The sequence below is a fragment of the Mesoplodon bidens genome (assembly GCF_964165515.1).
Source record: "Mesoplodon bidens genome assembly, chromosome: 9".
Taxonomy (NCBI): domain Eukaryota; kingdom Metazoa; phylum Chordata; class Mammalia; order Artiodactyla; family Ziphiidae; genus Mesoplodon; species Mesoplodon bidens.
In genome coordinates, this window is record NC_138166.1 from 48,691,988 (window position 1) to 48,836,166 (window position 144,179).

The 144,179-nt window shown below is 37.1% G+C and overlaps 1 protein-coding gene across 2 annotated transcripts; it reads right to left on the minus strand.

Annotated features, from left to right (window-relative positions):
• Window positions 1–15,934: 15,934 nt before the first annotated feature.
• Window positions 15,935–80,058, minus strand: CASD1 (CAS1 domain containing 1). 2 transcript variants are annotated; one of them, XM_081244294.1, is made up of 18 exons: window positions 79,713–80,058; window positions 72,513–72,609; window positions 71,849–71,969; window positions 55,474–55,518; window positions 54,386–54,448; window positions 50,054–50,098; window positions 49,504–49,627; window positions 48,079–48,293; window positions 45,816–46,238; window positions 44,684–44,773; window positions 38,244–38,363; window positions 37,085–37,241; window positions 35,636–35,715; window positions 33,270–33,371; window positions 30,326–30,466; window positions 29,729–29,806; window positions 26,892–26,984; window positions 15,935–17,410 (listed from the first exon to the last, which is right to left on the minus strand). In XM_081244294.1, exons 1-18 carry the CDS (start codon window positions 79,843–79,845, stop codon window positions 17,144–17,146), a joined length of 2,394 nt encoding a protein of 797 aa, XP_081100420.1. In that variant the 5' UTR covers window positions 79,846–80,058; the 3' UTR covers window positions 15,935–17,143. The 2 variants fall into 2 exon arrangements, with proteins under 2 accessions (XP_081100420.1, XP_081100421.1); XM_081244295.1 differs by lacking the exon at window positions 79,713–80,058 and adding an exon at window positions 78,374–78,404.
• Window positions 80,059–144,179: the final 64,121 nt, after the last annotated feature.

Here is a 144,179-nt window from a genome sequence, read left to right on the forward strand (position 1 = left end):
GGAACATCAGGAAAAGCTCCCTGCAGACTCACTGTGTGCATCTGGAGGCACCAGATCCTTCCATGGCACATCTAAGGATGGGGAGCCATTCCTGTCATTCCAGTTTTAGAAGCTCCACTGGCACTGTGGGCATAGTCTGGGGAGATAGCTTGGCTCTGTGACCCACACTCAACTGGGCAACCCTTTCTTCCCAGCCTCAGACCACCCCCTGCTTGCCCAGCACAAACTTAAAGGGCTTGTTTCTGTCCTGGGAGGAATCGAATTTCTTTCCATCTTCAAGCATCCCCGTGTCGTGCACCGTGCAGGTCTGGCTGCACTTCAGGAAGGTGCACCGGACCCTCGGGGAGATGGTCTCCACCTGCACTCCCATGGCAGCGGGGCGGCAGACACTGGGCGGGTGGCCGGTGCCATGGGCTGGGTGGACCGAGAGTGGACTGGCAGCGGTTCCACTGGTCTGCCTCTCTGAATTTTTGGAAAGGATTTATCAGGCCTACGGACATTATACTGATGCAGATCCCAAGGCCCCCGAAAATATGAGAATGGTAAATTTGATCTTTTTTTGGGCAAGGTGCCTCAGATATCAGGAGAAATTTGCAAAAATTAAATGGTGCATTTGGAGTGAACACTTCTCAAATGGTAGATGTTGCTTTTAAAGTGTTCAGCAACAGGGAACCATGACAGAAAAAGGAAATTGCAAAGCAAAATGCCACTTTTTCTTTTTTTCTGTTACTTTTTAAAATTGAAGTATAGTTGATTTACAGTGTTGTAAGTGTTTTCAGGTGTACAGCAGTGATTCAGTTATACTTCTATATGTCTATTCTTTTTCAGATTCTTTTCCCTTGTAGGTTATTACAAAATATTAAGTCTAGTTCCCTGTGCTATTACAGTAGGTCCTTGTTGGTTATCTGTTATATATAGTAGTGTGTATATGTTAATTCCATCCTCCTAATTTATCCTTCCCCCTCCTCTTTCCCTTTGGTAACCTTAAGTTTGTTTTCTATGTCCGTGGGTCTATTTCTGTGTTGTATATAAGTTCATTTGCATCTTTTTTTTTCAGATTCTACATATAAGTGATATCATATGATATTTGTCTTTCTCTGTTTTACATCACGTAGTATGATAATCTCTAGGTCCTTCCGTGTTGCCGCAAATGGCATTATTTCATTGTTTTTTTATGGCTGAGTAATAGTCTATTGTGTATATATATATCACAACTTCTTTATCCATTCATCTGTCAATGGACATTTAAGTTGCTTCCATGTCCTGGCTATTGTAAATAGTGCTGCAGTGAACACTGGGGTGCATGTATCTTTTCGAATTATAGTTTTCTCAGGATATATGCCCAGGAGTGGGATTGCAGAATCATATGGTAGTTCTATTTTTAGTTCTTTAAGGAACCTCCATACTGTTCTCTACAGTGGCTATACCAATTTGCATTCCCACCAACAGTTGTAGGAGGGTTCTTTTTTTCTCCACACCCTCTCCAGCATTTATTATTTGTAGACTTTTCAATGATGGCCATTCTGACCAGTGTGAGGTGATGCCTCATTATAGTTTTGATTTGCATTTCTCTAATACTTAGCAAATTTGAGCATCTTTTCATGTGCCTCTTGGCCATCTGTATGTCTTCTTTGGCAGAATGTCTTTTTAGGTCTTCTGCCCATTTTTTGATTGGGTTTTCTTATTTAGTTGTATGAGCTGCTTGTGTGTTTTGGAAATATATCATTTGCAAATATTTTCTCCAGTCCATAGGTTGTCTTTTAGTTTTGTTTGTAGTTTCCTTTGCTGTGCAAAAGCTTATAAGCTTGATTAGGCCCCATTTGTTTATTTTTACTTTTATATCTATTGCCTTTGGAGACTGACTGACCTAAGAAAACATTGGTATGATTTATGTCATAATGTTTTGCCTATGTTCTCTTCTAGGAGTTTTATGGTGTCATGTCTTATATTTAAGTCTTTAAGCCATTTGAGTTTATTTTTGTATATGGTGTGACGGTGTGTTCTAACTTCATTGATTTACATGTGGCTGTCCAGCTTTTCCAACACTTGCTGAAGAGACCCTCTTTTCTCCATTGTCTATTCTTGCCACCTGTGTTGAAGATTAGTTGATTGTAAGTGTGTTGATTTATTTCTGGGCTATTCTTGCCACTTTTGTTGAAGATTAGTTGATTGTAAGTGTGTTGGTTTATTTCTGGGCTCTCTATTCTGTTCCATTGATCCATATGTCTGTTTTTGTCCAATACAACACTGTTTTGATTACTGTAGCTTTGTGCTATTGTCTGAAGTCTGAGAGGGTTATGCCTCCTGCTTTGTTCTTTTTCCTCAGGATTGCTTTGGTAGTTCTGGGTCTTTTACCATTCCATGTAAATTTTAGTATCCTAGTTCTGTGAAAAATGTCATGGGTAATTTGCTAGAGCTCACATTAAATCTGTAGATTGCTTTGGGTAGTATGGCCAATTTAACAATATTAATTATTCCAATTCAAAAGCATGGGATATCTTTCCATTTCTTGGAATCATCTTCAATTTCCTTACTGTTTTACAGTTCTCAGCATATAAATCTTTCACCTCCTTGGTCAGGTTTATTCCTAAGTATTTTATTTTTTTGATGTGATTTTAAAAGAGATTTTGTTTGTTTGACTTTGCCTTTCTGATATTTCATTGTTAGTGTAAAGAAATGCAACCGATTTCTGTATGTTAATCTTGTATCCTGCTACCTTGCTGAATTTGTTTATCAGTTCTAGTAGTTTTTGTGTGGAGTTGTTAGGGTTTTCTATATATAATATCATGTCATCTGCATATAATGACAATTTTACTTCTTCTCTTCCAGTTTGGATATGTTTTTATTTCTTGTCTGTTTGCTGTGACTAGGACTTCCAATACTATGTTGAATAGAAGTGATGAGAGTGGGCATCCTTGTCTTGTTCCAGATTTTAGCAAGAAGGCTTTCTGCTTTCCACCATTGAGTATTATGTTGGCTGTGGGTTTGTTATAAATGGCCTTTATTATGTTGAGATATGTTCCCTCTATAAGGAGGGAAGAGGTTTTTTTTTTTAGTCATAAATGGATGTTGAATTTTATCAAATGCTTTTTCTGCATCTATTGAAATAATCATGTGGTTTTTTGTCTTTTCTTTTGTTGATGTGGGGTAGCACATTGATTTATGTTGAACCATCCTTGTGGCGCTGGGATGAATCCAACTTGATTGTGGTGTATGATTTTTATGTGTTGTTGGATTTGGTTTGCTAATATTTTGTTGAGGATTTTTGCATCTATATTCATCAAAGATATTGGCTTGTAATTTTCTTTTTTGGTATTGTCTGTCTGGTTTTTGTATCAGGGTGATGGTGGCTTCATAGAATGACTTTGGGAGTGTCCCCTCTTCAATCTTTAGGAAGAGTTTGAGAAGGCTCAGAAGAAGTTCCTTGTATGTTTAGTAGAATTTCCCAGTGAAGACATCTGGTCCTGGACTGTTGTTTACAGGGAGGTTTTTTTTTTTTTTTTTTTTTTAATTACAGACTGTATTTCACTTCTAGTGATTGATCTGTTCAAATTATCTATTTCTTTTTGATTCAGTTTTGATGAGCTGTGTGTTTCTAGAAACTTATCCATTTATCCTAGACTGTCCAACTTCTTGGCATATAATTGTTCAAAATTTTTCATAGTATTGTTTTTATTTTTTTTTTTTGTATTTCTGTGGTATCGGTTATTTCTCCTCTTTCATTTCTTACTTTGTTTATTTGGGTCCTCTTTTCTTCTTGATGAGTCTGGCCAGAGGTTTGTCAATTTTTGTTTACCCTTTCAAGGAACTAGCTCTTGATTTTATGGATTTTTTTTCTATTTTAAAATCTCTGTTTTATTTCCTCTATGATCTTTATTTCCTTCCTTTTGTTTACTTTAGAAAAAGAGTGACAAAACCTAATTCTTTTAGGTGGTAGGTTAGGCTGTATATTTGAGATTTTTCTTGTTTTTTGAAGAATGCCTGCATTGCTATTAACTTCCATCTTAGGACTGCTTTTGCTGCATCCCATAGATTTTGTATTGTTGTGTTTTCATTGTAATTTGTCTAAAGGTATTTTTAAATTTCCTCTTTGATTTCATCATTGATCCATTGGTTTTTTCAGTAGCATGTTGTTTGGTTTCCATGTAATTATTTTTTTCCTCATTTCTCTTTCTGTGGTTGATTTCTAGTTTCACGCCATTGTGTTCAGAAAAGATGCTTGAAATAATTTCTATCCTTAAATTTGTTGAGGCTTGTTTTGTGTCCTAGTATGTGGTCAATCCTAGAGAATGTTTCATATGCATTTGGAAAGCATGTGTATATATCCAAAAAAATCTGAAATGTCTTAATTGATATTTTTAAGTCTAACTATTCTATTGTGTAATTTAATATCTTTGTTGCCCTATGGGTTTTCTGTCTGGAAGATCTGTCCATTGATGTGAGTAGGGTGTTAAAGTCTCCTATATTACTGTATTCCTGTCAACTTTTCCCTTTATGTTTGTTAATCTTGTTAGATAGAGTATTAATAAATATTATCATTTAGAATAGAAAGTGAGAATTTCTCAGACAAGCAAGAACTAAAAGAATACAGCAATACTAAACATATCCTAAAGGAAATAGTGAAAGTTCTTCTTTAAATAGAAAAGAAGGGCTTCCCTGGTGGCGCAGTGGTTGAGAGTCTGCCTGCTAATGCAGGGGACACGGGTTCGAGCCCTGGTCTGGGAAGATCCCACATGCCGCGGCGCAACTAGGCCCGTGAGCCACAACTACTGAGCCTGCGCGTCTGGAGCCTGTGCTCCACAACAAGAGAGGCCGCGATAGTGAGAGGCCCGCGCACCGCGATGAAGAGTGGCCCCCACTAGCCACAACTAGAGAAAGCCCTCGCACAGAAGCGAAGACCCAACACAGCCAAAATTAAATAAACAAATAAATGAATTTAAAAATAAATAAATAAATAGAAAAGAAGCAAGAACCTATAGGAAAGAGAAAATAACAATTGGAAAGTAAATCACTTAAATAAGCCAGTATACAGATTTAAAAAGAAAATCAAAAAAGTTTTTGTGGAAGCAATGATAACTACAATGAAGAGTAAAAGGAAAACATGAAAATGTAAAAGAGGACAGCAAAATCATAAAATGTGGGGGACGAGAGTAAGAAAATGTACTTTTTTTTTTTTTTAGAATGTGTTTGAGCCTATAGGACTACCAGTCTAAAGCAAATAGATATAGTAATGGGTTAACATACTTGAAAAGCAGGGTTACCACAAATCAAAAACATACAATAGATTCACAAAAACCGAAAACACAAGCATAATACAAAAGAAAACCATCAAACCACAAAAGGGAAAACAAAGAAAGGAACAAAGAAGAAATACAAAATCAACTGGAAAACAAGATATATATTTGCCATTTTAAATCTATCAATAATTACTTTAAATGTTGATGGACTAAATTCTCCAATCAAGAGTGGCAGATTTGATTAAAAAAATAAAACAGGAGCCTACAATATGCTGCTTACAAGAGACCCACTTTAGGGCAAAGGACACACATAGATTGAAAGTGAGGGGGTAGAAAAAGATATTTCAGGCAAACAAATGACAAGAAAGCGGGGGTAGTGACACTCCTATCAGACAAAATAGACTTTAAAACAAAGGCCATAAAGAAAGATAAAGAAGGACACTATATAATGATAAAAGGATCAATACAAGAAGAGGATATTACATTCATTAACATATGCACCCAACATAGGAGCACCTAAATACATAAAACAAATATTAACAGAAATGCCACTTTTCTGGTAGTGGCATTGGATTCCTGGGAGGTGGGTAACCTGAAGAGAGGTAAGCCACCACTGGGGAAGGAACAATGTGCTTACTGTAAGGAGGAAGGACATTGGATTGCCATAGGTTAAAACATAAGAACAATAAAAGATGGGAGCCTCTCATATGGTAGAAAGAGAGGGACACTCTGATGAATGAAGAGGCCCAGGGGCTCCCTTGGACTTGAGGCACCTAATTCCCATTTCCCATTAGGAGTCCTGGGGAATGAGCTGATTGACCTTCTGATAGATACGGGTGCAACATACTCCGTGGTAGACATCAGAGTGGCACAGGAAACATCTCAATCCGTCCTGGTCATGGGAGTATCTGGAGGAGTACGAAATCATTCATTCTTACAACCTCTAGAATGCCAACTAGGAGACCTCACCCTGAAACAAAAATTCTTATATATGTCCGAGTTTCCTATCCCTCTTTTGGGCCAAGATCTCCTTCATAGAAAAGGACAAAGAGAGGGCCAAAGAATGGGGTTTCACTCTTGATCACACCTTGCTTGGCTGGAAATGTAGTGCACAAGGAATTGTTTTGATCCCTGAGACACTCTTGGACACTGTGCTGCAGCACATTCATAATAGTACCCATTATGAGAGATGCCACCTTACAATGGACTAAAAAGTATATAATGGGGTCTAACCTACAAAAGATCATCCAGCAAGTCACTCAGAATTGCATGATTTGTGCTTAAAACTAACCTGAAGAATGCTGTCAGACCTCCCCAGATGGGGACTCAACACAAAGGAACCTGCCTCACCGAGGATTGGCAAATAGACTTTACTCAAATGCCTTGAGCTGCAGGAAATTTCAGATACCTGCTAGTGTTTGGATACTTTTTCAGGATGGGTGGAGGTATATCCCACCCAGACAGAAAAAGCCTCCGAAGTGGTTAAAGTCCTCCTTATGGAAATTATTCCGATTTAGATTCCCTAACACCCTTCAAAGTGACAATAGGACTGCTTTTGTCTCCAGTATAATCAAACAGGTATCTAAAGTATTGCAAATTAATTGGAAACTATGTTCATCCTGGAGACCACAATCAATAGGAAAAACCGAGAAAATGAATCATCCATTAAAAAGGAGCATTGCTAAAATGTCAAGAGACTAATTTAACTTAGGATAAGGCCTTGACGGTTGCCCTGATATGGATCAGAGTGGCTCCCAGAAGCAAGCTTAAATTAAGCCCCTTTGAAATATTGTATGGTAGACCATTCCAGGTGTCTGCTGGGTGGGAGAATCTATAAATGCTCTAAAGACCTAGCAGTTGTCTATTATGTTAAAACTTTGGGCACTATACTAACCCCTGTTCATGAATTTGCCTCCAAACGGTCTGCCTTTCCAACGGAAGTAGCCTTACATCCTTTCCGACCTGGAGACTGAGTCCCCCTTAAAACCTGGAGAGAACAATGGCCTGAACATCAGCTGACTGCAAGGTGGACAGGACCACACGTGGTATTACTTACCACCCATTCATCTGTCAAGTTAGCTAGAGTACCACACATTCATCTGTCAAGTTAGCTGGAATAAAATCATGGATTCATCACACTCAGATAAAAGCAGCACCACTATCATCTGAAAATGACCCTACTTCTGAGAGGCCTGGAGAGCAATGGGTTTGTGAGCTCTTAGAAGACTTAAGGCTGCTCTTTAAAAAAAGAGAGGTATTGATTATAATTTCATTGTTGCTAGGGAAGGGTCAGCCCATTTAATTTTGTCCAAATAAATAGCACAGGAATTTATATGTATTGGGAACAGGAACCAAAACCCCAAGTTCAATTAAATTAGACAATAAAGTGCTAAGGAGTTTAATCGATTTCAAATAATTGTAGATAAAAAAAGGAAGGAGGATTGTATTACTGACTAAAAGACTCTAAGGAATATTTCCCGTTCAAGGTTCATCAATTCCATTTTGTAATCACCTCTTCGTCACCCCCTTTTCAACAGCGATTAGAGAGGTCTTCATCCCTTTTCCCCCAAGATTGGGGAATGGATCACTGACAGTGGGAAATTGTAATAGGGAAGAACCTTTGTATTCTATTACACTAGAGGGATGTTGCCTATAAGCTTAAATGACACATAATGGCCTATCTCTGGGAACCCTGCCTCCCAGGTAATGAGCATTAAACTAATATACCTTTGTTTAGCTTACAGGAAACATCCTGACTAGGCCCACCTGCGAACAGCTGCAGGAAGGAAGGAATTAACACATCCCTTCCAGAGTCTGGCCAGAACCAGGATTTTACACACACACACCCCCACCTTTTAGTACTGATATAAAAGAAGCCTGAATTCTAACTCAGAGAAGATGGTTCTTTGGGACATTAGTTCATCATCTTCTCAGTCTTCTCAGTCTTTCTGAATAAAGTCGCTGTCCCTTGCCCTAACAGCTCATCTCTCAATGAGTCGCCCTGTTGTGCAGTGAGTAGTATGAGCTTGGACTTGGTAACACACAAGTTCTTATTTCTAATTCTTATTTTGAATGTCTTTAAACCCTTTAACCATCTTAAATATCTTTTAGTATATGGAGTAAGAAAGGGAATTTACTGCCCCCACTCCCATAATTAAGCAATTGTCTGAGGACCATTTAAAGATTATGTCTATCTTTCCTTAGTAATGTGAAATCAAATATTACCTTACTCTAATTGTTGGAATTAAAATGTTTTTGTTTCATATTCTGTCAATCTATGTATTCTTGCATCTAACCCACACTGATAACTGTAGCTTAATGTGTTTATACATCCAATTGTACAAGTCCTACCCCTTTCATTACTCTATTTAAATTCTTTTTTGGATAGCCGTGCCCATGTATTACTTCTCTATAGTTTCCATTTTTAATTTTGTAGTCTCTAAGTGCTCCAGCTCTGTGTCCCTTGTGTGCGAATGTGTTTTGAAAGTGCTGGACCCCTTGGCCTTCAACTAAACGTTTTTCCATCATTTTTTTCTCTTAGTGATAGTGTTCCTAGGTGGGGGTGAGATGGAAGGAGATGAGTGGGTTCTTAGTTCTAGTTTACTCTCTCTATACCAGAAATGGCTGTCACTACTTTTCTCCTGAATTACTTAGTTAAAACTAATCTTGCCACTCCAAACATTAATATCTAATCTAGTCTCATAGAGGAGAGTCTAATCCTTTTATTAGCAGGACCTTGACCCTATGACTTATCAGGCAAAACAAAACAAAACATACTGACCTAGTTATGAAAAAGCTATGGTCAAAAGTCAAGAACTTTTACTAGATAGAAAGTAGAATAAAGAAGGTTAAGAATTAAAACAAAAAAAAACCCAAAAAACACAACTGCCAGATAGAGAATCAAACCTTTTTATTTTTAATGTACAAGGGCATAAGCCTTTAATATAACATAAACATTTATAATATTGGAGATATTTTAAATTAGAAAATGGAAAGTTCTTTCTTGGTTTATCTTGAATTTGGAAAAAGAATCTTGGGTACCATTCTTTACTAACATGTAAAGTGTCAGATATTTCCATTATGATGCTCAGTAAAATTTTATCTTTGAATCCTTTAAAGACAAAGTATTTCATTTTATCCTGTTTCATAGTCCCAAAAGTTCTTCATAATGGATACAATACCTGTATAATAGCTTTTATATTTTAGAACAATTATTCCTAGTATTACATAGAATTCAGGTATTCCAAAATTTTGTCATATTTAGATTCTGGTACCATATTGAATGGCAGCCATATAAATTCCACTTTTTTCTCATATCTCATTTTTACTATCACCATTAACATGAAAAGGTAAAACATATAGTGCTTTTACATTTTATAAGATTTAAAACCAGAAAAAGTTTTCTAGAATTTAGTTATCAACCCTATAATTTTGGGTATGTAGTTGCCAATCGTTGCTTCTCTGGAAACCATTTTTAGCATAAGAAAATGAACCAGAATAAACGTTGCCAAATACATTTCCCCAAATCACAATTATCCTGAGAATGAACAAATTGAGTCATATATTCAATCAGTTTTGAATGTCTTCGCAGAAAAATATTCAAACTGGTAAGACAGATTGAACTGCCAGTCAAAATTGGCCATCTTTATTTCAGTCTTTGAAATTAGGCTAATGGTCATTTTCTCTTGAATTATGTAAAAAATTTAATCTCTTTCAATAGTTCTAAAGACCTCTAAGTACAATGCCATCTAACCTCCTGTCATATAGCAGGGTCCCATATGGTACATCCAATCTATCAAACAAAACACTGACCTGTCTATAAGCTAACCCACAAAACACTTCCAGTTTATGATATCAATGGCTATATCCAGAATGTATTCTATTTTTAAAATTTAGCATAAAGCCATTCCCAGGGAATGAAATGAGTGGACTTAAGTTCCATGTCCTTGCAAAACATCATTAATTTCAGTCTCATTTTGTAAGTCCATGGATCATTACAACAGCACTTTCTGTTATCATACTAATTAACTTTATTAATATTAGCCTATATCAAACTTTAAGATCTCAATCAAATCAGTAAATCATTTTCTTATAATGAACATGACATAGGTATGATTCTGAGTCCATTACATTAGAATTCTCAGTGTAAGCAAAATATAATTAACTAGGTGGTTTGCTGATATCTGGGCTCTCAACTGCAATAGAAAATGTCACAAATTACACTTTTCATAAACTTCCTCTATAAGTTCTCAGCCATATCTTGATATACCAAGGGAGATAAGTTTTCCTAGTTAGCCTTCTATTTTCAAAAGCTTATTTTTTTGGCATGTAATTTCTGCTATATTCAGTGGACATGCTTTTAAAACTTACCATCTGTTAAATGTTCTGGTGCAATTTTTTCACTTAATATATATCTGAATTTCACAGCATTATCATTTAAAAATTTTTCATTAAAGTCCTGTTGAAATTTCAGGTTTTCATTTAATTAATCTGATTTTACTTATACTGGCACTCATATATACATTTCTAGGTACTGGCAATAGTTTTTAATATAGTTTATTTCATAACGGTTTAAGTAGTATTTTTAAGTAGTATTTTATGACATAGTCACATTTTGTCTGAACACAGAAGAATATTTTTGACTTCCACAAAAAGCACAATCTTTTTAAAAAATACATGGCTTTCTTAGTTTATCTTTTCATTTTCCACTTTTGATAGAGATAGGATTCCAAAGAAATAATTCTCTCTACTATAACAAATATAATAGTATAAGTACAATGACAAATTGCAGTTGACATTTTCCCCCAGCATAAAGCAAAAAAATGAAGAACGGTAGGACTCACAGCAAGTAAAAGCTTATGTTCTACCTGGTATGGCAAGCACTCAGGTCTGCAAGTAGTTTGCATCCAGGACAGAAAGACTCTTACCCTGCTGCAGAGTCACAGGTTATGTGCCATGTGACTATTTAAACTCACTCTTTATCTGGCTGCATAAGTGGGTTAAATTTTTTATAACATTATTCAAATCAACATCCTAACAGCCAAATAAAGTATATCTTTAGCCTCCTGTCCAAATCACTAAGAAGGCAGTTGGGAAAATAATTTTCCTTTTCATCATTTGCAGGGCTGCCCACCTGCCTTGTATGGGGTTAGTACTTGACAGTTTCTGTAGCATTTATTTATTAGTTCATTCAGCAAATAATTGAGAGGTATTGTTCTAGGAGTTGTGGATACCATACAGAGTAAAACAGAAAAATCCCTGTCCTCAGAAAGACTACATTCTAATCGGGAGAGGTGGAAGATTAAAAAAATAGGAAAATAAAAAGTGTTAAGTATGTTGGAACTACAGAGAAAAATGAAGCTGACTAGGACCATAATCCAGGAAAGAGCTGGTGGACTTCTGGAACAAGGTGATCACATAGGGGATGATGAAAAGTGGTTGAATTATTGAATTATGGATATATTTTGAAGATGAAGCTGACAAGTTTTACTAAAATATAAGACAAAATGTATGAGTCAAAAATTTTTTATTTGAGCACCTGAAGAATGTAGTTGCCATTTACTGAGAAAAAGACTGCGGGTGTTTTTGTTTGTGGCCAGTTGTGGGGAAGCTTGGTTTTGTTTTAGACTTGTTAAGTTTGAGATGTCTTTTAGATATTCAAATGAAGATGTTAAAGTACGCAGGTAGGTATCTGGATTTGAATTTTCGGGAAGAAGTTCAGACTAAAGACAAAAATTTGGTAGACATCAAAATGTAGATAATGTTTAAAGCCATGTGACTATTCATACTCACTCCTTAAGTAATATCACCTAAAGTTCTGAGAACTGACCTCTGGGAAATTGTTTAGAGACTGAGGGTGTGAAGAGGATCCAGTACCAGGACTGTGAAGGAATGGCTACTGAAGTAGGGAGAAAACGGGAAATGGTGATGTCCTGGAAGCATAGTGAAGGAGATGGTTGAAAAGGGAGGCATTAAATCAACTGTGTCAAATACTGCCCATAGGTCAAGTAGGGTGAAAACTCAGAACTAATCAATGGATTTAGCAATATGGAAGCTCTTGCTGATCTTAACAAGAGCAGTTCAGGTCTGGAGGAGAAGATAAATGAAGCAGTAGCTTTGGGAATGCCAGAGATAGAGGAATTTTGTTTCTAAGATGGGAGAAAATAAAGCCAGAATCCGTTAGCTGGTGGTCAAGCCTCTCTATACCTACTTTGTGTATAGCACGTTACTATATCCATCTTGACTCTGGAGTTACAGTCTTACTGAAGGAATGGAAGAAATGACAACATAATGGCACCAGGTAACTAATGCTAGAATAGTTTAAAAGAAGATAAAGTATTGGTGTCACAGAAAAGGCAGAGTTTAAATTCTATGTTAAAGAAGTTGGATCTAGGTAGATGAAGAGTGGGAACAAAGGAATAGTATATTTGGGGAACAGTAAGATTGGTCTGGCTCGAATTCATATTAAAAAGACATAAACATGGAGAACTTTTACCATCTGCTAAATTCTAGTTTATTATTTTGGAAGTGGAGATTATTAGAATTAAATAATCCATCTGTGGTAGCTATAGAATTTTAAAAATTTTGTTAAGTTTTATGATCCTTTTAAGTGATTTTCATTATTAAAAAATTCTCTCAAATGTCTTCTATATAATAGGACCACTAGGTATTAGTGAAGTAAATGCTAATACAATCAGCTGAATTTAAAAATATCATAAAAGTTACTTTTAAGGATGAAGATTTTGCCTGAACATGACAAACACTTCTAGGTAAGCATAAATTTCCTTTTAAAATGTTAAAAATTTTTATGCTTTGGAATGGTATTTAAAAAAGTATTTTGTAAATAATTGTGTACAGTATCATGTCATCTGCAAACAGTGACAGTTTTACTTCTTTTTAAATTTGGATCCCTTTTGTTTCTTCTTCTCTGATTGCCGTGGCTAGAACTTCCAGAATTATGTTCAATAAAAGTGACAAGATTGAACATCCTTGTCTTGTTCCTGATCTTAGAGGGAATGCTTTCAGCTTTTCACCACTGAGTATGATGTTAGCTGTGGGTTTGCCATATATGGCCTTTATTATGTTGAGGTAGGTTCCCTTCATGCCCACTTTCTGGAGAGTTTTTCTCATAAATGGGTGTTGAATTTTCTCAAAAGCTTTTTCTGCATATATTGAGATGATCATATGGCATTTATTCTTCAATTTGTTAATGTGGTGTATCACATTGATTGATTTGCATATACTGAAGAATCCTTGCATGCCTGGGGTAAATCCCACTTGATCCTGGTTTATGATCCCTTTACAATGTTCTTGGATTCGGTTTGCTAGTATTTTGTTGAGGATTTTTGTTTCTATGTTCATCAGTGATACTGGCCTGTAATTTTTTTTTTTGTGGTGTGTTTGTTTGGTTTTGGTATCAGGGTGATGGTGGCCTCCTATAATGAGTTTGGGAGTGTTCCTTCCCCTGCAATTTCCGGTAAGTTTCAGAAGGATAGGTGTTAGCTCTTCTCTAAATGTTTACTAGAATTCGCCTGTGAAGCCATCTGGTCCTGGACTTTTGTTTGTTGGAAGTTTTTTAATCACAGAAATTTAAGTCTCCTTAATCTGTTAGATGTATTATAGCTCATAATATATTCAGCTCTACTTTTGGAAAATAGTCTCGTTTATACTACCTTATGGATCTAACTTTTACAGAAGTTTTATAATTCTAATTCATATAATACAAGATGCTAGGAGGGATTTCATTAAAAGATCAATACAGATTTAAACGTGCTTTTCAAGCATGAGTATCTTAATATTTAGAATTTTTGAAGTTGTCAAGATCAATTCTGCAGGAAACTACCTAAGTTGTTGATGTTTTAATCAAGGAAAGCTGTTAGGTTGAGCCCTATGAAACTGCCATGTTTGTAGGTCAAAATGATAGTGTATTAGCAATTTAATATTGTTCAACATAAAAATTCCAACTTGGCTCTCAAGTTTACTAGATTGTCCCTCCCCATCTTATCAATCTAAAGGGGGAGAGGCATTCTCATAGAAATTGCATGTTCTTTGACAAACTGTTTTTACTGAGTCTGTTTTATGAAGGTTCTGCCCTAGGTCCTATGGTTTATTTGTTTAGGCTTAGTAGTTTATATACTTTTTTTTTTTTTTTTTTTGCGGTACGCAGGCCTCTCACTGTTGTGGCCTCTCCCGTTGCGAAGCACAGGCTCCGGACGCGCAGGCTCAGCGGCCATGGCTCACGGGCCTAGCTGCTCTGTGGCTTGTGGGATCTTCCCGGACCAGGGCACGAACCCGTGTCCCCTACATCAGCAGGCGGACTCTCAACCACTGCGCCACCAGGAAAGCCCTATATACATATTTTTACAAGCTAGTAAAAAATACACATAATCAAACACAGACATGCTTATCATTAAAGTTAATTTTACCAAGCTTAAAAGCTTCCTATGCTAACATTTGAAATAATATTCACCCATCTTTAAAATTTTAACTGGTCAACTTATCTTACAATGGAATGGTAGGATATAAATGTTATCTTATACCAGCACCTAAAACAAATAGGATCCAGTTCATAGGTACAGAGAATGGTTTTAGGTGAAGGCTCTGAATTTTTAATGCTATGTTGGCTATCCATCAAAATGGGACCGTTTGACAAGGGAAACGGGGAAGGATTGGGTTAGACTGAGTCAAGCAAGTACCTTTTGGGGCCAGATGATAGATTTTTCAACATGATTTATATTACAGAAAATTTGAGTTTTAGAGAACCTGTGGTTTTATCTAAATTTTAGCATATCTAAATATTCTGTTAAACATCTTTTTTCTGAAGAATGGTATGACTGAGCAATGCAAATAATCACTGTGAGTCAATGCAGAAAAAATATTAAAACATACCACAGATGCTATCATTGTGGTAACTTATACCACAATAACCTCTTATCCATAAAGACTCATTAAGAAAATCAAATATAAATAGAATGTATTTTAATGACAAATGCATATTTTGATTTTAATTTTTATGTGCCACTCTTTTATTTTATACATATAAATTAAATGAGAACACGTGATAAAGAAATAGGGCTTACCAGTTCCAAGTTTTAGGAAAAAACTTTTCACTTGGCTTCACTATTAGAAGATGTAAGTACTTCTAAAAAACAAATGGTCATCTTTCTTTTTCAATTGTTTCATCAGGAGGAATCTTTCTCAGATGATAAAACTTACAAGCTAAATTAAAATGCATTCTACTCATTGGCAAGCCACACCAGCAAGAATAATGTGATCACAGTACTTGGAAGTTTTTGATTTATAACTATACTATTCTCTACTTATAAGCCTGCAGTCTAGGAGGCAGGGCAATGAATCATTACAATGGTCTATCTGGGAAATGTCAAAAGATTAAGTAAGGGCAGGAGAAGAGAGGAAAAAGAAAGACCACACATCTGTTTGAGAAATATTCCTCAATTAATGGAAATATATCACTAGCACATAAATCCAGTGCTAAAGAAAGAAATTAAAAAAATCTTTAACATGACTAATAAAACAATGTTTTAACTCATGAGCAGAAAGGCAGATTATCCTCTGAAGCACTGATAACTAAATTATTCTTTAACTATCACAGTGACTTACCTATACACGCTAAGGGACTGAAAAAGTAAATTTAAGCTGAGGAAATGAATTAGACATTTGAACCAATCATTAATGGATCCAGCTTTAAAAAAAAGTTTAATTGATACTTTACAATACAAAAATAAGCATCCACAGAATGTTTATTTACTGTTTAAATTACTCCATATTTTTTATACCATGAACAAAAAATATCTTACCCCATACACAGTAACAGCAAACAAGTGCAATCTTTCAAACATTAAAATTTATAATCAAATCTGTACAACAGATAAATAAATTTATACCTCTAACACTTAGCTTGTAACAAAACCAAAAACATACATTGCCCAAGGTCACCAGTTTACTTAAAATTCTACTTATGGTTATACATCTCAAACATAACTTGAATCTTTACTACACTGCACAAGTTTAGATTGATAAATATTTTTTTAAAAATAGGAGGGAGTAATAGGAAATACCAAAATGGTTATAAAGAGCTTCCAAACATTGGAAATAATATACAAAATTAATTAGATGGGGGAAAGCATATTCAATGGATCCACAGGGTAACTGGTATTACACTGGTATAGCTTAAAGAAAGGAAACAGGTGAATGTTTGGACTAGAAAGAAAATTTGGCCTTTTTATAAAAAGCTACAACAGTATCAATGACAAAACCCTGTGATGGAGCCTAGAACAACTTTGAGACAAAGTGTACAAAGATTTTAGGCTTATATACCTGAAAACCATAGTTAGGAAGAAAACTCATGTCAGGAAACATAACAATCAGAACATGAACACAGAAGACATACTGTTTGTCATTCCACATCATTGCACATATAAGAAAACAATACTGCTGTCTTTCCAAGTAAGAAAGTTTACAGCGAAATAGGAAGTTCCATGATGAATATAGGTGCATACAATTTTATTACCACAAATTTAGTAAATATCAAAACACTCAGTGGTGTCACTAAGCTAATTATCTGTTTTTTTTTTTACTGGAAAGGTAATTATTTCCCTGCCTTCATATGTTAACTTAAAATCACTTATAAAAGGAAATACAGATCCAGTAGAAAAGACTTTTCACATGCAGTCCTATACAATGCACTCTGCTTCAATTTTCTTCAGTATTTCACACCATATATGTACATTTCCAAAATATACAACCACACACGTTGAACAGATGTCACTGAGCTATCTTCTTGTCACACACATTTTTATTTACATATACATTTGTATCTTCAGATAGATGCTCTTCTCCTCCACGTAGACACAAAGTTCATCTGAAGAGTTTAAGGTTTTAATATCCTAATGTCTTGATTTATCTTGAACAGATGATAAGATGAGGAGTCCACAAAAAAACGCAGCTATACATGCCAATCTTTTCAACAGAGATGAGTTATCTTTAGGAATAATAATCTGTGCAAGATCATTAGTGATCTGAGAAATTTCATGTGCCACACAAACAAATATGAAAGTGCTGACAATGATGTTGAGCATAGGGTTTCCAGGTATGAGTACCAAGATACCCCTTGTGTCTGCTGCCAGCCATATGTGATACTGGCAAATAAACAGCTGAAAGGAAAAATATGTCAAGTTAGGTATGTTCAGAGGGTCCATGAATATATTACAGATTTTCCTAATTTAAACATATGATAGGGCCTCCCTGGTGGCGCAGTGATTGAGAGTCCGCCTGCCGATGCAGGGGATACGGGTTCGTGCCCCGGTCTGGGAGGATCCCATATGTCGCGGAGCGGCTGGGCCCGTGAGCCATGGCCGCTGGGCCTGCGCGTCCGGAGCCTGTGCTCCGCAACGGGAGAGGCCACAACAGTGAGAGGCCCGCATACCGCAAAAAGAAAAAAAAAAAAAAAAAAAAAAAAAAAAAAAAAAACATATGATAGCATAATTATGTCAGAAGGCTTTTCCAAAACCATTTAATTATGTTTCACTGTTGACCTTGAAAAGTCTATTGCAGTCTAGTGTCCTAACTGCTGAAGCACTGCTTCAAAGTCCCCAAGAAATGAACCACAGGAACCTTCTAACTTTAAAAACATTTCTTTGTCAGCTGTCTTCTATATCATGCAATGATATATGGACTTTTGTATTCAGACACCAAATAAAGAATTACTGTGTGTGTGTGTATACACGTCTGTACTGCATATGTATATTTGTGAATATACTTATGTATATGTATATATGAGTGGGAAATGGCATGTTTTTTAAGATGTCCTCGTGTTTGTTATGCACGAGACAAATGTCTTGAATTGCATTTGAATGTTTCAAAAGTGTATTTCAGGGCTTCCCTGGTGGTGCAGTGGTTGAGAGTCCGCCTGCCGATGCAGGGGACACGGGTTCGTGCCCCAGTCCGGGAAGATCCGACATGCTGCAGAGCGGCTAGGCCCGTGAGCCATGGCCGCTGAGCCTGTGCGTCCGGAGCCTGTGCTCCGCAACGGGAGAGGCCACAACAGTGAGAGGCCCGCGTACCCCCCCAAAAAAAAGTGTATTTCAACTTCTATGTGAGTATACATATTAGAGGACACAATTACTACTTTTGATTGTGATTACAAATGTGGTTCTACCATCACATTGCTTCAAAATATCAAAGATTAGGAAAATGCTTAAGCTATTTCAACAAATATCAGCATGATGAAGAATGCTAAATTCTATACAATCTCTCTTTTAAAGGAAACTTAAAAAAATAGGACATTCAGAGACAAGATGGCAGAGCAGAAGGACCTTGCTCTTAGGAGAACATCAAAATCACAACTAAATGCTGAACAACTATCAATTAAAAAAAAGACTGGAATCTTCCAAAAAAAGGTATTCTATATCCAAAGACACAAAGAAGAAACCATGAGATAGTAGGAGGGGCGCTCTCATGATATAATCAAATCCCATACCACCTGGGTGGGAGAACCACAAACTGGAGAATAATTATATCACAGAAGTTTTCCCACAGGAGTGAGAGCTCTGAGCTCCACACCATGCCTAGGGGTTCAGCATTGGGAGGAGGAGCACCCACAGCAATTGACTTTGAAGGCCAGTGGGGCTCGACTGCAGGAGCTCCACAGGATTGGGGGAAACAGAGACTTCACTCTTGGAGGGTGCACACCAGGACCCAGGGCAAAAGCAGAGACTCCACAGGAGCCTGGGCCAGAACTACCTGCTGGTCTTGGAAGGTCTCCTGGGGAGGGGGTGGTGGTGTGGAGGCTCTCTCTGGGGTCATAAAAGCTGGTGGCAGGCATAGCGGGGACCTACATGAACTTTGGCTAGAGGCAGACATCTTGGGTCCTTTGACTGAGACCTGGTCACACCCAACCGCCTATAAGCTCCAGGGCTGGGACACCTCAGGCCAAAAACCAAAAGGGCAGGAACACAGCCCCACCAACCAGCAGCCAGGCTGCCTAAAGACTTCTTGAGCCCACAGCCACCTCTAGCCACGCCCCTTGACATGGCCCTGCCCACAAGAGGGCCAAGACCCGGCTCCACCCACCAAGGGAAGGCACTGGCCTCGCCCCCCCAGGAAGCCTGCACAAGCGTCTAGACTGGACTAACCCACCAGAGGGGAGACACCAGAAGCAAGAAAACTATGATCCAGAAGCCTGTGGAACTGAGTCCGAAAACAGGTCAGAACTACCGTGGGACCAGCTGGTCCCTGGCCCTTGGGTGACGAGAGGGGAGTGTACTGCTGGGACATACAGGATATCCCCCATAGAGGGCCACTGCTCCAAGGTCAAGAAACATAACTAAACTACAACATATATAAAAACACAAATAGAAAATTAAAATGAGATGGCAAAGGAATATGTTCCAGATGAGGGAACAAGATCAGAATCACAACTAAGTGAAGTAGCAATAACCAGTCTACCCAAGAAAGAGTTCAGAGTAATAATGGTAAAGATGATCCAAGAACTTGGGAAAAGAATGATGTACAGAGTGAGAAGTTACAAGAAATTTTTAGCAAAAGAAAGTATAAAGAACAAACAGAATCGAAGAATACAATAACTGCAATGAAAAATACACTAGAAGGAATCAATAGTAGAATAAATGAGGCAGAGGAATGAATCAGTGAGCTGGAAGACAGAGTGGTGGAAATTACTGCCATGGAACAAAATAAAGAAGAAAGAATAAAATGAGTACAGTTTAAGAAACCTCTGGGACAATGTCAAACACACCAACATTTGCATTAGAGGGGTCCCAGAAGGAGAAGAGGGAGAGAAAGGACCTGAGATAATAGTTGAAGAGATAATAGCTGAAAACTTCCCAAACATGGGAAAGGAAACAGTCACCCAAATCCAGGAAATTCACAGACCCATACAGGATTAACCCAAGGAGGAACACGGTGAGACAATAGTAATCAAATTGACAAAAATTAAAGATAATGAAAAAATAAAAAAAAAAAGAAAAAGAAAAAGCAACAAATAACATACAAGGGAATCCCGGCAGGAGTATCAGCTGATTTTTCAGCAGAAACTCTGTAGGCCAGAAGGGAGTGGCACAATATAAAGTGATGAAAGGGAAAAACCTACAATGAAAATTACTCTACTGAGCAAGGCCCTTGTTCAAATTAGATGGAGAAATCAAAAGCTCTACAGACAAGCAAAACTAAAAGAATTCAGCACCACCAAACTGGCTTTACAACAAATGCTAAAGGAACTTCTCTGGGTAGAAAAGGCCACAACTAAAACAAGAACATTATGAAATGGGAAAGCTCAGTAGTAAAGGCAAACATACAGGAAACAGGAAATTATCTACACATGAACATGGTATCTAAACCAGTAACTGTGAGAGGAGGAAACTACAGGAAAGTAATGCAGGATATTTGAAATGCATTTGATATTAAGATATCAGAAACTTAAAACAATCATGTATAGACAGGTATATCAAAACCTCATGGTAACCACAAACCAAAAAGCCATAATAGATATACACACAAATAAGAAAAAGAAATCCAAACATAACACTATAAAAATAGTCATCAAATCACAAGAGAACAAATGAGGAAAGGAAGAAAAAAGACCTGCAAAAACAAATCCAAAACAACAAACATAATGGCAATAAGGACATACATACTGATAATTACCTTAAATGTAAGCAGAGTAATTGCTCCAAAGACATAGATTGGCTGAATGGATGCAAACACAAGACCAGTATATATGCCGTCTACAAGAGACCCATGTCAGACCTAGAGACACATACAACTGAAAGTGAGGGGATGGAAAAGGGTATTCCATACAAATGGGAATCAATAGCAATACTCGTATCAGACAAAACAGACTTTAAAATAAAGACTGTTACAAGAGACAAAGAAGGACACTACAGAATGATCAAGGGATCAATCCAAGAAGGAGATAGAACAACTGTAAATACATATGCACCCAACACAGGAGCACCTCAATATACAAGGCAAACGTTAACAGACATAAAAGGAGAAATTGACAGTAACACAAGAATAGTGGGAGACTTTAACATCCCACTTATATCAATGGACAGATCATCCAGACAGAAAATCAATAAGGAAACACAGGCCTTAAATGACACATTAGCCCAGAAGGACTTAAATGCTATTTATAGGTTATTCCAATCGAAAGAGCAGTAGGATACACATTCTTTTCAAGTGCACATGGAACATTCTCCAGCATAGATCACATGCTGGACCACAAAGCAAGCCTGGGTAAATTTACAAAAACTGAAATAATATCAAGCATCTTTACTGACCACAACACTATGAGATTAGAAATTAATTACAGGAAAAAAGCTGTAAAAAACACAAACAGGTGGAGGCTAAACAATATGGTACTAAACAACCAGTGGATCACTGAAGAAATCAAAGAGGCAATAAATACCTAGAGGCAAATGAAAAATGAAAACACAACAATCCAAAACCTATGGGAGGCAGACAAAGCAGTTCTAAGAGGGAAGTTTATAGGAATACAATCTTACCTCAGCAAACAAGAAAAATCTCAAACAATCTAACTTTACACTTAAAGCAACTAGAGAAAGAGCAAAACAAAACCCAAAGTTAGAAGAAAGAAATCATAAAGATCAGAGCAGAAATAAATGAAATAGAGATGAAGAAAACAATAGAAAAAATCAATGAAACTAAAAGGTGGTTCTTTAAAGAATCTAAAAAAAAGAGTAGATATATGTATATGTATAACTGATTCACTTTGCTGTACACCTGAAACTAACACAACATTGTAAATCAAATATACCCCAATAAAAAAAAAACCCATAAATGACCCAATGAAAAAATGGGAAGAAGATCTAAATAGATGTTTCTCCAAAGAAGACTTACAGATGGCGAAAAAGCACATGAAAAGATGCTTAACATCACAATTAGAGAAATGCAAATCAAAATCGCAATGAGGTAGACCTGGGGAGAGGACTGGGGTTGATTGCGCGGAGACAGCCTGAAGGGGCTGGAGTGTGGTACGGCTGCAGTAGTGGGTGTTCGAGGAAGATGCTTGGGCCTGCCACAGAAACAAAGGGCTATTGTTAAGTGGTGTGTGAAGGATGGGGCCACCATAGCAGCTCATGTGCTGGCCCCTGCCTCACCTCATTGGCCTCCAGGAGAGTGTGCCTCAGCCGCCGCTGCCTTGGCAGGCTCCCACACCAACCGCCACCTTGGCAGGCCCTGGGAGGATATGTCATTGTGTTGCCCACATGCAGAGGTGGGGCTGAAACCACAGCTGAGCCCCAGGGGCCATGCAACTCAGGAAGCAGGGCTGAAATCTCTCCCCATGGCTGTGTGAGCCATGGATTTACACCTCTGCCACCGGCTTTGTAAATTCAGTGCCTGCGGGACATCTGAACAGATAACAGGTGCCCTGTGGCTGGGAGGTATCTGGCCTTAGCAGCTGTGGGCTTTGTGGGTGTGTGTGCGCGAGGGCTTGGCTGGGCCAGGGTGAACTGCCTGTGAACTGCCTCCATAGCTCCCACAGTAGATTCAGATGTGCGAGCACTGTGGTCCTGGGACCTGACTTCAGTCAATCTGCACTGGTGGCCTTGTGAAAACAACACCTGTGGGACACCAGGGCTGACTGCCGGTATTCCCAGCATTGAGGAGGGGCCGAGGGCAGCACCAACAAGTTTACTCTGTGAGCCCGCACAGTAGGTGAAAGGTGACACAACAGAGCACATTCACTGGTGAACAGCTCCAGTGGCCGCGGAGGAAAACTCAGTGGCTCCTGTCCCAGTGGGAGTGCTCCAATCCTGACTATCTTGCACTGTAGCTCAGAAATGCAGGTCAGAAAAGGATCGGGGGCTTCTACTCCCAACAATTAGGGAGTAGACCTTGTCCCAAACAGGGCTGTAGCAACCACAGAGCAAAGAGGAGGCCCACTCAATATCCAGTGCAGGTTCTGGTCACCACAACATCAGTCACACCTCCTATCAAAGGGATAATGGCCAGCATACACTGAGGAAAGAGACAGCAGGCATCCATACTGAAAAGAGCCCTTGTACCAAAAAATATTAAACCCATGCAGGCTACACAGGGATGTTCCCACATAAAAATAGCCCTCCAAGACCACAGCATGTAATTGTTTCTCCTAAACTCATAGAGCATGAGAAATATAAGTAAAATGAAGAAGCAGAGGAACCACTCCCAATTAAAAGATCAAGAGAATTCCCCTGAAAGAACAAGCAATAAAATAGACCATTTAAACAGACACTGAGTTCAAAAAGGAGATAATGAAATACTGAAGGAATTAAGAAAGGCTATCAACAGAAATGCAGATTACTGTAAAAAGGAATTAGAAACTAAAAGGAGGAGCCAAGACAAATTAGAAAATTCATTTGCAGAGACAAAAGCTGAGCTAGGGCCTCCCTGGTGGCGCAGTGGTTGAGAGTCCGCCTGCCGATGCAGGGGATACGGGTTCGTGCCCCGGTCTGGGAGGATCCCATATGCCGCGGAGCGGCTGGGCCCGTGAGCCATGGCCGCTGGGCCTGCGCGTCCGAAGCCTGTGCTCCGCAACGGGAGAGGCCACAACAGTGAGAGGCCCGCATACCGCAAAAAGAAAAAGAAAAAAAAAAAAAAAAGCTGAGCTAAAGGCAATGAAGAGCAGAATGAATAATGCAGAAGAATGAACAAGTGATCTGGAAGATAGAATAATGGAAATCACCCAATTAGAATAGCAGACAGAAAGCCAAATGAAAAAAAATGAAAGTAATATAAGAGACCTACGGGATAATATAAAGCATGCCAATCCACACATAATAGGGATCCCAGAAGGAGAAGAAAGAGAAAAGGGGATTGAAAATGTATTTGTATTGAATGTATTCTGAAATTTTTCAGAAATTATGGCTGAGAATTTCCCAAATGTAAAGAAGGAAGCAGATATCCAGGTACAGGAAGCACAAAGAGTCCCAAACAAGATAAACCCAAACAGACCTACACCAAGACATATAATTAAAAGGGCAAAAGTTAAAGATAAAGAGAGGATTCTAAAGGCAGTAAGAGAAAAACAGAGAGTTAATTACAAGGGAACACCCAAAAGGCTATCAGCTGATTTCTCTGCAGAAATGTTGCAGGCCAGAAGGGAGTGGCAAGGTATACTGAAAGTCCTGAAAGGGAAAAATCTGCAACCTAGGATATTCTACCCAGCAAGATCATCATTTAGAATAAAAGGAGAGATAAAGAATTTCTCAGACAAGCAAAAACTAAAAGAATACAGCAATACTATACCTATCCTAAAGGAAATATTGAAAGGTCTTCTCTAAATGGAAAAGAAGTAAGAATCTATAGGAAAGAAATAATCACAATTGGAAAGTAAATCTCTTAAATAAGCCTGTACACAGATTAAAAAAATTTTTTTTTAATTTCTGAGAAAGCGATGATAACCACAATGAGCAGCAAAAGGATGAACATGAAGATGTAAGAGAGGACATCAAATCATAAAGTGTGGTGGTGGACAGTAAGAAAATGTAGACTTTTTTTTATAATGTGTTTGAGCCTATATGACTACCTGTCTAAAGCAAGTAGATACAGGAAGGGGTTAACATACTTGAGAAACAGGACAATAGCAAATCAAAAACATACAACAGATTCACAGAAAACAAAAAGAAGAGAACGTAATACAAAAGAAAATCATCAAACCACAAAAGGAAAAACAAAAAGAAAAAGGGACAAAGAAGAAATATAAAACCAACAAGAAAACCAAGTTTAAAATGGCAATAAGTATGTATCTATCAATAATTACCTTAAATGTTAATGGACTAAATGCGCTAATCAAGACACAGAGTGGCAGATTGGATAAAAAAAGAAGAGCCTACAATATGCTGTCTACAAAAGACCCACTCTTGGGCAAAGGACACTCATAGATTGAAAGTGAGGGGATGGAAAAAGATATTTCATGCAAACAGAAATGAGAAGAGAGCAGGGGTCGCAATACTCATATGAGACAAAATAGGCTTTAAAACAAAGGACATAAAGAAAGATAAAGAAGGACAGCATATAATGATAAAAGGATCAAGGAGAGGATATTACACTTGTCATATATGCACCCAATATAGGAGCACTCAAATACATAAAACAAATACTAACAGACATAAAGGGAGAAATTGAAGGGAATACAATAATAGTAGGAGACTTTAACACCCCACGCATATCCATGGACAGATCTTCGAGACAAAAAAATCAATAAGGCAACAGAGATCCTAAGTGATACAATAGAACAGTTAGACTTAATTGATATTTTCAGGACATTACATCCCAAAAAAGCAGACTACACATTCTTTTCGAGTGCCCATATGATCCTGCAATCCCACTCCTCAGCCTATATCTGCAGAAAACGAGAAGAAAACCGCAGCCAGAAAACCAGAGAAGATTCCACCCCAAAGTTCATTGCAGCACTGTTTACAATAGCCAAGACATGGAAGCAACCTAAATATCCATCAACAGGTGAATGGATAAGAAGATGCGGGGTGTGTGTGTGTGTGTGTGTGTGTGTGTATGTGTATAGTGGAATATTAGTCATAAAAAAGGATGAAATAATGCCATAGGCAGCAACATGGATGGACCTAGACATTATTATACTAAGTGAAGTAAGCCAGACAGAGAAAGACAAGTATCATATATCACTTATACATGGAATCTTATAAATAAATAAATAAATGAATGAATGAATGAATGAATGAATGAATGAATGAACTTATTTTCAAAACAGAAAGAGACTCACAGATATAGAAAACAAACTTATGGTTACCAAAGGGGAAAGGGGGTGGAGTGATAAATTAGGAGGTTGGGATTAACACACTACTATATATAAAATAGATAACCAACAAGCAAGGACCTACTAAATAGCACAAGGAGCTATACTAAATATTTTGTAATAACCTATAAGGGAAGAAAATCTGAAAAAGAATTGTGTGTGTGTGTGTGTAACAATCGCAGAGAAATTTTCCCAATTTTAAAGACAACTTAATAAATATTATAACTCTATAATGTATCTTTTATGATTATAGTATGAATTCTTCTGTGTTAAAATGTTCTATTTCAAATAATAAAACTCAGAATACTCAGAATGTATTTCATAACCTACTTTAAACTGATTCTGTAGATAATTTCATATTAGGTACTGCACACAAAATAATGAGTTTAAAAATTTTCCCCAAACTTCCAATCATAAGAGTGAATTTTTTAATAAGCATCAATAAACTAAATTCCAGTACTATAATATTTAATTATGAATGAACAAATCAAAATCCTCTCAACTTGATTTCATTTATGTCTATTTACAAATTTCATTTATATCTATTTCATTTTCTCTTCTGATCTCAGCATCTTGTACTTGAAAGCTTAAGACAATGTAAAGAATATTTGAAAGTCATCTATGTCTAGCCATTTAAATAAGGCTTTAAATAATGTAATGTCTAGCCATTACATTCTATAATACTGCTGTTGAAGTTCTAAATTTCTTCCCTATAATTTCATAAATAACATAGCTTTGATTGAAAAAAAATGTCAGACTTACACACCTATATACTCATTCACATATACACCTGCATATAACACTTGGTTGAGTAAGACAGACCAAAATATTAATGTACCAACCTCTAATGAAATTTTTCCAAACCACGCAAAAAATGAACTGTAAACTGAACGGGCATATCCAGGGATATTCCTTATTAGGATGAAGGCTAAAATCTAAAGAAAAAACACAGAGGCAAATATTAGTAACCTGCTTATTAAAAGAATTTTGCTTTCTTTCAAGTGATAACTTTATTCTTTTTTTTTTTTTTTTTTGTGGTATGCAGACCTCTCACTGTTGTGGCCTCTCCTGTTGCGGAGCACAGGCTCCGGACACGCAGGCCCAGCGGCCATGGCTCACGGGCCCAGCTGCTCTGCAGCATGTGGGATCTTCCCAGACTGGGGCACGAACCCGTCTCCCCTGCATTGGCAGGCGGACTCTCAACCACTGCGCCACCAGGGAAGCCCGATAACTTTATTCTTGAACTTGATACATTGACACAATGTCCTTCTTCAACAGATAAATGGTTTTTTTCAAGTTATTTTTGATCCAGAGTCTACTCAAACTGGATTTCTCAGCATGTGGTCTGTATACTGCAAACAAGTGCAGGTTTTACACAGTATAGGGCTGAACAGTTTTATGTATATTAGAAAAAATATAAACTCATCTTGAAGCCCTTTGTGTAGAATGATATATATATATATATATTTTTTTAATTTTTATTTATTTATTTTTGGCTGTGTTGGGTCTTTGTTGCTGCATGCGGGCTTTCTCTAGTTGTGGCGAGTGGGGGCTACTCTTCGTTGCGGTGTGCAGGCTTCTCATTGCAGTGGCTTCTCTCATTGTGGAGCACGGGCTCTAGGCACGCAGGCTTCAGTAGTTGTGGCACGTGGGCTCAGTAGTTGTGGCTCATGGGCTCTAGAGCACAGGCTCAGTAGTTGTGGCACACGAGCTTAGTTGCTCCGTGGCATGTGGGATCTTCCTGGACCAGGGATCGAACCGGTGTCCCCTGAACTGGCAGGCAAATTCTCAACCACTATGCCACCGGGGAAGTCCAAGAAATGATATATTTATGTAGCAAAATTTAATAAAATTCCATGATACAATTTTGCTTCTTCCATGAAGTATTTGCTTTTTTGGGAGCCGCCCACCCCCATCTTTTTGCTCTCTTCAAAAGTCTCCTTCTACTGGCAGCAATGTAAATGTGGGAAAAAAATAACTAAGGAAAGATCAGCATGTGAAGTGGAGTGACTAGGAGAAAAGGTGGTGAGGCTCAGGAGTGCTTGTGTTAGTGTTATTCTATGTGCAGTCACTCTCTTCCTTAGCTCCTCTTACATTGTTCGGTATTAGTGCACTGTTAGTGGAACAACCCCCTTCCTTTCATGTCATTACAAAAATGACATCAGATAGGATACACAAAGTGTTATATCTGGTTGTCTGAAGAAGTCATGAAAGTGTTATATGAATACAGTACAATGTTTAAAATGTCATTATCAATTGTGTTTGGAGAGTCTGTCATATGCTTGGTTCTACTGACTATATAGAGGTTTAAGAGGGATAAAATAGTTTCTTCATTGAAGAGAACTTAAAACCTAAAAGAAGATCCTCCAGAAATCCTCCCTGTTCCTCTTTGTTGAACTACTCATTTTTTAGGCCTCAGCTTAGACATACTTTCTCCAAGAACCCTGCGCTGGTATCAAGATGGGTTAGGAAGAAATCCCATGTGTTTCCAAAGTACCCTGTACTTGACCATCACTACACTAATCACAATACCCTATGATTACCTGCAACCAGAGGTATCTCTGTAAAAGGTAAATCTGATTTGGGTTGCCCCTAGCCTCTGCCCACCTCCCAGGCACTGCAACATACTTCTCTTGACCCTGGGTCTCTGAGCTCTAGCCCCAGTGGCCTTCATTAAGTTCCTTGAATATGCTCTTTTCTGTCACAGGGCCTAAGTTCTCGCTGCCTGCCTTCATTCCTCCATTCTCAGCTTAATCTTATGAGGGAAATCATCTCTGAACCCTAACTACCTTCACTCCAACTCCAACTAGGTTATATCCTGTATTATATTCCATTGTAGCATCATGTACTTCTATTTATAATTACATGGTGATTATATGATTATATGATTACTATCTCTAACAGAAGAATATAGGCTCTGTGAGGGTAGGGACCATGTCTGATTTGGTCACCACTATATCCCCCAGCATAATATCTAGCACATAGTAAGTATCAAATATTTGTTAAATGAATTTTAAAAATTGTTAAATTGAATGAATGAATGTTTACTGATCCATATCTCTATTAGACTGTAAGTTCTGTGAGGGCAGGAGCTACATGTACTTTTTACATGTAGCATGGTTCTTTTATTTATTTTTTTTGTGGTACGCGGGCCTCTCACTGCTGTGGCCTCTCCCATTGCAGAGCACAGGCTCCAGACGTGCAGGCTCAGTGGCCATGGCTCACGGGCCCAGCCGCTCCGCGGCATGTGGGATCTTTCCAGACCGGGGCACGAACCCGTGTCCCCTGCACTGGCAGGCGGACTCTCAACCACTGTGCCACCAGGGAAGCCCAGTAGCATGGTTCTTAACACATAGTCTCACAGTTTTTAATGATCTTCTAAGTAAAAACGTAAATGAAGAAATTTGAATAAATAAATGATGAAAAAGCAAACAGGAGAAAAGAATTAACATTTTCCGAGTGCTTATTAAGCGACAGACACTGATCATTTCCATACATTTAATAACCACCCTTTAAAAGAGATTTTAATATCTCTGTTACACTAGAGGAAGGTAGGCCTTAGAAAGATTAAGTGATATACCTACATTTAATAGAGTTTAATCTCAAATCTCGCTGCCTCTAAGGACTCTGTTCTTATCAAAAATTAAGAAGAAAAATTTCTCTAAATAAAGATAATTACCTGTACCACAGAAACAGATGGGTGGAGTTCATTGCACTCTGCTTTGTTTTTACAACTGCTAGCCCAGATGGAATAGGTCTAAAATAAAAAATATATGCATCAGTTCACAAAAATATATATGCCTTAAAGAGGCAGCACTCAACTTTAAAAATAGTTTTATTTATAACATTATACTTCATTATGCTATTAAAAAAGCTTCAGTAAAAACTGTCCACAGGTTTGCTCATCACTCTTTTTGGTGTGCTCAAATATCAGAAAGTCGAGACAGGGGAGCATAATTCTGTGATTTTCTGGAAGTAGTGATCATAAGGCAGTGATGGCTCTTCCTGTCAAACACCTTATGTTATATTTTTTCCAAAACTTATTATAACTTTTAAAATTCCTATTTCACTGAGATCTCAGTTATTCTTCATATTTAACATACATATATTTATATTCTCTTTAGAATTTATGTTCAATTAAAAAATAAGGAGAAAAAGAATTTCAAAAGTAAAGATTTTATTTACTAAAAACAAATGATTAAACTCCTATCTCTTAGAAGTTAATTTTCTGTACCATGGATTTTGGAAATTTAGAAAATTACATTTTGAAACTTACCAAGAAAGAAACTACTGAAATAAATAATAGAAAATTTGAAACTTTGTTTGAAAAAAGAGGTTCACCCTTTCCTTCAGAAAGTACTTGGCGCTTCTGTAAAGCCAGATAAATGAAAGCAAACAACATTCCATGAAAGACTACCTAAAAAATAAGGAGAGAAAACCTGTTTTAAACGGCTACTTTTCAATAAATAGCAAATGTAATTGGTAAAGGAGAACAGTATGTATAAAAGTATGTAGGTAAAAAGCTTAAAGGTCCAAAGTTTCTATGAAGAACTTAAACTTCAAGAAATGAAGTCAATGATTGTTGGAAACAATTTGCAATAGACAAGCAAACATCTCTTGCAATGACACAAGATAAGCTGGTTTTACTCCAAGCAGTCTCAGCAGCAAGTGAAGAAATAAAGACAATTTATATATCCGGAGAAAACCATAATTCGAAAAGATACATGCACCCCAACGTTCATTGCAGTATTATTTACAATAGCCAGGACATGGAAGCAACCATCAACGGGTGAATGGATAACGAAGATGTGGTACATATATACTGTGGAATATTACCCAGCCATTAAAAAAAGAACAAAATAATGCCATTTTCAGCAACATAGGTGGACCTAGAGATTGTCATACTGAGTGAACTAAGTCAGACAGAGAAAGACAAATATCATATGATATCACTTATACATGGAATCTAAAAAAATGGTACAAATGAACTTATTTACAAATCAGAAATAGAGTCATGGATATAGAAAACAAATTTATGGTTACCATGGGGGAAGCAGGGGAGGGATAAATTGGGAGATTGGGATTGACATATATACACTACTATATATAAAATAGATAACTGGGACTTCCCTGGTGGTGCAGTGGTTAAGAATCCACCTGCCAATGCAGGGGACACGGGTTTGAGCCCTGGTCCGGGAAGATCCCACATGCCATGGAGCAACTAAGCCCATGCGCCACAACTACTGAGCTTGTGCTCTAGAGCCTGTGAGCCACAACTACTGAGCCCACACGCCAAACTACTGAAGCCCATGTGCCTAGAGCCTGTGCTCCGCAGCAAGAGAAGGCACTGCAATGAGAAGCCTGTGCACTGCAACGAAGAGTAGCCCCCACTCGCCCCAACTAGAGAAAGCCCAGGTGCAGCAATGAAGACCCAATGCAGCCAAAAATAAAATAAATTAAAAAAATTTTTAAAAATAATAGAATAAAAGAGATAACTAATAAGAACCTACTGTATAGCACAGGGAACTCTACTCAATACTCTGTAATGACCTATAAGGGAAAAGAATCTAAAGAGGAGTGGATATATGTATAACTGATTCACTTTGCTGTACAGCAGAAACTAACACAATATTGTAAACCAACTATACTTCAATAAAAATTAAAAAATAAAAATAATGATAAAAACTATTCTGAAGACACATGATAAAATTTAAATGTACTCAACCAAGATAAAATATATTTTATATTGGTACTTCCAAGCAAATAAAACAGTAACATTACCAAGAGCATACTTTTAAAAAGCAGTATATGCACATAAGAATGAAAAAAAGGTGGATCAGAAAGCACAATAGCTTTCTTTTTTAAAAAAAATTAATTTATTTATTTTTGGCCACATTGGGCCTTCATTGCAATGTGCAGGCTTTCTCTAGTTGTGGCGAGTGGGGGCTACTCTTCATTGCAGTGCGCGGGCTTCTCATTGTGGTGGCTTCTCTTGTTGTGGAGCATGGGCTCTAGGCACACAGGCTTCTGTAGTTGTGGCACACAGGCCTGTGTGGCATGTGGGATCCCGTGGCATGTGGGATCTTCCCAGACCAGGGATGGAACCCATGTCCCCTGCATTGGCAGGCAGATTCTTAACCACTGCGCCACCACGGAAGTCCCAGCTTTCTTTTTTAAATAAACACTTAACATGAGCTATCACAGTAGACTGCTCTAATGAGAAAGTTGAGAATTTAAAATTATTTTATGTCAAGGCTTTAACAAAGCTTTTTATTCACATATGGTTTTGAAATGCAATGTACAATTAGAAAAATAAAGAGAAAAGAATTTTAAAAGTAAATATTTTATTTATTAAGAATAATTGGAGGGCCCGTGAGCCATGGCCGCTGAGCCTGCGCATCCAGAGCCTGTGCTCCGCAATGCGAGAGGCCACAACAGTGAGAGGCCCACGTACCGCAAAAAAAAAAAAAGAATAACTGGAAAGTGCATAGGTATTAGAAACCAGGAATGGCACCGAAAAGGCACTAAGAAAATATTGGTTGAATGAAAAAAGGGAAGAGTAAAAAATGGAAGTTAAAGGGAAAGAGTGAAGAGGGGTAATTAATATTTATTCAGTGTCTATTATTTTCCAAATGCTGTGCTAGATGTTTCACATTTTCTTGGCCAATTAAATCCTAACCAGCCTTCAAGATAAAATTCATGGAATAATCCATGACATTGCTCTCTTTTCTTTGCACACTTCTATTATAAAATCCATACTGCAGAGTTTAGCGCTAATTATAAGTAGTAATCCAGAGTTTTGGTTTTTTTTTTTTAGTAATCCAGAGTTTTAAACTAGATTATAAGGTTTAGAAGCCTGGTGGTATGTCTTCTTTCTCTAAAATATATCCCTCATAACACCAACATCTAGAGCATATATTGGAGCTTAATAAGTATTGTGTTGAATGGCTGAAGCACAAATATGAGAGATCATCTCTAAGTCAAAATTATGACTCAAATAAAGGTCACTTTATAGATAACATTTTTATAGTATTTTCCTACTGATATATGTACATATGCATACCCTTTCTCCACTATAAAAACAGGGGAGGACTGGACTGCTTTGATTTACCAAATCAACATGTTTCCTTATTCCAAAACTAAATAAAAATAGATTAAAATTTTCCAAATTTTTAAAAGTATAATTTGAAATAGCAAAAGATCACAAGGTAAATACATACGTAACGATCTAACCTCCATCTGAACCACCATTCATATACATTGCCTTTCAGTTCGAAACACTTGGACAATGGCCAAAGAGAAAAGATCTTCTCAAATGCACCCTGAGAAGAGGAATCCAGAAAATAAATTAAGATGGTACAAGTGAATACTTGCCTTGCAATTCTATTATAAACTGTCATTTTCTAAAGTTAAGATTATATAAGGATCATTCACAATTTTAAAATTCTACTTAAATATTTCATTTGAAAATGCCATTTCATTTGAAATTCATTTGAAAATAAATATATTCTACTAAAGGCTAATAAAGATGATTTAAAACATTTTTGTTAACTTACTTTCACTGCATATGAAAAGCTACTGAGACTGCAAAATAAAACAAACAAACAAACAAAAAACCCAAGCTGGTAATTGGAAAATTATTCCATTTAAGGTTTTTAATCTAGTATACAAAAGAGTTAATATTTACTGATCAAAACACAAAAATACAAAATACTTCAGCCAACACAGTATCAATAACCTAAAGGATGATGGTTAAAGTTATAGTTTTTCTTTATCTAAATGTCCTTAATAATCTACAATTAACCATTTGAGTTAAAAGAATCCTCTGAATTAGTCACCTTACTCAATCAACCATACTAGCCTTTGAAACAAAGTTTACAATTTTACTCTGGTCGAGTTAGTGAATGTACCCCCTTATTAATCTGACAGCCTGGAAAATCTGGGAATGAAGGGGCAGAAGTCTTGGGTGCATTCCTGCACATTAATGAAGTCTTTCAAAAAAGAGAACAAAAACCTCAATTTCCAGACTAAAGAATGAAGACAACCTCTATTAAGGAAACTCCATTATTAGACATAATGCCACAGCATAAAAAAATGTGTAACATCACAATTTTTAAAAAGGCTAATAAAAATCAAAGCAAAATATGAAAATAGTATTATATTTTAGGTAATACCAAATCTTTAGGTCAAAAGAACTTTATTATTTTAAAAAAATGCAATATTCTCCATTTAACTGCAGAATTTAAAATGCTAATAGCTTATAAAAATAGGTTCTATCAAAGCCTTTGCCTCAGAAAATTAAAGATGATTATTACCAAGACTTGCAATGTAAGGTATATACCTATTATATATTCCTATATTTTATCTATATATATTAGAGATACATGGCCCTGTAGATCATATATCACATATATGATATATTTATAATTTAAAAATTTCTCATTAAAAATTATTTTTTTATGATTAATCATCAAGTATTTAATGAGCACCCATTTTGTGAAAGACACTGGGCTATGTACTTTTTTTTCTTGTCCAGTGGTCAATACTGATCCTAAGCTGGGGAAATCTTCTTAATTCTTTCTATTGAACTGCTGGTCCGCATTCCTTTCTCTCCCTTAGATGAACCAGGGAGTGTTGGGAATTTTAATGAATAATTATCAAGTAATGTGGCAGTTACCTGGCTATTTCTTTATACATTTGCCTATTCCTTATTATTTTATATATTTCCTGCAAAAAACCTTGGAAGTCAGGCAGAAATAAGTATGCTTTATTTCTAAGTGTAAAAATAAGTAGGAAAGCCTATAAAACAAACAAAGCAGCTTTACAGGACTACACACACACACACACACACGCACACACACGCACACACACACACACTGCGTATATGGCATTTTTACCTGGCACAGCCAGATACAAGACAGAGAGTGTTGGAGATGGGAGTAAACTACAGAGTATGTCAGAACTATAGGCATTCAAAGTACAATATTTTGTTATAAATATCATGCTGACCAAATAATATGTCTGTCTGATGGACTGACCAGCAGGTAGCAATTTGCCATCCTGCTAAAATAGCTGAGAAAACCTCAACCATCATAATAGGGGGAGATAAGAAAATGACCAAAAGTTTTACTAAGTTAAACGTACTACATATATACAAACCCCTTCACTCTGAAGCTGGTTTTATTAACAGCCAAAATTTTACTCTGTGCAGTTATGGAAAAATCAAGTTACATTTCGGTGCCATGAATAATGCACAAATCAAGTTGCAAATTCTGTCAAGAGAATTTTGATCTTCACTTATAGTAGTGTCTTATAAGAGGCATTCAATAAAAGTTTGATCAAAGTCCACTAAAATGGATTTTGAACAATTGCCAGAGGAAGAGCTTTAAATTGCTCTTACAACAAAAACAGTGGTAACTAAAGTAGATAGGTCTCAAAAGAACCACACTGAGTAGTCAGCTACAGAGTGACACTTTTATTACAGCCATTAAAAAATGAGGCTTAAAAAAAGCTCTGACTTCTCTCATACAGATTTGAACTTTACAATAAAATAGAATGAAATATAAACCAGAAAGACTATACAAACCTGAGAATATGCCAAAAAACATATACATAACAGCAAGAAGGCTAGTTTCAACAGTAAGCCAAAATGCCAGAAACAATTTCCTAAGAGAGAAAATGTTTAATTTACTACGAAATGTAAAGTTACATTAGAAAACACATTAAATGTCTCTATTTAACATATTAATACCCTGCATAGCTCTTAAAAATAATTTAAGGCTGCCTACAGGATACAAAAAATATATCTAAGTAGTATAAATTACAAGTAGGACATGAAGAAAAGGTGGAGGGTCCTTACTAGGAATGAGGCTACAACATTAATCTGATACCCCATATACCTGCTATTTATCCACTATAAATATATTTGAAAATACCTCCTAGATTCAATTATACTACACATTATTGAAAGTTACAACAAAATTTGGAACAATAGGTTCAATGTAACTCTAAAAAACACTCATGTTTAATATAACTTAGGTAATACTGCTTAAACATTACAGTTCTAAGGAGAGAGCTTAAGAACTCCCTAGTGGACTAATTTAACCATAAGATGTATTTTAACATATGCATATTTTAAATTATGTGTTCACAGTTTATACATACTGATTATCACTTTATGAATATGCTGGGTTTGTGTTGAGGAATGAAACTACAGAGCCTATCCAAAGACACAAATGGACTTTACTGAACCCTTTCCTGAAGAATTATTTGATATTATAATAGAAGTCAACAGAAAATGTTTTTTGATATACAATATTTGGTTGAAAGATTTAAGTTTAATACATTATTAAAGATAAAAAATTTTCTTTTTCCAAAAAAGGGAGGCTTTTATTTTAATGACATGATCTTGAGGGGAAAAAGCATTAAGATAAACGACTGTGACCTCACTTTGAACATTATCAGACCTGGCTATGTGAAATTTGAAGATGACACCTTCTGGGCACTTAGGTTTCCTTAAACAAAAAACAGGTTTATAATAACTGCTTAAAGGGTTGTCTCGAATATAAACTATATTAGTGATTTTTAAGCTTGTTTGACATAATGTTTACTCAAAATCTCAATATATGTAAGAAATCAAATAAAGCAGAACTGCCAAGATTTAAGCAGGATGTATGGCCCTGGAGCCCTGTTTGGCTTTCCTCTCTTCTGGCTCTCTCCATTCTGACTCCAAACGAGATAGTCTGAAAATGGCTGCACTAGTAGATATGTAAAATGGCTTTGAAACTTTAACTTTAAAAAAGAGAAAACACATACAATATAAATGCAAACTATTGTTCTGCACTGTTATACTACTTGAACTACTTAACTGTAAAATTTTAAAAACATAATTTAAGAACAAAATTTCAAAATGTCAATGCTACACATAAATTTAACCTGTCAACATGTCTCAATAAAAATAATAGCCTTTAGCAACTGAAAAGGAACTTACATTGAAAGAATATATTTATTAACATTAGTAAGAGAGTATATTTACCGTTTGCTTTTTTTTGGATTATCTGTGGCCATAGTGCTAAAGTAACATATATGACCATGAACCATACAGTGACCAAGGGGACAAAGTAATAGAATTGATAAGGCCGATCCATTACTATACATAACACCACTACCAGGAAATTGAGACGAAATAAGACCTATTAAAAAGGAGAAGAGAATGGTTTTCATTCCAGGTATGCATGAAAAGCAGACAGATTCTGACAGAGTATAAATGTTTATTTAAGACTAAAATAATAACTGTACAAGTATGTTTTACTAATCCCTAAAATCACATTTGTTTTAAAATCATTGTAAAGAGTTGAATATAAGATATTTATGCATCATTATATTAACTGAATCCCAGCAAAGCACCAACCTGAGCTGTCCTCTGGCTACAACTGCCATCTTGTTAAATGCAGCAAAAGAATTATAAACCTCCTTCCTAGAGCTACAGTTCATAAACAGAGATTAGATTACCTCAACAAAAGGGTGTCCATTTCATCTCTGTTTGATGCTGATTTACCTCATTTGGTATTAAATTGAACATTTTAATAGATACAAATAATATTACTCAAATTAAAAATTGTCTTTGAAAAACAAAAGTATCTTTGGGACTTTTGTAACAGTCATTTCAGACAGTGTGATGTCAAAGAACACAGAATTTGAGCAGATTAATATTAGAGCTTTATCACTTACAGTGTGACCTTAGGCAAATTATTTAACCTCTCTGAGCCTCAGTGTCTTTGTCTGTAAACATAAAGATCACAACTCAGGGTTGTAATGAAGGGTAAATAAAATAATGTTTACAAACTTCCTAGCACAAGGTAGAAACAAAAAATATTAATCCTCTTCTTAGAGAAAACATAGCATGTTTTAACAATCCCACATAACTGTACATTTTTACAAAACGAAAGTGAATCAGTAATGTTCTCCCTTTTGCTTTTATTATACATTCATCTAAATTTTATTTTTTCATCCCTCAGTAATAAATTATTTATCTTGATTATTAACCATAGAACATGGAAATAACAAAACTTTAAAGTGCTATTTCATAAATTCAAATTATCCATGGCCTTAAAATGGACATATTTATAGTTTCTCCACAGTTAGGCACAAAAGCATGTTGAAATGAAAGAAAACAAGTAACCGTGCATTCCTACCTGACAAACTCTATGGATTCCAAAGTCTCCTTTGATCCAAAAGTATGAGAAATGCCCATACCCTGTCTGAAATAGATACGCAGCAACCAGAACCCGAATGTGCATGTACACAGGCAAAAACTGTTGACAAAAATAAACAGGTGAAATACATGCTGACACTAACTATACCTAAATTATCATAACCAGTAAATTTAACCAAGATAATGGAGCATCATTATCATTCAGCATTGGCTCAATGAGAAGATTTATTCTAAAAAATAAGCCTTGTAGCAGGGGTTAAAAAAAGTAGACTTTGGGGCTTCCCTGGTGGCGCAGTGGTTGAGGGTCCGCCTGCCGATGCGGGGGACGCGGGTTCGTTCCCCGGTCTGGGAGGATCCCATGTGCCGCGGAGTGGCTGGGTCCGTGCGCCATGGCCGCTGGGCCTGCGCGTCCGGAGCCTGTGCTCCGCAGCGGGAGAGGCCACAGCGGTGAGAAGCCCGCGTACCGCAAAAAAAAAAAAAAAAAAAAAAAGTAGACTTTGGAATCAGAGACCTAGATTCAAATTCTGGTTCTGCCACTCATTAGCTATGTGACTTTAAACTTAAATTTGAGTTTCTAAACTGCAAAATGAGACTACCTTCTCCTTCCTCAAAGGGTCTTGTGAGGAATGAATGGGTTAATAAATGTGAGGCGCTTTGTACATTTCATCCAATTTGAATTAAATATATTATATCCATAATTATTAATCACCATATATATGCTGAATACAAGGTCACTCTGGAGTTCACATTTTCTCAAGAAGATAAAAAACAAAACAAAGGGCTTCCCTGGTGGCGCAGTGGTTAAGAATCCGCCTGCCAATGCAGGGGACGTGGGTTCAAGTCCTGGTCCGGGGAGATCCCACATGCCGCAGAGCAACTAAGCCTGTGCACCACAACTACTGAGCCTGCACTCTAGAGCCCATAAGCCATAACTACTGGGCCCACGAGCCACAACTACTGAATTCCGCATGCCTAGAGCCTGTGCTCTGCAACAAGAGAAGCCACTGCAATGAAAAGCCCGCACACCACAACGAAGAGTAGCCCCCGCTTGCCACAACTAGAGAAAGCCTGCATGCAGCAACAAAGACTCAATGCAGCCAAAAATAAATTAAAAAAAAAAATCCTAAAGAATTAAACCCCCCCAAAATCCTACATTTTTGGCCCCCCTAAATATACAGAATTTAGACTTGTAAATAAAATCGTCACATGACTACTTAAAATATTTGATTATTTAGCAAAAATTACATTTAAAAAACATATGCAAACATAATTCAGAAATATTATTTCCCTTCTAATCTTATTTTATAAAACAATTTTATTTTACACTCCTGCATCAATGTTTCATCTTTACCATGAGTTTTCAGAGCATCACATCTTCACTTCTGTCTAAGCTGAAAGAAATATAACATATTTCTAATCTATATTTTATGGGAGTCACTGGAAATATTATTTACAAGTCCTAACTCTCTTAACCTTAGAACACTGTCATGTGTTCTCCCCACCACCTATTAGTCCTTTAGGTGTACAGTCATGATCTCTACAACACAGGTAGTGTACTGCTTTTTAAAATTATCTTTAACAGGCTTGTTTAGTGACATCCAACCTTTGTAATTATAAGGCCATTCTTGTAGGAATAATTACTAAATCTATGTAAACATTTTTTGGCTTCTATTTTATAGACTCATCTGATCACCTCTGTAATTATCCAGCATTAACACTGGTTATGGCCATTTTAGTTTAACATGTCTTCCCTAAGTGATACTTTGTAGGATAAAATAATTGAGCAGATGCCTTAAACAGATTTTATAAGGCCTCGAACATATGCATCTTTTGTATATATCCTCGAATGCATCCTTGAACACATCTTTTTCTTTTCTGAGGGATAACACTTTTTTCTGGAAGGAAAACCCCCTGAATTATAATGTCATAAATTCTTCAACATAGTTTCCACTCTAGCCAAACTGTTAGATTCTCTGTCTCCTAAACTGGTCTTTCTTGTACTTTCCTGTCACCTCTTCTTTGTTTATCTGTTCTTTCTACCCTGGAATGTTCTCCTAACCACGTTTTGTTTATACAAAGCCTATCCTTCTTTAGAGACCTGGTCAAATTTTCCAGTCTTTTACTCTCAGATGAAAGTCATTTCTCCTTTTGAGTTCCTTTAGCACCAACAATCTATATATTAGAGTTTATATTTATTGCTTTTCATCATTAGTTCTTTTTAAATGTCTTATCTCATCATTAGATCAGAAATTTTCAATGAAGGTATAACATATTAGAATCACTGGGATGAAGGTGGGAATACAGTATTGAAATAGCCTCAAAACTTATCTAACCTAAACCTGTATCTTTACCTCATTCTTGAATGCACTCTAAAATATTCCCTTCAAGGGCTTCCCTGGTGGCACAGTGGTTGAGAGTCCGCCTGCTGATGCAGGGGACATGGGTTCGTGCCCCGGTCCGGGAAGATCCCACATACCACGGAGCGGCTGGGCCCGTGAGCCATGGCCGCTGAGCCTGCACGTCCAGAGACTGTGCTCCGCAGTGGGAGAGGCCACAACAGTGAGAGGCCCGCGTACCGCAAAAAAAAAAAATTCCCTTCAAGTATTTGAGCACTTTTTAATAGCAGAAAACACACAAATTCCCAAGGCAATCCATTCCATTTTCAGATGGTCATTAATTGCTATAAAGTTCCTTTTCATGAAAAGTTGAAATCAAACTCTATGTAAAAGCTACCAAATTAAGCTCTCTAGGGCAGTGCTGTGTGATGAAAATAAAATGTGAGCCCCAGGTAAATTTTTAATGTGGCTGCCAGACATTTAAACAGTTAAATAAGTGAAATTAATTTTAATAAACACATTTTATTTAATTCAATATATCCAAAATATTATCATTCTGACATATACCATGATATTTCATATGTTTTCATACTAATATTTTGAACTTTGTATGCATTTACCGTAATTAATCATACTTAATCTCATATATATTTCACATTTACAGCACATCTCAATTCCGACTAGCTACACTTTAAGTGCTCAATGGCCACGTGTGGCTAGTGGCCACCAAAATGGACAGTCTAACTCTAGAGCCATATGCACGCACTTAATCACTTTTACATCTGATAGTTCTATGAATATTTGAAAACAGATGTCAAACCTAGGCTAACCATTCCCAATTACTTGAACCACTCTCCATAACACATGCTTTCGAGTCCCTTCAAGACTGGGTCTGGGCCTACAATGTTGAGACTTGGTTATATTTAAACAGTAAATACAACCATTTAAATTGAATTAAACACTATCACAACAATTTGCCAAGTTTCTACCAATGTTGGATTATTACAAATTTCATGTAATACTTCTCCCAACTTTTTAAGATATTTTAAACCAACAGAGAAGTTGCAAGAATAGTACAACAAACAACTATTTACCATGCTGAACTATTTAAAAGTATTTGCAGACCATGTGTCTGCAAATTTAGACCATCATCCCTAAATATCTTAGCAAGTATCACCTAAGAAGAAAGAATAGTTTCCTGTATAGTTTCTTACATTATCATTATAATACCCATGAAATTTAATATAATAGTATCTACTGTATAATCCATATATGAATTTCCTTGATTGTCCCAGTGATATCCCTTATGATTAAAAATTTTTTTTTGATTTAGGAACCTTGAACCAAGAATCACACATTGCATTTAGTTTTCATTCCGCTTTAGTCTCCTTTAATTCGAATTGTTTTCCTTTTTGTCTTTCAGGAGTCAAGTATTACTTACAACAAAATTTAGTATTAAAAGTGTATTGAGAATCCAATTTCATTAGAATTAATAGGCTGAATGCTGGTTCTCTTCTTTTTCTAGCCCCACAAATTTTCCCTTAAGACCTTTTATTCAGGTCCTTTCATGGAAGTTATTTACAAACTCTCAAAGGAGAAAAAGCCACAATGGAACACAAAATCATCTACTGTATATACCTAACTTGCTTCACTCTCTGTATTTAATTCACAATATTTTATCCATATCTGATATAAGTTATGTTTAAAAGAATGTTTACACCAACAATTGCAATCTGACAGACCATCTGGATTATTTTAATAATTCTCTGTAATTTTTGACATAGTTTCTATTTTACTATAAAAACATGGCACAACTAAAGTCTGACATATTTTACTCAAAATAAAAAGCATTAAGATTAGGTAATTAAAATACTCATGACCATTAACAAGTTTTTAATGAGGGTAATCCCACAAATATCCAAGAATCAAGTCCCCAAATACATTATTAACCCATGCTAACAGTACTTTGCCAGTGTAGATACAGGTAATTTTTAACCACAAAATTCTATATAAATGAACAGGGATATGTTAATTAATCATAACAACTGATATGTTAATGAAAAGTATGTCCTTCCAGAATATAGATGTTTATAAATTGTAACTTAGAATGTATTGGGATATAGTCTAAGATGTATTAGAATGCTAGCTTGGCAAATAATTATAATAGAATGCCAAATTGCTTTCATCCTTTTATGATCCAAATCTTTTCTGGAATCAATGAGTTGAAGAACTGAATCTGCCATTAATTCTTTCTGAATTTTTTTTTTTTTTTACACAGTACTATTACCCTTTATATGTCAGCAATTAATTATGTCTTAAGTGGCATTTTCTTAAAACAAAACCCTCTCCCCACCCCCCCTTCAAATTAAACTAATCTTTCTTCATATGTCAGAGATATTTCTATGATTCAATACTCATCTTTACTTTTTAGAAAATCTGCTAAATTTATCCTACAAATTCTGAACTGGGCTTTTGAACTAATTCTTACTATCTTCATCTCTCCTTGCTTTGGATCTCTTTTATTGTCTTGGTTCTTCCACAGTTACCTGAATTCACTAGGTCCCCTTCAGCTGCAGTGTCACAGGAGTTTTACTGTTGTCACAAATATACATATCATAGCCATACAATTTCAGTAAAAATTATACTTCTTCCTCTGCCTTTTGCCCTTCAAATGAGCCATCCATGAAATCGCCAGTAATTTTTGAAAATGATAAAGAGACTTAATGAAGAATAACATTAGTATTTTCTAATTGTTAGAGATATCTGAAAAACCCTAGTATTATTTATCTTCTTAACTGCTGCAATGGAAATTTCAAAATACTCCTTTCTGGGCAACACTCCCCTACTATCTCAATTTAACATTGACTCAATGTTAAATGGAATCACTGATTCTATGTTAAGTTACTGTTTATAGACGTGTGCTTTATATAAGCAAATAAAGCAATAAAAACCAGTTCAGTAGTTCCCAAATTATGAAAGAATTTGTTAAAATTTTAAAACATACTTTACAGAAATCAGTTTGTACCTTCCCTATAAAAACTTGTGTGAAAGTGGTTATTAGATACCTAGGTTTACTCTTAAAAGCTTGTTTTAAATGTATGCAGCTGTAATGTTACAATTCCGAACGCATTTTTTCTACCCCTACCAAAGCCAAGATGTCCCCATATCATGAGAATACAAAGTCTAAAAGACATAAAAAGACACCTACGGCTAAGGGAAAAATGATTTTGTCCAGGTACAGAGGGCACTGTACCTAGGTGAGCAAAGGAAGGGTCCTCCATCTCATGGAAGTGGTAATACTTATGAAGTATGGCACATAATACATGGTCAACAACAGCAGACCATCGGTATCTGAGTACTCTGAATACTGGGGCAAGAGAGTTCTAAGTTTTTAAACTTTATTTTATTTTATTTTTTTTTTATCTTTTTTTTTTTTTGCCATTGGAGGGCTTCTCACTGTTGTGGCCTCTCCCGTTGCAGAGCGCAGGCTCAGCGGCCATGGCTCACAGGCCCAGCCACTCCGCGGCATGTGGGATCTTCCCAGACCGGGGCACGAACCCGTGTCCCCTGCATCGGCAGGCAGACTCTCAACCACTGCGCCACCAGGGAAGCCCTAAACTTTAAAAATATAAAAATGGTTGGTCAAACTTCCTAACATACAGTGAAGGATAGAATATAAAATATAATCATCTAATTTGATTTCTTTTAATAGTAACTTGCCTATTCTAAATCCTTTGCAATTAAGTATCATCTATAAAGTTTCTTGATAACTTTAGTTGTTCAGCAGAAGGACATGAAACAATACCCTTAGATTATTAGCTGTTCCTACTACCTTAAAATTAAGGCAAAGTAAATACAAATTATTGCTTTATCTTTTAAAAAATAATTATTTTGCTTTTAAGACTATACATTCTCAAAGAGTCAGATGGTAGGAGAAAAATGGGAAGACAGAAAAATTGGGTGGGAAATAAGAAGGGTCTCCAAATGGTAGAGAATATAAAACACAAAAGAACTGGTGCCCTTAAGGAAACATTAAAGTGACATTATTTCCTATATTTTCAGAACTTAAATTCAAAATACTTACTGTACTTGCTCCAGAGATATGATAAATCAAAATCACAAGTTGCATCCAGCCTTTCCATTCATCTGTTTGTTCTCTATTTAACACTTTAGTCTGTGTAAAAGAATCAACATTTGTTTTAAAATTCATCATGAAGCTATTATTTGGACAGTATACATTAAATATGTTAACATTTTTCTCATAGGATATAAAAGCTAATGCTTCTTTCAAAAGAACCTTGGGGGAAAATCAGTTAAAGATTGTCATTTTATTTCTTGATAAAAGAGATAATAAAACTAAAGTATAATATGAATTTGAAAATGAATATAAAAGAGACTTTAAATATTTAAGTTGATACTTATGGTTTTATATTAAGATTACTTTTAAACTATGACAGATGTGTTTGTAAATCTAAAAAAATGGCATTTAATAATTTTCTTTAAGAAAATCTTAGAATTTCAGTTAGAAAAGATCTTACAGTTCTTTTATACTTTATTGTGAAAAAAATCTCCCTTATTATACTTTATTTTCTCTAGAATATTCCCACTGGAAATGAAGAACTGATTAATCATCCTCATATGAAAGTTATATCTTACAATAGAATTTATTAATTCAAATAAATCATGACTTATAAAGGAGTTATAGTAATATTCTGAGCAATTACAGCAATACTAAAATAGGAATTCAGAATATTGTGAACAGTGCCCACATTATTATGTAAGTTCTAATTTGTGTGTACATGTCTGACTATATAAACATATAAATGTAACAAGTGTTTATTAGTATAATTATATGTTTTTAACTTATAAATGATAATAGTATCTCATGTTTGAAGACCATTACAAAATTGGGAGCACCTCAACTTTCTCCATCCTCAAGCAGGCAAAATGACACCAAGTCATGATATCTTTTTCACAGGTCATTATTTTCCAACTTTTCAACAATCTTTATGAAACTATGAACTTTCTCCAAACTGTTTCAAAAAAGCAACAGTTAAGAGTCCACTAAGTGAAGTACAGCTGCAATATTCCTTCATCCTCTTCTATATATGTAAATGTTTGTATATTATGGCATGATAAATGATATTATTTCTTTAATCTACACTTTGTAATGAGATGAAAAGGATAACATGAACTAAAAAGAAAATGACTCTTACCTCCTTAGTATTTTCATTGTAAAATACTCCCAAAACCAAGATGTAGATAATTGGAATAAAGAAAGTTGAGTGTGTATAAAATTTGTTTTCCTTCATAAATAGATTTGCACGGTCACACATATAAAAATAAGCCATGATCAGGCCAAGTTTGCAGAAAGACTGTAAAAGTATTCCTAATGGAGACACAGGGGGATTGATAATATTTTTCTTTTCTTCTCCACTTTCCAAATCAGTACAAGGCTTATTCTTCCGATGAGCATTATGATGAATTATATAAAAAATTAAATATCCAATAATAGATAAAGTGAAAAAACAAGCAGCTAGCTTTTGTAGGAGAGTAAGAGGAGGCCGAGGTTGACAACAGGAACCATCTATAGGCTTCAAAATCCTATTGCAATACACGTTCATAAGAATCATTGCACTCTGTGAACAAATCAAGTTATTTCGTTATTATCTTGTCAGTAATGTATTTCCCATTAGATTTTCTCCTGTGAATACTACCGTTTCAGCACTGAAACCAAAATGCTTTTGTACTTTTTGCTACCATTTCCCAAACATTCATGTAAATAATGGTATTCCTTCAATCTGTAAATAACTACTTCAGGGTTTTTCCAACTTCTTGGGTTATTAACCATAATGAAAAATTCATTTTATACTGTGACTCAGAACACATATATGGGAAACAATACCTATCCTTACTACTTGGAATGCATCTGACATTTTTCCATTCTATTCTTTAAAAAAATAAAAAAATGCCGATTTCATGGCTGTTAATGGGCTGTGACCTTTGGTTACAAAAATACTGACAGATGTCAAGAAATTTAATTAGCAGATTTTCAGTACAAAAGATACCAAGATACTTAAGATAGAGTCCCAGTCTTTAGATGTGAAAAAAGAATATAAAATAACTGCCACCAAAAATAATTAATTCTTAGCTAACACTATTTATAATATGCCCTTCATTTGGTTTACAGTTTATGGACCACTTAGGATTCAACAGTTTTAAGGTTTCTAATTTTAAATAAGGTGTAGAATCTTCAACATGGTTTCATTATAATAAAAATATTCTAGGCAAGCTGTTAAGTATTTCTAGTTGAAGGTTCAGTCAAATCTAGTTTATGAAAACTTTATAGTTTAGGTACCCTTAGAACTCTTAAGATGATTACATTATTTAAGCCTAAAACATTCAAAGTACTCAGTTATTTAGAAAATCTCTTTCTCTTAGCTCTGAGACTTCAGGAGACTCTGAGCCTGGAACTCTTGCAGATACTAGCCTACAAACTCCATCCTAAGGTTCTTAACCAGTTCCAGGGAGTCCACAAAGCCCCTGAAAAAATATGGAGAACCGTGTGTATGTGTGCATGCAGACATGCATTTTTCTTCAGGAGAGGAATAGAACCATTACTTTTTATCAGATACAGGGTTATGTGATCCTCAAAAAGGTTAAGAACCACTGCTTTATAAGAAAACAATAACTCTAAGTAATATCTATTGTGCTATGTGTGAAAATTTATAATTATGCAGTTCTCTTTTGTACTTAACCTAAAATCCTTTTCCACCCATCAATCTGGATTTGTTCAGTATCTGCTTTGTACATTGAATCATGCTTAGGGTATCAGAACTAGAAGAAAATAATAAAAATCATTCTACATATTAAAAAAATGTGCTCTTCACAGAAGTTTTTTTTTTTTTTTTTTTTTTTTTTTTTTGCGGTACGCAGGCCTCTCACTGTTGTGGCCTCTCCCGTTGCGGAGCACAGGCTCCGGATGCGCAGGCTCAGCGGCCATGGCTCACGGGCCTAGCTGCTCCACGGCATGTGGGATCTTCCCGGACCGGGCACGAACATGTGTCCCCTGCATCGGCAGGCGGACTCTCAACCACTGCGCCACTAGGGAACCCCTTCACAGAAGTTTAATCTTGTAAATTTAAGGTTCAAGGCAAAGAGAATATAAAGCAGTAGTTTTCAAACATGAGTGTGCTGAGAACTTATAAGCTTTATATGAAACAAGGGATATTAAGAGTAACTAGCACTCACTAAATGAAATCGCATTTCCTCCCTTCCATAACTTTCTCCCTTAGAGTATACTAAAACTCTCACTTATATATTCAGCTAGGTGATGGAAAGCAAAATTATTTCGAGATATATGTTTAGATAGAATAACTGCAAGCAATTAAATTAATTATTTATTACCACGTTAGAGTGACATACAGCTATAAACAATTAGATATTACGGTCTGTACTGACAGATACAAGAATTCTTACAGTTTCTCTGCTTGATTCAGGAAGATGTAAGCCATCCAAAGATTCCATGATGGTTTCTTGAGCAATTAATTTGGAAACACTGAACATCTTAACATTCGATTTAGAATTTCTGGTGCTGCTATTCAAAATACTGATTGCAGCTTCATTGTAGGCATCTATCTTCTCATTAGTGATCATTTTCCTATTTTCACTTAATAGATCTTCATAAACAGGATCTGCACATGAAACATATTTTTAAAAATACCCTTAAAAATCCCTACTGGTAGAAATTATAATCATGCAAGTCAGTTAACTGCATTTCACATTTTGTTGTTAAAGTTCAGAGAATTCCAAGCACTTAATAATTCATTTTAAAATAAAGTTGGCCAAGGTTTGCGATAGATTTCCTATCTTGTATTCAATTTTTGAATCCATAACCCTCTTAAAGTTAAAGAACTTTTATACCTCTTCTCTCTTAGGTACACAGCTTTCAGGAAACATTTTTATGTTCTAGCATGTCTTAAGAGTTTAAAAACTTTGGATGTTGGGTTATAGCAGGTAACTGGAGTTTAAAACTGGATTATGGAAGATGGCCTAATTAAGAATAGCAGCCAATCTTTTTTTCCTCCTGTTGCTGATTCATTTTGCAAACTTTGTTCACACAATTAGGAGGTAATATTATTAAGGATCGAGGTCTTTTATCACTTACCATAAATCATTTAAATTTAACTTTTTCCTCACTTTAGTAATAGAAAGGTTAACAATGAGTCTGTAAATGAAATAGTGATTTTGGAAGAGATTATCACCACCGTGTTGTTTCTCTCAGCTTGACATTAAACTTGGAAACAATCATAAGAGTTTCTGACAAACAACTTGAATTGCTAAAATACCCAAGGCATTTCATATTGTGCTAGGCATTAAATAAGGGACATTCAATAAACTCCTGAAATGACTTGATCTAATGTCACCTTTCTCTTAATTTCATTACCAAGTATAAACTAGCTGGTTTGAATTTAAATATATTGTCGATTCCAAAGAATATTTACTTCCAGTGAACCTAATATTATGAACCAGACAATTTTTTCTCTATTTCCCAATCACAATAAATATACTTGGTAAGAAATTAAAAAATCAGAGGCAAACATCTTATTTGCCTTTAGGACTTATTCTCTTTGTTATACTCTGCAACTGTTCTACCTGCTAAGGTTCCTTGGAGAATCTCTTTATTTATTATTAATTTTTTTTTACTTATTATATTTATTAGTCTGTCTATTCCTTAAGTTCAAAACAGGAAAGCAAATAGCTCAAATTTATTCTAATTTTTCAAACCTTATTTCAAAATTTATTCTCACAAACTAGTAATTCTGCTTCTTGAAATAGAAGATAATAGAAACCTATGCCTCAAAATATATACAAAATGACATTTTTTCATTACTTATCCCTTACCTTGTAAGACCCAATACACATCACTAGTCTTTGCCAATTTTTCTAAAAGTGGTGCTATGGAGGTAATGTTCATTTTATATTGGGAAAGTGCTTCGTTGCTTCCATTGTGAATTTTAATAGACCACTAAGAGGAAGTAAAAATTAAGCATTAATTATTTGTCACAGAAAAATTAAAGTATATAATTTCCTCTATTGTAACAAAGGTTATTTTAAGATAATTCCCATTCTTATTCAATATTAGAATAAAGTATGGTCAAATTATTTCATGAAATATATGAAAGCAGTTATAAAAAGTTGATATAAGATTAGACTTTCAATGTATAACGTTCAAGAAGAATGTAATTTTAGATATAAAATAATATTGACATTTACCATCAAATTTCCTAAGTTCCTTCAGATCTTTTAAAAAAATTATCCGTCTAATTAATTGAAATAGGAATTAAAATATAAGTATAATCAAGAATTCTATATAACATAAGTTAATTTTTTCTTAGTATGTTCTTAAGTATGAAACAAAAATCATTATGTAAGAATACAGATAATAACTTACTGTGGCAGCTCCTGCTACAACCACATGGGGCTTTGCAACAGAATCCTGAAGAAAGAAAAATCTTTATAATAGTGTTATATTCAGTTCAGGAAATTAATGCAAGTAATATCCCTTAATTTTTCCCCTTAAATTTAAGTTCTTCTTCCATTTAAATGCATTTTAATTTTCTAGGGTTCCTTATCATATTCTTGTTACAACAAGATGGACACCCCATGCCTAAAACCTTACATGGTTATATGACTATACAGGATGGCATGAGGCTTGTATGGCTAATTCTTTGGTGTTCTTTAAAACAAAAACAAAGACAAAAAACACTACTGAAATCTAACACAGCCTAATATTATTCTGAATTCTGAGTAAACTGTGTAAAGCTCTAGTATATTATGTCAGCCAATTAAAAAGCCTTCTTGGACGCCTACAGGGTATACAGTTTAAGTGTTAAATAAAATGCAGTGCTCTAAAGAAACACGATCTTTTGGGAAAGCCAATCTAGTATGTATTTAACAAAGTAAACTGATAATTATTATAGATCATAATGTGGAAAAAAATGAGAAATTTGGTAGAGACCCTCACCTAGTGCAAATTATACTATTAATAATACTACCAGTTATATAGTACTTAGTAATTTACTAAGTATTTCTCTTAAATTAGCTCATTTTAATATAGATTCTTGCCACTTGTTAGATAGGCAGGAAGATATTATACATATCTTATAAAAAAAGGCTATAAACTCAGAAAGGTTTATAGCTATTGCTGAGGCCTGGCAGGGACAAAGCCAGAACTTAAGTCTTCCGACTACTGGGTTCAGTGCATCTTCCACAACATCAAACATCTGATAATACAATCATATGCACAAGAAACAATTAAAAACAAGAAATCAGAAAGAGTCCAACCCATATACAAAAATAGAAATGACAGTTACTGTCTCATTATGAAGGTAAAACATGCTCAGTGGAGAAAACTATGAAAGCAGAGAAAAGTAATAACAAAATTAATCTATTTCTCATCAGAGATATTCCAGTTTCCAGTCTAGCATGCTCCATTTTACATTGCTACTTTAGTGAAACTTCCTTCTCATCCGTAGGTGGCTCCCTTTCTCACTCTTCACAGTGGTTATCCCAAATCATTTTTTCCTTACACAGGTCCCTCCTGTCCTCCTCCTCACTTTCGGCATAAAGACTAATTCTCAAACTTCACAGAGAAAACAGAATTCATCCAGCTTGTGTGCTCTTGCCTTCCTTCCTCCATTCTTATAACTTTGTCCATATGCTCACCCAGTCTACCTTCCTCTGACAGGAGAGTAAACAAAATATGTTCCTATTCTGCTTAATGGCTAACCCACTGCTCTGCATTTATATCTCCTCCCTTTTTACTTCTGGAGCTATATCCGTAAGTTATCTCCTCAGACTCCTGAGTTATCCATTTCATCCTTCTCTAATCTTCTTTCTTCCCTCAATCCACAAAATGTTAAATCATCTTTATCCTCAAAAAATCCTCCTTCAGGGGCTTCCCTGGTGGCTCAGTAGTTGAGAATTTTCCTGCCAATGCAGGGGACACGGGTTCGAGCCCTGGTCTGGGAAGATCCCACATGCCGCGGAGCAACTAGCCCCGTGAGCCACAATTACTGAGTCTGCGCGTCTGGAGCTTGTGCTCCGCAACAAGAGAAGCCGCGATAGTGAGAGGCCCGCGCACCACAATGAGGAGTGGCCCCCACCTGCTGCAACTAGACAAAGCCCTCGCACAGAAACGAAGACCCAACACAGCCATAAAAAAAACCTCCTTCAATCCTGTCTCACTCTCAAATTCTTCCTGTTCACACTTTTTTTTTTTTTTTTTTGCGGTATGTGGGCCTCTCACTGCTGTGGCCTTCCCCCTGCGGAGCACAGGCTCTGGACGCGCAAGCTCAGCGGCCATGGCTCACGGGCCCAGCCGCTCCGCGGCACGTGGGATCCTCCCAGACCGGGGCACGAACCCGTGTCCCCTGCATCGGCAGGCGGCCTCCCAACCACTGCACCACCAGGGAAGCCCCTGTTCACACTCTTGACCAACAGATTACTTGGAAGAGCATTCCGCTTTCACTATGCTAATTTCTATATCTCTCATTTATGCCTCAACTTATCATGTTTTGATTTTGAATTAACCATCCATTAAAACTGCCCTCAGAGCTCATTAATGAACTCTGAACTGCCAAGTCCTGTAGTTTCATTCTACCCTATAGTTCCTAAAGTGACACTACTATCCACTTTTTAAAACTCTTTCCTTCCCTGTGTGTGATATTACAGTTATTCTTCTGCTTTTCCTCTTACCTTTTACTACCTTCTCTCATGTCTTTTTTATAGTTCCATTCCTACACTCTCTTCTTTAATCTATACTTGCTGCCTATTCAATTATTTCTATTCAAGTCACCTCAAATACCAACTCACTCCATACCAAGACTCCCCAAATCCATCTAAGTAGCTCAGACTTAATGACTACCGTTCACCTACAGAATTAAATCTAAATTGCTGGTTTCCTTAATTACCTATATCTGCCACTCACCTAGAAGCTCTTTGAGGAGAGGAACTCCGTTATGTTAACCAGGGTATCAACAGTGTTTAGCCTGGTGCCTAAAATATGGCAGCTAATTTATAAATATCTGTTAGATAACAGTAGAGTTGTTTAAATTCAAACTTGCTTTTATGCCTGTAAGTATCTGTAAGGCTATTTCAGTTCATAAGTATATCTTTCTAATCCACTGTTCTTCTAGAAATATTATCTCCTCTGTAAAGCTTTCTTAGATCCTCACTACTCTAAACCACCCTCATCCTAAGTGCCTCTATCCATGGTGCTTTCATAGTTCTTTGCGCTCAGTTCTACTGTTACCCTTCATATTATCATATTTATTCATAAGAAAGTCACTATCTACTAGATTGCACATTCCTCACGGCCTGAGACTGGGGCTAATTCCCAGTCACATTCCTAATACCTAGAACAAAGCTAGTAATAGTACATACATAATAAAAATATAGAACTTTGTATTCTCAGGATCTAGCAGCTTATTATGGAAATATTAAAAAATAAATACATAAATACATGCATACATACATACTCTTTGATCGAAACCAATGAACTAATCAATCTCAGGTAATTACATGGCCATATATCCAAATAAGTTGAATCTTTCCTCTCCCCCAATAATCATAAGGAGTTTTACAACAGAACCTAAAGCTCCAAAAACTAGTGTTAGCAAATTATAAGAGCAGAAGATCTGAATATGCAATGTATCTCCAGGTTAGTAAATAACAAAGGTTTTTTGGTGATCTTGCCTGACTTATAAATTATATTACACTGATGTTTGTTTAACTGTGAATTTCTACTACTTTAATGGATATACTTTCAGGTCCAGCACAAAGGTAAAACACATGTTTAAATCATCTGAAATATACTCATAACATTATACTTCTGGACATTTAAAAACACATCAATAAAAACAAAACAAAATTATGTGAGATCCCAATTTTCCAGAAAGTTTAATTCTAGAAGTTGTCTGAATGTTTGTTTTTTTGAAAACTTAAACATTTTCTTAAAGAAACAAAGTTAAATATGTTGACTAGGTTCTCACTGGATCCTACCAAAGTCTATTTGGTTGCCGTACTAAACACTTATTGTGAAAAGAAGCAAAGAAAAATATCATTGCAACACAAGTAATTAAGCAAAACAAGGTCAACAAAATTCAATATTGTTTTATCCATCCCAAATGCAAATACCTCTGGAAAAGAATACAGGTTTAAATAAAGGACTGACAAGGAGCTATATGGAGAGACTGTGGAAGTTCTAAAGTGGACTTGTGAGAAGTTAGGGGTTTTCTAAGGTTAACAGCATACTTGCCTTATATCTAATTTATCTCCAAACATTACAAGCCAAATCACATTAGGCTCGACTTTTAGGTCACAAATATAATGATAAAAGGGAAGAAAACAGGATATTAAAAAAAAAAAGTTTCCTGAAGTATCAGGACATGAGTTTGAAGAACAAAGTGGACAAATGCTCAAGAGAATGTATATAGTGCTAGAAAGATGATCTGAGTTTGAATTAACTGAGCTACAACAGTAACAGAAAGTTTTAAATCAGTAAAGTGTGGTATAAGCACAATCACCATAGGGTTAGAATGGTGATAACAGAGGCACTGGATCAAAACTTTGTTCTCTCAGTAAAGTGATAATCAACTCAGCATGGTCGAAATCAAAAAGGTTGGTATAAAGTACAGGAGAGTGGGACAGGTGAGTCCGGGAGAATGAGCTTTCAAAATGTGATTGCTCAAAACCAGCAAGGCCTATATTTTCAAATACAGACCTCAGTCCACACTTTGATACACTGTTTCATAGAACCATTAACCTCTGGATGCCACAGAAAATCCTAAAAGAGAAATGTAAGAAAAGAAGTCAAAGAAAATATTGTATCCACCATTCAAAATAAACTTTACCATATCTCTTATAGAGTACTTAAAAGTAAAACACCACCTTATCTACAATATCTTCATCTCTTATCTCATTTTGGTAAGAGTCTCACAATAGTTCTCCTTATGTCCACTTTTGCTTTTCTCTAAAATATTCCCCACATTTTAGTCAGAGTAATGTTTTAAAATTTTAGATCTGATCTTGCCACACCCCTGCTTAAGTATGCAAGGACTTTCAATCAGTTGCCCTGAGAATAAATTCTAGAGTCCTTAAAATTCCTAAGAAGTTGCAGGATCTGGCCTCTGCCTAGACATTCTGTCTTTTCTCCTGCCATTTTCCCCCTTGCTAAGTGTCCTTTTGGTTCTCATTCAGCTCCTGCAATGCTCTATGTGCTCCTTTTTCTCCAGGGCTTTGTTCCTGTTCCTTCTGCCTATGATGCTATTAAATTCTCCCCCTAAGACTAACTAGCTTGAGGCCTCAGTTAAAACATTATTTCCTCAAGGAGAAAAACTACTTTTAATAATTCCTTGTTCTATACATTTCTAATGCCCCACTTTTTCCTTTTTGCCATCCTTATCCCATGTTTAATTGCACATAGAAAACTATAATGACTCATAAACTCCATTAGATCTAGGACATTGTTGTCTTGATCCCCATCTGTATTCTCAGTATCTAGAAGTCACCTGTGACTGGGAATTCAAGAAATTAATTTATGTTCTTTTATGAACTTTGATCCTAAATACATACTGGTTTCAAATTAACGTACAAGATTATTTTTTCCTGGATAAAAATCTGAGAGACCAAATTTTCTATGTTATTACACAAAATAGTGCACACATTTATTAAATTATTTTACTCTACTTATCTGCTCCCAATACACTGAAGCACATTTAGCATGTTCAAAGCATTAGCTGATCTGCAAATAAATTAACCAATGAATAGTTTCAACATTATAACATTTAGCTTACTGTTATATGAACTTACCACTTTAAGTGATGCAGTCTTGTCTTCAAAAGGAATGTTTTCATGCTGCCATAAAAAAGGGGGAGAGACAAGAGAAATATTAATGTGTAGATTAATGTATGTAAATAATTCCTCCTTTAGCTGCTTTTGTTGACTCATTTATACACCATATCCCAATTAACTACATTCAACCTGAAGGGGAAAAGACTTGCATAGACTGCCAAAAAAATAAGTGATATTAAACTGTTTATGTGATCTTCAACATGTAAGATGTAGTTTAAAGATAAAACTCCAACTATGAATAAGCAGGTATGTGAACACGCCTATGTAAATTATCTTTTTGCCAAGCTTCCCATGATTCAAATTTAGTCCTAGTATTATTATCTATGGTAGAGACAGATTGCTGCCAATGTAATATGGCTAGATGTAATATGGGTCATTTCCAGGCTGAAGTTCCCAGGGCAATTCTAGTCTCTGCCTTAACCTGATACAGAGACTGACGAGGTTGAACGTCCCAAATGGTACAACTAGAAAATAGTAAAAATTCCAATAGCAAAAATCCCTGAATGACTGCATGGAGCAAAGCCCTTTGCCAAACCACCTAGGACAAGCAGTGCTAAGTATTAAGATTGTGTTGCTGCAGCAACATCTAGTCTATTCTCACCAATATACTAGTACAGGCCCTGTCTAAACAGGAATGGACATATATGACTCTAGGTTATTGTAGATTTCACTTAGAAGGCAGTAAATAGTCCAGTTGTGGAAAACAATTAAAATCCAGAGACTACAACTTCTTGTAACTAAGTGTTCCATAAAAAGAATAAAAATCCTTTCATAGTTAAATATCCAGGATGGAACAGGGATGGTTAATAAGAAGCTAATTCTCTTCCTAAAACCAAGGTTGAAATGTTTCCATTAATTTAACCAGACAGTATTTGTTTTTATAATGAAATAAAGTTTGCTTTTATCAACAAGCTAAATTTTAAAATTCTTATTAGTCCTGCTTAAGCATCTTTTCCCAAAATGACTTTTTAAGAAAATTTTTTTTATTGGAGTATAGTTGATTTACAATATTCTATTAGTTTCAGATGTACAGCAAAGTGAATCAGTTATACATATACATATATCCATTCTTTTCCCATATAGGCCATAACAGAGTATTGAGTAGAGTTCCCTGTGCTATACAGCAGGTTCTTATTAGTTATCTATTTTATATATAGTAGTGTGTATATGTCAATCCCAATCTCCCTATTTATCCCTCCCCACCCTATCCCCTGGTAACCATAAGTTTGTTTTCTATATCCGTGACTCTACTTCTGTTTTGTAAATAAGTTCATTTGTACCCTTTTTCCCCAACAGGACTCTTGAGGCCATTAATTCAACAGAACTTTAAGGTATGATGTATGAAAAGAGTTTTCTTGGTCAAATAAGTCTGGGAAATACTGGGACAGAGAAAATCATATAGGTGTTCTCTTCCTGCTCCATCCTAACCTTTAACAAATTCTTACTCAGAGAAATCGTGTGTCATGAAATTTTTTTCCTTTTTGCATAGCACAGTTAATTCAATCAATTCAATCTTTGTTTCCTTTATTATTTTAATATAACATTTGCTATATACAAAATAATATATCACATATATGTAAGTCACAAGGCATAGTAAAAATAAATAAGCACTTGTGAATCCATGGCACAAATCAGAATGCTACCAACACATGGAATGACCTATGTGGCCCTCTCACTCTCAAATTCCTTGCTTTGCCCAAAAAGAACAACCATCCTGAATTTTATTTTGCTTTCTTTTTTATTATACAGTTTTGTCACATGTATGTGTATCTTCAAATGATATACTGTTCCGTTGTGTTGGCTTTCACTCCAACTTTTAATTTTGAAAAATTTCAGACTTATTATAGCAAAGTTAATACCCTTTACCAATGGTTAATATTTTCTACACTAGCTTCACGTGTCTCTACGCACCACATGTATTGGGTGGGCCAAAAGTTCAGTTTTTTCCATTAGGTGGCTCTAGTAGCACTTAGTTGTCTTTAACTTCATTCGAAACAATTTTGTTAGATTGTATGTGACAGCTATCATATCAGCGTGCATTTAAAGAAAGACATCAAAATTGGTGAATTTTTGTATAGCCATCTTAATATTGAAGATGGAAGAAAAAATGACGTTTTTGGCATATTATGCTTCATTATTTCAAAAAGCAAGTGAAATGCAAAAAAAGATTTGTGCAGCATATGGAGGTGTTGTGACTGATCAAACATGTCAAAAGTGGTTTGTGAAGTTTCATGCTGGAGATTTCTTGCTGGCCGATGCTCCACGGTCAGGTTGAAGTTGATAGCAATCAATTCAAAACAGTAATTGAGAACAATCAGTGTTATACCACACAGGAGATAGCTGACATACTCAAAATATCCACATCAAGCTTTGGAAATCATTTGCACCAGCCTGGTTATGTGAATCACATTGATGTTTGGGTTCCACGTAAGTTAAGAGAAAAAGACCTTCTTTACCACATCTCCGCATGCAATTCTCTACTGAAATGTAATGGAAATGTTCTGTTTTTAAAACAAATTGTGACGGGCGATGAAAAGTGGATACTGTACAACAACGTGGAATGGAAGAGATCGTGCGGCAAGTGAAATGAACCACCACCAACCACACCAAAGGCCGGTCTTCAGCCAAAGAAGGTGATATTGTGTATATGGTGGGATTGGAAGGGAGTTCTCTATGATGAGCTCCTTCAGGAAAACCAAATGATTAATTCCAACAAGCACTGCTCCCAATTAGACCAACTGAAAGTGGCACTTGACGAAAAGTATCCAGAATTAGTCAACAGAAAAATGCATAATCTTCCATCAGGATAACACAAGATTACGTTTCTTCGATGACCTGGCAAAAACTGTTACAGCTTGGCTAGGAAGTTCTGATTCATTCGCTGTATTCACCAGACATTGCACCTTTGGATTTCCATTTATTTAGGTCTTTACAAATTCTCTTAATGGAAGAAAAATTCAATTCCCGAGAAGCCTGTAAAAGGCACCTGGAACAGTTCTTTGCTCAAAAAGATAAAAAGTTTTGGGAAGATGGAATTATGAAGTTGCCTGAAAAATCGCAGAAGGTAGTGGAACAAAAGGGTGAACACATTGTTCAATAACATTCTTCGTGAAAATGAAAAATGTGTCTTTTATTTTTACTTTAAAAACCGAAGGCAGTTTTTGGCCCACTCTATACATAGTTTTTCTCCTTTGCTGAACCATATGAAAGTAAACTGCAGACATAATAACAATTTCACCCTTAAATACTTAAGTACACATCTCCAAAGAATATGTACATTCTCTTACATAACTGCAATACTACAGTCCCACCTAAGAATTTGACATTGATATTATCTAATTTAATATACAGTGCATGTTCAACTTTCCCTAATTTCCCAATAATGTCTTCTCTATAGTTCTTGTATTTTATTTTATTTTTATTTTATTTTATTTTTATTTATTTATTTATTTTTTGCGGTACGCGGGCCTCTCACTGCTGTGGCCTCTCCCCTTGCAGAGCACAGGCTCCGGACATGCAGGCCCAGTGGCCATGGCTCACGGGCCCAGCCGCTCCGCGGCATGTGGGATCTTCCCGGATCGGGGCACGAACCCGCGTCCCCTGCATCGGCAGGTGGACTCTCAACCATTGCGCCACCAGGGAAGCCCTATAGTTCTTATATTTTAATCTAGAATTCAATTAAAACCAGGTATTGTGTACCCGATTGGAGACAAGATGGTGGAGAAAAAGGACCTTGAGCCCACCTCCTCTCACGAGAACATCAAAATCACAACTAACTGCTGAACAACCATGGATTAAAAAAAGACTAGAACCTACCAAAAAAGATATTCTACACCCAAAAACATAAAGAAGAAACCAACAAGACAGTAGGAGAGGCACAGTCATGATATAATCAAATTCCATATCCTGGGTGGGTGACCCACAAGAAGAATAATTATATCACAGAAGTTCTCCCACAGGAGTGAGAGTTCTGAGCTGCATGTCAGGCCCCCAGCCTGGGGGTCCGGCATTGAGAGGAGGAACCCCCAGAGCATTTAGCTTTGAAGGCCAGTGGGGCTTGACTGCAGTAGCTCCACAGGAATGGGGGAAACAGAGGGCACACACAAGGTCTTGTGAGGGCACACTTAGAGGGCACACATAAGGTCTTGTGAGCACCAGGACCCAGGGCAAAAACAGTGACTTCATAAGACACTGGACTGGACCTACCTGCTGGTCTTGGAGGGTCTCCTGGGAGGCTTGGGCATCTGTGGCTCTCTCTGGGGGTCATAAAAGCTGGTGGTGTAATATCGGGGAGTGTTCCTCTACTTGAACTCTTGCTGGAGACAGACATCTTTCTTGGGTAATTAGCATCAAGACCAGGTCCCACCTAACAGCCTGTAGGCTCCAAGGCTGGAACACCTCAGGCCAAACAATCAACAGGCTGGGAACACAGCCCCACTCATCAGCAGACAGGCTGTCTAAAGACTTCCTAAGCCCATAGCCACCTCTAGACATGCCCCTTGACATAGCCCTGCCCACCAGAGGGCCAAGACCCAGCTCCATTTACCAGTGCACAAGCACCAGCCTCTCCCACCAGAAGTCTGTACAAACATCTAGACCAGATTAACACACCACAAGGCAGACACCAGAAGCAAGAAAACTATGATCTGGCAGCCTGTGGAACCAAGTCTGCAAACGCAGGTCAGAACCTACCCTGGGACCAGCTGGTCACTGGACCTTGGGTAATGAGAGGGAAAGTGTACTGCTGGGACACAAAGGACATCCCCTATACGGGGCCACTTCTCCGAGGTCGAGAAACATAACTAAACTTCCACATACATAAAAACACAAATAGAAATTTAGACAAAATGTGATGGCAGAGGAATATGTTCCAGATGAAGGAAAAAGAAAAAAACCCAGAAGAACTAAGTGATGCAGAGATAGGCAATCTACCTGAGAAAGAGTTAAGAGTAATGATTGTAAAGATCATCCAAGAAATCAGGAAAAGCATGGATACACAGAGCAAGAAGGTACAAGAAGTTTATAGCAAGGAGTCAGAAAATATAAAGAGAAACCAAACAGAGATGAAGAATACAGTAATTGAGATGAAAAATACACTAAAAAGAATCAACAGCAGAATAAATGAGGCAGAAGAATGGATAATTAGGTAAGTGAACTGGAAGACAGAGTGCTGGAAATCACTGCTGTGGAAAAGAAAAAAGAATGAAAAAAAACGAGGACAGTTTAAGAGACCTCTGGGACAATGTCAAATGCACCAACATTCACATGATAGGGGTCCCAGAAGAAGAGAGAGAGAAAGGTCCTGAGAAAATATTTGAAGAGATAACAGTTGAAAACTTCCCTAACATGGGAAAGGAAACAGTCACCCAAGGCCAGGAAGCACAGAGAGTCCCATATAAGATTAATCCAAGGAGGAAGATGCCCAGAAACACAGTAATCAAACTGACAGAATTTAAAAACAAAGAGAAAATATTAAAAGCAACAAGGGAAAAACAACAACTAACATACAAGGGAATCCCCATAAGACTATCGGCTGATTTTTCAGCAGAAACTGTACAGGCCAGAAGGGAATGGCATGATATATTTAAAGTGATGAAAGGGAAACACCTGCAATGAAGAATACTCTACCCAGCAAAGCTCTCATTCAGATTTGATGGAGAAATCAAAAACTTTACAGACAAGCAAAAACTAAAAGAATTCAGCACTACCCAACCACCTTTACAACAAATGCTAAAGGAATTTCTTTAGATGGAAAGAAAAGGCAACAATTAGAAACAATAAAATTATGAAATGGGAAAACTCACCAGTTAAGGCAAACATAGAGTAAAGGTAGCAAAACACCCACATGCAAATATAATACCAAAACCAGTAACTGTGAGAGAAGCAAAGTACAAATGCAGGATATTTGAAATGCATTTGAAATTAAGATATCAGCAACTTAAAACAATCATGTATATATATAGACTGCTATCAAAACCTCATGATAACCACAAACCAAAAAACTATAATAGATATACATACAAAAAAGAAAAAAGAATCCAAACACAACGCTAAGGATAGTCATCAAATCAGAAAAGAACAAAAGAGGGAAGGAAGAAAATAGACCTATAAACACAAATCCAAAACAACAGCAAAAAGAACATACATATCGATAATTACCTTAAATGTAAACAGAGTAACTGCTCCAACCAAAAGATGCAGACTGGTTGAATGGATACAAAAACAAGACCCGTATATAGGCTGTCTGAAAGAGACCCACTTCAGATCTAGAGACACATACAGAATGAAAGTGAGGGGATGGAAAAAGGTATTCCAAACAAATGGAAATTAAAAGAAAGTTGGAGTAGCAATACTCATATCAGAGAAAATAGACTTTAAAATAAAGAATGTTACAAGAGACAAAGAAGGACACTACAGAATGATCAAGGGATCAATCCAAGAAGAAAAGATAACAATTGTAAATATATATGCACCCAACATAGGAGCACCTCAATATACAAGGCAAATGTTAACAGACATAAAAGGAGAAATTGCCAGTAACACAGTAATAGGGGGACTTTAACACCCCATGTATGTCAATGGAAAAATCATCCAGACAGAAAATTAATAAGGAAACACAGGCCTTAAATGACTCATAGACCATTGGATTTAATTGATATTTATAGAGCATTCCATCTGAAAGCAGAAGAATGCACATTCTTTTCAAGTGAACATGGAACATTCTCCAGGAGAGGTCACATACTGGGCCACAAAGCAAGCCTGGGTAAATGTAAGAAAACTGAAATCATAACAAGTATCTTTTCCAACCACAATGCTATGAGATTAGCAATCAACTAACAAGAAAAAAAGTATAAAACACACAAGCACGTGGAGGCTAAACAATATGCTATGAAACAACAAATGGATCACTGAAGAAAACAAAGCGGAAATCAAAAAATACCTAGAGACAAATGAAAATGAAAACACGACGATCCAAAACCTATGGGATGCAGCAAAAGCAGTTCTAAGAGGGAAGTTTATAGCAATACAAGCTTACCTCAGGAAACAAGAAAGATCTCAAATGAACAACCTAACCTTATACCTAAAGCAACTAGAGAAAGAAGAATAAACAAAACACAAAGTTAGCAGAAGGAAAGAAATCATAAAGATCAGAGATAAATGAAAGAGAGACAAAAACAATAGAAAAGATCAATGAAACTAAAAGCTGGTTCTTTGAAAAGATAAACAAAATTGATAAATCTTTAGCCAGGCTCATCAAGAAAAAAAGGGAGAGGGCTCAAATCAATAAAATTAGAAATGAAAAAGGATAAGTTACAATGGACACCACAGAAATATAAAGGATCATAAAAGACTATTGAAAGCAACTATATGCCAATAAAACGGACAACCTAGAAGAAATGGACAAATTCTTAGAAAGGTACATTTCCCAAAGCTGAACCAGGAAGAAATGGAAAATATGAACAGACCAATCACAAGCACTGAAATTGAAACTGTGACTAAAAACTCCCAACAAAATCCAGGACCAGATGGCTTCACAGGTGAATTCTATCAAACATTTAGAGAAGAGTTAACACCTATTCTTCTGCAACTCTTCCAAAAATTGCAGAGGAAGGAACACTCCCAAAATCATTCTATGAGACCATGATCACCCTGACACCAAAACCAGACAAAGATACCACAAAAAAAGAAAATTACAGGCCAATATCACTGATGAACATAGACGCAAGAATACTTAACAAAATGGTAGCAAACTGAATCCAACAATACATTAAAAGGATCATACACCATGATCAAGTGATATTTATCCCAGGGATGCAAGGACTGTCCAATATCTGCAAATCAATCAGTGTGATACACCACATCAACAAATTTAGGAATAAAAACCATATGGTCATCTCAATAGATGCAGAAAAAACTTTTGATAAAATTCAACACCCATTTATGATAAAAACTCTACCGAAAGTAGGCACAGACAGAACCTACCTCAACATAATAAAGATATGACAAACGCACAGCTAACATCATACTCAATGGTGAAAAGCTGAAAGCATTTCCTCTAAGATCAGCAAACAAGACAAGGATGTCCACTCTTGCCACTTTTATTCAACATAGTTCTGGAAGTCCTAGCCACGGCAATCAGAGAAGAAAAAGAAACAAAAGGGATCCAAATTTTTTTAAAAAGCAGTAAAACTGACACCGTTTGCAAATGACGTGATACTACACATAGAAAATCCTAAAGATGCTACCAGAAAACTACTAGAGCTCATCCATGAATTTGGTAAAGTTGCAGGATACAAAATTAATACACAGAAATCTCTTGCATTCCTATGCACTAACAACAAAAGATCTGAAAGAGAAATTAAGGAAACAACCCCATTTACCATCACATCAGAAAGAATAAACCTACCTAAGGAGGCAAAAGATCTGTACTTCGAAAACTGTAAGACGCTGATGAAAGAAATCGAAGATGACACGAACAGATGGAAAGATATATTGTACCATGTTCTGGGATGGGAAGAATCAACATCTTCAAAATGACTACAATACCCAATGTAATCTACAGATTCAATGCAACCCTTATGAAATTACCAAAGGCATTTTTTGCAGATCTAGAACAAAAAAATCTTAAAATTTGTATGGAAACACAAAAGACTCCAAATAGCCAAAGCAATCTTGAGAAAGAAAAATGGAGTGGGAGGAATCAGGTTCTCTGACTTCAGACTACACAACAAAACTACAGTTATCAAAACAGCATGGTACTGCCATAAAACAGAAATACAGATCAATGGAACAGGCTGGAAAGCCCAGAAATAAATGCAGCATCCATGGTCAATTAATCTACGACAAAGGAGGCAAGGATATACTATGGAAAAAAGACAGTCTCTTCAGTAAGTGCTGCTGGGAAAACTGGACAGCCACATGTTAAAGAATGAAATTAGAACATTCTCTAACACCAAACACAAAAGTAAACTTAAAGTGGATTAAAGGACTAAATGTAAGAGTAAAGAACTAAATGTACTAATAGCTCTTAGAGGAAAACATAGGCAGAACACTCTTTGACATAAAGTGCAGCAATATTTTTTGGATTCACCTCCTAGAGTAATGAAAACAAAAATACACAAATGGGACCTAATTAAACTTAAAAGCTTTTGCACAGCAAAGAAAACCATAAACAAAATAAAAAGACAACACATAGAATGAGAGAAAATATTTGCAAATGATGCAACGGACAAGGAATTAACCTCCAAAATATACAAACAGCTCATGCACCTCAATATAAAAAAAAAAAAACCCAATCAAAAAATGGGCAGAAGATCTAAATAGACATTTCTCCAAAGATATATGGATGGCCAAAAAAGCACATGAAAAGATGCTCAACATTGCTAATTGTTACAGAAGTGCAAATCAAAACTACAATGAGGTATCACCTCACACCCGTCAGAATGGCCATCATCAAAAAGTTTACAAACAATAACTGCTGAAGAACGTGTGGAGAAAATGGAACCCTCCTATACTGTTGGTGGGAATGTAATTTGGTACAGCCACTATGGAGAACAGTATGGAGGTTCCTTAAAAAACTAAAAATAGAGCTACCATATGATCCAGCAATCCCACTCCTGGGCATATATCCAGAGAAAACCATAATTTGTAAAGATACATGCACCCAGTGTTCATTGTAGCACTATTTACAACAGCCAAGACATGGAAGCAACCTAAATGTCCACTGACAAAGCAGTAGATAAAGAAGATGTGGTACATATATTCAATGGAATATTACTCAGCCATAAAAAAGAATGAAATAATGCCATTTGCAGCAACATGGATGGACCTAGAGATTAGCATTCTGAGTGATGTGAACCAGACAAAGACAAATATCATATGACATCACTTATATGTGGAATTTAAAAAGTGATACAAATGAACTTATATACAAAACAGAAATAGACCCACAGGCATAGAAAACAGACTTAATGTTACCAAAGGAAAAAGTGGGGGGAGGGATAAACTAGGAGTTTGGGATTAACATATACACAGTATTATATATAAAATAGATAACCAACAAGAACCTACTGTATAGCACAGAGAACTATACTCAGTATTTTTTAATAACCTATAATGTAAAAGAATTCTGAAAAAGAATATATATATATATTCACTTTGCTATACACCTGAAACTTACACAACATTGTAAATCAACTATACTTCAATAAAAAAGAAAAGAAAAAACAACAGGTATTGCATTTAGTTGTCATGTCTCTTTAGTTTCATTTTATATATCAATTTATTTTATCAATACACATCAAATATTATATTCGTTATTTTTTTAGAATCTAGGTTAATTGATAAAATGCACCAAATCTAGATTATAAACAGCACCGATAGTTACCTTCTTGAACATCTCTTTACATGAGTCACTTTCTGTAATAGTTCTAAATGTTCATAGACTATACAAATGTTCACCCTCACATAATAATGCAAATTATTTTTTGAAGTGTTTGTAACAATGTACCCTCACCAGTGGTTTGAGACACAGCCTCTCTAATACATCTTGTTAGACTTCATACTTTTTGCCATTGTCAAACTTAATTTTGCCACTAAAGTAGGTATAAAATGCTATCTCACTATGGTCTTAATTTGCATTTCCCCTATTACTAATGAGGTTAAACATCTTTTAGATTTACACTGGGATTTATGTTTCCTTCTCTGTGAAATGCCTGATCATGCCTTTCCTCTTTTTATTCTACTGGGTTGTCTTTTTTATTAATTGGTTCCTTTTATCTCTTGGATATATGCAACAAATATCGTCTCCCAGTTTATAGTTGTCTTTTTTCTTTAAGGTATCTTTTGATGAACACATAATCTTAAAGAGTGTGAATTTATTCATCTTTTATTTTATGGTTAGCATTTTTTGTTTCTTATGTACCAAACTTATCCCTACCTAAGGTACCAAAGATATTCTATATTTTTTTCTAAAGGTTTCAAAGTTTTGACTTTCACATTTAAGTCTAAATTCATCTAGAAATGATTATACTTGATGGTGTGAGGTAAGGGTCCAATTTCACTTTTTTCTGTTATATAACCAATTGACTCAGCATCATTAATTGAAAGACTTTCCTATCCCTACGGATCTTCAATGGCGTATCTGTTAAGTTTTTTTTGTATATGACTGTGTCTATTTTAGAGTTGTATATTCTGCTCCATTGGTTTCTTTGTTTAGCTCTCCCAATACCACATTTTGTCAATTAAAAGATGTCTAGTTAAAATAGGTCTTGATATTGGAAAAGTCCTTTCTACCTTGCTCTTTAGATCTCTTGCAGTTATTTTTGGTCCACTGCTCTCCATATAAAATTTGGAATGAACTGGTAAAGTTCTACAACAAATCCTGTTAGAATTTTTTGAACCTATAGATTAATTTGAGAATAACTGACATGTTTACAATATTGAGTCTTCCCATTCCAGAATACAGTACATAACTTCCATTTAATTATATTTAAATTGTCTTTTAATAAAATTTCATGAGTTTTCTGCATATACACCTTCCTTAGTTACTATGTTTATTCCTATGTACTATGTGCTTTTTGTTATTATTTTGTTATACAGTATATTTTAAATAACATTTTTGAACTCTATATTCCTGACAAGTAGATGCAATTAATTTTTAACAGCTTTATTGAATTACAATTAATTTTCATATATTTACCTTATAATCAGCTATATTATTAAAATTTTTATTACATCTAGTAAATTTTCTATAGATTCTTTGGGATTTTCTGTGTAGATAACTGTATTATAAAATATCAAGTTTATTTCTTTCTAATCCTTACATCTTTAAATTATCTTTCTTTGGCTAAGGATCTCTAATACAATATTGAATAGAAGCAGCAATAATGGACTTCCTTGTTTTCTTCCTGAGTTTAATGGAAATGTGTCTAGCATTTTACCATTGGCACATTTACTGTAGGATTCTAGAATTTTTATCAGAATGAGTTAGAATACAAAGGAACTTACCTAACAGAGAGAGAATGATACCAGTTCTCTGATATTGTCAGGACTTGGTTAATGGCCCAATATGTGATCAAAAAAGATTTCATGTGTGCTTTGAAAAAATATATTCTCTGATGTCTTAGTGTATGCTTTAAGTACTGAACTATAAGTTCGTAAAATCAGCACGTTAACAGTCTACTCTATGTTTACTTATTTGCTTGCACTATTATTAATTGCATGAGCAGTGAGTAATTCTCCCACTGTGGTAGAGAATCTGTCAACTTCTCACTGTAATCATGTTAACTTTTGCTTTATAAATTTTAGGGCTAATTTATTAAATGCCTACAATTCAAAATCTCCCTAGTGATTTGAATCTTTTGTCACTAAAAAGTATCCCCAATAAGGCTTTTTGCCTCTTAATCTATTTTGTCTTATATTAATACAACTTATCTTTTTAAATAAATATTTGTCTGGTAAATCTCTTCTCATTTTAAATTAAATCCTTCCTATGTCCTTTTGTTTTAGGTATCTTTTTTTTTTTTTTTTTTTTTTTTTGCGGTACGCGGGCCTCTCACGTTGTGGCCTCTCCCGCTGTGGAGCACAGGCTCCAGAGGCGCAGGCTCAGCAGCCATGGCCCATGGGCCCAGCCACTCCGTGGCATGTGGGATCCTCTCGGACCGGGGCACGAACCCGCGTCCCCTGCATCGGCAGGTGGACTCCCAACCACTGTGCCACCAGGGAAGCCCAGGTATCTTTTTAAGCAGCAGAAAATTCTTTTTAAAATCAATCTGAAAATCTGTGTTTAGCTGACATGTTTAGACTACTTACATTTATTTTGATTATAAATGTTTCTATTATCTTACTTTTTGATTTCTAGCTCCCTAACACATACACATATTTTTATATACATATGAAATGTAAACACTGATTTTTACATGTACATATAAATGTTCATATATATATGTATGTGTATCGGAATATATATATGCATGTGTGCATGTGTATGTACATGTGTGCATTATATTTGGTATTAGATGAGTTTGGTTTTAATTTTTTTCTTCTTCTGGTTTAGAATTACCCACCTTAATTCTATCCTTTTAGTCCTTGCCCTTGGACTAAAGGGCATCAACTTAAGTTCTAAAGTAAGATAATACCTGGGGACTTCCCTGGTGGTCCAGTGGCAAAGAATCTGCTTTCCAATGCAGGGGATGCGGGCTGGATCCCTGGTCAGGGAACTGAGATCCCACATGCCATGGGGCAACTAAGCCTGCGTGCCCCAACTACTGAGCCCATGCGCTTTGGAGCCTGTTCACCACAACTAGAGAGAAGCCCGCGTGCCACAACTAGAGAGAAGCCCATGTGTTACAAGGAAGAGCCCGTGCACCACAAAAAAAGATCCCGCATTCTGCAATGAAGATCCCACACGCCACAACGAAGACCTGATGCAGCCAAAAATAAAAATAAATAAATAAAAATAAACATTAAAGTGTTGTGTAGTTTGTTGATGAATTAAAACAGTAAAATAATACCTTAAAGAGTAAAGAGGACATTAGAACACTTTAATTGTGGTCATCTCTCTCTGATTTATATGCTGTTGTACTGTCTTTTTGTAAAGTGTAAAAAGACATTATTATTTTACACAGACACTGTTTAGATTTATATACAAGTTTACTATTTTCTTTAACCATTGTTTCAGATCATTTTTTTCCTGAATTATTTCTCTCCTTCTTGAAGTTTATTCTTTAGAAAACCCTTTAATATAAGTTTAATGTGGCAGTAAACCCTCATAGTTTTTGTTTATCTGAAAAATGTCCTATATTTCAAGAACAGAGGAATCTGTATGCTAGGGATATAATTCTAGGTTGAAACTTACTTTCTATCAGAACTTTAAAGTTATTAGTCTACTGTCCTCTGGCTCCCAATATTACTATTGATAAATATACTGGCTCAAAGCTTAGTTTTCTACATATAGGGTATTGCAGCCACTGGCATCTGTCTTTAGGGCAACCTGAATCTCTATTGCATGCCTACTGTTATTGTTCCCATCTCTGGTTTTGCCTCACAGTTTGTTCCTTTTGGGGTGTGTGTCTCCCATTTCAAAGTTTAGAAATACATCAACAAGTATTTTTTTAATCTAGGATCTAGTTGGTTTGAAGTGGAAGAGGCCCCCAGAGTATCTACCTTGCCCTCTGGCTGGAAGTAACACAAACAGGTTTCTTTACAGCAAGACTTCTCAAGTTTTTAATATCCTAGCCTAAATTAAAACCATCTAAGAGGGGGATATGGTATCTGGCTCTGCCCAAACTTATTTGACCAGAGCTTCGTACAGAACTAGTCTTCCACAAAATATAATTTGGAAAAAAAAAATCCTGCTCTAAAGCTTCCTTTTTAAAAAATTTGCCCCAATACAGAAAAGAAATAAATTCAAAAAAATATTATCTTCAATACTCCTATTCCACCTAAAGAATCCCATTACCAAGGCTAAAAAAAAAAAAAAAAAAAAAATTTGACTTCACAACATGCCAGGCACAAGAAACGTATTCAAAAAATAATGATGATACACATGTCCTCAAGGTGTTCAGAAACAAGAGAATAAGTAAAATACAATTTGGCAAATGTTCCACTAGCAGTTTAATCTAAATAGTTTCACGATAACTGTCTCTTTAAGACTGTGACAAACTGTCTTTATTTTTTAAATGCATATAAAATAAAATGTATCTTGTCTGATAATTGTGGGATAACTAGGAACCTCTAGAAAATAAAAATTGGAAACCTAGAGCTCAGAAACAGTGTACCATATTGTACCTACTTTTGGCTATAGACTAAACCATTACAGATTTTTTTCAACTGTTGCCAAATACATTATTCCAATTTTCAAGAGTCACACTATTCTAGGCCTAGAAATACTAAAAATGTTTTTTTAAATCAGACATCTGTTTTTTAAATGTTTACTAAGTTTTTTACTTTAAACTGTAAGAATCTCAGGTCATTAAATAGTTTCAACTCTTCTGTATAATTTTGTATGTATAAATACAAGTGGAAAATACATTTATAGATACCAAATAAAATGAAAGGTTGACTTTGTTGTTTTCTATTATTCAGCTTTAAAATCTATACTAGCTTTTCCTGGTAGACAAAATCTCTAATAGCCTATAGACTCTTCTCACAAGGAGTAGTTCCTAAAGACTTAGTATCCATTACCATCATCACTGTGAAACTAGCTACTTAAGCTGTTAAGTCCCTGATTTTTCAACTCCTTGCCGCTGGGCAAGCTGATGTGTACAGGTAGATTTTCATCGTAAATTCATGAGCTATTACCCCTACAGTTCTGAACTTTTTGTACTTTACTTTTTTCTTCTTGCCATTACCCACTCCCAACCACGTGCAATTGGAGGCAGGGATTAGAACCTTAGATCACTTAAAAATGTACAAAGATATGATGAGATAATTTCCCCCAAATTAACTAATTAACAAATTGATTAATTAACAGAAAGATGTTCATCCTTGTTAGCTTTTTAAAAAAGACATTTTTAAAATGAGAAATTAAAAAGCAGACATTTGTTACACTGTCATTTTAACTATATAGCATGAATGCTTAGTGCCAGAAAGGTTACAGAAAATTAGGTCCCAATGTACATTGCTACTTACAGTATAGATTGAAACAGTTTAACAATATAATCAATAATTTTAAAAGCATTTATATTCTTTAACCTAGTATTTGCATTGTAGAGATTCCATCCTAAGGAAATAATTTAAAAAGCAAAGTTTTCACACAAAAATGTAATAAAAATGTCCTTTTTTAAATTGTAAAATAAAAAAATTAGAAAGCTACAAAAAGTTAAGAAAAGAGATTATATAAAATCACATTATATCCATTCAATAATATGCTGCCATTATGAAGATGCATACATTGATTGTATAATATGGTAAACTGGGATAAGTGGTGGGGATAGAAGATATAAAATTGTACATGCTGAACTATTACAATTTTGTTTCCAAAAAAGAGTCTGAAAAGAAATATGTCAAATATTAAAAGGAGGATAAGGGATATTTCTTCTTTGTTCTTTCTACAATTTTTTAAAAAGTTTTCCATGGAAAGAATTTTAATATTTCTGAAAACGAAAAGTTTAAGTCAATAAAAAGCTTGCCAATACCTTACCCACCACCTCTTTTTCTTATGTTTCCCATTATGGCAAATTGTCCCTGTTTTCCCCCTCCACCTTTCCTAAAACCAAAGTAAAATTTTATAGTTCCTTTTGTTAATGTGAAAAGGCACATTCCTCCTATAACTATTTAGTTGGCAAACTTCTAAAACAATATGCTGATGAAATGAATAGACAAAATTTACCTTATTTCCTTCTTCTTTAAATTGGGGATTAATTATTTTTACAAAAGAGTAAAACAATTGACGAATTCTGGAATCTCCAATGAATGCAATATGTTTATCTACAAGGCAGTTCTTCGCTTCACTGAAATCAACAAAGACATCAATTAGAATAAGGAAAATCAGCATACTGGCACTTTTCAAAGCACATAATTTGTGAAGAAAGTAGTACAGCATTATTACATACACAGTTATGTTGCTTTAGAAGGTGGCAAGGTTTAACCTACCAGTCCGTGTATGATCGACTAATTCTCGATAATAACAGCCCTCATCTAAAAAGTGTTTCAGATGTACTCTAACCATAGTAAGTGCTTTATACCTGTTGTCTCAGAGTAACTCCATGAGGTAGCTATCCAAGTCCCAAAGCAAGAGTCCTTCATTCATGGGCTATTGCCCTGGGCCTGGTTATCTCTCACCTGAGACAAAGCAGATTGGTCCAAAGCTTTCCCTAATGCTTTAGAGCAAGAATATTCCTTTGGACTCACCCCCAACTCCTACCCTGTCAGCAATTCTCTACCATCACACAGAGAAGTACCATTTATCACTTTCCCTGATTCACCAACGCTTTTCTACCAGATATTAAGACCCATCTTAGAAAAGAAAACAAACAACAAAATGAAGAAACTACCTGATTTTGTACTTATGCATCATACAGCTGTGAGGTTGCCAAACTTTCTCTCCAAGAAATCTGCCACTTGAGAGAAGGTATTCACATGAATCATTTCCTATAGTAATTAAACACAATAATGTTGTAAACAATAGTTAAATTCTTATATGTTGGTTATTTGACCCCATTTAAGCCTTTGAGATGAGGGAGTACAGAGTTTTCTATACTTCACTATACCTTCTAGGTACATATCACTCATCCATGAGAAGCAAATATTAATATATTAATATTCAAGAGGATAAGAGCCACTAATGACAGATACTTTACCTAGAAAATACTTCATCCCCAATGCTACATTCACTGCTTTGGTAGTTCCTTCTGCTTCAGGTTTTCCTTCCAAGGACATCACCTTGCCTCAAACTAGCCTTTATATCTGTTTATCACTCCTACTTCTGGCTGGGAAAGAAAAGTTTAAGGGATAAAAGAGAAGACTTTGGAAATGACTTCCTATTCGATTATTATAGTACTCAGTGCATTAGCATATCTGGAAACCTAGTAAATACTGAAGTATTTTATAAATCTACTCCCTAATTTTCACAGCTTCCCTGGAAGTGGGGTATTCCTATTCTGTAAATGTGCAAAGGAAGACTTATGCAAGAACTTCTGAAAAAGCTCAATAAAATTTCATCCTAAATTAAGGCAACTAAAAAAAAAAATTTCATCCTTTTGCAATCTCACAAAGATAAGACTTAAAACTATGTTAGTCAAATGGTGGCTGAAGATACACATGATCAGTATCAGTAATGAATGCTGTTGTTAATATTTAGCCCCTCCACTTCTCTCGATTGTCTCTTGCCTCTGTTAGGATGACCAGCCAACTCCTCCCAGTGTGGTTGGGACTGCCACAGTTTTAAACAGAAAATTCCACATCTGCAAAACCCCTCAGCCCTGTGTAAACTGGGACAGATGGTTACCCTGCTTCCTTTGGCCATTTTACCGTACATTAGCTTAATGTACATGGTCAATGTACGTGGTTAAAAAGGGGACTGGAGACATTAAAAAAGTTCAAATATGTCAAATGGATGAGGGAAAAAGAGATGTGTACGTTAACTGTGGGGTTATGATAAAATACATGTGTTTTTAAATGTGACCTCTAGTTCTTTATTAACAGTCAACAGCGATCTCTATTTGTTTTACAAATAGTTAAGGTCAGGATAGGGCATCTGGTAAAAAGAATACTACAGAACAAAATGGTGGGGATAGGGAAGACCCAAAGATTGTTAAAGTAGAAGAACACATCTCTTTTCTCAATCCAGTTATCCATTTATCTGGTCAACATACAGATAATGGTGATACAAATACAAGACAGGTATGCATAAATAATGAAAGTGTTGATACCACAGTGTCATAAATTCTAAAACAGAACAGGAAGGAAAAGTGAAAATACTGCATTATTCTGTTGGTGAAAAACTAGATAAGGAAAGTAGAATACCAATTATTACATTTTTGCAGTTACATATGTAGCCTGAGCAGTTTTTTCTGTATTTGAAAGATTTTTTAATAACACCTAAGGAAACTATAAATAATCAGTTCTTAATTCTTTCCAATTCTTAAAAACTAATACTAGTTCTAAAACATTATGCTATATAAACAATCAAGGAGGAGTAAAAAAAAAAGGACTAAAGGAACACACAATTATTTCCTAAAAACAGCACTCCTGCTGCATTCTTTTATAATGGCCATATAGTAAAATCCTATTAAAAATCTAGTAAATGTTTAAAATTAGGATGAAAATTCCATATTTATAGCATTTCTACCTCTCTAAATACATCTATTAAACCAAGTGAAAAGTTAGTAACCCATCTATTTTCTAAAAAAGTTATAAGAAGTTGTAAATAACTGGTATTAATTCTGTGAAGTTTTTCTTTCTTCTTTATCCCTTCCTTTTTTTTTTTTTTTTGGTGTTGTTGTTACTTGATTTTTGTTTTTTAATAGAAGCCTAAACAGGAACACACCTTGATCAGTCTTCAGTGTGTGGGACTATACTCTTTGTTAATCATGTCTATGGGTTATCAATATGATTTTGTGGAGACTGAAGTACCATACCAACGTCTTAAAATAACCAATTTTCTCCACCAGAAAATGTGTTTTAAAATGCCAAACTCTTCTTCCTCTCTTCAATATTACTACTCAGACATTATTTTTCAGTAGTTCAGCTAGTAGAAAACAAAAGCTCTAATCTCAAGAACCCACATTAGAAAAACCTCATAGCAAAACAGATTTGAAGTTGTCAGTAACCAAGACACTATAAACCCAGTATTGTAGAGACTACTGGTCTTTCCAGGGAAGAAATTCTTAACCTGGTAATGAATGCTAGTTAATGGTGACTCTTCATAATATATTTTATGATGCAAATTAAAAAAAATAATCCTTGTATCTGAAATTAATAGTCTCTGTATCACATCAGTTAAGGTCCATTCCAAAGACAAAACTACACCAGCTATTTTAATAGAGAGGATGTAATATGACGAATTGTTAGGAAAGTAAAAGAACTGCTAAATAGATAAATGACAAGGCAAGAGGAGACTGGCTTTCATATATTTGTCAGCAAAATAATGAAAGTAGTAGTAATAATAAATACTATTATAATCTGATGTTTAAAAACTAACTGGATCTAAAAAAGAAAACTCCACAAAATTCTATACTCTAAAACTAGTTCTCTTTTCCTGGGAAGGAAATATTTTTAAAATCAAATCACTAAATGTAAATCTAAATGTTAAAATAAGTTAATGTGCCACATTTTTATTATGCATACTAACTACATGTAAACATCTGCTGGCACATTATTTTCCTTTCAAAATTTACCCAGAAGAAACCCAAACAAAAGAAAACAAAAAAACCGCAGTCATTATTTTCAATTGCTTCATATAATTTTGATAGCTACTTTAATACAACCAGCGTGAAATGAAAGTTGCCAAGTGCTCAGATAAATCAAGCTAGGAACACAATTAAAAAAAAAAAAACAAGCAACTAAAGGGATAGAATTATCTACTTCAGCTATCTCCAATACAAAGATTATCTAGATGAATAGCTGTCTTCCTCTTCATTCTGTTATCTTAAGCATAAGCATTCTGGTTTGTCAATCTAAAGTCTCAGGTTTTCATGCATGATTTTTCTATAATAGAAAAATACTAAGAGCAAACAAAATAAGTAAAAAGACAAACAAGTTTTAAAAAACCTGAAAAACAAAATAGAACAACTAAAGAAAACATCTGATGTGCTAAATAAACTGTAGCTTTTATTTTCCTTTGAATAGAATACCTCTGGCACATTGAAACTTTAGACTTAATCATCCTGCCAAGGCTGTGCGTTTCTTACTATCCACCATGAAAATACCAGATCATAGAGTTTACAATATGATCTGCAGAATATTTTATTTGCCTAAAATTCAGCAAGTTATACTTTCGTCTGTGCTGAAAAATCACAATTTACATTTTTCTTTAGATAAGCTAGGAGTGCCTCATTACAAGTGGTGTCATGTAGATCAGGATCTTTCTAGCAGTCAAAGAAAGAAAAGGCTGAGAGACCTAGAGCTACTTCTTTCTTGCTTTAACTTCTGAAGTTTTGAACTTATTTTTCTCCAAAACATGCAATAATATTTAACATTTGCACTTAATACGCCTGGTGATAGAAAGGAATTAGATTTCAACAAAATTAAGACGTTTGAAGCAAGTTAACTTTAACAATTAAAAAATTTAAATTCATCCAGGTTGGAACTACCCTTAAGGCTACAGATACTGGCTTCCTGTCACAGAAGTGATGTTTTTAGTCTGTAATCACAGTATTAATGGACATTTTGTGATTCAGTAATGTTAAAATTTAGAAAAAATAAAATTAAAAGAATATTTTTTAAAAGGTCATTCTATTTTGTGAAAATAATGTTAAGAGGGCAAAAAAACCCCACAAAACTCTACCTTCTAAAGTTGAGATCAGAACATGCTATTTGAACATGAAATTAAAATAAAACCAAAAGGACGAAATGCAAGGAGGAAAAGAGAAGGAAATAAGGACTTTGAAAATCTGTTTATTCAATAATTGTTTATGGAGTTTCTACCATGTGTTAAGCTCTGATGATTTAAAAGATGAATAAAATACCCTTGGAAGCTCAAAGTTTATGTGGGGCTGTCAGATACAAATTATTATAATACAAAATGATAAGTATGTACTAGTTACTGTAGAAACACTGAATTGAATTCCTAATTCCTACTTCTGTGCTGGTGACATCCGAACCAGGACTTGAAAGAAAAATCTGTACTTTCTTTCAAGGAGAGAGACAGGTTATTGCAGGCAGAGAAAATCAGATATCTGTGAGATATGCAAAAGGGCAAAGCATATTTGGACTGTGAGCCTGGAGTTTAGGAAGAAGGAAAAAAGATAAACATAGGTAATAAAAAGTAAGCTTTACACACGCAACTTTTAGAAAATCACCATTTACTGGAAAAAGAATAAGAAAACTCTTGGCTGGCACTGTGTGGCTGAATTGGTATTTTTAAATGGTTTAACCCATGTCCCGCTGGAAAATGCTTTCTCACTCCACCTTTTATACATCACCACTGTCTAAGAGGCTCTGAGAAAGGCAGAATATAACATAATGACATGAGGCAGACTAACTGGGTTTTAAATCCTAGCTCAGTCAGACTGTGTATCTTTAGGCAAATTAACCTCTCATGCCTCATTTTTAAAATGTAAATAATACTGTAATTCGCTGAATCTAAGACCACTGATTATAAAATACACCATTATTTTATATAACAGTAGATAAAAATGTTATCAATTAAACTTTGACATGCAATTAAAGTTTTAAAAACTCATCTTGATTAGAGATATTAAAAATGGTGGGGGGGAAGAAGAGGGGAGGATGAAATCTGGTAATTGTATCTACCTCATAGACTGGTTGTAAAGACAAAATGAGTTAAAAGATGTAAAACCTTTAGTAGAGAGCACCTGGCATATAATAAAGTGCTCACTGATAGCATGTAGTTTTGCCAAGGCTTACTTCCTGTAGTGTGTAATGTTTTACTTTCTGTAGTTTGTAAAGCAAGAGATACTGAATATGTGTATTCCAAATGCATTCAGTCTACCTTGCCTGAGGCAAACTCATAAGCATGCATTGAAGATTTTAATATATAGCCTAAACCTCTATATCTAGTATAAGATCCTTTCTTATTCTAAAGATTTATGATACTATGATTCAAGCGTATGGTTATCCTTGTGTGAAAGGCACTGCATCTGACTCAGTTTCACACTGCCAAAGCATGAGGTTGGCTAAAAAGTGCCTGGTACGATCGTTATTTTTCCCAGTCCCTGGCTCAAGTTCTTGACATTCAGTATGGGCATGTACACACACCAGGTGTACTGCTTCACACTCAAGACACTGAAGCACCTACGAAAGCTGATGACTAGCTTCTGGAGGAGGCTTTATAAACAATCCCAGATTGCTACACTGACTCATAAGGTTCCATCTGACTTCTATTTTCCCTGCTGATGAGAGAATTTGAAAGGATGAAACATATAATCTAAATACAATAATTAGGGTCCAAGCTTATCAAAAGATAAAAGCACAGTTTTAAAAAGGGAGGTGAGGGGCACTAGATGTTTACATTTAGGACCATAGCATCACAGTTATAAAATTTATCTCCACTACCACATACATAAAATTGAGTTAGATTACTGTCGTCTTATAGCAAAATAGTATAAAATGATAGCAGTCAGAAAATTTTTTAAAAATTACCACAAATTAATGCATCAAATTGCTAGCTTTATTTTGTATATGAAAGTGTTGGACTTCTGTTACAGCAACTGCAGATGAAACAAAGTCTTACCAGGTCATGTGGCGGTGATCTATAGGAGGCTGGAGGAGAAAGGCCAAAAGGGTATAAATAATTTATCTTTTTCAATCGATTTAGTGTATTTATATAAAGGGCTATTCATCCAGTACAGTACTGGAGTATAAGAATTTTAATTCTCAAGCACTGCAGAAACAAAACAGCAGAATTGATCAAAATGTCCTTCACTTTGAAAGATTCCCTAAAATGAGAAGAGTTTAGATTCCAGTGGCCCCTTTACTGGATATTTTGCCAAAGTAGGTGTGAAGTTAAACGGGAAATGCGTTAAATGCGCACCTGTTACACATTACATCTTGACCAATTAATCTCACAATCACCAAGAGCTGTCCAGATAATGGCTTCGATAATACTAAGAGCCACAAATAAAAGATCCTATCGTTATTAATTTCCCTCAGCCTGTCAAACTCTAAACTAGTAACATTTTTACAGAGAAAATGAAGAGAAAAATCAATCAACAAGGACAAGTAAATGCCCCTTGATGACTGAAGAATAATTCGTTCTCAAACAAGGAGGTTATATTTCCTTTTCCTCTTTACACCAGTCTCAAAACCCACACCGAAGACCTCCTCTCAAACTGCTTCCAACTTGTTTTCATTGCCCAACTCAACTCCTGTCAACCTGTAACTTCTTTTCAAATATCTGCCCCAATGGCTTTACTTTGTAAAAAGTGTGCAACCAGAACGCTTTAAACGTTTCTGAATCACAAAGCCTGGGTAACACCTCCTCCACTTGGCCAAGAGCATCTTTTGCCAGCTGTCACCCGGCGGCAAAGGAAAATGGGGCGGCCCATGCCGCTGTCAAACAGCTTGGCCCCGCTGTTCCAGGGCAGAGGCCGGATAAAACAAAGGCTAAAGAGTTGAACCCCTAGGGCGCAGAACGGGCGACACTACTTGGGGGCGGAGGTGCCCCCTTGCAGGGCGGCCTTGGCCTTCACGCGCCCGGGGCTGGCCCCCGAGGGCCGCCTGCACGCGAGACCCGGGCCTGGCGCGTCTCCCCCGGCGCAGCCCGCGCAGGAGCCGGGACCCCAGCAGCCACTGGGCCAGGCCCGGGTAAGCGCCCCCGTCCCCAGCGCAGGCTGCTCGGGGGGCGCAGGACCATGGGCTCTCGACCCGTGGCCACCTGTACTGGGGTCCGCTCGGTCGGTCGGGGGCGCCTGGCCCGCCGCCCGGGCCACCTGGGGGCACCTCCCCCGCGGGCTGGACGCGCCGGCGGGCGGCCGCGTGAGCGTGGGCGTGTGTCGGGCGAGGGGGACTGCCTCCAGCCTCCGCGTCGCCTCCTCCCCCAGCCGGCCCGGGCAGGGGGAGGGCCCGCTCACCTCGGTAGCGGCGGGAGGCGAGGTGACACAGTGCGAGCAGCAGCACGGCCACCAGCGCCAGCACCTTAGCGCTCCTCACGCTGAAGTAGTGGTTGATCTCCCGCTTGCCCAGGTTGTAGGCCAGAGCCGCCATCTTGGTTCCTCCATGACAACAGCGCGCGGCGGAGCGGGGAAGGGGCGCCGCACAGGGGCAGCACTGGAGCTGCCGCCGCCGCAGCCAGGCGAGGAGCGGCCGCCAGCCCCCGCGGCCGCCACTCGCGCCGCCCGCCGGGGAGCCTGACCCCGCGGTGCCCCCGGCCTCTACCTGCCCCTCCTCGGCCGCGACCGCCTCAGCGGCCTCCCCCCAGCCCCGCCGCCGCTGCTCCGCCGTGCCGTTTCCCCAGGCGCCCTGGACGCCTGTCTCCTCCCCTTCCTCCTCCTCCCCTTTAGCCTCCTGCCTTAATAGCGGCTGCGCCTGCGAGGGGGGTCCGGATGCCCGGTGCTCCGGGGTCACGGGCCCCAGACGGACCTCTGGGGTCACCGGGTCACGGGCTGCGGCGGGCGGCGGTGGCGGCAGAGACATGGGGATGTGAGGAGAGGGGAGCAGGGTTCCACCCCGACCTGAACGCGAGCCTGGGGCAATTAGCTTACTGGCCGCTACCTGAGCCCAGGTGGGGGCAATAAAAGTACTGTTCCGGAAGACAAGTACACATCACTCCACTCCCTCCTTCCGCAACACACGTTTTCGTGAACTTTCTACTCCCCGAACCTGCCCAGCAGGATGCGAAGACCACCCCAGTGTCACCGAGGCTTATCGTCAGGTTATCTGGTCAGTCTGGCTGCCCCCCATGCTTGCCAGGTGTAGAGACTGCTGGTAGCCTTAGCACCCAACCCACGGGTAAGACCAGTCTTAACTTTTTTTTTTTTTTTTTTTTTTTGCGGTACGCGGGCCCCTCACTGTTGTGGCCCCTCCCGTTGCGGACCACAGGCTCCGAACGCACAGGCCCAGCGGCCATGGCTCACGGGCCCAGCTGCTCCGCGGCATGTGGGATCTTCCCGGACCGGGGCACAAACCTGTGGCCCCTGCATCGGCAGGCGGACTCTCAACCACTGCGCCACCAGGGAAGCCCCAGTCTTAACTGTTAACTCGTTGCTTTGAAGCCCATTTCTCCTGAAACTTGAAAAAAAGTCCTCGGTTTGGCCAGTTCCAGTGGGTGAAACTCTACCAAAGTACAGAGTAGAAGGTACAAAGAGTACAGAGTAGAAGCTTAGCTTAGTGTAGGTGTTGGTGAGAAAAGAACCCCACTCTTAATTTTTGTTTACACAAGGGTTGGCTAGGATGGGCCAAACATGAAAAAGCGTCTCAGGATAGTCATTCCTGCTCCCGAAGTTGGTTAATGTTCCGTGGTTATCAAAACAGGGAGCACTCCTTTGCCTTGGTTAAGAGCTTGTTATTCCCCCATGTTTTGTTTTCTCCTTTTGGTTTCACCTTTGCTGCCTTCCAGGTGGGAGCGGTTATTTGCATTGCTTCCCTTTCTACTTGCCTTGTTTAGAGTGAGTTATTGATTAGTTAGGGTGTTTTCAGGTGTTCTTTGCAACTTTCCCATTTAGCCATTCCTGAACTTGTGTTTATAGGCCCCTCTTAAAATGATAGAATGTAAGATATGAAGGGACTATACAGATCTTGTCATCCCAATTCTTTTCATCTAAGGACTCTTTTTATTATGTTTTTATCCATGGACCCCATATCTTGAAAGATTTTGTCACTTAAATGAAATCACATACATCACTGTCATGGAAGTAATGCTAATAAGCAATAAAGCTAAATAAGTGTACAAACACTAGGCACTGTTCCCTGGAAATGGTCGCTTAATTTTGGCTGTCATTCTTCTGATCCAAGGTTCCACATGCTGGAAGAATTAAATCTGATATTGTAAAAAACAGATAAATAACTCTGCTAACAGTATATGGTCTACCAATCACATCCTAGAAATTTCTATGATGTCATCAACAGCAAATTAGAATTTCTGATCAGCGTATGATAACCAATGTTAGCCTGCAGGGTTGATTTAATGCCTGCCAAAAGTAAAGAAACTTGACATTTTATTTAATTGCAATTTCCAGAAGGCTTTCTGAAATGTTGTAAATAGCTTGTGGACCTCCTTCCTTCCCACTAGTTTAAAGCTAATCCCTCTCCTCTGCTCTGAATCTCTTTCTGTCCCCCTTTCTTGGGGGTGTTGATGACTCCATCAGTTATCCCTATGTCAATCATCCTCTCTCTGTCTTCTTTAAACTTTCCCTTTCTCTTGGATGTTTCCCTTCCACCAATAATTTTATCTTGTTAGTAAAGTTCATCCATGGACTGTGTTTCTGTGTGTTTACCTCTCCATCTCTTTCCTTCTCTTACAAGTTCTAGAAAGAATAGTGTTGTCTTTTCAGCCTTCACTTGTTCCACTTCCATTCTCCCTTCTAAATAACTCTCAAATATGTTGCCTCCTCTCCATTCCCTTGTTGTTGCCTTGGTGAAATCATGATTTCTTGCCTGAATTTTTTTTTTTTTTTTTGCATTACGTGGGCCTCTCACTGCTGTGGCCTCTCCCGTTGCGGAACACAGGCTCCGGACGCGCAGGCCCAGCAGCCATGGCTCACGGGCCCAGCTGCTCCGCGGCATGTGGGATCTTCCCGGACCGGGGCACGAACCCGTGTCCCCTGCATCGGCAGGCGGACTCTCAACCACTGCGCCACCAGGGAAGCCCTTGCCTGAATTTTTTATCCCTTAAATTCATCTTCCTCATGTTTGTCTCAAAAATTCAATCTTACAGCTCCCTGCCATTCTCTAACCAGACGGAACTTTCTTAAACTCAAATCTGATGATGCTAAAAACTAGTTAGTGGCTCCATGTTTATTTGTCTATCCCTAAACCGTCCAGAATGTTTAACTAATGCTCAGCAGGTTACGTCAACCCTAATAATCTGATAAAAAGAGAAACCATTTGATAGGAAGTCTTTCAACCATGCATTACTTAAAGCAAAACAAAAATAGACAAAACAAACAAACAAAAAAACCTGACTACACTTTATTCCTTCCCTTCTTTTTTTTTTTTTTAACCAAACATCTATTTCCTATTGTACCACAGGAGGTCATGGGGATAAAGAAGACAGGAAAAAGGACTGAAAAGGACCAGCCAGCACAATAGGAGGAGCTCAGTTTTGAGGTGAGAATCTTTTGGTATAAACTGTTCCTGCTCCACTGTGTTCATTTCATTACTGTTTATACTGATGGGATTTTTAAATTTGGGTATAATTGACATATAACATTACATTAATTTCAGGTGTACAATGTGATTTGATATTTGTATATATTGCAAACGATCACCACAGTAACTCTAGTTAACATTGGTCACCATGCATACATACCTAGTTACAGAATTTTTTTCTTATGATGAGAGCTTTTAAAATCTACCCTCTTAGCAGCTTTTGAATAAGCAATATGGTATAATTAAGTATAGTTCCTTTCTGACTTGAAAAATTCTTCCTCTTCTTTCCCAAAGCTGTCTCTTTCATCTGTGTCCTTGATTGTGTCAATAAGATTTCATTTGAGAACCTGGTATCATAAGTTTCCCTTCTTTATTTCTACTTTCAATTTCTCCCTCTTCATTGTTTGCCCAACACGTAAGCTCAAATGCTTCCCATTTAAAGCACCTTCCTTAATTCACCACACAATCTGTCTTCTCCTTTAACTATCAGACTTCTTGGAGGAACAGTCTGTGCTTACTGTTCCTATTTTTTTGTGTTGTTTTGATTACTTATTGGTTCTTTAAATACTTGAAAACTGACTTCTGCTTCTATTCCGCTACCTAAACCACTGTTTCAAATGTCAACCACATACTAAATTACCATATCCAATGTCTTTATCTTAGCTTTATCCTTCTTGACTGTGCAGCATTGTTGAAATATTTGCTTTCTTAAAATCTTCTCTTTTGACTTCCATACCACTACACCCTCTGGCTCTCTTTTTTTTCTTTCCCATGCATCTCCAAGAAGAGTCCTCTTGCTTTTTCAAACCCTTATATGAAAGTGTTTGCCTGCTTTTCTTCTTGGGAAACCTACACTACAGCTATCACACTGCATCCATGCATGTAACCTGGATTCCTGTTATGTGCTCCAGACCTCTTTCACGTACCTCAGAAACTGCTTCATTGAGTGTCTCATGGTACCTCACACTCAGTGTGTTGGAAACCAGTTTTATTTTCCTTTCAAAACCATTCATCTTGTTATGTTTACCATTTCATTCCTTGCCACCACTATCCTTCAGTTCATTTCTGCTACTCTGACTCATCTTCTTTCTCCTCTGCCATATCTAAAGTATGGGTTTCAGTGGGGAGGTGTGTTCATAAGGTAAGCCAGTGGATAGTGAGAACAAATTACCAAAGCTTCTATTTATAGTTAATTCCTGTTAAAAAATGATTAAAGAAGACATTTTAGGTGATACAAACTTTATTTAACACTTCATGAAGTGGATAGTCTCCTTTCAGAGAACAGTAAAATGGGGTGGAAGCTTTTATAGGGTAAAGAATAAAGAACAAGGAAGAGAAAAACAGAAAATATCTGGTTGGCTGGGGCCACATAGTCAGCCTTGTTTGGGATGAGAAGAAACAAGGAAATAAGGATAGAGCTTAGAGTTGGCTTGCTCTTTGGGGGTTGCCTGACTGGATATACTGCGTTTCTGCTCAAGCAGAGCATTTATAGAGATATGAAAGTTTTCTAAGTTTTGGTTTGCTGACATGGCATGACTCAGCAGGAGCAGATCCATCGTGAGCCCAGCAAGTTATTTCAGCATTCCTAGATACAATAAAATAAGGCTTCATTAATATTTAATATAAGGACCTCCCCTGGTACTCTGACTTGGTCTGTATGTAGAGTCATGTCAAGTGCACTTGAAGAGGAATTCTGAGGGGAGAGTGGGAGTTCACACATGGGGGAGAGAGATGGACAAGAGCTCCCTTATTTGTTGACTTTCAGCATACTGTGCCTATGAGCCTATCAAATGGATTCACAGATTGTATTATCTACTCTTACTCCAACTCACAAAATGGAAAGTGGCTTTAAAAATCCCCATGGGGAATGTGAATTAAAGATGATTCTAACCATATAAGCACTATCAAACAAGAAGAATATACAGCATGGAATCTTCTCCTAAAATAAACTCTTCATCAGCTGCATTACATGGTTAAAAAAAAGAAGTATGTGTATATATCATAATATATACCTGACACAGATTATATACAGCTTATATAACATACAAATATCATACCTGGCATATACATATATGAACAACGTAAATCTGTAATAAATCAGGAAAAATTACAAAATTATCAAGATTATTTGAAATAAGAATTTACATCCACTCATTGTAAACCACGGATCTTGCTTGTAAGTGTATAGTGCTTTGAGATGAGAGTTACTACAGATATGAAGTATCTGTATACCATCAAAATTAACAAGCCATTTATAAATTAAGCATCTGAACATGAATTAAACCTCTCTCTCTTTGAGAGAAAACAAATTTGTGAATATGTATGACTGTTTCAGATTACACGGATCAGTTCATTGGTAGAGCAGTGCATATTTTATAACTAAATAAATATGCTCTAATTTTTAACTGATATGAGTGCACAGTCAAAAGCCTAGAATCACTTAGTGAATAACTGTATTCTGTTCGTTAACTCTTTCCTCAAAACTCTTTCCTTCTGCCCAGAATGCTCTGGTTTAGGCTCCAACCTGATCATTGCAACACATTTCTACTGGCCTCCTTACCTGTAATTTCTCACTTTTTCAATCCCTTTTTAACCAATTGCCTCTAGAATTATTTGTCTAAGGCTTATATTTGATCTTGTCATTTCCCTGCTTGAAAACTTGGTGGTTCTCTATTGCAACAAAATGAATTCCCAGCCTCTTAATACGTGTAAGGTTGTCTGTGATTTGGCCTAAGTCTCCATTTCTTCTCTTTAGTTCTCATTTTATCCAACCATGCTAGAGTACAAGCCAGCAACATTATATAGCTGTTGCTTTTTTTCTTACTATTCCCTTAGCTTGAATACTTTCCCCCCTGTACCTCATATGCTACTTATTTAAAAGCTCTCTTCTTTTTTTCCCCCTCCAGCCTTAATAAGGTATAATTGACAAATAAATTCTTTATAGTGTACAACGTGATGATTTTTCACATATACCCATACTTTGTGAAATGGTTACCACCATCAGAAAAACTTTCTCCTTTAAAGACCTGCTACATTTTGCCTCTTCCATGAACTAAGCCCCATGGCTCCTTGTGGGAATGTAACTCTTTCCCTCCTCTGATTTGTCACAGTACTTTGTTTCTGTCTATGCTAAGTGTGCCTTCAGCACAAGGCAGCACCCAATCAGAACAGATATCTTCCTTCCTTGTGCTTATTGTGTGTATTGGGAAACTATCAGTTCTTTTGGGACATATCCCACTGTGCCTTGTAATCTACTCAGTTATTATGTTTATCTTCCTCTTCTTCATTCCTCTCCCTCCAGATTTTATGCATTGGGGCACAGGGAATTAATACTTTTTATATTATTTGTAGCGAAAACTTGTGAAAGACTTAGAAATAGACCAAGATATTATGGTTGTCTTTGGTGGGAAACTGGGCATTGTCCAGATTATCAGATTCTATCGGGTCTCTGAATCTTTTATTGTCTTTGAGTTATTTTACATTGCTGTAAATTATATAATACTTATAGTAATGCAAATGATTCTTGTCCATAGAAATGCAAATTGTATCTCATTGGGATTCAGTTGATTATTGCTCTATGGATACTGAGCAGTTTTGAAGTTTTACATTTGTTAAGCAAATTTATTTCACCATTCCCAATGCCCGTATATATGTGATTCTTTGAATTCTCCTTTGAACCAATTGTAATATCTTTCTGGTTCCCTCATTAATTAATGAATTAAATAAAAGCTTCGACACATGTTCATTTTATATCTGTATGAAAGTCATGCCATATCCTTTTCTAAAAATTATCTTTTAATACATGAATGTGCCTTGAACTGAATAAATATTAATATTTCTTAAGTTCAGATTAAAAATCATTTAATGAAAAACACTGGAGAAAATTGAGACACTTTTCTTCCTAGAATTTTTAAGATTGTGGGATAGAGAAATATTTTCCAAAGTGAATTTGGCTTGTTTGAACAAGTGAACAATTTCCTCTACAAGACTGAAAAAACGTGTTTTTATTACCATGAATTTGAATATTGGCCTTTGGATTTTTTGATCAAGTATACCCAAAACAAAACAAAACAAAAACCAAATATCTGATTTGTATGTACTCAAATGTCAAAAAAACTGATACCAAAGAGTAAGAAATTATAAAGTATTACTCAGTTATTTTATTATATGCTTTTAGTTTTTAGTTTAGTTTTTTTTTAATCTGGAAGATTTCACCTTAAAACATGATACAGAAATCTCAGTAATCATTTGGAAGTTGTATAAAGTTAAAGTTTATACATGATATTATAGTCTTCAGTATAAGAAACACATCCTGAATTCACAGTCTGTTCACACCTGTCCTTCTTGTCTTCAGATTGGGAAACACTTGGGAGTCAACCTTAGGTCTCCAGTCCTTTCTGTCTAAATTCTCTGCTTATCCCAATTGTATTCTGCTTCTCCCACCTTTTCAGCTTCTCTTCTATGTCCTTTCCTTCTGCTACCAATTGTAGTTTTTCCCAAGTATCTGTACTTTTGAGAAATCTCTTCACTCCCTACCCTCATTCATTTTACTGTTTGGACAAAGGTGAAAGCAGAAGAGATGGGGAAAAAAAGTGGACAGATTAGAGACAGGTTTTAGTAATAAAATGGACAGAATATGCTGATGGAGTTGCATGTGGGAAGATAAGGGAGAAGGAGAATCAAGGGTGACTTCTGTTTCTGGCTTGAGCAACTGGTGGCTTCAGGGACTACTTACTGACATGGGAAAGACTGGAGTGGGGGTAAGCTTGGGAAAGATTATCCTAACAGTTCTTCAGTTTCTTCTTGTTTACATCAAAATATGTTTAAAAATTAAAGCCCAGACAATCTAACACATATTTAATTTTCACATGTGAAATTCTGCCCCACCCTGCCACCCTCAGTACCCTTTCTCCAGGACAGAAAAATTCATCTTCCACTTTAATTCCCAAATTACACATTTTTTTTTTCAGGTGAAATCAACATTTCCTGTCAACAGTTAACAAATCAAGGGGGGAAAGGGATAATAGAGTAGCAATTATTTTGCCCTGGGTCTTCCTCAAGGGCTGAAACACATTCTCCTTTCTGTAGAATAGTTGTTTTAAATTAGCTGGAAATTCACAGTTCACAGCTTTTAAAAAATCCCTTAGGGAAGGCAAATATGAATATCTCCCATTGTTTCTAAGGTGAAGGATGTTAACCATTGATCAGATCAGAGTGGGGCAACTTGAAGGGGAGAAAAAAATTCTAAATGACCTGTCTGGTTTCAGCAGCCCTCTGGCCCAAATGGTACTGACATTTTCATTAAACAGGTTAAGGAAAACAATAGAGGTTAATTGACTTAGTGGTGTTTCAGCTGAAATGGCCAAAACTGCCCAAGGCCTCAGGTAAGTCTAATGTTGTTAGCAGCATCTTGGCCTTCCACTTTATACTCTGTCACCTTTGAACGATCGTAAACAAATTAGGATTGCTTTTTGTATAACACTGTGTAGCTCACAGGGGTGTGTGAAAATGTATTAGGTAATGTCTGTAAAGCACTTTAAATGATTTATTCTTTAGCCAGTTTTTCCTGAGGGATACTTTGTCTCACAGGCTTCTAATTGCCATCTAGCTAGATGATAAAGAGCAATCTTCAACTGAACACTTAGTGGGTTGCAGGAGATGACTCACAGATCTTTTACTCTATGCGCACAGAACATACACTTATATTTCCCATCATGAAATTCTGACTTTCTAACTAGCATATTTTTGGGGGGTGACATTTAGATATCATTTTCGGTTTGCAGAAGTGGCAGGTATAGCTTTGTGGTCATTAATAAAAAGTTTTTACTGCGGGGGTAGAATAATGTAGTAAAAAAAAAGCGTAGGCTTTGAAAGAACATTCGGGGTTTGACACCTGGATCCACCATTTACTAGCTAAATAATGTGGCAAATCATTTCACCTGTTGAACTTCAGCTTTCTTTCTTTTTTTTTTTTTTTTTGCGTTACGCGGGCCTCTCACTGTTGTGGCCTCCCCCGTCGCGGAGCACAGGCTCCAGACACGCAGGCTCAGCGGCCATGGCTCACGGGCCCAGCCACTCTGTGGCATGTGGGATCTTCCCGGACCGGGGCACGAACCTGTGTCCCCTGCGTTGGCAGGCAGACTCTCAACCACTGCGCCACCAGGGAAGCCCCAGCTTTCTTACTTGTAAAATGAGGATAATAAGACCTATCACTCAAGGTTGTTTTTATGACTAAATGAGTAATGTATAGTTTTTTACACTTAGGTGATGCTTAATAAAAGATTCTTTTTTCCTTCGGAGTTCACTGTCACTGGTAAATTCACCAGAAGTTTTCTTAAATTTGCTCTCTACTGGTTAACATGTGTGTCATGGAGACTGGGTGTTTAATTAATAGAAAATAGCCAAGTCAAACATAGATACATTCCTTTAGATAATTAAATAATCCTTGGTTTAGTCTGTTAAACAATACTCTCGTATGATATTGAAATGTCCTGTCATCTACCTTTTGCCTTATTTACAAGTTTTAAATAATTTTGCTTAACAGCCCATTCTTTTGATGGTAAATAATCTCTAGAGATTTATTTATTTGTTTGTTTAAATTTTAAAAAATTTTGGCCCTGTTGGGTCTTCGTTGCGGTGCGTGGGCTTCTCATTGCGGTGGCTTCTCTTGTTGCAGAGCACGGGCTCTAGGTGCACGGGCTTCAGTAGTTGTGGCATGAAGGCTCTAGAGCGCAGGCTCAGTAGTTGTGGCGCACAGGCTTAGTTGCTCCACAGCATGTGGGATCTCCCTGGACCAGGGCTCGAACCCGTGTCTCCTGCATTGGCAGGTGGATTCTTAACCACTGCGCCACCAGGGAAGCCCCTCTAGAGGTTTATTTTTGATCACACACACAAAAGGCTGGTTTCATTATGCTTTGGAGTGATTGTTTACACAGTTCAGCAAAAGTTATTAACCGTCCGGATATGCCTCCTTGAGCATTCAGTACTGAGCAACTGTAGAGCCCAAAGAATTAAATTCTGCTGAGTATTGTCATTAAGAAGTATAAGATTCAATAATTTAAAAGGATCTATTATTTTTTTCTATCCCAAGATTAGGAAACCAAGCCCAAGAAAATCTATGCACCAGGATTTCATCTCATTTCTTATAGATTCTGGTGAACTCCTTTTCACTTCAAGTCCCCAACATGCTGAGGTTCCTGGCCAGCCAGTAAGTGATGTTGCTTTTGACCTGTGAGGCTTTAACCATAAAACAGGTACCAGGCTAGTTTTTTAGGTGGGATTTGTAGGCATTGTTTTCACATATAAAATACAACAGTTGCTTGTTAATGATGGTATTTCCTTATCTGATTAAATGTCATTTATTTTCAAATATGACTCCCAGGTGTAACCTTTTATGACGATGTCAAAATCTTCTCTGTTGGGGTGCAACACACAATTTTTTAAATAAGAATTCGATACCTGGTGAAAGGAAGACAGCTTCTTTTTAACCCTATGCAAGTAACTTTGGAGACTCCTTAAAGATATTTGGTTCTAAATTCTGAAGGAGACACTGAGAGTTAGGAGCCTTTTTTTTTTTTTTTTTTTTAGCGGTACGCGGGCCTCTCACTGTTGTGGCCTCTCCCGTTGCAGAGCACAGGCTCCGGACACGCAGGCCCAGTGGCCATGGCTCACGGGCCCAGCCGCTCCACAGCACGTGGGATCTTCCCGGACCGGGGCACAAACCCGTGTCCCCTGCATTGGCAGGTGGACTCTCAACCACTGTGCCACCAGGGAGCCATTTTTTTAAATGTTTCATTTGTTGTTGAGAGTTACATTTGATGTTGAGAGTTAGAGATAAATTACCAAGTAGAGGACTTCTTCATCAAGCATCAGAAAATAGACAGTTCACAAATAAATGCCATCAGTATTCCAAACCAAATAACTATAATTAAATTTTCCTTATCAATTTATTGTTATTTATTTATTTATTTACTTTTGGCTGTGCACGGGCTTTTTCTAGTCGTGGCGAGTGGGGGCTACTCTTCGTTGCGGTGCGCAATGGGCTTCTCATTGTGGTGGCTTCTCTTGTTGCAGAGCATGGGCTCTAGGCACGCAGGCTTCAGTAGTTGTGGCTTGCAGGCTCTGGAGTGCAGACTCAGTAGTTGTGGCACACGGGCTTAGCTGCATGCGGGATCTTCCCGGACCAGGGCTCGAACTGGTGTCCCCTGCATTGGCAGGCGGATTCTTAACCACTGCACCACCAGGGAAGTCCCCATTCAGTTTTATGTATTTATTTCTTGTTCTACTGAATCTTGGGTCATCAGCCTTCTTTCACAAAGTCATCTCCTTCTGAACTAAGAAGAGTCCTGAAAATCCCAAGTCATTCCCAAATATATCTGACAATTGTGCAAGCAATGTTATCTTTATGCTCCAGAGTTGTTATTCATGAGCCTATTCACTGAACTATCAACAATTAAGAGTACATGGTATGGTCCCTTCCATGAAATTCTGAGATTTTCCTTTGTAGAAGATTAAAATTTTAACCTGTGAGCCTTTTGACAAGAACTAAATGATTAATATATTGTGGTAACTAACAATGTCAAAGCAGAAGACAGTAAAGTTCTCTATTGAATGCAGTACATAATTTTTTGCAAGAATTTGATCAGTGTTTTTCCTGGGAGTAAGAACATATTATGGACAATGAGAGCACTGACAAATCTCCAGGGCCTTCCAATTCATTTTATAATGTGTACAATCTCCAAAACGTATATGTAAATAATATTTTATCTATAAAATTTACCCTTTAATTTGACCACTCTTTTGATCAGTGCTTACACTAGAGTTGAGCTAATCTAGAAATATGACACATGTCAAGAAAACAGTTATTTGGGGCATCACCTCTTTTATAAGGCCAAAGAACAAATCTTCATGAATTTCCAGGGGCCTTAGGGGAATTTCAAAGAAGTTTTATGTGTAAAGAAAATCCTGAAAATTTTATTTTTCTGAATGTAAGATATGATGGTGGAAAAGCAAAATCAAGAGAGTTAGAGTGCTTTAGATCATTTATTAAGACAGGATCAGGTGTGCCTGAGAAACAGTAAATTGGCTACCTGTTAATCAAAGTGACAATACAGTATTCTAAAGAAGAAGAAGGTAACAAAATTGAAAGGGATTTTAGCTTTTTCAGAAATGAGGAACTTTATGTTTTTGTTGCTTAGTAATAAAGTGCTCGACAAAGTTGTCACAAAACACAGAAAACAGTTTTGTTAGGATATGGAATTTCCAACATGCAGACAGGTCACACAGAATGTAAAAGAATAACTATTTACTACCCCTTGTTAACAGAAGACAAAAGAGTTCAAGATAAACTGTCATTTTAACATATAGAAAACCAAATTCTAGATTTGCATTAATATCACATTTAGCAGTAAAGGATTCATGAGCTCCCTGCCCTACTTTTTAAATTATCTTATAAATAAACCTATCAAAATGGAGTGAACTTTGTCAAAATTTGAATCCACCTCATTGCTTCTTTTCAGGCTTATTATTTATAGTTTGAGGCAAATACAATTTTTCCTGCCAATCTATAATTTTCTATATTTATTCAAGATTTGTCTTACACAATCCTTTTTCACATTCAGGAAGAACCAGAATCTTTAAGAAAAGACTACTCTCCTTTCCTTGAAAACAAAAATACATTCCACTATCTTGCATTCACCATTGTACTTTTCTGCTACTATTGCTTTAGCAGTCTTTCATTACCAGTATGATTAATAACTTTCAGTCAAATTAATTAACTTCTATTTCATAGAGAAAACTAGAAAGAAGTGTAGAAGAATCTGTCATACACAGTAAATCAACAAAACTCATAAATACACACATAAAACCCTCTATGGTCACATGCATCCATTTTTCACCTTTTTAAGTTAGCAAAATGAATACAATCATTATCATGACCAATAAATATATCCACGATAAGAAACACCCACACGCACACACACACATATATATAAAATATGTTGGGTGACCACATTTCAGATTTATATTTCACTTAGAAATCATCTAGGTGTCCAAGGTTCTGCATTAAATAACTAGATTTAAGAATAGTCCAAGGTTTTACTACTAGAGCTAACCAATGAGTTTGGTAAAGTTGCCAGATACAAAATTCATACACACAAATCTCTTCCATTCCTATACACTAACAATGAAAAATCAGAAAGAGAAATTAAAGAAACAATCCCATTTACCATTGCAACAAAAAGAATAAAATACCTAGGAATAAACCTACCTAAGGAGGCAAAAGACCTGTACTCAGAACTATCAGATCCTGGTGAAAGAAATCAAAGATGACACAAACAGATGGAGAGATATACCATGTTCTTGGATTGGAAGAATCAACGTTGAGAAAATAACTACACTCCCCAAAGCAATCTACAGATCCAGTGCAATCCCTATCAAATTACCAATGGCATTTTTCACAGAATTAGAACAAAACATTTTACAATTTGTATGGAAACACAAAAGACCCTGATTATCCAAAGCAATCTTGAAAAAGAAAAATAGAGCTGGAGGAATCAGGCTCCCTGACCTCAGACTATACTACAAAGCTACAGTCAACAAGACAGTATGGTACTGGCAGAAAGACAGAAATATAGATCAATGGAACAGGATACAAAGCCCAGAGATAAACCCACACACATATGGTCACCTTATCTTTGATAAAGGAGGCAAAAATATACAATGGAGAAAAGACAGCCTCTTCAATAAGTGGTGCTGGGAAAACTGGACAGCTACATATAAAAGAATGAAATTAGAACACTTCCTAACACTGTATACAAAAATAAACTCAAAATGCATTAAGACCTAAATGTAAGGCCAGACACTATTAAACTCTTAGAGGAAAACATAGGCAGAACACTCTATGACATAAATCACAGCAAGATCCTTTTTGACCCACCTCCTAGAGAAATGGAAATAAAAACAAAATCAACAAATGGGACCTAATGAAACTTAAAAGCTTTTGCACAGCAAAGGAAACCATAAACAAGATGAGGAGACAACCCTCAGAATGGGAGAAAATATTTGCAAATGAAGCAACTGACAAGGGATTAATCTCCAAAATATACAAACAGTTCATGCAGCTCAATATCAAAAAAACAAACAACCCAATCAAAATATGGGTCGAAGAACTAAATAGACATTTCTCCAAAGAAGATATACAGATGGCCAACAAACACATGAAAAGATACTCAACATTGCTAATTATTAGAGAAATGCAAATCAAAACTACAGTGAGGTATAACCTCACACCAGTCAGAATGACTATTATCAAAAAATCTACAAACAATAAATGCTGGAGGGCTTCCCGGGTGGCACAGTGGTTGAGAGTCTGCCTGCCGATGCAGGGGACATGGGTTCGTGCCCTGATCTGGGAAGATCCCACATGCCGCGGAGTGGCTGGGCCCGTGAGCCATGGCCGCTGAGCCTGCGCGTCCGGAGGCTGTGCTCCACAGTAGGAGAGGCCACAACAGTGAGAGGCCCATGTACCGCAAAAAAAAAAAAAAAAGTGCTGGAGAGTGTGGAGTAAAGGGAACCCTCATACGCTGTTGGTGGGAATGTAAATTGATACAGCCACTATGGAAAACAGTATGGAGGTTCTTTAAAAAACTAAAAATAGAATACCATATGACCCAGCAATCCCATTTCTGGGCATATACCCTGAGAAAACCGTAATTGAAAAAGACACATGCAGCCCAATGTTCATAGCAGCACTATTTACAATGGCAGCAGCCTAAATGTCCATCAACAGAGGAATGGATAAAGATGTGGTATATATATATATATATATATATATATATATATATATATATATATATATATATATATATATATATATACAGTGGAATATTACTCAGCCATAAAAGGAATGAAATTGGGTCATTTGTAGAGATGTGGATGGATCTAGAGACTATCATACACAGTGAAGTAAGTCAGAAAGAGAAAAACAAATACCATACATTAACGCATACACGTGGAATCTAGAAAAATGGTATAGATGACCTTATTTGCAAAGCAGAAATAGAGACACAGATGTAGAGAACAAATATATGGATACCAAGTGGGAAAGGGCTGGAATGTGAGGAATTGGCAGATTGGGACTGACACATATACACTATTGATACTATGTATAAAATAGACAACTGATGGGAACATACTGTATAGCACAGGGAACTCTACTTAATGCACTGTGGTGACCTAAATGGGAGGGAAATCAAAAGGGAGGGGATATATGTATATGTATGGCTGATTCATTTTGCTGTGCAGTAGAAGCTAACACAACATTGTGAAGCAACTATACTCCAATAAATATTAATTTAATAAAAGAAAGAGAAAAATATAATATTGCTTATATGTGGAATCTAGAAAAATCATACAGATGAACTTATTTACAAAGCAGAAATAGAGACACAGACATAGAGAACAAATGTATGGATACCAAGGGGGAAGGGGATGGTGGTAATAATTGGGAGATTGGGATTGACATATATACACTACTATGTATAAAATAGATAACTAATGAGAAACTACTGTATAGCATAGGGAACTCTACTCAATGCTCTGTGGTGACCCTGATGGGAAAGAAATCTAAAAAAGAGGGGATATATGTATACGTATAGCTGATTCACTTTGCTGTACAGCAGAAACTAACACAACATTGTAAAGCAACTATACTCCAATAAAAATTAATTTTAAAAAAAGAGTAGTCCAAGGTTTTAAAGTTAAATAAGGATCTTGGTTAAGTTGACATATAACAACTTAGAAAATCATTTATCAGAATTATAATTTAAGAATTTATTTAGACCATTTGTATTCACATAGCTTAATTATTGGGACTGAGAACTGAGATCCCCTGTATGAATTTGACTTAATATTTGTTCCAGGAAATTCTTGCCCAGGAATATAAAGCTGTAGCCAATCAACAATTTCACTAGTTGCTTCTTATCCATATAGTTTGTCCTTCTGGCCAAACAGCTCTATCTCCATCAGGATGATAGATTTTTCACTTGACCAAATAGGTAGCTTATTAAAAAATTTACTTATCAATACTCATGTCAAGAAGCTGACTTTTCTTTGTCCCTCAATCCTCAACTATTATGTCAAGGACTGTCCCCCATCACAATTAGTTTTCTTATCTTGACAAACCTACCTTCAGCCACTTAAGCCCAGATCCCCAAGCCCTTCCCCAATCTCCCCATTTGAGACATTACTAGAATCTCTCAAGGTAGTGTTCTCCCTTAACTGCAGTAGGCCTAATAAAAGTAGCTTTGATTGATCAACAGAAACTCTGAGTTAATAAATGTGTATTGCTTTAAGCTGAGAAGTTTGTGCAATTATTGTTATGCAGCAATAGTAAACTAATAAGAGCATATTGATAAAACCAGGGAACAATCATTGCTGTCTTCACACCAAAAGTTATTAAGCCAGCCTAGTTTGTAAAAGATTAAACTTTATTACATGAACTTATGTTTCATACAGACCTGCTTCTGATCCTGAGCTTATGTTTGATTTCTTTATTTCTTGAGAAATTTGGGAATATTAGAGTTATATAAGTGCTTATTTTTCTTTATGAATCAGTTAGAATGGAGCTATTTGGATTTGAGAAACCATTTTATTTTATTTATTTATTTATTTATTTATTTTGGCTGCGTCAGGTCTTAGCTGCAGCACGTGGGATCTTCATTGAGGCATGCGGGATCTTTTGTTGTGGTGCATGGGCTCTTCATTGCAGCACAGGGGCTTCTCTCTAGTTGTGGTGTGTGGGTTTTCCCTCTCTAATTGTGGCACACAGGCTCCAGAGTGCGAGGGGTCTGTAGTTTGCAGCACGCGGGCTCTGTCGTTGAGGCCTATGAGCGCCTTAGTTGTGGCGCGTGGGCTTAGTTGCCCCGTAGCACATGGGATCTTAGTTCCCAGAACAGGGACCAAACCCGCGTCCCCTGCATTGGAAGGCAGATTCTTTGCCACTGGAGCACCAGGGAAGTCCCGGATTTGAGAGACTTTATAATTTAATTAATTTATATATCCTAGGATAGGAAAACATCAAACACAATGAGAGGTAAATATTTTTCTCAATTACAGATAAACAGACTTGCTAAGAGCTTGCAGCTTTAGTTCTACAACCTCAATCATAGATTAACATTAAATGCAGAACCATAAACACTCACTAAAGCAGATCTCAAGTGATGTTCTACTTTCAGTGAGCATAAAGTGTTTTCTTGACTGAGTTGTGTTTACATATAGTCAAACAAACAAAGGCTAACAAACCAGATTCTTTATCATCTCTCACCTAACTGATCCCCATTATATTCTGGCAGAGATCACCTAATGATTAGATCATAAAACCAGATTCCCAAATAGTCCTGTCACCAATGAGGAAAAAATTTTGATTGTGCATAAATATACACAAGATGCCTTCCTGACTATGAAATCAAGACTGTCCCAGTGGTCCAGTGTATCCACTGGTCCATAGGTCCAGCTGTGGAGTTAGACAAGACATGAATAGATGAATAGACTTGGCGAAGAACCAGAAAAAAGAAACAAAAGCTTCTATGGTTTACTCAGAGAACAATGATTTAGGCTGTTTTGGTATCAAAGAGTGGGGAGTAGGATGGCCAAGCGGGCCATATTAACTGATGACCTTGAATGTTAAAAAGTGCCATTGTGGGGAGGACCTTCAAGATGGAGGAGGAGTAAGACGTGGGGATCACCTTCCTCCCACAAATACATCGAAAATACATCTACATGTGGAACAACTCATACAGAACACCTCCTGAACACTGGCAGAAGACCTCAGACTTCCCAAAAGGCAAGAAACTGCCCACGTACCTGGGTAGGGCAAAAGAAAAAAGAAAACACAGAGACAAAAGAATAGGGACGGGACCTGCACCAGTGGGAGGGAGCTGTGAAGGAGGAAAGGTTTCCACACACTAGAAGCCCCTTCACTGGTGGAAGCGGGAGGTGGGCAGGGGGGAAGCTTCAGAGCCACGGAGGAGAGTGCAGCAATGGGTGCAGAGGGCAAAGCGGAGAGATTCCCTCACAGAGGATCAGTGCCGACCAGCACTCACCAGCCCAAGAGGCTTGTCTGCTCACCTGCCAAGGTGGCTGGGGGCTGGGAGCTGAGGCTCGGGCTTCGGAGGTCAGATCCCAGGGAGAGGACTGGGATTGGCTGTGTGAACACAGCCTGAAGGGGGCCAGTGCACCACAGTTACCCGGGAGGGAGTCTGGGAAAAAGTTTGGAACTGCTTAAGAGTCAAGAGACCATTGTTTCGGGGTGAGCAAGGGGAGGAGATTTAGAGCACCGCCTAAATGAGCTTCAGAGATGGGCATGAGCCGCGACTGTCAGCGTGGACCCCAGAGATGGGCATGAACCACTAAGGCTGCTGCTGCAGCCACCAAGAATCCTGTGTGCAAACACAGGTCACTATCCACACCTCCCCTCCCGGGAGCCTGTGCAGCCTGCCACTGCCAGGGTCCAGGGATCCTGGGACAAGTTCCCTGGGAAAACACACGGAATGCCTTAGGCTGTTGCAATGTCATGCTGGCCTCTGCTGCTGCGGGCTCGCCCCACATTCTGTACCCCTCCCTACCCCAGGCCTGAGTGAGCTACAGCCCCCAATCAGCTGCTTCTTCAACCCCATCTTGTCTGGGCAAAGAACAGACACCAGAGGGCGACCTACATGCAGAGGCAGGGCCAAATCCAAAGCTGAACCCCAGGAGCTGTGCAAACAAAGAAGAGAAAGAGAAATTGCTCCATGCAGCCTCAGGAGCAGTGAATTAAATCCCCACAGTCAACTTGATGTACCTGCATCTGTGGAATACCTGAATAGACAATGAATCATCCCAAAATTGAGGGGGTGGACTCTGGGAGCAACTGTAGACATGGGGTTTGCTGTATGCGACTGACTAGTTTCTGATTTTTATGTTTATCTTAGTATAGTTTTTAGCACTTGTTATCATTGGTGGATTTGTTTATTGGTTTGGTTGCACTCTTTTTTTTATAACGATAATTAAAAAAAATTTTATGATATATATACTTTTTATTTTAATAACTTTATTTTATTTTATTCTTGCTTTCTTTTTTTCCTCCCTTTTCTTCTGAGCCGTGTAGCTGACAGAGTGTTGGTGCTCTGGCTGGGTGTCAGGCTTGAGCCTCTGAGGTGGGAGAGCCAAGTTAAGGACATTGGACCACCAGACACTTCCCAGCCCCACCTAATATCAATCGGCAAGAGATCTCCCAGAGATCTCTGTCTCAATGCTAAGACCCAGCTCCACTCAACAACCAGCAAGCTCTACTGCTGGACACACCATGCCAAACAACTAGCAAGACAGGAACACAACCCACCCATTAGCAGAGAGGCTACCTAAAATCATAATAAGTTCACAGACACCCCAAAACCCACCACCAGGGCTTCCCTGGTGGTGCAGTGGTTGAGAGTCTGCCTGCCGATGCAGGGGACATAGGTTCGTGCCCAGGTCCGGGAAGATCCCACATGCCACGGAGCGGCTGGGCCCATGAGCCATGGCCGCTGAGCCTGTCCGTCCGGAGCCTGTGCTCCACAACGGGAGAGGCCCGCATACCACACACACACAAAAAAAACATAAAAAACACACCACCAGACACAGTACTGCCCACCAGAAAGACAAGATCTAGCCTCATCCACCAGAACACAGGCACTAGTCCCCTCCACCAGGAAGCCTATACAACCCACTGAACCAACCTTACCCACTGGGGGCAGACACCAAAAATAACGGAAACTATGAACCTGCAGCCTGTGAAAAGGAGACCTCAAACACAGTAAGTTAAGCAAAATGAGAAGACAGAGAAATACGCAGCAGATGAAGGAGCAAAGTAAAAACCCACCAGACCCAACAAATGAAGAGGAAATAGGCAGTCTACCTGAAAAAGAATTCAGAGTATTGATAGTAAAGTTGATCCAAAATCTTGGAAATAGGATGGAGAAAATACAAGAAGCATTTAACAAGGACCTAGAAGAACTAAAGAGCAAACAAACAATGATGAACAACACAATAAATGAAAATTAAAATTCTCTAGAAGGAATCACTAGCAGAATAACTGAGGTAGAAGAACGGATAAGTGACCTGGAAGATAAAATAGTGGAAAAAACTACCACAGAACAGAATAAAGAAAAAAGAATGAAAAGAATTGAGGACAGTCTCAGAGACCTCTGGGACAACATTAAACACACCAACATTTGAATTACAGGGGCCCCAGAAGAAGAAGAGAAAGAGAAAGGGACTGAGAAAATATTTGAAGAGATTATAGTTGATGGGCTTCCCTAGTGGCGCAGTGGTTGAGAGTCTGCCTGCCAATGCAGGGGACACGGGTTTGAGCCCTGGTCTGGGAAGATCCAACATGCTGCAGAGCAACTAGGCCCGTGAGCCACAACTACTGAGCCTGAGCGTCTGGAGCCTGTGCTCCGCAACAAGAGAGGCCTCAGTAGTGAGAGGCCTGTGCACCGCGTTGAAGAGTGGCCCCCGCTTGCCACAACTGGAGAAAGCCCTCACACAGAAACGAAGACCCAACACAGCCATAAATAAATAAATAAATAAATTTTTTAAAAAAGGATACAAAATTAATGTACAGAAATCTCTTGCATTCCTATACACTAATGATGAAAAATCTGAAAGAGAAATTAAGTAAACACTCCCATTTACCATTGCAACAAAAAGAATAAAATACCTAGGAATAAACCTATCTAAGGGGACAAAAGACCTATACGCAGAAAACTATAAGACACTGAGGAAGGAAATTAAAGATGATACAAACAGATGGAGAGATATACCATGTTCTTGGAATTGAAGAATCAATATTGTGAAAATGACTCTACTACCTAAAGCAACCTACAGATTCAATGCCATCTCTATCAAATTACCAATGGCATTTTTCACATAACTGGAACAAAAAATTTCACAGTTTCTATGGAAACACAAAAGACCCCAAATACCGAAAGCAATCTTGAGAAAGAAAAACAGAGCTGGAGGAATCAGGCTCCCTGACCTCAGACTGTACTATAAAACTACAGTTACCAAGACAGTATGGTACTGACACAGAAATAGAAATATAACTCAGTGGAAGAGGATAGAAAGCCCAGAGATAAACCCACGGACATATGGTCACCTTATCTGTGATAAAGGAGGTAAGTCTATACAACGGAGAAAAGACAGCCTCTTTTTTCCCTCTTCTTCTTTTGGTGCTGGGAAAATTGGACAGCTACATGTAAAAGAATGAGATTAGAACACTCCCTAACACCATACACAAAAATAAACTCAAAATAGATTAAAGACCTAAATGTAAGGCCAGGCACTGTAAAACTCTTAGAGGAAAACATAGGCAGAACACTCTATGACATAAATCGCAGCAAGATCCTTTTTGACCCACTTCCTAGAGGAATGGAAATAAAAACAAAAATAAACAAATGGGACCTAATGAAACTTAAAAGCTTTTGCACAGCAAAGAAACCATAACCAAGATGAAAAGACAGCCCTCATAATGGGTGAAAATATTTGGTAACAAAGCAACTGACAAAGGATTAATCTCTAAAATATACAAGGAGCTCATGCAGCTCAATATCAAAAAACAAACAACCCAATTGAAAAATGGGCAGAAGACCTAGATAGATATTTCTCCAATGAAGATATACAGATTGCCAACAAACACATGAAAGGATGCTCAACATCACTAATCATTAGAGAAATGCAAATCAAAAGCACAATGAGGTATCATCTCACACCAGTCAGAATGGCCATGATCAAAAAATCTACAAACAGTAAATGCTGGAGAGGGTGTGGAGAAAAGGGAACCCTCTTGCACAGTTGGTGGGCATGTAAATTGATACAGCCACTATAGAGAACAGTATGGACCTTCCTTAAAAAACTAAAAATTGAACTACCATATGATGCAGTAATCCCACTCCTGGGCATATACCCTTAGAAAACCATAATTCAAAAAGAGTCATGTACCACAATGTTCATTGCAGCACTGTTTACAATAGCCAGGTCATGGAAGCAACCTAAGTGTCCATTGACAGATGAATGGATAAAGAAGATGTGGCACATATATACAATGGAATATTACTCAGCCATAAAAGGAAACGAAATTGAGTTATTTGTATTGAGATGGATGGACATAGAGACTGTCTTACAGAGTGAAGTAAGTCAAAAAGAGAAAAATAAATACCGTATGCTAACACATATATATGGAATCTAAAAAAAAAAATTGGTTCTGAAGAACCTAAGGGCAGGACAGGAATAAAGACGCAGACGTAGAGAATGGACTTGAGGACATGGGGAAGGGGAAGGGGAAGCTGGGACGAAGTGAGAGAGTGGCATGGACATATATACACTACCAAATGTAAAATAGATAGCTAGTGGGAAGCAGCCACGAAGCACAGGGAGATCAGCTCAGTGCTTTGTGACCACCTAGAGGGGTGGGATAGGGAGGGTGGGACGGACATGCAAGAGGGAGGAGATATGGGGATATATGTATACATATAGCTGATTCACTTTGTTATAAAGCAGAAACTAACACCATTGTAAAGCAATTATACTCCAATAAAGATGTTAAATTTTTTATTTATTTTTGGCTGCATTGGGTCTTCCTTGCTGCGTGCAGGCTTTCTCTCTTTGGGGCGAGCACGGGCTACTCTTTGTTGTGGTACACAGGATTCTCATTGCAGTGGCTTCTCTTTTTGCAGAGCACAGGCTCTAGACGCGCGGGCTTCAGTAGTTGTGGCACATGGGCTTAGTTGCTCCATGGCATGTGGGATCTTCCTGGATCAGGGCTTGAACCTGTGTCCCCTGCATTGGCAGGCAGATTCTTAACCACTGCACCACCAGGGAAGCCCACTATACTTCTTTTTAAAAAGGTAACATTACAACTTAATACGAATATGAAAATGAATAGATGTTAAAGATTTAATTTAACTCATTAATGAGGAAACTGGTGAGGTATTGCAAGTTCAAGGGAAAATTAAAAAAAAGATATTTGCAAATCAGGAATATTGAAATAAATGTGAAAATCGAAGTAATACTGGCCTCAGGGGTGGTGGGTGGGAAGGAAGAAAAGTTAATTGACTCTCTACCAAGCAGAACTTACACATTTATAGACAATAATTATTGTGCATTGTTATCAGTTACAACTTACAGAGCTGTAAAGTAACTCAAGACTAATGAAAGAGTAGAATCAGATACTTGGAAAGGTGTGATCTAAATAATACATATTCTTTTACACTGAAGCATAATTTTTTCTCTACAGTGCACTTGACTGGCTTAATAGTGGGAAAGAGGCAGGGCAGATTTGAGGACTGCTTTAGGCTTAAAAACTGTGCAACTGTTAGTTGTTCAGATGTCGTGAGTGGGAAGGAGAGGTCAAAGGTCATTGATTACACGTGTGGTGTTTGCCATAGTGTTTAGTGGTTACTCCATGTGGGCCAGGATAATAACCTGCAGAGTGTTGGGGGCAATGAAGGGAAAAGTGAGGAAATATTTTAAGAATGGATCATTTTAGAAACTCAAGCTTTGTGATGGTAAAAATGGGTCTTTTTGTGGTGAGGGGGAGGGTTGCCATACACTGCATTATCATTAGACCCCCCTTTTAAGGTCACATCAAATAATCATGCAACCTAACTGAAAATGGTATGCTTACTTTGTGTGAAAGCTCCTGGGTAAGTCCTTTGGTTTTCTCTTTTGGGATTAGAGTATATTGCCTTTTTTGGTGCACTTGATCAGGAATCATTTGTGGACCTACAGAAAAGCTTCAAGAGGGAATTTAGGAAAGTCCTAAAGGGAACCATGGGAGACATTGCTCAGTACTTTTCTTTTTCCCCAGTGTGAATTTGATACGCGAATATTCTGACTAAGGAAAAAGAAGTGGGAAAAGGTTTGTGGGAAAAGGCAATTATATGACCAGGAATCTTTTTCATATTTAAAATATGAAGAACACTAGGTTCTTTGTTTATAGCTATATTACTGTTTGCTTAGCTTAAGGTCCTTTGAAACTCAGTTTTATATCCAAGATCTGCTCTAAACGAGTCAACTTGCTGTTCTGGTTTCCCAACATTTCAAAATTTCACCTTAAATAAATATATCTTTTCTGTTTACCCTATGTATGAATATGAGGTACTACATATTTTTGTTCCGTGTTTAAGGAAGGAAGGAAGGGAAGGAGCGAGCAAGGACAGTAATGGAGGAGGAAGGGAAGAAAGAAAGAGAGAAAAAAAGGAAAAGTTGGGGGGAACCCTGATTCTCACTGCAGTTTGATCACTAGCTTGTTACAGTAGTTAGTCTGGTCACTCTTGTAGATCTAGGATCTCCTTTTCTTGTTTTGAGCACTGGGAAGTAGTAAAACCCCCAAACCACAACTTTCCTTAAACTTCATTATTTTTGCATTTATACCATCAATCAATCAATATTATTCAGTGCCTCATATGTATCAAGTCATATACTGGAGGCTGGGGATATGGTAGTGAATTAAGGCATCTTTGCCCTGTTTAGAGTTTTGCTCTCATGGGAGGTACTAAAAAATAAACACACATAAGTAAAATAAAGTTTAGTACAGGATGCTAAGTAAAAGAGACCTTTTTTGTTACTCGTATATTGATGACTTAGGAGCTAAATCTGAGGTTAAAAGATGTGTTGAGTGCTTCAGCTTCTAAAGACAACAGCAAAGAATTGGGGACAAACATCCCATGGAGGCTTGGCCAGCTCCCCTTTCTTCATTTCCATTCAGTCTCTCTTAGAGGGGAGTAGAGAGGGATGGAGAGAGAAAGAGCGAAGCAGCTCTCTAAAGTGAGAGTGCTTGGCATTTTCTCCTCTTCTGCTTGGTGGAGTTGAGGAGGTGTCTCCTAAAAGTCAAGTGAGTGTTTGTTAACTCCAAAAGCTAAGTGAGAGAAGCTGCAAGAAAGCCACCCATAGAGGTTGGGGGTATCTGCAAGAAAGTGAGACTGCATCTTATTTTCTATTGGATCATCGGCTTATGCATGTACTTGCTGATCAGCCTCTATGCCATTTTAACATAGAGGGGAAAAAAACCTGGAAACAAATGACAGAACAGAGAGAGGAAGTGGCCAGTCCTTGAAACTTTGCATGGCAAGGATATGAGAGTTCTGCAGTTCAAGTAGACACTATAAACTGTAGATGGACTCGAGCTGACCTTCTCTTGCCTCACCTGGTGAGTAGGTTTTGACACTAAGAGCTTTGTGGTGTACCACTAGGGCAGCTGCTGTGGGAAGGTTGGAAGACATGAGCCAGGGTGACACTGTCTAAGTGAAGGATCTCTCTGGGTTTTCTGAAGAGTCAGCAGTTGGAGGCTTGCTGCAAGCAGAACATGAAAGGCCGGGGGGTCTTACCCAGAGAAGGCTCAGTGACCAAGAGAGAACCATTGACAGGCACCTGGTTATATAAGGTCTTGGCTATTTTTCCTATTTTTTCCCTTTTCATCCCCAATTCCAGAAGCCCTAATATTGGTAGGAATGGAGAGGAATTGAGAAGGAACATGCTGAGAAAGAGAATGAGACTGAGGTTTAAAAATGAACTAGACTAATTTTTAATAACTGAAAGTGACCGAACATCTTTGAGAGCTGCCTGAGTTATTGTTAAGAGGCAGGAAAGGAAAATTGAACTGTGCAAGGTTGAAGCCAGTGATTGGAAAAAAATAAAACTGTTTCATGCTCATTCCTCCATAGATTTCAAACTATAAATAAACTGATTACAAATAAGTGGGATAATTTTATTTGGTATTAGTGCTGTGAAGAGAATAGAGTAATAAGTAAAAAGTAATTATGAAGATGGGAGTGGGTAGGAGGCTACTTTAGCTGTGGTGGTCTAGGAAGCCTCTTTGGGTTGAGAATTTCCATGATGAGAGAGAGCCACTCATTCCAAACTCTGGGGCAAAAGTGTAAAATGACCCAAGGTAAGATCAAGAAAAATGGTCAGTATGGCTGGAGTTTAGTTAGTTAGACAGGCAGTGATAGAAGATACTTCTGGTAGAACGGGCAGAAAGCCAAGTAACAGAAGGCCTTGTAGGCCATGGTAAAATATTTTGATAGCAATTTTGCTTTCCTCAAAAAATTTTCAAACAGTTTCTTGGCCCTACCCTCTTTGTAGAAGACTCTGAATTTGTTAATATAATTTTATTTAATGGGTCACACATATCATATAATTCTAAATACTTCTGGTCTCAGAGGTAAAAAACTATTAAGATATCTTACATTTGTTCTCTTATGACCACAATGCTACTCCTATATCAAGCTAGTTATACAAAATTCATTTATGCTATTTGATTTTTCATCTCACGCAACTCTGCATTCCTGAAGATTAAATTCTTACCCATCACAGGGGTGCACATACTTAAGTAGTTATAACTGACATCTAGATTCTAGATGATATATCTGTTTGCTCTAAGACTGAAATGATGGGTCCAAGTGTTGTTGTAAATAATTCATATTAATCATGCCCAAAGAAAGAACAAACTATTAATTTGCTAGCAAATAGAAAATGTGTGGAAAATTATGAAAGCATGGCAGCTAAAAGTTCTGCTCTTTGATATTTATGATTTAACTCCCAGAAGAGTAAACCTTTCCTCTTGGACTTAGCTATAAACTCCAGAGATGGAAATCTCTGGCAGGAGCAGTGTGTGTTGTCTCTCATTAGAGCCAGTTCTTCCATAACCACGTTAAAGAATGCATAGACTGCAAGGGACATGTGCTCCGCCCTCTAGCAGCAATGTTCCTGGCTTCTTCTTTAATATGAATTACACCATCTCTCAGTATAATCCTTAAGCTTCTATCTCCCACACTTATGCAAATAGTCACTCTGAATCCAACATGATACCTTTTAGTTAATCCTGGAACATTAAGTATTGCAGCTGTTTCATGGAAGAAACTGAGAGAAAACTTTCTGTTCAGTATGGAAATAACTCTATAAAGCTCATGACAAATGAAGACTTGTGAATAGTATATCAGTTATTGCAGTCATCATTATAGCAGTATATTTCCTTGGGTTCTTATGGGGAATTACTTTCTTTGGCACATTCTTGGGAATTCTTTCTTGTGTTCCGTTAGCTCCGTGGGATGATGTCCTAAAATGACGGACGCAGTTCTGTTGTTTTGTTAGAGTGCTGTATAACTGCTCTTAGGGCATATTATATTCTCTTTGTCTATTATCTGAGAATATGATTCATAGTTTAGTGTTAATGTTTTCCAAAAAAAACCACTTAATGAACAAGAAGGAAGCTTGTTCTGGTGGAAAGAGTAATAAACAGCAGAGCAGGTAATCCTTGTTCTAGTTGGTGATTCCACTGCTAAGTATATGACCTGTGGCAAGTTACTTTAGCTATAGTGTCTTTTTCTTTATAACTTATTTAAAAAAATCTTCTTTAGTTTATGTTTTCTATTATTGTAAGATTTTTCAGCATTTAGTAAATATTAACTCTGTAAATAAAAATCCTGTTGGGGAGACAAAATTGAAGTACAGAAATTATTGAAAATATATAATCAGTTACTGACATGTATGTTAATAAGGGATATAGGTTGCAAGCAACAGAAGTCCACTGACTAAGCAAAAACTGAAGTTGTTTCAAAAGCTATCAGGGACTCTCACAATCAGTTGGAGGCTAGGTAGGAGACCAGGCTTGCGAATGGGGAGGATTTCAGGTAGCTCTGAAGAGCAAAGAAGCCGGAAGTACAGTCTTGTCAGGATTCTGCTGTTATGTTGACACCCTGTATATGATTATCAACCATTTGTTTTGTTCTTGCCTCACTTGTTCATAGTGTAGGATGAAAGCGTTCAGTGGGCTGATACGCCCACCCGCAGGCGGGATTTAGAGATGGGAGCCTGACAGGCCCAACAGTTATTCTCCAACTGTGATAATACACAAAGAAGGGAAATCATTTCCTAAAAGGATGTTAGAGTGCTATTAAGAAGTAGAATGGCTAATGACAAATGTCCCCTATGTATTAAATTGCAGAGGCTAGAGAAACTAGTTCAGTTTACACTGGAATGATTGAGAGACTTTGTGAAAAAGGCTGGATAAATAGAAGTTGAGATGAAGGGAGATTAAAAATTCTTCACCAAAGAAAGCAACAAACAAACAAAACAAAGAAAAACGTATGAAAGCCACCAAAATTCAGTCTGTGAGACTTTCAGTATTGTTTCTAGTCAGCTACATTGCATCTTGTAGTTCTCAGAGGGGCTTTATGGTTGGTCACTCATGGGAAACAGAACAGCCTAACTGTTTGCATAGTCTATTCTTTAAACCTAGCAAAATTGTATCTTCACATCAGAGATCACTCTCGCTCATTTTCCAAAGCTATCCTAAAAATGCATAGTTACATTCCCCAGGACACTGAGGAATTTATGGTTCCTCAGTCTCCTCATCCATTCAGAGGATATGTCATCCCCTACATTATTAAAACAAGCACAGAGTATATTTAAAAAGAGCTAATACAAGAGGTAAGAAATCATATACATTTGTTGTGGTTATCATTTATTATTGTGTAACATTTTTTCTTCTCCCTTTTTACCAAGACTTTGTTGATTAATTGGAATAGGGTGGTTTATATCATAATATTGCTTGTCATTTCTAGTGACAGAAGCATACATACTCTTTCCACAAGACTCCATCGTTGTGCATGGCAGCAGCCATCCCTTGATTAACCAGTCTCAAAGACTATTAATGACAAATAGCACTACACCTAAGACTTCTGTGGCTAAGGTGTTTAAGTTAAATTTTAACTCTCCTTTGACTGTAATATGGTTAGATCTTACTTCATTTTTCACAGAGAAAAATGAAACTTTTTATGGTAGCAACATGAGAACAAGTGAAGACCCCACTTGTCTCTGTCTCCTAAAACCTATTTCAAATATAACATTTTCATGACTATAAACTTGGGGATACCTCTGTGCTGAGCACACAATTAGGGACTCAATAAGTATCAGTTGATTTAATTCAAATTTACACCTGGAAACCCATAGAGAAGTGCTTCTTCCTGTTGGCTGTCATGAAATTACATTACGGTTGTTTGTGATAGTCCTGTAAAGTAGAGCTCTCACTTTTCCCCAGAAATAGTCAGAAAAGCAAACAACTCTCTAGATAACATGGGTAAACATGAATAAAATATATTCACAGTATCCTACCTTGATGATGGATGTGCAAATCTGTCTGCTCTTAGATGTTCAAGAAAGAGAAAAAAAACCCTTGTATTTCCTTCTCAAAACTGGTGAAAGTAAACAAGCAACCATGTAAATTGGAAAAAAGTCTGTAAGTCTGGAATATTTTTTAAAAATATCTTTTATGTATTAGCTTGTTCTTGGTGGCAAAAGGATGGCAGTGATTATTGACTTTCCCTTGTTTAATTTCATTTTTCTTGCTGAAAGTGATAATTGACAGTTGACACAAGTGGATGAGAAAGCAACGAAAGTTCATTTTCCCCCAATTAGATGTGAAGAATATGTGCTGTTTGTGGTAAATTTCTGCCCATAAGGCTGGCTAGGATGCCAGGAGTTAGTGGGCTGCTATGGTTAACACTGGTGCACAGAAGGAATAGAAATGTGAAGACAGACCCAGTCTGTGAGAGGTGTGTTGTCAGGGCCAAGCCAGCAGCTGGCTTTGTAGACACCTCACAGAACCCTGTGAGGGGGCTTTATTTTGGTGAATTTATCACAGTAAGTGATTTGGCCCTGACTTGTCTAGGCTTGAAGCCCTGAAGCTTTAGTCAGCTCAAGAAATGGATGCATTTCTCAGTGATGGTTTCATGTAAACCACGTTTACAAGGTTGATGTCCAAAATTTAGTGCCAATTTATTAATTTTTAATGAGAAGTACAGTTGTCACACTAGTCAGGAAACCGTAGTCTGTGATCGGTCCATTCTCTTTCTGTAGATAATTGAACATGAGATGTAAAATTATAACCTGAAACTTACTTGATGAATGTGAAATCAGAACTAAGGGAATTGGTTAGATAAACATTTCTTAACTGTTAATGCATTCAGAACACAGTCAACTTAACTGACCTGAGAGCTTTTCTTCTCTCTTTTATATCTCTTGTTATCAGTCATTGTGTCCTAAGCTTAACCATTTAAGGTTCATATTCCCTCATTTCCCAGTCTCAGGGAAAAACTGTAATCCTTCATGTACTGACTTCAGGGGAATTTTACTTTAAACTTTTAATGTAACTGGTTATCATTTATAAAGTATAAATTAAGATTACAAGTGCAGTTTTTAAAATGTGTATATGGGCAGCACATAGAAATCACAAGTATTCTCAGAATACCTGAGAGTTCAACAAAGTTGAGTAATACTGAGAAAATGAGTTGACTGTTATCCACTGTTAAAGAAAGCTAGGAAGGAATTTGTCCAATTGCAGACTAGAGGAGAAACAGCAGATCTGAAGGACAGAAAAATTCTGGTTTCTAAAGAAGTATTCTGTGGTGAGAATACCTTGTCAAGCCTTTTTTATGACCTGGACAAAATAGCCATTACACCGTCCATGTAACTCTCCTTGGAGTCTACCTCCCCACCCCCCACCCTGCCATATACATTATTTTGGCCTCAAAACTGTTAAGAAAGTCATATTTAATATGCAGTTTCAAACCTTTTACCCCACACTCACCTTAATTTTCCCTTACCTGTTCAGTAAGGTCTGGTATGAAGACAAAGAAAGTAAAGGAAAGAACTTGAGGATTGCTCAATGTCCATTTCCACATTTCCCATCCCTGGATTCAGAGATCCTTGTGGGACAGAATCCCCTGAAGAGGCCTGTAGTCTAGGCCATCACTAGCACTTGGGTACACAAATATCATTTTTTTTTTTTTTTTTTTTTTTTGCGGTACGCGAGCCTCTCACTGTTGTGGCCTCTCCCGTTGCAGAGCACAGGCTCCAGATGCACAGGCTCAGCGGCCATGGCTCACGGGCCCAGCTGCTTCGCGGCATGTGGGATCTTCCCGGACCGGGGCACGAACCCATGTCTCCTGCATCAGCAGGCGGACTCTCAACCACTGCGCCACCAGGGAAGCCCCACAAGTATCATTTTGAGGGGTGATCTAGAATAGACCTAAACCCAATAGTTCATTTGTATTACAAACAAAAACAATGTCCATTCCTTCCATTTCAAAAAGCACATCTTGAAAGGATTTTGTCCTTTTGTCCTGACTTTGCTGGTTCCCAGACCATTGTGTTTTTGTAAATGGGATTTCCTAAAGATGTTCAAGGTAAAACGGTTGATTAAAGAGGAGACTCTGTTTGAGGGGAGGCAACGATGGTCCAGTTGGAAGGAGAATTCTTGCCTCAGGTAGGGAGGAGGGAATGAGCTTATATTTCTGTGAAGAGAAGCAAGAAGGAGGGAACCTGTTTGTTGGGAGAGAAAGTTTTCCAAAAGCAGTGGGGGGCACATATTTTGAAGTCACACAGCCTTACGTTTGAATCCTGTCTTATCCCTTACCAATAGACTAATGGTGGACAAGTTACCCAGCTTTTCTGGTTTAGTCTCATCAGTATAATGAGGGAAGAAGACATCTAGGTTACAGAATTTATTATGACATCAAATGAGACCACATGAACAAAGTGCCTAGACCACTGTGGTGTTCAAATGCTAGTTTCCTTCTTCTTCTTAACCCATGATGTTTAATTGTAACCAAGTAAAAAAAGAGGACTTCTGGGATAATAACCTTTTCATTCTAGTTGATTGAAAGTTTCTCTTCCCTTAATGTGATTGCCCTGGTAAAACCTAAAGAAGAGCTCTTTCACGCCTTGTCTGCAGACATCCCTGCCGGCAATCTCTTTCCCTGATTCGCTTAGTGTACTTACCCTCGCTATGATCACCCATAAGAGAGGAGATTGGTTCAATTTGGCAATGAGGAGGATATTTCACTGTCCCTCAGTGGCAGTAATGACCCTTCTGTCCTTGGGGAGAGAGATAATAGGGGCTACTGAGTTGTTTGAAAGTTTCATCTATATAGTTTTGTCCTTTTCCACTTTGGCCCATTTGATCTAAAGCTTCTTCTTTTTTTCTTTCTTTTTTAATACTTGATGACATCCAAGGCTGGGGTCTGGAGGTGGTTCATTTCATATATTGTTATATTCTCATTTGTTTTTTGGATCTTTCAAGTTGGGTCCAGTTATCATAGCTTTTTCATTTTTTTTTTAGAATTAAGCAACTTGTGGACCCTTTGGTTCTTAGACTTCTTCACCTTCTGTGTGTACTCTAAACACCATAAATACAGTATTATAGTGAATCAACATTTTAACCAAGGAGAACCAACTCTAATCTCACTAAAATTGTTATTCAAATGTGAGAGCCAACACTATGATTACCTGCGGGCCCAAGGCATGAAATGAGAATAGGAAAACAAGAGTATAAAATAAGGCAGATTGTTTTCCAACAGGAGTATAGACATATAATTAAAATGGTTTTCAACTTGCAGACACAGCCTAGATTTGACTATATCCGGGTTGGCAAGGGACACAATGAATGCCTTGTTTCTTTGACTAACAATGAAAACATTTCATTAAAAAAGTACATTTTCAACAGTGATGTCCTAGACTGCAAATCCAATCACCTAAACAGAAGATATTTGGACAGAATATGGTTACTAGGTACCTATAAAGAAATCTAATTTGGAAAATGCTGATTACTTGATTTTCTGCAGTTACTAAGGAGACCTCAAAGAATATATGTTTGTAGTTGAATTTAAGTTGCAGAAAATTCTGGTAAAGTTTTTCAAGTTGTTTTTAATACATTGAGTGAATCAGAGGTAAGAAATGTTCTAAATCAATAACCAGCGTTCGAATGCGACTTTTATATAATTTCTCAAGAGGAGTTCTAGGAGACCCAAGGCATTGTAACTTCTAGTCAAGCCCAGACAACTTGCCATCTTGTTCTCTTAAGAGACGGCTGAACACATGGGAATGACAAAAGGCTACCCGCTTGGGAGTCTATTGATTTTCACATGTTATTTTCCCTTCTGCTTGCCTCTCCCACTAATTTCTCACTCCCTGCTATTTCTTTCACTGCCAGCATGGCAGAGAAAAAGAAAATGTGGTTATTGGTACATATTGGTGGGTATTGTACATATTGGAACTTTGAGTAAGATTTTCTATTTCCATTTACAGTGCAAGAGTGCATACAGAGCAAGGGCATTCTTCTACAGTCCTAATGGTCTCTGGCCAGAAAATGACTGATATCCAGGTGAATTTTGAAATTGTTATTTAGAATGACCTTTAAATGTGTTGCTTTGCAGGTAATTAGAACTTAAATTAGATTCAGAAAGCCAGCAAAGCGAGTTGGTAAAGGAATGAGCTCTGGAACAGAATCTTGATTCTACATCTCATTAGGTATGTAACTTTGGGTAAACTACTTAACTTCTTTGTGCCTTAGTTTCTTCATTTGTATAATGAGGCTAATCCTAGTATCTACCAGGTAGGCTTGTTGTGGATCAAATATACTGATATATAAAGCATTTAGAACATGCTTGGATCATGATAAATACAGTTTAAGTGTTTGCTATCACAGGTCCACAGTCCCTTATTTGCAATTCTAAAATTGAAAACCTGAAAAAAATTGGCGCATATTGTAGCAAACTCATTAAGTGGTTAAGATCTGACTGAAAATTATCTGTGGCAATTTATAGCCTCACTTTACCCCACTTTGTGTAAATACAGTTGTCCCTTGGTATCTGCAGGGTATTTGTTTCAGGCCCCCCTGCAGATACCAAAATTCCTAGATGCTTAAGTCTCTAATATAAAATGGTGTAGTACTTGCATATAACCTACACATATCCTCCCATATACTTAAAATCATCTCTAGATTACTTATAGTACCTAACACAATGTAAATGCTATGTAAATAGTTACCAGCCTCTGGCAAATTCAAGTTTTTTTTTGGAACTTTCTGGAATTTTCTTTTTTTACAAATATTTTTAGTCCGTGGTTAGTTGAATCCCCAGATGCAGAACCCGTGTATATGGAGGGCCTATGTATTAATGAATCATTAAGTAATGATTCTTTATTAATACATATTAATTATGTATTAAAGTCATGACATAGTCATGACTTTCTTAAATCCAAGACATTCTGAATTCCAAAAGACATCTCGTCCCAAGGGTTTTGCAGCGGGATAGTGGATCTGTGTTGCTACTATTTCAAGTGATAGGATAGTAGATCCAATCTTGTTTTTTATTTGTTGGAAACAAAACAAATGATTTGAAAATGTGGAAGCTCTCTTTTTTAAAAAATTTTATTTTATTGAAGTATAGTTGATTTACAATGTTGTGTTAATATCTGCTGTACAGCAAGGTGATTCAGTTATACATACATACACATTCTTTTTCATATTCTTTTCCATTATGGTTTATCATAGGATATTGAATATAGTTCCCTGTGCTATACAGTAGGACCTTGCTGTTTATCCATTCTATATATAATAGTTTGCATCTGCTAACCCCAAACTCTCAATCCATCTCTCCCCCACCCCCCTCCCCCTTGGCAACCACAAGTCTGTCCTCTATGTCTGTGAGTCTGTTTCTGTTTCATAGGTAAGTTCATTTGTGTTGTATTTTAGATTGAAAATGTGGAAGTTTTCATAACAAGATAGAGTTACATAACACATAACACAGTGATCCACCAAGATTGGGGAATGGATGTTCTGGTTAATCAGATGTTCTGATTAGTACAGAGTTGACATATATATATACACACACACACATGGATTACAATTTTTAAAGAGTTTGTATTAGGTATTGTCAACCCCAAAACTTCCTTCAGTAAGTGCAGCCTATATTTATTGAGTACTTTCTTTGTCCCAAATACCGTGCTAAACAATTTACATGAATTTTTATTTAATCTTCTCAACAGCCCTATAAAGCAAGTTTGATCACCATCTCACTTTAAACATAAATTAAGAGGTCACCTAGGTGGTTGGTGAGACTCTAACCTAAGTCTTGGCACTCTAAAATCTGTGCCCTTATCTATGAATTGATTATTCTTTGATGATTCAAACTTTGTGACCCATGACATTATTGTGTTCCAAAGGCATCGTTAGGAACACATAATAATAATAATAGCATTTATTATGCCTTTACTACATCCAGTTGTGCTAAAAGTAGAATCATAACTCAGCTGTGAACAAGTGCCAGTTAAAAGGGTCAATTCAAAACATCTCAACAAACTGTTTCACTATATTTATTCAGTCATTAGATTCATTACTCAGTGGTTTATCATTCAGGATGAAAGATGAATAAAACACAGGTCTTGCTTTTTTTTTTTTTTTTGGTGGTACGTGGGCCTCTCGCCGTTGCGGCCTCTCCGGCTGCGGAGCACAGGCTCCAAACGCGCAGGCTCAGCGACCATGGCTCACCTGCCCAGCCGCTCCACGGCATGTGGGATCCTCCCGGACCGGGGCATGAACCCGCGTCCCCTGCATCGGCAGGCGGACTCCCAACCACTGCACCACCAGGGAAGCCCCAGGTCTTGCTTTTTAAGAGATTATAATCCCAGGTTAAGTGGTTGCTCTGAAGGTTAACTTTTTATTTCAATTTAGAATTAATAATGAGCTAGTTCACATAAAATGTAGAAAACTTACAACCATAAAGGTCTGTTATTCCACAAACAATCTTTATGCAATAATTTTCATATGTGTTACATCTATATGTATTATAAATCCCACACAAAAATTTTATAATTTTTGACCTAAACACCTAGATATATTTTAATATATATATATTTTTTGTTTTTTTTTATTTTTTGCTTTATAACAAATTTAATCAGTTATACATATACATATGTTTCCATATCCCCTCCCTTTTGCGTCTCCCTCCCACCCTCCCTATCTCACCCCTCCAGGCGGTCACAAAGCACCGAGCTGATCTCCCTGTGCTATGCAGCTGCTTCCCACTAGCTATCTACCTTACGTTTGGTAGTGTATATATGTCCATGCCGCTCTTTCACTTGGTCACAGCTTACCCTTCCCCCTCCCCATATCCTTAAGTCCATTCTCTAGTAGGTCTGTGTCTTTATTCCTGTCTTACCCCTATGTTCTTCATGACATTTTTTTTCTTAAATTCCATATATATGTGTTAGCATACAGTATTTGTCTTTCTCTTTCTGACTTACTTCACTCTGTATGACAGACTCTAGGTCTATCCACCTCATTACAAATAGCTCAATTTCATTTCTTTTGATGGCTGAGTAATATTCCATTGTATATATGTGCCACATCTTCTTTATCCATTCATCCGATGATGGACACTTAGGTTGTTTCCATCTCCGGGCTATTGTAAATAGGGCTGCTATGAACATTTTGGTACATGTCTCTTTTTGAATTATGGTTTTCTCAGGGTATATGCCTAGTAGTGGGATTGCTGGGTCATATGGTAGTTCTATTTGTAGTTTTTTAAGGAACCTCCATACCGTTCTCCATAGCGGCTGTACCAATTCACATTCCCACCAGCAGTGCAAGAGTGTTCCCTTTTTTCCACACCCTCTCCAGCATTTATTGTTTCTAGATTTTTTGATGATGGCCATTCTGACTGGTGTGAGATGATATCTCATTGTAGTTTTGATTTGCATTTCTCTAATGAGTAAAGATGTTGAGCATCCTTTCATGTGTTTGTTGGCAGTCTGTATATCTTCTGTGGAGAAATGTCTATTTAGGTCTTCTGCCCATTTTTGGATTGGGTTGTTTGTTTTTTTGTTATTGAGCTGCATGAGCTACTTATAAATTTTGGAGATTAATCCTTTGTCAGTTGCTTCATTTGCAAATATTTTCTCCCATTCTGAGGGTTGTCTTTTGGTCTTGTTTATGGTTTCCTTTGCTGTGCAAAAGCTTTGAAGTTTCATTAGGTCCCATGTGTTTATTTTTGTCTTTATTTCCATTTCTCTAGGAGGTGGGTCAAAAAGGATCTTGCTGTGATTTATGTCATAGAGTGTTCTGCCTATGTTTTCCTCTAAGAGTTTGATAGTGTCTGGCCTTACATTTATGTCTTTAATCCATTTTGAGCTTATTTTTGTGTATGGTGTTAGGGAGTGATCTAATCTCATACTTTTACATGTCCCTATCCAGTTTTCCCAGCACCACTTATTGAAGAGACTGTCCTTTCTCCACTGTACATTCCTGCCTCCTTTATCAAAGCTAAGGTGACCATATGTCCGTGCGTTTAACTCTGGGCTTTCTATCCTGTTCCATTGATCTATCTTTCTGTTTTTGTGCCAGTACCATACTGTCTTGATTACTGTAGCTTTGTAGTATAGTCTGAAGTCAGGGAGCCTGATTCCTCCAGCTCCATTTTTCGTTCTCAAGATTGCTTTGGCTATTCGGGGTCTTTTGTGTTTCCATACAAATTGTGAAATTTTTTGTTCTAGTTCTGTGAAAAATGCCAGTGGTAGTTTGATAGGGATTGCATTGAATCTGTAGATTGCTTTGGGTAGTAGAGTCATTTTCACAATGTTGATTCTTCCAATCCAAGAACATGGTATGTCTCTCCATCTATTTGTATCATCTTTAATTTCTTTCATCAGTGTCTTATAATTTTCTGCATACAGGTCTTTTGTCTCCTTAGGTAGGTTTATTCCTAGATATTTTATTCTTTTTCTTGCAATGGTAAATGGGAGTGTTTCCTTGATTTCACTTTCAGATTTTTCATCATTAGTATATAGGAATGCCAGAGATTTCTGTGCATTAATTTTGTATCCTGCTACTTTACCAAATTCATTGATTAGCTCTAGTAGTTTTCTGGTAGCATCTTTAGGATTCTCTATGTATAGTATCATGTCATCTGCAAACAGTGACAGCTTTACTTCTTCTTTTCCAATTTGGATTCCTTTTATTTCCTTTTCTTCTCTGATTGCTGTGGCTAAAACTTCCAAAACTAGGTTGAATAAGAGTGGTGAGAGTGGGCAACCTTGTCTTGTTCCTGATCTTAGTGGAAATGGTTTCAGTTTTTCACCATTGAGGACGATGCTGGCTGTGGGTTTGTCATATATGGCCTTTATTATGTTGAGGAAAGTTCCCTCTATGCCTACTTTCTGCAGGGTTTTTATCATAAATGGGTGTTGAATTTTGTCGAAAGCTTTCTCTGCATCTATTGAGATGATCATATGTTTTTTCTCCTTCAATTTGTTAATATGGTGTATCACGTTGATTGATTTGCGTATATTGAAGAATCCTTGCATTCCTGGAATAAACCCCACTTGATCATGGTGTATGATCCTTTTAATGTGCTGTTGGATTCTGTTTGCTAGTATTTTGTTGAGGATTTTTGCATCTATGTTCATCAGTGATATTGGCCTGTAGTTTTCTTTCTTTGTGACATCCTTGTCTGGTTTTGGTATCAAGGTGATGGTGGCCTCGTAGAATGAGTTTGGGAGTGTTCCTCCCTCTGCTATATTTTGGAAGAGTTTCAGAAGGATAGGTGTTAGCTCTTCTCTAAATGCTTGATAGAATTCGCCTGTGAAGCCATCTGGTCCTGGGCTTTTGTTTGTTGGAAGATTTTTTATCACAGTTTCAATTTCAGTGCTTGTGATTGGTCTGTTCATATTTTCTATTTCTTCCTGGTTCAGTCTCGGCAGGTTGTGCATTTCTAAGAATTTGTCCATTTCTTCCAGGTTGTCCATTTTATTGGCATAGAGTTGCTTATAGTAATCTCTCATGATCTTTTGTATTTCTGCAGTGTCAGTTGTTACTTCTCCTTTTTCATTTCTAATTCTATTGATTTGAGTCTTCTCCCTTTTTTTCTTGATGAGTCTGGCTAATGGGTTATCAATTTTGTTTATCTTCTCAAAGAACCAGCTTTTAGTTTTATTGATCTTTGCTGTCGTTTCCTTCATTTCTTTTTCATTTATTTCTGATCTGATTTTTATGATTTCTTTCCTTCTGCTAACTTTGGGATGTTTTTGTTCTTCTTTCTCTAAGTTAGGTTGTTTATTCGAGATGTTTCCTGTTTCTTAAGGTGGGATTGTATTGCTATAAACTTCCCTCTTAGAACTGCTTTTGCTGCATCCCATAGGTTTTGGGTCGTCGTGTCTCCATTGTCATTTGTTTCTAGGTATTTTTTAATTTCCTCTTTGATTTCTTCAGTGATCACTTCGTTATTAAGTAGTGTATTGTTTAGCCTCCATGTGTTTGTATTTTTTACAGCTCTTTTCCTGTAATTGATATCTAGTCTCATAGCATTGTGGTTGGAAAAGATACTTGATACAATTTCAATTTTCTTAAATTTACCAAGGCTTGATTTGTGACCCAAGATATGATCTATCCTGGAGAATGTTCCATGAGCACTTGAGAAAAATGTGTATTCTGTTGTTTTTGGATGGAATGTCCTATAAATATCAATTAAGTCCATCTTGTTTAATGTATCATTTAAAGCTTGTTTCCTTATTTATTTTCATTTTGGATGATCTGTCCATTGGTGAAAGTGGGGTGTTAAAGTCCCCTACTATGATTGTGTTACTGTCGATTTCTCCTTTTATGGCTGTTAGTATTTGCCTTATGTATTGAGGTGCTCCTATGTTGGGTGCATAAATATTTACAATTGTTATATCTTCTTCTTGGATCGATCCCTTGATCATTAGGTAGTGTCCTTCTTTGTCTCTTCTAATAGTCTTTATTTTAAAGTCTATTTTGTCTGATATGAGAATTGCTACTCCAGCTTTCTTTTGATTTCCATTTGCATGGAATATCTTTTTCCATCCCCTTACTTTCAGTCTGTATGTGTCTCTAGGTCTGAAGTGGGTCTCTTGTAGACAGCATATATATGGGTCTTGTTTTTGTATCCATTCAGCCAATCTGTGTCTTTTGGTGGGAGCATTTAGTCCATTTACATTTAAGGTAATTATCGATATGTATGTTCCTATTCCCATTTTCTTAATTGTTTTGGGTTCGTTATTGTAGGTCTTTTCCTTCTGTTGTGTTTCTTGCCTAGAGAAGTTCCTTTAGCATTTGTTGTAAAGCTGGTTTGGTGGTGCTGAACTCTCTCAGCTTTTGCTTGTCTGTAAAGGTTTTAATTTCTCCATCAAATCTGAATGAGATCCTTGCTGGGTAGAGTAATCTTGGTTACAGGTTTTTCTCCTTCATCACTTTAATTATGTCCTGCCACTCCCTTCTGGCTTGTAGAGTTTCTGCTGAGAGATCAGCTGTTATCCTGATGGGGATTCCCTTGTGTGTTATTTGTTGTTTTTCCCTTGCTGCTTTTAATATGATTTCTTTGTGTTTAATTTTTGACAGTTTGATTAATATGTGTCTTGGCGTATTTCTCCTTGGATTTATTCTGTATGGGACTCTCTGTGCCTCCTGGACTTGATTAACTATTTCCTTTCCCATATTAGGGAAGTTTTCAACTATAATCTCTTCAAATATTTTCTCAGTCCCTTTCTTTTTCTCTTCTTCTTCTGGAACCCCTATAATTCGAATGTTGGTGCGTTTAATGTTGTCCCAGAGGTCTCTGAGACTGTCCTCTGTTCTTTTCATTCTTTTTTCTTTATTTTGCTCTGCAGCAGTTATTTCCACTATTTTATCTTCCCCCTCACTTATCCGTTCTTCTGCCTCAGTTATTCTGCTATTGATCCCATCTAGAGTATTTTTCATTTCATGTATTGTGTTTTTAATCGATGCTTGATTCATCTTTAGTTCTTCTAGGTCCTTGTTAACTGTTTCTTGCATTTTGTCTATTCTATTTCCAAGATTTTGGATCTTGGAAATAGAATCTTGGATCATCTTTACTATCATTATTCTGAATTCTTTTTCAGGTAGACTGCCTATTACCTCTTCAATTGTTAGGTCTGTTGGGTTTTTATCTTGCTCCTTCTCCTGCTGTGTGTTTTTCTGTCTTCTCATTTTGCTTATGTTACTGTGTTTGGGGTCTCCTTTTTGCAGGCTGCAGGTTCGTAGTTCCTGTTGTTTTTGGTGTCTGTCCCCAGTGGCTAAGGTTGGTTTAGTGGGTTGTGTAGGCTTCCTGGTGGAGGGGACTAGTGCCTGTGTTCTGGTGGATGAGGCTGGATCTTGTCTTTCTGGTGGGCAGGTCCACGTCTGGTGGTGTGTTTTGGGGGTGTCTGCAGACTTTTTATCATTTTAGGCAGCCTCTCTGCTAATGGGTGGCATTGTGTTCCTGTCTTGCTAGTTGTTTGGCATAGGGTATCCAGCACTGTAGCTTGCTGGTCGTTGAGTGAAGCTGGGTGCTGGTGTTGAGATGGAGATCTCTGGAAGATTTTCGCCGTTTGATATTATGTGGAGCTGGGAGGTCTCTTGTGGACCAGTGTCCTGAAGTTGGCTCTCCCACCTCAGAGGCACAGCACTGACTCCTGGCTCCTCAATTTGGGATGATGTGTTGTCTATTCATGTATTCCACAGATGCAGGGTACATCTAGTTGATTGTGGAGCTTTAATCCACTGTTTCTGAGGCTGCTGGGAGAGACTTCCCTTTCTCTTTGTTCTCACAGCTCCCGGGTCTCAGCTTTGGATTTGGCCCCGCCTGTGCGTGTAGGTCACTGGAGGGCATCTGTTCTTCGCTCAGACAGGACAGGGTTAAAGGAGCAGCCGCTTCGGGGACTCTGGCTCACTCAGGCCGGGGGGGAGGGAGGGGCACGGAGTGCAGGGCGAGCCTGTAGCGGCAGAGGCCGGCGTGACGTTGCACCAGCCCGAGGCGTGCCGTGCGTTCTCCCAGGGAAGCCATCCCTGGCTCCCGGGACCCCAGCAGTAACAGGCTGCACCGGCTCCCGGAAGGGTGGCGTGGACAGTGACCTGCGCTCGCACACAGGCCTCTTGGCGGCGGCAGTAGCAGCCCCAGTGTCCCACGCCCGTCTCTGGGCTCTGCGCTTTCAGCCGCAACTCCCGCCCGTCTCTGGAGCTCCTTTAAGCAGCGCTCTTAATCCCCTCTCCTCACGCACCAGGAAACCAAGAGGGAAGAAAAAGTCTCTTGCCTCTTCGGCAGCTCCAGAGTTTTCCCGGACTCCCTCCCAGCTAGCTGTGGCGCATTAGCCCCCTTCAGACTGAGTTCTCGCTGCCAGCCCCAGTCCTCTCCCTGTGCTCTGACCTAAGCCCGAGCCTCAGCTTCCAGCGCCGCCCGCCCCGGCGGGCGAGCAGACAAGCCTCTCGGTCTGGTGAGTGCCAGTCGGCACCGATCCTCTGTGCGGGAATATCTCCGCTTTGCCCTACCCAGGTACGTGGGGAGTTTCTTGCCTTTTGGGAGGTCTGGGGTCTTCTGCCAGCGTTCAGTAGGTGTTCTGTAGGAGTTGTTCCACGTGTAGCTGTATTTCTTGTGTCTCTGTGGGGAGGAAGGTGATCTCCGCGTCTTACTCTTCTGCCATCTTCCCCGGAAGTCTCCCAGTGCCACTTTTAAAAAGATTGTTCTTTTCCCATTGAATTGTCCCCATTGAATTTTCTTTCTGACTTTTCAAGTGGATGTTTCCTAGTTATTCTCTTTCAGTTTACTGATCTTTACTTTGCCTTATCTGCTATTAAACTCATGTATTGGATTATTAATTTCAATTACTATCTTTTTCATTTATACAATTTCTGCTTGATTCTATTTAGTAGATAACTGTTTTCTTGAAAAATTTCCATCCTTTTCTCTGTTTTAAAGAATACATTATCTGGGCTTCCCTGGTGGCGCAGTGGTTGAGAGTCCGCCTGCCGATGCAGGGGATGCGGGTTCGTGCCTTGGTCTGGGAAGATCCCACATACCGCAGAGCGGCTGGGCCCGTGAGCCATGGCTGCTGAGCCTGTGCGTCCGGAGCCTGTGCTCCGCAACGGGAGAGGCCACAACAGTGAGAGGCCCGCGTACTGGAAAAAAAAAAAAAAAAAAAGAATACATTATCTAATTACATTATCTAAATACATTATCTAACTCCAATATCTGCATCATCTTTAGTTCTATTTCTATTCTCAAATTTTTCCTATTTTTATATGTTCCAATTTCTTGTTTTCTCTAGTAATATTTGATGGAATATTGATATCCTGAATGAAAAATTACAGGGGTCCTAGGTGATGATGTCTTTCCCCAAGATAATTTAATTTAATTTTGACAGGGAGAGATATGGCAGATCATCTTGATCTAGTTGAAGGTGGATTCTCTACTCTGATTGGATTGGTTTTGTCCTAATTTGTCTTCATTCTCAGCACACAGTCCTTATTTCTAGGGTATACCTTTTCTATGGTCTCAAGTGCAATTATAAGGGTGTTTCCTACATCCCTTCTACTTTTTGAGTCCTGAATTATGTTCTACATGTTCTCAGTACTACCATACTGCCAAGATCTTTGCTTAACTATCTGGCATACTACTAATTTTGGCTAGGTTTCTGGGAATCTTGCTTTTTGTATGTTCGGTTTCAGAGCTGGAAAATTATTTGCAGGGAAGTTGCATGCAGAATTTCAGGTACACTTTTTTTTTTTTATGTGCTTATTTGTCATCTGTATATTTTCTTTTTTTTAACATCTTTATTGGAGTATAATTGCTTTACAATGGTGTGTTACTTTCTGCTTTATAACAAAGTGAATCAGTTATACATATACATATGTTCCCATATCTCTTTTTATGTGCTTTCTCATTTTCTTCAAGTCTTAACCGCATTGGCTACCCTCAACTCTGAATTCTGTCTCTTCAGCCCAATGAGAGTGTTACAAGCAAGGTTTGTCTTTGTGTTTAGCCTCTGTTTCTCTGCTGCCAATCTGCAGGTGCCTTGAGGAAAAACGCAGTGCAGAGGCTCACCTCAGTGTGCTTGCCTTCTCTCCAGGACTGCTGCTTCTCAAGTTCTGCCTGCCATCAGTATTTTCTAATGTGTCAAACTGTTGTTTTATGCATTGTATGATTAATTTTGGCAAGAGAATTATTCTGATATATACTTTTCTATAATAGCTGGAAGCAGAGTTTTCCCAGCTTTCTTTGGAAAAATATACACGGAAAATTCCTACTTTTTACTGTAATACAGTTCTGTCATATCAGCAAGTAATATTCTTTAAAAAATCAGATACTTTCCTGGTGTTATAATTCAGGATTTTATTTGTGATTGAAAGCCTTGGCATTAAATAAATTCTAAGGAGAGTGCCCTAAAATTATATATCAGTGCTACAACATTAAACAGAGATATGATAATTCAAAATGTATAAAAGCAGGCTGGGGTTCTTTGTGTTATAATAAGAGACCTCAATGTATGTGATATGTAATATGTTAAAGAAAACCTTTTTATACCAATATTTTGATCCATAGTTAATATGTCACTTATCCTTAGCATTTAATTCACTGTATTTTTGTTTGTCTTAGAGTGTAAAACATATTTCAAGAATGACAATTTGAGTGGCCCAAGTCTCTTTAAAATGTCTCTAATAAAATTTGAGCTACTTGCTATATTTTCTCTCAATAACCTTTTTCTGAGAATTAACAGAATCCTTCTATTGATCTTAGTTCTACCCAGAAATATTACAGTACATATAAACATACTTATTGATATTGCTTTTGATGACTATCAAGATGTTTCTTCTGCTGAATATTATTTTTAAAGTAATGATTGACAAAATATTTTTCTCTCTCTTTATCCTTGCCTAAGTTTTTGCAAACTGTAAGTATATCTACTAAGTATCAGAATAGGAACTAATCATTTCTGCCTACTCACTGTCATTGATACTTTGACAATTATCAGAAATCTTGACATTTTATTATAATCCACATGAATGATGAACATTTCCTTTAAAACAGAATCTTCAGCTTGACTTGGAGAATTGAGGAAATAGCTGTGACATTTAAAAAATTGTATTCAAGTAATATTTGTAATGGGGAAATTTATGACTTCAGGATAAGCAAAGGAGATTACTGTCTATATATTCAATGTAATGTTAGAGCCTTTGGGGATTATCTGAACCTTTAGGGATATGCAACTTTGTCTCTAAGCTATTTTACAACTCTGTACAGTGTGAAGTTAAGTTGTAGAAAATGTATAACAATGCAAATAATTCTTGTCTGTAGACATACAAAAAAAAATTCTGTCTAATGGAAGGAAAACATTTTTCCTCCTATGGGAAAACCAGTTTTGCAAATTCATCTCAGTATTACAGACTCAAAAGTATGTCTTCTTTGAGGTCCCCTTTTAAACCCATTGAAATGGGTCCCTCATTTAATTAATGAGTTAACATCTTTGACAGGTGTTAATTTTATATTTATATGAGAGACATTTTATCTTCTTTTGAAAATTATCATCTAACCTAATGCTCCCTTGGGCTTGTCATTTATGGAACCTTTTAAGGGAGAGATGAATTCATGTGTGGATGGAATTTAGGCAGATTTGAATGGGCATAATGATGGTCAATGAAAGTGTGAAAGACAAGAGCTTGCTTCTTTCTCCAGGCTTGAGATATAAACCCACTCAACACAGGAAATCGGTCTTTAAGGTTACAGAGATTTCTCAGGGTTTTGTTGTTGTAGTTTGTTTACTTTAGTAGGGCCTATACAAAATCTATTTTTGCATCAGATTTGTTACATACGCTGCAATTATTTTTAATACGATTTTTGGTTGTACTCTTTATTTCAAAGTCTGGTTTACTTCTTTACTTCAAAGATTGGTTCAGTAACTAAAACTGCCCACACTTCTAATAGTAACTACCAATAAAGAGGAACATGAATTATTATATATTTACAAATCATTCAGATGTAGGACAGTCTCTTAAGCCACTTACAAAATAAAATCTTGTTCATTTCTGTACCCCTTCACTGGCAACAGAAACGCAAGGAGTGATTTCCCCATCATTACTACTACACTAATTGTTCAGGATTTCATCTCTCCTATCTTCGGTTTGAGAGGTCCTAAAATATTATAATCAGGAGGATTTCCTCCATGGGTTATTCAAACAGTAAAATCCTGTACCCCAGAAGGCATCCACTGCTCAAAATCAATAGGTGAACCACTGGGTTCTAAAGTCCTTTCTTGTTGCTAAAGAGAGGATCAACTGGAGTAGTGTGACATTCTCACTCGTGAAGGCTCCTGCTTTCTCAGCTTCCATTCATCATCTGAGCACTTGAATAGTGCTCTTGGCAGTGGTCCTTAATTAGGTCTACCTACTTGTTTCTTCCCAGGTAGCAAGCTCTCTTGGGCTCCAAAGCTCCCAGGGTCCTTCTGGTACCCTCTTTCATTTACTCACCTCTTTCCAACTTCCTTTTTGCCAGGGATAGGGGGAAGGTGGAGGGAAATCTATTCCTCTCTATTCAGACTTCCTTCACAGGCACTTTTTCTTTCCTCAAATTTAGTTCTCCTGTTTTTTTTTTCTCAATAAATTTTGATGGCTCATTACCCTTAGAGGCTGAATCATTAACAATCAAAATATTAGTTCTCCTTCTTAATATTCAAACCCTGCTTCTAGGCAAGGGAAAATATTTACATTCCATTATTCTCCGCATGAAAGGAAAGAAAGAAAAATTAAATAGTTTGTATATTATAATAGTCATAAAATTGGAGTCTTGCCACAGAAAAATATTTGATTGAGGTGCATTTAGGAGGTGGAAAAATAGATATTAGAGCTGACAAGCTCCCTTCATTATGCTTTTTCTTAGGTTCAGAATACAGAAGAAATACTGTACCAGTCTACAATCCCTTTAGAAACCACTTGAGATTTGATGTCTGTTTTGGAGTTGAAAATTTTTTAGATTTTAGAATGGTAACATGAACTCATATGAATTTATTATGTAACTTCTTCCAGAGGGGCCTGGGGCAGTACTGATTACTCAGAATTTTTTTTTTTTTTTGCCACCAACATATGAATATTCACACTCTGTAGAATATAGTCTTTAACTGGTCTCCTGTCAATTCACAATAGCTTTTCCTACTAAAAAATTTCAGATCAGATTATGTTTTAATGCCAAACAAATTAAAAAATTACTTCAGATTTTTCATAGCTTTCTGGATTTTGCAATTTTGAATAAAAGATTTGGGCTTGTATTTCTTCAGTTTTAAGGTGCCATCAATTTAAAATGCACTATCCATTTAATGATAGTTTTGAAAGCCAAAAAATAAATGCTCTATTTACTATTATTTCATGTGTTTTTACTTTTCTTTTTTGCTATCTTAGTTATATGTCCCTAATTTTATTGTATTGTGGGTAGTGAACATGGTGTGCATAATATTAGTTTTTTGGTTTTGTGTGTGTGTGTTTGTTGAAACTTCCTTTGTGGGTAGCTTGTGGTTATTTATCATAAATTTCTTATTTATATTAGAAAAGAATGTTTATTCTCTGAGTGTGTGTGTATATGTATTCATATAGATGTATACATATATATACTACACTGATGTATATATATGTGTGTGTATGTATATAAGTGTATAAGTAGATACACATGTATATATTTATGTTATGTTGATTGCGGTTATGTATTTTATGGCTTTTGTATGAATGACGTCATTCCCTCATTTCTTAATGACTTTTGCCTTCAATTCTTTTTTTTTTAATCAGGCACTATCAGGTTTCTTTTTATTATAACTAGCCTGGTATTTTGTTGTTGCTGTTTATAGAACTTGATTAGTTTAAATCTATTTTTGAGAATTTAATCCATTCATATTTATTATAATTACTGATATGTTTAGAATTATTTCTGCTCTCGTATATTGAATTTTCAATTTATTATGATTCTTGTTTCTTTTCCCCCCCATTTCCTCTTATGTTACATTAAATAAGGGGTTTCCCATTTTTTTCTTCCTGTTACATTTTCTTCCCCAAACTGAGAAATAAGGCAGAAGGGAATGAAGCTTATCCTTTCATGTCATACTAGGGGATACCAAGGACCATCCATAGATTATTTAATAATATATAGGAGTGTACCAGTGCTTAACTTTGCTCTTTACTATTTGATTAGAGTCTGGACACTTTGAAGACTTGTTAATTTGTAGATATCCTTCCATTAGAAATGATAACTCTACCCATTTTTTTGTGTGTCCTGTAGGACACTTTGTATTGCTAAACTTTACTTTTCAAAAAGGTAAAATTATGTCTCACGTAAAAATGGTTACACGTTAAAGATTTTATTCAACTTATTTATTAATGAGGGACCCAAGAAGATATCAAAACAAGTTCAAAAAACATTTAAGGAGATGTGTATTTATACCTTTTTAATAAAACGTTGTTAGAATAAAATTTCTGGGTTATATATAAAACTGGTTAATGTTCTACAGTGCAACAAACCATACCTTTGAGCTTATGTTTTCTAACAAAAGAAATTATTTACCTTTCCACCTGGGGGGAAAAAATGGGTTAATATGTAAATTCACTGATCTGGAACCTTTAATCAATAATAGTGAGTCAAACAAAGTATATTTCTCTAGATTAAGGCTTGATAAACTACAGCCTGCCAGGCAAATCCAGCTCACTATGAGCCAAATTTAGCCATTAGTTTATGTATTGGGGGGGGCGGTATCTGTAGCTGCTTTAGTGTGACAACAAAATGGTTGAGTAGTTGTGACAGACACCCTGTGGCTTGCAAGATCAGGAATATATACTCTTCAGTACCTTACAGAAAAAAATTGCAGAACTCTGTCTTAAATAATTCTTGGGTAGATCTTTGCTCTTTAATAATATTGAAAGATGTGCTGCCTTATTTCCAAGTTCTGAATAATTTTTCTTAATATTGCCTAAAGTAAAAATTTTTTCTAACATTTTTTGATTACTTACAAATAAACAGTTTACAAATCTTTGATGTGTGTTCTTTCTGTATTTCTATGAAAGTCATGTTTTTAACTTTTTAAAAATAAATTTATTTATTTATTCATTTATTTAATTTTTGGCTGCATTGGGTCTTCGCTGCTGCACACGGGTTTTCTCTAGTTGCTGAGAGTGGGGGCTACTCTTTGTTGTGGCGTGTGGGCTTCTCATTGCTGTGGCTTCTCTTGTTGTGGAGCACGGGCTCTTGGTGCGCGGGCTTCAGTAGTTGTGGCACACGGGCTTAGTTGCATGTGGGATCTTCCCAGACCAGGGCTCAAACCCGTGTCCCCTGCATTGGCAGGCGGATTCTTAAGCACTGCACCACCAGGGAAGCCCTGTTTTTAACTTTTTGATGTTGACCCTGATCATGTTGGTTTCCACAATATTTCTCCATTATAAAGTCTTCATTTTCCCCTTTGTAATTGTTAGGTAGTTTGGAGGAAGATACTAGATTATACCAATATCCTGTTCTTCATCAAACCCAGAAGCCTTAGTATCCATTGACTACCCCCACCTGAATCAATTACCACTACAATTGTTGCCATATGGTAATTTTCTATTTCTGTTTTTCAGCATCTGTTAACAGAAATTCTCCTAAGAAAGAGTTTTCCTCTTATCACCCCTTTTATGTATGTGTATCTCAGAGATTTCTGTTTTATTCACTGGGTTTCAATCAAGTGCTATCATTATTTTAATGCTCAAATTGTTTAAGGTTTGGCCAGTATGAGCTTCTTCAAAGCTGGCACTTATGACTTTGGACATGCCCAGTTATTCTTCTGATCTGTAACTAGACACGTTATCCATTGTGCAACTGGCCCATGCCCTGCCCAGTTATTCTTTAAGTACCTTCTTATGTTCTGGCACACCAAGATATTCCAGGGTCATCTTGTACTTTTCTTGTCCCCATCCTGGAATCAGTTTTTTCCCCAAGGACCTTGAGTTCCTTTAGAGAAGATGGAATCTTGAAACTAAAATCTGGGCACTCACTTATGCTCATTGTTAGCTACTAGGGTGTCATTGCTTCTAGACTCTCTCAATAGAAGGTACAAAATATACACATATGTATAAACATGTACACACATATTACGATATATACATGTCTATGTCTACATGTACACACATATTACGATATATACATATCTCTGTCTTTATATATCTACCCATAGAAATATATAAAACATGTGCACACTTATTACGATATATACATGTCTATGTCTACATGTACATACATATTATGATATATACATATCTCTGTCTTTATATATCTACCCATAGAAATATATAAAACAAACATAAGTTCACACTGATATCTCCAATTCCAATTTAACAGCTCAGGCCTCTTTCTAGCCTTCCTCCTTTTCATATTTGTAACTCACTTCTCCAACACTGAAGAATCTAGCTCCCATTGTCTTTAATATAGTTACTTCTTTTCTCAGTCCTTCTGTATATAACTAATCTCCTGACCACAGGAGCCATATGTTTGGCCTTTAGCTCCATCATCAGCTCTTCCTCACTCCCCTTTCCATCCTCCCCCGTCATGCCTACTTGGCCCTTGTCTCCACTGCCACCTCCTTGAATCTGTTGCTTGCTGCATGGCCCAACCACCTCTTCAGCTCCAGGCCCACTACTGCCTCCTGTGCCTTCTGCCATGCTACCATCACCAAAGAAAGAGAAGTGGAAGAAAGGAAACCAATTAGGTAGAGGAAGAAGAGGAGAAATAGAGAATTTTCTTCTTAACCTTCATGGTCTGAAATTTTACTCTGATGTTTCTAGACCTGGATTTTTTCTTATTGAATTGTTTTTCTGGTAGCATTTGATGAACTCTTTTGACAAAAGAATCCTGTCACTTAGTTCTTAGAAATTCTTTGCCTCTATTTCTCCAACCATAGATCTTCCTTTTTGTCTTTCTTCTCCTCTTAGGGAAATTCTTCGTCAGATATTAGAATTTCTGAATCTATTTTCCTTGTCTCTTAAAATTTTCTCCAGAGTTTACATCTCATTACCTCTGTATTATGTTCTGGAAGAATTCCTCAGCAATATATTCCAGCTCACCAGTTTACTCTGCAGTAGATCCAATATGTTATTTAGTCTATATATTAAGTTGTATATATTAATGAGTATATTTTTCATTTAAAAAACTTTTAACTGATTGTTTTATTACTATTTATTCTTGTTTCATAACCACTTGTTTTTATGTATTTTATTGAATTTCCTGTTTTATTTCTCCTATAGTATTAAGTATTCTTTGAAATCCTTTCTGTTAACTCATCTCCTTAGGTCAAAGTTCTTTCTTGTGAGTTTAAAGACTGAGCTTGTTGACAGTTTTTCATGGTGTTGCCATGGGATTCGTAAATCTTATTTGGACATTTATCTTCTGTGACAGAATTCTTCTGCATATATGCCAAGCAGTGGCAGTCTCCTATGTGGTGTCCAAATTGACTTCCAGTGGGGATGATGTGTAAGTCTCCTGATACTGCATGACATAGCTATAGCAAGGGCAGTATTTTCTTTCAGGATGGCTGTCTTGACTTCTTAGCTCAGCAGCTGTGACATGCTCCAGATATAAAGGCCCCAAAGATTTCCTGCCTATAATGACTTCCAATTGCGATGGCTTCCCACACAATGGATGCCTCTTAAACTTACGCCTGTGATTTTGGCTCACTGCTATGGCTGCCAGTCTTTCTTTCAGTTTCATGCCCACCAAGAGTTCCCTTTCTTAGTAAGAATCAATTTCTTTCTTTTCTCTCTTCCTTCCTTTCTTTCTTCTTTCCTTTTTACCTTTCTTCCTCCCTCCCTTTCTGCCTCCCTTCTCCCTCCCCACTTCTCCTCCTCCCTCGTCTTCTCCTTCTCTCCTTCTCCTTCATTTTTTTTTTTTTTTGAAGATGTTGGGGGTAGTTTAGTCATTTATTTATTTATTTTTTGCTGTGTTAGGTCTTCATTTCTGTGCGAGGGCTTTCTCTAGTTGTGGCAAGCGGGGGCCACTCTTCATCGCGGTGCGCGGGCCTCTCACTATCGCGGCCTCTCTTGTTGCGGAGCACAGACTCCAGACGCGCAGGCTCAGTAGTTGTGGCTCATGGGCCTAGCGGCTCTGCGGCATGCGGGATCCTCCCAGACCAGGGCTCGAACCCGTGTCCCCTGCATTAGCAGGCAGATTCTCAACCACTGCGCCACCAGGGAAGCCCCTCTCCTTCTCCTTCTTATTCTTCTCCTCTCTCTCTTTCTTTTTCTTATTCTCTGGTTTTGTTTGTTAGTCTGTATCTTAGGCCAGAATCTATAAATGAAGTTTAGTACCTTTATGTTAAAGAATGTATGTAAACAGTGACATTTTATGTCTTTTGCTTCATAAAGTCTGAGTATAACACTTCTTCGTATTTAGAGTCTAAAGGCTTTTCTGAATCATTCTCATCAATGGGCACTCATATGTAGCACCATATGGAAAAGACACTTCCTAGGATAGTAACGTCTTTAGTATACTTAGGATTGATACACTGATACTATAACATGGAAGAGCACTGGGATTTTGTCTGTATTTCCTGTTTGATTAAACTCATATTTTCTTTTTATCTTTTTTTTTTTTTTTTTGCTGTACGTGGGCCTCTCACTGCTGCGGCCTCTCCCGTTGCGGAGCACAGGCTCCGGACACACAGGCTCCGCGGCCATGGCTCGCGGGCCCAGCCGCTGCGCGGCATGTGGGATCTTCCGGGATAGGGGCACGAACCCGTGTCCCCTGCATCGGCAGGCGGACTCTCAACCACTGCGCCACCAGGGAAGCCCTTCTTTTTATCTTTAATTGACTTAAGTATTTCTAGAAGTTAAATAGCTTCTCTTGAAAGTCAGTCAAAGATTTTTGACAGATAGCTATTTGGGGGCCTGACTGTGGTTCTTTCTAAGGATGTATTGTTTGTACCAATCTCTCCTAGCTTTGAAAATTTGATGATCTATTGAAAAGATTTGGCAACTTCCAACACCTTTAACTGCATTACTTGACTTCTGCCAGGTATCTTTACCTTCTTCTATCACAATACTATTTCATTTCAGTGGTGTTTCATAATGTAACCTTTTTTGTGTGTGTGTGGTATGCGGGCCTCTCACTGCTGTGGCCTCTCCCGTTGCAGAGCACATGCTCCGGACGCGCAGGCTCAGCGGCCATGGCTCACGGGCCCAGCCGCTCCGTAGCATGTGGGATCTTCCTGGACCGGGGCACGAACCCGTGTCCCCTGCCTCAGCAGGTGGACTCTCAACCACTACACCACCAGGGAAGCCCCATAATGTAATCATTTTGAAAGCAAGTTAAGTGAATATTTGAAATTTGAATTTAAGTCTATGTGTAACAGTGTAGTGTGTGACATCATTACAAGAAACAGAATCACAACTCACTGACAAACTCCTTTACTTGGATGTTTGTCTATGTACGGACAACAGCATCACAACTTATTCATCAAAGTTTCTTGGTATACAAAGTATGAAAAAGGTATGCTTTAGTCAAAAAAAAGGTATTTTTGTTAAATATCTAATATACTGAATTAGAGAATAGAAACAAGTAGGATATAATAGTCATAGGGTAAGAGGAAGCAACCGAATTGGTCTCTATTTCAGATAGGTCTCCTCTGATGACATGGAAAAGGAAAGTTAATTCCAAATAGCTTAAGAAAAAGAATATATTGACTCATGTAACAGAAAATCTAGGGGTTTGATACAGGACTTAAATAATATGACCTGGTTTTGCCATACTGTATCTCTTCATTTTGCTATCCCCTGTGTTTTCTTCATTCTCAGGCTGGCTCTAAGCCTAACTCCTCCAATGTTCAAGTCCAGAGGAAATGGGAGAAAGTGTCTTCTCACAATTTCCACATAAATCCTGGGAGCCACTGTAGTGGGACCAATTTGGATCATATGGTCCCTGATCTAATCTCCTGGGGGATCTTTTGCTCTGATTGACTAGGGATCAGAATGGCATGCACAGATTGAGACTTGGAGGGTAGATAAATAGTTGCCAAGGAAAACTGTGCAATTTAACTTAAAGAAGTATGAGATGGATATTGGGTAGTTAAGAACAACAACAAAATGTCTTACAGATATGGTTGGATATCGAAGACAGAGAAAATAGGAGAATAGGCTAAAAACTCCCACTTGTAGCAAGTAAAGGTGGCTGTGAGTTTCTATTTGATTACAGAATTTATCAAATTATACAGATTTTTAAAGGTCTCTAGTATTCTGTCATCAATCTTACGTATTATTTCTCTTCTTATGTATAGACTAAAGAAAATTTATTTAGGATCAAACTAAAAAAAGAAAGAAAGGAAATATAAATATATAGGAGTCAACTAGAAAAAGTAGATGTTTCATTAATTGATCCAAGTACACTTAAGACTCTAGTTATTATGATGACCTGGAAAACTTTAATTGCATTGCTCCACTTGGCTCTGGTGTGTAGGTAAATAGTAGTAAAATTTCTGTTTGCTAGCAAACTAGAGGTAAACCAAACTATACTGTTTGCTGTTCCCATAAATCCTGGATACTGTGCTCTGCTTCTGGTCAGAACTCAATTATTCTTGTTTACTGACCTACCCAGTAGTATAAATAAGTGTAAAATGTGATTGCAGTATGGTATTCTAGCCTCAAAACTGATTTATTACACCTTCCTCTGAGAGCTTAACACAGATAAAAATAGAACAGCAAGAAAATAAGCAGCTACTGCCTTTCATAACCAACAACACTCTTTGCCTTTCCCTTTCATTCTGCCTCCTACACCCACACTGATGGAACCAGATAAACACATAGAGCTGAATTGTTCTCCCTTTGGGTCATAACATCATAACTGTGCTTGAATGTTATCTGTCTTTCAGCTTTACTAAGGCTTTTGCAATAATAAATGTAAGTTGTGGTCTGTCTTAAGGGTATTTGCATTATGAAAGGAAATTCTTGAGGACTGTAAAGAAGCCCTAGGATCAGTAACTGGAATTGTGGGAAGAGAGGTTCTTTTGGGGGGAATGCCCTGTCCCCACATTTTTGATGGAGCAGCAAACATAAACCAGTTGTTTTTCATAGTGTTTCTGGTTATAGATTTAACCTAGCTGTCTCCAAGTGCATCCACTTCTGGGCATGTGTGTGTGAGTGACCTAAAGATACTAGAACCCTTCCCTCTTCCAGTTCATGAGAGAGTGAATAAATAAAGACTTGGCAGCCATCTCACAGAGGCTGCTGACACCTGCTCCGGAAAAATCCCAGGGCAATGTGCTTTCTATCTTCATTGCGTGTTCTGCGCGAAGGACTAAACTGTTTATCCTCCATCCAGCTAAGGAGATTATATTTCATGGCCAGCTGGTTCCCTTTGAGGCTGACTTTGGCTCCTTAAATATGATACTTGTCTAGATAAATGTTTAAGTTATTTAACAAAGGACATAAAAATCACTTTTTCTTGGTAGCTTTTTTTCACTTTTCATTAGTCTAATAGAGATTATTCGTTTGCTGACAAATCTTGTTTTGTTCCCCCTCCCCCAAGAACAGTATTATAAAGACTAATATTTTATTACTGTAGAAAGAATTCTTTCTACTTTATCATTATTCATAGCCTTGTCCTCCTGAGGCTGTGAATATGATCATAATTGGTCTAGAGTTATTGGCTTTCATTTAATATAAATATTCTCAACTAATTTTGTGGGTAGGATTTTTTCCTTTTGGGGTATTTCCCTTTGGTGGTATGTAGTACTTTCCACACTCACCTCTCCCACTAGACTTGTGTGCTTGGACTAAAAAACTTAAGTCATAATAAAAAAGATGTTAAGAAGTATACCTGCTTCCAAAGATCCACAGAAGTTTTCCAAACCCTGCAGTGAATACCCATAATGTCTATTGCAGCGCATTACACACAATTTGCATTCTGTCTTGCTTGTTATTTGAGTGAAAAAGATGTAAATAGTTTGAATTATCTGTGTTACTATCCCCAAATCAGAAGTGGATCATAATATCAACACTTGTCATAAATCTTCTGTTATGGGTTATTTTGATGTTTATGCTGCTCATTTTCATGAAGCCCTAACCTGTCAGTGTGGGCTGGATCCTCATGAATGCAGCGGACTCAGATGTGACAAAGATTCAGGCTGTTTCATTACAGCCAGTTTGCCTGTTTTCACATAAAAAAGGGAGCCTAGAAGTGTAAGTCCCTGAAGATCAGAAAGCAGCCACCATGAACTAAGCTCAATGAGACATCTTTGATTTTTTTGGGCATGACTGAGAAACCAAAGGTACAACAGCTGTGTAGGGAGAACGCATAGCAGAATGGAGTCATGTTATCTAGGTTTAAGAACCAGATCTTCCCAATTACTAAGGTGTACTTTTGGATAAATTACTTAACATCTCTAAGCCTTAGTTTCCTTGCTTGTAAAATGGAGATAATAATAGTATCTAACTCATAGGGTTGATGTGAGGATTAAATGAAATCATACTACTAAGAGGACATGGAACAGAGCCTGGCACCAAATAAATACGCAGTGAATGTGAGCTGTTAAGTCCTGTCTGCCACAACTACTCCTTGACTCTGAACTACTAAAGCTCTTGGAATCTGCAATGCCCATTTTGGCACTTGATCATGCATTAATTCATCTATCACCATCTATTGAGTAACTTTAATCCCCCTTAGATTGCTGAATATGGCTCACAGTGTTTAAGATAGCAGATTGCCTATTTTAGTGCTGTTCACATTAAACTGATCTCTGATAAATATTTACTCAAAGTTCTAGGTCAATACTAAAAAAGCTAAAGGAATGTGGTACCCTATTAATGGAGAAAAAGTGCCTAGCTTATAGAAGCCCTGCTTTATTCCTCATTGCTAGAATATTGGGTTTAATTATGGGAATCTACACCCTGAGAATGACACTGATAACAAGAAGCAAGTAGAGAAGGGTCTAGAAACCTAACATTATATGAGGAATGGTTGAAAGGAATGGATGGTGCAGTGGATGAGAATGTCTCTTTTCTTGATGTTAGGTGCTATTGGAGAGGTTTGCCGTTTTTAGATTTTCATTTATAGTCAAGTTTTAATATGAGTTCCTGAGGTTGAATGGGGGGTAGTACCATCAAGAGTCACCCATTTTAGAAGCCCTTACTCTTGAAGCTACTATGACTTTGTTTCTAAGTCAGTTTTATTGTCCTTGACATTTATTTTTCCCCAAATAGTTCTTCCTAGAGGTTCCTAAGTCTTCATGAGCTTCTTGAGGGAGTGCCTACCAGTTTGCCAGAGGGCTTCAGCATTGTTGAATCCTGAGTCAGACTCTCACTATGCCTTGTCCCCTAGTCTTAGTAGGCTCTAGAGCAGTGGAATAGAAACAGGTAGAAAATGGGAACTAACAAACTATAGATAGCCGAGCGGGGTTCAGAGGGAACTGGGTTGAACAGAGTGGATTCAGAGCTCTGTCTCAGAGCATGTACTTGGTTTGAAGATCAACTCTACAACTGTGCTGCTAACCCTACCCTCAATTTTAGACTGCCCTATACTTTGAGGATTCACTCTCTGTCTCTCAAGTGATTTTACTATTAAATTTATTTTAAATTACCAGTGCAAAAGACCATGGTGTTTTCTATAAAATAAAAAATTTGCCATATTTATACTATATTTGGTTTGGAGACTGAGTGTATAAATATGTGGATCAAAACTATCAGTGAAAGCACCAAAAACTGCTTTTTCTCATGATCCGATGTTTGGGATTACTGAATTTTGCACTTAGAAACCAATTACTTTGATTTTATGTTCATTTTTGTTTCTAAAATTGGAGATAAGTGCAATTTCAGACTGTTATTTGCAAGTATTTCCCCATGTGGATTTTCCTGCCCTTGCAAGCTTTCTACTATGCTGACTGCCTTTAACTATAATGGTGGCTCAGCTGTGTGTTTTGGTTGTTTTGCTAACAATTCAAACTTGCTGTTTTCCCATCACAGTTATATTCTCCATTACTTTTCATACTGTTTTGTTTTTTAGCAATAGCTGCAATTCATGTAATTGTAGGACATTTGTTTGATATAAACTCTTAGTCCTATCTGGAAATATTTAAAACACTGTGTTCTTTGGGAGCACATGAGGAATAATATTTTAACACATAGCTTTTATTTTCACTGAGCTGACATTAAGCCAAGGTAATTTTGTTCCATGTTGTGTAATGTTCTCACTTGTGATTATTCCTGCAGGTTTCTCATTTTCTTTTTTTAATCACAACTAAAGGGCAAGAAACAGCTGCTGGAGTTACGGTTGTCAGACATTTTAGGTAGTTTTTCCCTTTGCATCAAACAGTTCTGTTGAAAATACTAAACTGTGTATATGTTGAGATTGCCACCCGCTGGTGAAATAGAGAATTTCCATTTTAATGAGTAATTAAGGAAAACTTAATTTGTTTTCTGTTTCGAGAGTATGAATTTACATTTTTAGGTTTAAAAAAATATATTTTAAACTTTACTAGAAGAATAAAGAATTTTATTATTATGGAACACTTTAAAGCTCTACTGGAAAAATTTTAAAAAATCATCATTTTGAAACCTTTTAAAAATCTTTATTTACATCTCTCATAGCCCCTACAAAGGGGAGAAGAGAGAAAAAAAATCTCAATTAAATATGCCTAAGTGTTATCAGTGGTTGCTGTTGAGTACTAAGATTAAGAGGGATTAAAATAATTTTTGTTGCTTCTTTACACTTTCATTTAGTAACTTTCTTTTTCCTACAGAAAGCTTATATTGCTTTAAAAGAAAATATAAATCTGAAGAGGAAAAATAACTATATGTGTGTATATAAATCGAAATGTAAGTCTTATAACAGCACTTCATAGAGTGTTAAAAAAAAAAAGCACTACCCTAAATCAGTGCCACATTTAACTAAAAAGATACAAAAGGAACAAAAGCCTGGAGATTGAACTGCAGCTTTCATCACTCCACTAGCACACATTTTAAATTCAAATGCATACATAAGAATTTATTATGAGATAAAGATGCCATTTCAAATTCATGTGCAAGGATGCTTGGTTACCTTACATCATTTACCAAATATATTCCAGATGTGAAAAATTAAAAATATACAATGAAATAAATTTTTAAATTAAAAACATATAAATTAATATTTAGGCTAAGCAAGAAAGCAAAAGAAAAATTATAAAGGAAAATATTGGAAACTTCTGTGTATAAATACAGAAAAGCAAATGATAAACTGGGAAAAATATTTATAGCGTATAGAACTGACAAAATAAATAAGACTTTAAAAAAAAGGCCTATGAGCATTTGAAAAGAAAATTAACCTCATTACTAATCAAAGAACTATACATGTTTTTAAAACTGAAAAGTTTAGCTATAAAATGGCCAAGATTTAAAAAATGTTGTAGTATTCAGTGTTTTCTGATAAATGTTTCCCTTTCTGATAAAGCTTTCAAATATCTGGCATGTTAAAAGTGTGTTGCTAGGTACATGAAAGATGATACAGACAAAAGTACTCCATATTATAAAACTATTCTGCTATTTAAAATTATTCCTTAAAAGGATATTTAATAACACAGAAAAATGCTCATATAGAATTTAGATTACAAATAGGGTTTAAGTAATAACACAATTTTATCTATATCTATCTCTCCAGAAGGATGTTATTCCAAAGTTTTAATAGTGATTATCTATACTACCAGAATTATTGGTGATAATTTCCTTCTTCATTCACTTCTGTATTTTTACATTTTTTTAAAACAAAAAATTGCAAATGTATAAAATATTAAAATTCCTTTAAAATTAGGGTACAAAATAGTACATGTAGTTTTTTTTTTTTTTTGCCATACGCGGGCCTCTCACTGTTGTGGCCTCTCCCGTTGTGGAGCACAGGCTCCGGACGCGCAGGCTCAGCGGCCATGGCTCACGGGCCCAGCCGCTCCGCGGTATGCGGGATCCTCCCGGACCGGGGCACGAACCCGTGTCCCCTTCATCGGCAGGCGGACTCTCAACCACTGCGCCACCAGGGAAGCCCTACATGTAGTTTTATTACTATTTTAATAAAGATAAAAATATGTTATATGTACATATGTATATTCATAATTCATACATGTAGATTAAAATTATTTGAGAGTGTAACCATACAATTATTTGTATGGTTATTTCTATGATTATATTTCCTAGTTAAAGGTGATTATTGTCTTCATCATTCATTTTGTAATAATTTTACTACTGATAAACAAAAATGTACATTTCATATATACATATGCACATATATGTGTAATCTTTAGGAAGATATTTATTGATGTGGAAAAATATTCATGAAAACTTTAGTTAAAAAGATGAAAAACTATGTGAAGTATAAGTAGTTTGTTCCCAAATTGATTGAAGTAGAAGCCTATATCTATTTTATTCATACATGTATATGAATAGATTTTTGAAAATGTGGAAGGGCATGTCCTAAAGTTTTAATTGTGATTATCTATAGTACAATGGATATAGCTGATAGTTTCCTTCTTCATTCATTTCTAATTTTTTAACTAGAAACAGTAAAGTATTATACATACATACATATCAAATATGTACATTGATTTGTTTTCTTGAAGTATGTGCAGTTTATTTTGTATTGATTTTACCTCAGTAGAGCTGTTACAAATATATAGTAAAAAACTGTGCTGTACAATAAAAAATACATACAACTTTTCTTTCTAAAAAGAAAATTTAATATTTAAAAATTCAGAGTGTTCACATTTTACTAGCTCAATGTTTATTTCATCCATTTATAGGTGTATAGAATACCCAAGACACTTAAAAAAAATCTCTTCACTGGCATTTGGCATAGTAATGAATCAGCATTTTAAACCAGTTTGCACAGATTTGGATCTGCACATCCTTTTCTAAGGTGGGAGGGTGTGGGGAGGGGGGTAGAATATTTCCACTTACCGAGATATGTTAGTCCCTAAAAGGAAATTAACACCATGTGCAAAGAGCTGACTACTTTGTGGAGACATTCAACTATTATTTCATCAAAAGAAGGTAGCCTCTTATGATTAACAAACAAACAAGCAAACATGATATGACTTTTCAGAGGGAAACCACTTACCCAGATATTAGAATATCTCATTAACACAAGCTTGGCTTCAGCAGTAATTTTATTGATTATGTGAACTGTTAAATAGTCCATATGCCATGCAAATGTAACTTTAAAATTAGAAACCTCACATCAATTTATTTTCCTCAAGCAACTTCAGAACGAAATTACACCCTTGATTTGATGCAGCCATCCTTTTCTGATAAAGCTTTCAAATATCCGGCATCCTAAAAGTGTGTTGCTAGGTACATGAAAGATGATACAGACAAAGGAAAACACTGTCTCAATCATTTTTTAATAAAGGAAAATATACAGCTCTCCTGTGTAGCTGCACACTACCTGACTGGCAGGCAATACTAATACATGTCCAGAGGTACGATGATGTATCTGCTTGTCTCGCTGAGCTGTATGGAGACCTTTTACACAGATGCTCCTTTGTGACAGCTGGCTGTGTAGTCTGTTCTGCCTTACTTGCAAGGCTCTCACTCTAAAACCCTAGCAGCTAATTTTAAAATAGTAATGCATGGCACAGGCCTAAAGAATGAATGAAAATACTTGTCCCTGAGGCATGTCATGAGTTGATTATAATAAAAATTGCTTAATTATTTATTAGCAGTTGCTTTATAAATTACTCACTCTGGTTTTGCTGAAGGGTATAAACTGTGAGATGGGAGAGAAGAGCTAGAGAAGTAAAATTGTCAGGGGACACCGTGGTTAAGGGTTTCACAGACCACACAGATGCCTTTTGACTTTATCCTGTAAGTACTGTGAAAACAGAAATCTTTTAACAGGGAATTGAAAGGTCAGATTTGTATTTTCTCTGTGTGATGGAAGATGGATTTGAGGGGGACAGGAAAAAAGACAGGTAGTAGTTAAGGTGAAAGACCATGAAAGCCTGAAGTGAAAGGTTGCAGCACAGGTGAAGAAGAGTGGAGGAAGCACCAAAATATTTAAAAGGTAAAGCATGTAGGAAAAACATTTAGAAGGATTTGGTTGTTGAGTGAATATGGGGGCCAGAGGTAAAGCAGAGGAAAGAATTGAGTTTTCTTCTTTATATAACTGGGTAGATAGTAACATTCTTAACTGATATTGAAATGACAGGTGCTGATGTCGATTAGAAGGGGAAACTAAGTGGCTGGTTGACCTACTTTCCTAATGGATACATGCAGTCACTCAGAAATTTTACAAGAGCAAATTGTATGGACAGACATACAATAAACAATGACAGTAAAATTACAGACAAAGCCCTCTGACTAAATCACAGAAAGCCAGGAAAACATAAGAACCTTTTTATGATGCTGATGTCGGGGATGTGGACAAAGATGGAACAATTAAATTGCATTAATTGTATTTGTTATGTTGCAATGGTAATGATTTTGCTTGCCATAATAATGAGCCCTGTTATACTAGGCATTCGCCTTGCATCTCACCTATTCATTCATTAGAATGAAGTTTTATTTTTTTCCCTTTTACAAAGTAAATACACAATAAGATCAAATAAATTTTGATGATTGCCAACAGATGGTGAGGGGCTCAAACTCAGACCATCTGATCTTTCTCTTTTCAATTCTTTCCGGCTGTTCTTTCTAGTTAATTACCTTCCCCTCACTTCCTAATCCCTTCCATGTAATTTTACACCAAGATGGGGTCTAGCACTCTCTATTAATTTTCCACAGCCTATACTGCTTTCTGATAAGATATTCGGTCTTTGTAGCTGTGTTGCTAATGTATCTAAACAGTCTGGTTTTAGCAGAACCTTTCAATCCTACTTGAACCATGTCTTTGCTCAATTTATTAATTCAATTTAATGTTGAGAATTTAAAACTTACTCTTACAGTTTGATCTCATTTCACATCTGACACAATGGATCAACCACCAGTAATTTTACGTAATCAAAAAACTATTTTAATTGACCTGTCTTTTAAATCCTTCTCATATGAGACATTTATTTTTTTCAGTCACTGAAACAGCCTTCCTAGAGTGATACATGTGTTTCAGTGAGAAATTTCCTTTATTACATGAGTGCATCTATGCATCTTTTATGAATGAAGGAGAGAAAGTATTGCTGTAATAGGTATTTTAATGATATTTTAGGGAAGTGCATAAAGGATAGGAATTTATGGAAGCTCAGAAGGCACCTCCTAAGGTAATTTACTGTAGACTATGTATATTTATATAATCCATGTCTAGATAGAACCTTTCTTTTCTTTTGACAGGTACGTTTGAATGTCCAGTTCAACATAAGGAGGCTGTTGTATAGTTCTGTTCAATAGTCCCTAATAGCACTGCTTTACTGAGGTGAACTAATAGAATTCTGTTGATTGAAATTCCTGAATTATAAATGTGTTCTTGTGTTTCTGTCATGTTTAGCAGTTTGTTTAACCAAATCCTTGTTCTTTGGATACAGAAATTGCACACCAAAAACTACATATTTTTAAGCATTTGTAACAAAATAAGGCTTAGTTTTAAAGATATCATCTATGTTTTTTGCGTATCATTTAAAAATAATCAGTTTTCTTATAATGGAAATAGTAAATGTTCATTTACATTTTTTTGAAAAATTCAGAAAGAGAAAGGAAAGAAACCTGACAATACTCATGTCTCATTAAGGGTGATGGCTATTAAGATGTTTACATATATCCTTTCTGGATTTTTTTATGCATGTCTTTATAAAATGAAAAATTTTAAACAAACTTGGACTTATATAATGATTTATGTAGATAGTCACTACTTTTTAAAAAAATATTTATTTATTTATTTGGTTGCACCAGGTCTTAGTTGTGGCAGGCGGGCTCCTTAGTTGCAGCTCACCAGCTCCTTAGTTGTAGCTTGCGGGCTCCTTAGTTGTGGCATGTGAACTCTTAGTTGTGACATGCATGTGGGGTCTAGTTCCCTGACCAGGGATCGAACCTGGGTCCCCCTGCATTGGGAGCATGGAGTCTTAACCACTGTGCCACCAGGGAAGTCCCACTACTTTTAACTTATGTGAATTTTAGTCTGCCTGTGTGAGAGAGAGAACAATTTAAATAGATTTTTAAAATTTCCTGTTCATTTTGTTCATGAGTGTATGCCCTGGAATAAGCATGAGATAGGGGATAGGAATTTGCTATTTCCTCAATCATTCTCAATTTCTCTGTCTCTTATAGTATGTGCATCTTGCTACACTGACTATGATTCCAATGGTAAAAATATATATTTTCCTACAATGTGGTCAAAACTTAAGCCAACTGCTTTGATGCTCAATCACAGAAACAATTATCTATTCTGATACTAAAAAGAAAAACTGTGTTGAAGTTATAGTATTTGGTGTCCAAACTGGAGATTTTCAAGGGTAGTCTTAACCACATGAGATTTTTTTTAACATGTGCTGATTTAAAACCTGTCTCCTGTATGAGATGCAACGTCACTGTAATCTACTTGTTTTAGTATATGGTTATTAATTTTTTCTCATATCATTAAGTATTCTTTGAGAACATTTTA

Excerpts from the sequence above, each read along its gene's own strand:
- CASD1 (XM_081244294.1), bottom strand. The coding sequence starts at position 79,845 with ATGGCGGCTCTGGCCTACAACCTGGGCAAGCGGGAGATCAACCACTAC. Across the intron at positions 38,364-44,683 it reads ATATCTCTGGAGCAAGTACA|TTTTTGCCTGTGTACATGCA; the intron begins GTAAGTATTTTG and ends TTTTGTCAACAG. Across the intron at positions 29,807-30,325 it reads TTTCAGTAGTTTCTTTCTTG|ACCTATTCCATCTGGGCTAG; the intron begins GTAAGTTTCAAA and ends TTTTTATTTTAG.